At 53.6% G+C, this 116,926-nt stretch overlaps 5 protein-coding genes and 1 long non-coding RNA gene across 10 annotated transcripts; 4 read left to right on the top strand and 2 right to left on the bottom strand.

Annotated features, from left to right (window-relative positions):
- The first annotated feature begins 6,112 nt into the window (after positions 1 to 6,112).
- On the top strand, positions 6,113 to 23,616 carry MYO1H (myosin IH). Its single transcript, XM_008494585.2, has 31 exons — positions 6,113 to 6,265; positions 6,800 to 6,915; positions 7,507 to 7,705; positions 8,298 to 8,378; positions 8,777 to 8,956; positions 9,811 to 9,909; positions 10,589 to 10,702; positions 11,017 to 11,088; positions 11,728 to 11,847; positions 12,158 to 12,225; positions 12,318 to 12,423; positions 12,922 to 13,002; positions 13,608 to 13,699; positions 14,980 to 15,074; positions 15,296 to 15,342; positions 15,549 to 15,629; positions 16,045 to 16,150; positions 16,449 to 16,566; positions 16,805 to 16,918; positions 17,245 to 17,321; positions 17,689 to 17,757; positions 18,268 to 18,352; positions 18,639 to 18,798; positions 19,443 to 19,526; positions 20,038 to 20,131; positions 20,545 to 20,600; positions 21,309 to 21,444; positions 22,014 to 22,081; positions 22,410 to 22,507; positions 23,218 to 23,317; positions 23,605 to 23,616. The coding sequence occupies exons 1-31, from the start codon at positions 6,140 to 6,142 to the stop codon at positions 23,614 to 23,616; spliced, it is 3,054 nt and encodes a 1,017-aa protein (XP_008492807.2). The 5' UTR covers positions 6,113 to 6,139.
- Positions 23,617 to 24,722: 1,106 nt separating this feature from the next.
- Positions 24,723 to 34,247, bottom strand: KCTD10 (potassium channel tetramerization domain containing 10). 2 transcript variants are annotated; one of them, XM_030460901.1, is made up of 7 exons: positions 34,182 to 34,247; positions 33,093 to 33,306; positions 29,475 to 29,644; positions 28,898 to 28,984; positions 28,704 to 28,756; positions 28,378 to 28,573; positions 24,723 to 28,005 (listed from the first exon to the last, which is right to left on the bottom strand). In XM_030460901.1, exons 1-7 carry the CDS (start codon positions 34,182 to 34,184, stop codon positions 27,784 to 27,786), a joined length of 945 nt encoding a protein of 314 aa, XP_030316761.1. In that variant the 5' UTR covers positions 34,185 to 34,247; the 3' UTR covers positions 24,723 to 27,783. The 2 variants fall into 2 exon arrangements, with proteins under 2 accessions (XP_030316761.1, XP_030316760.1); XM_030460900.1 differs by having other exon boundaries at positions 28,898 to 28,987; positions 34,182 to 34,241.
- Positions 34,248 to 34,338: 91 nt separating this feature from the next.
- UBE3B (ubiquitin protein ligase E3B) lies at positions 34,339 to 54,992 on the top strand. 3 transcript variants are annotated; one of them, XR_003988237.1, is made up of 29 exons: positions 34,480 to 34,572; positions 35,095 to 35,177; positions 35,739 to 35,908; positions 35,980 to 36,100; positions 37,465 to 37,524; positions 37,899 to 38,003; positions 38,087 to 38,183; positions 38,635 to 38,720; positions 39,325 to 39,407; positions 39,578 to 39,683; positions 40,331 to 40,451; positions 41,077 to 41,254; positions 41,506 to 41,675; positions 42,338 to 42,505; positions 43,288 to 43,459; positions 44,189 to 44,307; positions 44,958 to 45,072; positions 45,308 to 45,407; positions 45,599 to 45,718; positions 46,036 to 46,212; positions 46,293 to 46,403; positions 46,548 to 46,685; positions 47,090 to 47,155; positions 49,323 to 49,381; positions 50,976 to 51,158; positions 51,396 to 51,507; positions 51,798 to 51,890; positions 52,241 to 52,494; positions 52,612 to 54,992. XR_003988237.1 is itself a non-coding variant. In XM_030460869.1 (28 exons), exons 3-28 carry the CDS (start codon positions 35,748 to 35,750, stop codon positions 52,430 to 52,432), a joined length of 3,213 nt encoding a protein of 1,070 aa, XP_030316729.1. In that variant the 5' UTR covers positions 34,339 to 34,434; positions 35,095 to 35,177; positions 35,739 to 35,747; the 3' UTR covers positions 52,433 to 54,992. The 3 variants fall into 3 exon arrangements, 2 of the variants coding, with proteins under 2 accessions (XP_030316729.1, XP_030316728.1); XM_030460869.1 differs by lacking the exon at positions 34,480 to 34,572 and adding an exon at positions 34,339 to 34,434 and having other exon boundaries at positions 52,241 to 54,992; XM_030460868.1 differs by having other exon boundaries at positions 52,241 to 54,992.
- Positions 54,993 to 58,662: 3,670 nt separating this feature from the next.
- MMAB (metabolism of cobalamin associated B) lies at positions 58,663 to 63,277 on the bottom strand. 2 transcript variants are annotated; one of them, XM_030460914.1, is made up of 9 exons: positions 63,219 to 63,277; positions 62,670 to 62,746; positions 62,471 to 62,564; positions 62,134 to 62,191; positions 60,909 to 60,981; positions 60,517 to 60,614; positions 60,151 to 60,215; positions 59,501 to 59,560; positions 58,663 to 59,190 (listed from the first exon to the last, which is right to left on the bottom strand). In XM_030460914.1, the coding sequence occupies exons 1-9, from the start codon at positions 63,248 to 63,250 to the stop codon at positions 59,103 to 59,105; spliced, it is 645 nt and encodes a 214-aa protein (XP_030316774.1). In that variant the 5' UTR covers positions 63,251 to 63,277; the 3' UTR covers positions 58,663 to 59,102. The 2 variants fall into 2 exon arrangements, with proteins under 2 accessions (XP_030316774.1, XP_030316773.1); XM_030460913.1 differs by lacking the exon at positions 63,219 to 63,277 and adding an exon at positions 63,091 to 63,186.
- Positions 63,278 to 63,376: 99 nt separating this feature from the next.
- MVK (mevalonate kinase) lies at positions 63,377 to 75,683 on the top strand. The gene is made up of 10 exons (XM_030460895.1): positions 63,377 to 63,515; positions 63,638 to 63,785; positions 64,750 to 64,897; positions 65,871 to 66,026; positions 68,546 to 68,649; positions 69,655 to 69,700; positions 70,669 to 70,759; positions 70,988 to 71,104; positions 73,695 to 73,848; positions 74,185 to 75,683. The coding sequence occupies exons 1-10, from the start codon at positions 63,438 to 63,440 to the stop codon at positions 74,334 to 74,336; spliced, it is 1,194 nt and encodes a 397-aa protein (XP_030316755.1). The 5' UTR covers positions 63,377 to 63,437; the 3' UTR covers positions 74,337 to 75,683.
- A 532-nt stretch (positions 75,684 to 76,215) lies between these two features.
- On the top strand, positions 76,216 to 80,364 carry LOC115599241. Its single transcript, XR_003988240.1, has 3 exons — positions 76,216 to 76,341; positions 77,435 to 77,557; positions 80,228 to 80,364. It is a non-coding gene; the product is annotated as an uncharacterized LOC115599241 (long non-coding RNA).
- The last annotated feature ends 36,562 nt before the right edge of the window (positions 80,365 to 116,926 follow it).

The raw sequence follows: 116,926 nt of genomic DNA, 5'->3' as shown, positions 1-116,926 counted from the left end.
TGAAGCCAAAGCCCCTTTCCCAGCAGCTGCCTTGGTTCTGCCAACCCTGAGGTTATAAAGAAGCATTTTAGGTGTTAGCACAGGTGCCTACCAGGAGCTTTTTGGGGTAAAAAAGGGCTGGTTTTCCTAACCTGGCTCCAAAGAGCAGGCACTGCTGGTGCAAACCCTGAATCTTGAGCTGACAGGCAAAGGTTTTATTAAAGCTGATGTGCTGAGTGGGATTTTTTTTATATTTTTAATGATATTTTTTACCTGCCCCTTTCCCAGCAGCTGCTGTGGTTCTGCCAACCATGAGGTTATAAAGAAGCATTTTAGGTGTTAGCACAGGTGCCTACCGGGAGCTTTTTGGGGTAAAAAAGGGCTGGTTTTCCCAAAGAGCAGGCACTGCTGGTGCAAACCCCGAATCTTGAGCTGACAGGCAAAGGTTTTATTAAAGCTGATGTGCTGAGTGGGATTTTTTTTTTATATTTTTAATGATATTTTTTACCTGCCTCGTTGTGTTTCGAGCAGGGCAGGTGGAAGCCAAGGCCAGCACAAGGTTTCCTGCCTTGAGCCAGCCCGGCAGAGCCTCCGGAGACCCCGCCTCAGAAGAAAGAGTTGCTAAGAACAAATCTCTATTGTTCCCCCTCCTCTTTAAATGAGTGTCAAAGTAGGCAGGGGGGCTTTGACCGTTAACTGCACAATTTAGCCTGCCCGTTGTGTCCGGCAGCCCCCACCCCCTTGGAGTTTCTGGGATGAGAAAAGGCGGCCTCAGCCCCTTCTAAATGGGCCAACTCTTCTCCTTTGTGTGCAGACTGCCCAGTGTGAAATCTGCAGTGACGTTAAATGTTTTCTAATGAATAATTACTGAAAGGAAATGGAGGAATATATGTGTCATGGATTGTAGCGCGTTAAAATGTTTTCTTTTGGGGCACAAAAATGTTGTCCTTCACCAGCCCCACGATTGTTTCAGGGAGCCTTTTGTGGGGGTTGGATTCTCAATGGATTATCTGTGAGCGCTCCCGGTTTCAAACAGAAATCAAAAGGGCCCTTTGGCAAACTAATGTTTTTCAAAATGGCAGCCATGAAGCCCATTTAGTATTTAAAGTTTGGGTTTTAAAGAAATGTTTGAACTCCGGAGATTTTCTCACTTTTTTTTTCTTTCTTTTGATTTATGAAAGTGAAGTGGTTCACCTCGACCTCTCCTCTATTGAGCAAGACAGACAGTCACCCTTTAACAAGTCTATAGCAGACTGTGCCCTGGAGACAGACAAGAGGCCTTAAGAACTGTTGGCATTTCCCTAGGCTCTTGATTAACCTTAAAACCCTCTTATTCTGTATTCTTTTCAAAAGAAATTAGGTTACAATGTGTAAATTTTTCTGCAGGATCATTGTGTAGGAGTTCTGTGCCTTGCAAAGTGTGTACAGTAGAGCAAGAGAGCCCCAGCTCCTGGGTACAACCCAAGACATCGCTTTTCTCCAGTGCTGCTGCTGCCTTGCCAAACCCAGTCCTTGTCCTGCAGTTTCAGCCCAAGTCTAAAAGAGGTTTCCAGAGCTGTAGACACCAATCCCCCCGAAATCTCTGAAAATCATCTCATCTTTTTGTTGGCTTTGCAGCAATCTGGTGACTGTGACTTGGGCACTTGAGGAGCTCTGCTCTGCTTTAATCTGATAGGTGTGCAGTTCATCTGAAAATGACTCTGAACAGACCAGTTCTTAGGAGCTAAAGTTTCCACAGTAGGAGGAAAGTGTTTCCCTGTTGCCCTGGGTGGTGACAAATGGCTCCAAGTCCTCTTGCCAAGCACAGAGCTCTCTGATGCTCTGGATTCTCCTCGGGGATGGAGGGATGGGCTCCTGGCTCCTCCTGGAGCAGACACCATGCAGGCAGCTGCCTGTGGCCCTTCCAAGCATCCCCACAGCATGCTGGAATCCTGCCCCTGGGGTCCCTGCCAGGGTGGAAGGAACAAAACAAGGGTGCTGGGACCTGTCTGTGGTCTCCTTAGTGAGCAGGCTCCTGCAGAACACCATTTTTTACCACTTTTGGTGGCCACGTGCTGTCACTGGCCTTTTGGGCAACTTCTAAGGTGGAGCAGAGCCCAGGGGCTTTCCCTTGCAGAGCTGCTCAGGGCTCTTAATGAGCAAATTCCTGTTGTGCACAAGGGCTGCAGGAGTGGGTCAAGGAGCTCTGCCTCTTCCTGAAAATAAGTATTTCCAAAACAAGAGCCCTGATGTTTCTAAAGGACTCTCCATTAGCACTGGTCCTCCCAGCTCCTCAGTCCCTAGCCAGCCTGAGGCTCTCCTCTCTCTTTTAAGCCTCACTTTTCTTTACAATCAGGATGGCTCCAGAGATGTTTGTTTGCCTCCTGCCTCTTGGTCCTGGGGCACAAGTTGGGCTTCCCCACATCTCAGGGCTGTGACAGCAGAAGAACAGGGAAAAGAAATGGTCACATTTTTCCTATCCCAGCAGTTTTCCTGGGATGCCAGCTGGATGGAACTGAACAACCAGTCTGTGCTCTGCTTTAGGATCAGTGTCCAGCATTAGGGAAGGCTCTGAGCTCTGGAGAGGGTGGGAATAACAGGAGACTTCTTTGCAGAGATGCAAAAGGATGCTCTTGTTGGTAAGAGTTCCTTCCCTTACCAAACCCTGACTCTGCTGGGCAAGCAGATGGTTCTAAATAAATGGTTCCACATGCATTGCTTTCCACTTCTCTATGGCAATACGAATTACTGAGGGGTTTTTTAATTTTAACTTCTGGATGTTCTTGTTCACAATCAGTATTTACCCACTTGAGGATCAGTCAGAAATGCCTTTGCCTGACTCAGTTCCCTGGATCCCACTGTTTGCCTGTTTTCCTTGGGGAGTTTGAGCCCCGAGGTCAGCCAGCAACTTCTTCATGCTGCTGCAAGAGCAGGAGAGGGGATTTTGTGGGGCAGGAAGGGTCCTTCCAGCCCTGCAGCCCCTTTGGGCAGACACCTCCATCAGCCCTGAGATTCCCTGGGGTGTGAAGCTGCTTTATGGGACTGAAAGCATCACCTGGAGGATGACTGAGTAGAACAGGGAGTCGTGGATCCCCAGTTCCCCATCAGTTTATTCTCTTGACAATTGTTTAAGCAGAGAAACAAATCAGAGGAAAATATTTGTTGTTGGTTTTGGCAGCTGGGAAGTGGTGGGGGAAGAGGTGGCACCGTGTGGGAGCTGGCAGTGGTTGGAGCCCAACCTGAGCAGTCACTTCCCTGGGGGAAAAGCTGTCTGTCCCATGGGAAAACACCAAAAATCCCTGGAAACTTCCAGCTGGAATAAACCCGGGTTTTGCAGTGACCTCTAGTGGGGAGCCCGCCGGGAGCTGCGGGGAGAGAAGAGGGGGGGGAGGAATAGACTTTTATTTCTGCCTGGCTGTGCTCAAATTACCCATCAGGGAGGTTCAAGTCCATCGTTTTGTTTTCAAACTCAGACCTCGGTCTTTCTGGGAGAGCTTAAAAATCCCCCCGAGCAGTGCCGGGACCAGAATCCTCATTGCTGCCGAGGTGTTAGATAACTGATTAGAGGAGGAGGAGGATGGAGCATCCCTGCCCGAGGAGGGAGGCAGCAAAGAGCCAGACACACGATCCTGGGTGTCACTGGGCCTCAACTTCATCCCTGGTAAAACTCTTCATGGGAGGAGGAGTAGACAGGAGGTGGCAGCTGGAGGGAAAGCAGGAATAAAACATTTCTGCATTTGTAGGGTGGTGGTAAGGAAACCCATCATCTCTGGCAGGTTGGGATGGTTTGGAGGTGAGTGGAGAATCTCTGGGAATGCTTTTTTTTTTTATTTATTTATTATTTTTTTGGCTGTGGGGGTGGGAATTGGTGGCCTTAAGGGTGGACCCAACACTTCTGGTGGCATTTTCTATAGTGAAGGGGCTGCTTGTCTGGCTGGGGGGGTGAGATAAAGGAGAAACCTGAAAGATAAACTGGGCAGCTGGTGCCCACCCGAGCCTCTCCACTCGTGTTTCTATTTGCATGTGCAGTGTGGTTGGGTTCTCCTGGTGGCAGTGGCATCAGGACTGCTCCTTCTCTTCCCCTATCCATTCATCCCTCCAGCTCTGTGCTGTTAAAACAAAGAAACAGCAACAATGAACATTGTGCCCTGTTGAAAAATGATGTTCTGAGCCTTAGGCAAAGGGAAGTAATAATCCTGCAAAGGTTCCTCTTCGAGGAGATGTTAATTTTGTTTAAAAAAAGAAATAAATATTGTTTTCTAACTGTTCCTTGCCACATCTTGTTTGTGTGCTGCAAACTGGGGTGAACTTTGCCAAGGAAACTGGTCTGTTGCTTCTGCCCTTATCTGAGCAAGAGCCTCACATCTGATGGATTTGTGTTGTGATCCACAGCAGCTCCTTGTACTTTCAACATTGATGGACAAATCCCTGTGGGAAAGAAAAAGCCCTCATTGTAATGAGGGGGAGATTTTCTGATATAGCCTGGATCTCAGTAGGCAAGAAAGGACTCTCCTAAGTGATGAGGGGAGGAAAAATAATCCTCTGAGAAGGGCTGGGGTGATGTGCCCTGATGAGTCCTGGGGGGGGATCCCAGGGAAGCACCAAACTTCCAGAAAAAGGATGGGGATCAGAGCAGAGAGTGGCACTGCACATAACAAAACTGCCTAAGCTCAGAAACAGCAAAAACCAGAGAAAATCTGAGCACAAAGTAGCCCAGAAACGAGCTGAGGGTTTTTATCTGCCAGTCAGCAGTGTCATTTACCCATTAACATCTGAGTGAGAGAATTGGGTTAAGGAAACCTGAGCAGAGTGATGGGCACTGTGGTTTCAGGCTTCCCAGCCTGGAGAGAGGGTAAAAGGCTCTTGTCCAGCTTGTCCTGAGGGCTTGCTCAGGAGGACAAACCCACCTGAAGCTTTTACTGCAGCTTTTTAATAAAGTGACAAACTCTGTCCAAGTCAGGCAGGACTGTGAGCAAACCCCAGGGGAAAAAACTGAGTATTAATTGTTGAGGGGTGAGAGTTCCCCCTGTGATATGGTTTGAGTTCTGTCCTGCCTGAGATCAATCTCAATTTAAAATCTGCAGTTTGAATTCTTTGTTTGGCCTGGCCCAGGGTCTGTACAGAGCCAGGTGGGGTTTGGGGTGCTCTTTCTTTTTGCTTAATACTGTGCCTGCGTTTCAAAAGCAAAGCTGTTCACCTGTTCTCTTTGCTTGTAGCAATTCTGCCCCCCAGATGCTTTACCTCGGGAGAAAAATTAGGTGATTTCTTACTCAGACTGTCAGAAATAACTTGAAATAACTGGCAGCTGAAAGGAAACACCAGCTACAGACAGGAGGCTTCATATGCCCTAAGTGACATGCAGCTGGAGGCAGTGGATATAAAAGGCAGAAAAGTCATTTCTCCTCTGTGAAGTTAGTGTAGTTATGATGTATTGATTTTTAAGCTATGATAGGATTTAAATGGTGTGCTTTCAGCATTTCTCTCTCTCTGGAGGGCTGTGGTGATGTTCCCACTGAGCTGAGATCACTCAGGGAGCTGCAGATGGATGGAAGGCAGAGGCTGCACTAAATCTGAGCCAGGCATAAAGATTCCTGTTTAAGAGCTGAAATCCCCTCAGTCGTGAGGAGCATTGTGCAGCTGAGTTCTCTGCTCTTTGTTTGCCTGAAACCCTGCTTTTAAATCCACCAACCCAGGCTCCAAAGTGCCATCAGCATCCAGCACTGGTGCTGTGCTGGGCCCAGAACCTGACTCCTGAGCCAGTGTTTGCCCCAGCTGAGCAGGGACACTTTGCATCCTGTGTGTTTACAGTGAGCAAATCACTGCTGGATTATTTTTGTCACCTTGGTGGCCTCTCCACTCCCTGCTGATGTCTCTGTCACCTGGAGGTATCTGCTGCCTCTTGTATTTAGTGAGGGTGCCTGGAGCCCCTGGTCCTGAGCTCAGGGATGAGTCTTGGGCAGCTTGGCTGTAAAGAGTTTGGGTGCAAACTCACCTGGTATGAAGTTGCCATCTCTGGGGAAGGAATGGACAGGATAATAATCCTTTGGTGTTATCCATGCAGGGATGGGGATGGGGAAGGGCTTGGCTGACCCTTAGGGTCCCTGCCTGCTCTCTCCTAAGTCTCTTTCGTACAACCTTTGTCCTGTAGAAAGAAGAAGTGGAAGAAAACACTGATGCAAACATGGAAGGGGCTCTGATAGCCCGGGACAGAGTTGGGGTGCAGGACTTTGTGCTTCTGGACTCCCACACCAGTGAGAAAGCTTTCATGAACAACCTGCGGAAGCGGTACCAGGAGAACCTCATCTATGTGAGTGTTGGGTGCAGGGAGCCCAGAGCAGGTGAAATATCCCCAAGAATGGCACATACAGAGTTAGATAGATATGAAATTGTTGCCTATCTATTTCTGTGAAACAGAGCTGGGACAGCAAGTACATTATTATCTTAACTTGAAATGAAAAAACCCTCTAAGCATCACGAGACAGCAAGACCTGGTGTGTGAACTGTAAGGTTCTGAGCTTGCTGTTGTCCAAACCTGCTCTTAACTGTGGAGTTAGTTGATGTGGAATAAGTTGATGTTGTCTTTGAAACAGTGATGCCTGTGGAGAGGTTTATTTATTTGTCTGGGGGGTTGGGTTGGTTTTTTTGTTGTTGTTTTTCTCCCATAACAACTTCTGTGTCATTTTTTCATTATTCCTGCAGAATAACTGGTTGGACTTGATGATCTCTGGGGTCCCTTCCAACCCAGCCAATTCTATGGTTCTATACTCAGATATCCTGATGCAGTACTTGCTCCCTCTTGGAAGCTGTCAGGTTTACCCCCCCTGTGCTTGTCTCCCTGCAGACATACATTGGTACTCTCCTGGTGTCTGTCAACCCTTACAAGGAGCTGGACATCTACACCGTGACCCAGATGCGGCTCTATCGAGGGGTGAACTTCTTTGAACTGCCACCACATCTGTGAGTAGAACCCTTTGGGTTTCAGGTCAGATCAATAAATTGGGTTTTTCCCTGTCCTGCTGTGTTCTGGCACCAAAGCTGGGTGTCCCCAGGCACTGGGTCTGGTGACTGCTGATATCCCCAGCTCCCTTTGTGTTTGCTTTCTGGCTGACTGTGGTGCTAAAAGGACTGAGGAGGAGGTGATGGAGGGGAAGAGTTATCCTCAAGATAACTGCCCAGAGTAGTGCTCATTGTGTCCTCCTGACTACACATGGTTTAGTTCCTGCCTGCCTGTGTCTGTGTGCAAGTCACATCCTTTCCTTCAGCTGTCCAAAGTGCTCTGGTCATCTGTCCTTGTCCTCTGAGGCTCCTGGTGATGCATGTCTGCACTCTGAGTTGGGATTTATTTTTTTTTTAGTGGTTGGAAGCTGCTGGGTGGTTTGCTGAGTGGGGTTTTTAGTGGGATTTCTCAAGCCAGACTCCTGTTTTGAGCTGTGCTCTCAGGTTGTGTGCAGCACTGGGAATGGAAGGTGAGGAGTTGTGCTCCTGCCAAACCTCTGAGACTCTGCCCCCTGTTCCTGTTCCTCCTCCCTGTGATCCTCTCTCTCTCAGATATGCCATAGCTGACAATGCCTACAGGGTGATGTGCAGTGAGTACAACAACCACTTCATCCTCATCTCTGGGGAGAGTGGAGCTGGGAAGACAGAAGCATCCAAGAAGATCCTGCAGTACTATGCAGTGACCTGTCCCACCACCCAGCAGCTCCAGGTCGTCCGTGATCGACTGCTGCTTTCCAACCCTGTTCTGGAGGTAAAAACTCAATAAAGCTACCAAAAAACCCCCCAAAAACCCAGCTGGAATTGATGGCCATGCTCCACAAGACTGATGCAAGTCCACCCAGGAAGAGCTTCCCATTTTCCATTGGGTTTGCACCTGCACACATAACGTGTTTGTTATTTATTTATGTCAGGCCTCCTGGAAGCACAGCCTCTGAAAGAATGCTTGGGATTTAATTATCTCTCCATGTTTAGAGATTTTAATCTGGCTTTTATAGTGGAGTATAGCTGAAACCTGGGAGCACAGCACACAGTAGTTCCTCTTGGCTTTGATTAGAGGGCATCCATGAAAGTGATAATTTGTTTAGCTGAATCCCCTATTAAAGTTAGGGAGATACATTAGTTTAGAATCAGAATTATTTAGGTTGGAAAAGACCTTTGAGAGTATCAAGTCAGACTGTAAAGATAAAACTGTCAAGTCCACCAAGTCTGTGTTTGTTTAACCCCACTAAATTCAGTGAAGGACTCAGCTGATGCAGCAAATCTTTATTTCTGGAGCTTTCCTCCACTGTGGGTGTCAGGTTCTCAGTGAGATGAGAGGTGATGGAATCTCTGTTTGTCCACAGGCTTTTGGAAATGCAAAAACTCTGCGTAATGACAACTCCAGTAGATTTGGGAAATACATGGATATCCAGTTTGATTTTAAGGTGAGAACAAACTTCATGGGCCACCACTAAGACAAGCTGTGTCTCTGAACCTCGTGGCTGCTTACCAGGATTTATTAAGACTTACACTGCAGATTTCTGACCCTCTTTTTACAAGTGCTGCACTTTGTGAGTAAAGTGACCACTTGGACATCCAGAAAGCTTCCTACACGGCTGGCAACACTGGGGAAAGTTACTATAAATCATTGTAAAGCACAAGTTACACTGGAAGGACAGCAAACTCTCTAGATACAGCTTGTCCTGCTGCTGGCTGCCATCTCTTTAAGCACAAAACTGGCAGATGAGCAAGGGCAGAAACTGCTGCTTGTTCCTGGGAGGAAGAGGGTGATGTCTATTTATATTATATCAGGGATGGTGATCTGCCTGCTCTGTCCTGCCAGGGAGCTCCAGTGGGAGGGCACATCCTCAGTTACCTGATTGAGAAATCCCGAGTTGTCCATCAAAACCACGGGGAAAGGAATTTCCACATTTTCTACCAGTTACTGGAGGGTGGAGAGAAGGATTTTCTCTGCTGGCTGGGGCTGGAGCGCAACCCCCAGAAGTATTCTTATCTCATCCAGGTGGGTCAGAGCTCATCCCTCTCTCCCTGAGTTGCATTTGTCATCCCTGCAGTTCCAGAGGCAGATTTCCTCCTCTCCTAAGGGCTCTGCTGAGCTGCTCCAGGACCCACCTTGTGTCATCTCAGAGCAAAACTCTCGGGAGGATTGGTGGCAAAAATGTTCATTCTGGGGTTGTCAGAGCCCATCCTGCCCTGGGTGCTTTTGGAGCAGGGACTGTGGTGGCCTGAGGATGTTTGTGACAAGTGGCTTGTCAGGGGGAATGCCTCCTTTTTGGCACAGGTGTTTCTGTGGGGGCAGAAACAAGGTTTTGGGCAACACCACCCAGTGACAATGCTGTCACAGAGTTGTAAAGAGTCTCTGTCACCAGGTCTCTGGTTAGTTGTGTGCTCCCCTGGTTTTGTGTGTGTGAGCACAAGCAGGAGAAAGTGAGTTGCTCCAGATTGATGGAGCTCCTGATGTAGGGAGCCATAGGTATGGCTGTGCAGCTTGCTGTGTGCTACTGCTCTTGGCTTCCTTTCCTGGGCAGTGAAAAACACCTGGGCAGAAGGTATTATAGTCAGAAAAATGGGAGAAGGCTGCAAGCTCAGGCTCTTGACAAGCTTTAGCTGGTTTATGATAATTGCTTTCCAAGAGCACTTAGCTGAAGCTGAAAGATCTGACCTAATGAGCCCCTTCCAGGATTAGCAGGAGTTCAATAAACTTGCAGCCCGGTTCCAGCCTGTGCCTCTGTAGGCTGAGGAAAGTGGAGATGAGAGTAGGATGCCCAGGATTATGCTGTGTTTGTGGCTGGCAATAAAACTGCTTTGCCAACGAGCTGCACTGATTCATCTTTTTTCTTTTTTTTCCCTGCCCAGGGTCGATGTGCCAAAGTGTTCTCTATTAATGACAAGAATGACTGGAAAATAGTCCGCAAAGCTTTCTCCATCATTGACTTCACTGAGAAAGATATTGAGGTATGGAGGTGAAGAGGGACCCAGCCCTTGCAACAGAAGGGCTTTTTAATAGAAGCAGCCTTGCTGGGGAGAGGTGCTCAGGGGGAATGGGACATCATTTCATAGAATCGTAGAATCATAGAACTGGCTGGGTTGGAAGGGACCTCAGAGCTCATCAAGTCCAACCCTTGATCCACTCCCCCCGTGGTTCCCAGCCCATGGCACTCAGTGCCACATCCAGGCTCTTTGGAAATATCTCCAGACACAGAGAATCCACTCCTTCCCTGGGCAGCCCATTCCAATGCCTGATCACCCTCTCCAAAAAGAAATTCTTTCTCATCTCCAACCTAAACCTCCCCTGGCACAACTTGAGACCCTGCCCTCTTGTCTTGCTGAGAGTTGCCTGGGAAAAGAGCCCAACCCCCCCCTGGCTCCAACCTCCTTTCAGGGAGTTGGAGAGAGTGATGAGGTCTCCCCTGAGCCTCCTCTTCTCCAGGCTGAACAGCCCCACCAGTCCCATTGAACAGTCCCATCTGGGGGGCACTGGGGGAGCGTGAGGGCAGCTGGGGGTATCTGAAGCAGGTTGAGTCACCTCCTCCTGCCTCCCAACGTGCTCTTTGTGGGCATGTGCAGGAAAGGTTAAAATCACCCCAGGGAGCTGTGGGCACCTCTGTGCTAATGGGCTTTCTCTCCTTGTTAGCATCTCTTTGGGATTGTTGCTAGTGTGCTGCACCTTGGAAACATCCAGTTTGAAGAAGACAGCAATGGCCACGCCATCATCCGGGATGGCACCCAGATCAAGTGGATTTCCAAGGTAGCTCTGCTGGGATTGTGTCAGTGTCAGGCTGTGAAGGAAGCCTCAACCTTGCTGTCTTTTCCTCTTAAGGACAAAAACCCCACCAGTTCCCACAGTGGGATTGCTGTATAAATATTCATCTCTCGTTATAAACTACCTTGAACTGTAAGGGCTGTTTCCTCTGTATCCCACTGAAACTTCTTGGCTTCTTGTTGCTTAAAGATGAAGTGGGATCCCTGGGGAAGGGCTGGGGGGTTATGCCCCACTGATCCCACCACCCTGCTGATTTCAACACCCTCCTGCTCTGAGCACAAATATTTCTTTCTCTGCAGCTCCTGGGTGCTCATTTGTCCATTCTGCAGGAAGCTCTCACCCATCGGAAGATTGAAGCCAGATCTGAAGAGGTATGGAGCAATCCTGGGCCACCCCAGGCAGCTGGGAGCCATTCCAGGTAGCAGTGGGGACAGATCAGGAGCTCTGCTCCTGGTGTTACAGGAAAAAAAAAACAACCAGAGAATCAGGGAAGAGTTTGGATTGGAACCTTTAGCTCACTCCCTGGAAAGCTGGCTGCATAAGCAGAGGAAAGCACTGGTAAAAACTGTTCTCTGAGCATTTTGTGGCAAGTTTAAGAAAACCTAACTAAAAGGAAGTCAGAATACTTTCCCTGATTGTAGTGAAATGAGGCAGCCAGGTGCCACTAATTGCCAGGGAGTGGGCATGAGCTTGTGTCAAGCCCACCTGTGCCTGATTAGGGTGGGCCCCAACTTTGCATGAGCAGGATTAGGGGGGCAATAAAAGGTGAGGCTCAAACTCCCAAGCTCATGCCCACTACCTGGCAATTAGTGGCACCTGGTTGCCTCATTTCACTACACCTAATTGCCTAAATTAGTCCTCTCCAAAATGCAGTGTCCTGAACCTGCTGGCCACACCTCAGACAGAAGTCCCACTGATGGCAGCTCCAGCTCAGACAGGCTGAGTGTTGTCTCCAGGGGAGCTGGCTTTGCCCGAGCTTGCTGTGACCATCTCTCTATTTCTTTCTTTAGGTTCTGAGCCCCCTGAACGTGGATCTGGCATTCTATGCTCGGGATGCAGTAGCCAAGGCAATTTACGGGCGCACCTTCACCTGGCTGGTCAACAAAATCAATGGCTCCCTGGCCAACAAGGTTGGGTTCTTGGCCAGTGTTCTTCTAGGCACTGAGAGCTCCTAAAAGCAGAGTTTGTCCTGCAAAGCCCTGCAGCACTCCTCATCACCTCTCTTGGGTGCTTGATAACTGATGGAGGGGCTGGAAAATCGTTTGGTGAGGTGTGGAAGGGGATTCCTAAGTAGTTTTAGCAGTTCAGTTCCTGCCCCAAAGGGGATACTCTGTTGGCATGGGAAGCTCTCAAAGAGAAAGGTTAAAATTTAGGTGAAGGAAAGAACATGAAACATGCAAGGAAGAAGCAGGAATTACAGAGCAATGGTGTCTCCTGCAGGATTCCACTCGGAAAACAGTGATTGGGCTGCTGGATATCTATGGGTTTGAGGTGCTGGACACAAACAGGTAACAGCCCCACGCTGGGGTGGGTGGTGGTGGGAGGAGTAAAACTGTCAGTGAAATAAATCAAAAATAACCTTCATTTAACCCCTCTGAAGCTTTGAGCAGTTCTGCATTAATTACTGCAATGAGAAGCTCCAGCAGCTGTTGATTGAGATGACCTTGAAAGCAGAGCAGGAGGAATATGAACAGGAAGGAATTGAGGTAACTTACTGGGTTTCCCCTCGTCTTTTATCTGAAATGCTTTTGGTCACCAGTGAGAAGGACTCACTGCTTTTTTCCTTTTTTAGTTTGCCTGGTTCACATGGCAGGTTTAAGGCAGCCACGTGCCTGATTCTGCAGCCCTTTTGCAGTGTAATTTAGCCTGGAATTAATGTACCTAATTTCAGAAAGGAGTAGGAGCTTCCCCAAACCTCAGAAGGTGACAATGTCCCTGCAGAAATGAGGAGCTCCAAAGGTGCAGACACTGGAAGGTGGGGAGGGTGTTAATGGGGAGAATAAGAGGCTGGTTTGGGCTTCTGAAAGCAGGAACACTGGTGTGATGTGTGGGACACTGGGCTGTCACTCATTCCCCAGCATCCTCGGTCCTAATTCCCTACTCTGATCTTTAGTGGGATTGAAACCTACCTCCAGAGAACTTAAAAACGGCAAAAAAAAAAATAAAAATCTTCCTCTAAAACTATTCCTGTGTTCTGTTTCCAGTGGGAACCAATTCCATATTTCAACAATAAGATCATCTGTGACCTGGTTGAGCAGAAGCATAAAGGAATCATCTCCATCCTGGTGAGAACAGAGCTTGTGTTACTGCAATGAAAATGCCCACAGGTGCCCTGTGTGTGCTCCGTATCTGGTTTTGGTTTTTTTTTTTCTCTTAACTATGTGATGCATCTGCATTATCCAGAATCTAAACAAATAAACCCAGAGGGTGAAGGCAGAGCTCTGGGGTTTGGAGCTCTGAGTGCTGGAGGGGGCAGATTCAGGTCCCTTGTCACCTGGGGACACTGAGCCATAGAGGAAAGGTCCCTGCAGGGATGGGACCCAGGCTTCTCCCAGCCTGAGAGTCCTTCAGCTCCTTCTGGATTGGGGTGGCTGATAATATCAGCTTTCCCACTGCTTTTGTTTGAAGGAGCAACAGATAACAAAGGATGTGGCAGGGATGTGCCAGATTTGGAAGGCAAAGGTAGATTGGGCTGAACTGGATTTCTCCTGAGAGTTCTACAGCAGATAAATGAAGTTTTAACTTTAACTAGGGAATTGCTGGTATGAAATAGAGCTCATCCCAAGTTCTAACCAAGCTCTGTGGTTTTGCATAACAAATTTCTCCTGGGTATTGGTGAGGAGAGGGCAGAGTGCTCAGAGCCAGCTCTGACTGGTGCCTGCTGCTCCAGGATGAAGAATGTCTGCGGCCTGGTGAAGCAACTGATCTGAGCTTCTTGGAGAAGCTGGAAGAGAAAGTAGGAGATCATCCCCACTTCGTGACGTATGCACTTCCACTCTGTATCCTGGCACAGAGGGAAAACCCTTCCCAGGATGGAATGCTGGGCAGGGAACTCTTCCTGCTTGAGCATCCTCTGGCTGGTGGTCTGATGTGCTGGGGGGGATGACCTGGGGTACTGGGGAGGTGTGTGTGTGATTCCTGCCCCCTTCCTAGTGGGATGCTGATCTTTGAGTCATTCCCCAATCCAGTCAGGGGCTCAGGATTTAGGTGGCTTTGGCCATGGATGGCTTTGTCCCCCACCAACCCCAGGGCAAGATGAAAACACTGTCCAGAGGAGCCTGCTGCCCCAGGCAGGGAGGGACACAAATACTTAAGTCCTCCTTGATATCTGTGAGCTTTGATTATAAAGAGGAGAGCAGACAATGTGCTTGATTTCTAGTGGGTTTGGGTTCAGTTTTGGTGGCAGATGACTGTGCTGGCTCCCAGCCTCCCCAAGGCTTTGCCAAGTCATCAGTTTTCAGCCAGGCTGCTGAATTGTCACCAGTTTTAGATCTCTGAAGCTCATCACAGCCAAGTGGAACATTTGTAGCCAGCTTCCTTGTCACCACAATGTCCCTTGGTGCTGTTCTGCCTGACTGGGTGCTTTAAATAGAAGTGCCAGAGCTACTTAAATGGGAGCTGTGCTCAGTGATACTCTGGGAAGGGAATTTTGATGTGTAATGTGCTGTTGTGACACACAGCTCTGCTCTTACTGACTGCTTACAAAGCTGAAACTTCAAGTGTGAAGTTGCTCTTTTTTTTTTCTTCTTTTTCCCCCCCAGAAATTCCCTCTTTCTAAGATTTTCCTGTTGTTCTTAAAACCTTCAATTTCTCCCTTGTGTTTGGGTGGTTGTTCTGGGGCAAAACCTCTTAAACAGCCCCTTGCCCCCAGTTTTCACTTGGGAATTGAGGGAGCTGCTGATCTCTTTCTCATGTAGGCAAGGGGAATGTATTTAAATCAATGTTTTGGGAAGAAATCTTAATACTGCTGGGAAGGGTGCTGATTACCAGGTGGCAGTGGGTAAGTCACAGATGGTTTTAGGGATTTATGGCAGCTGATTTCCATCCTCCAGCACTGACCTTTGCTGCTGGCTGCTCGGGAGGGCCAGATAGGTGAGGATTTTATATAAACTATAAGTGTGCAGTGCAACCACGTTAACAGAACAGGCATTAAATAGACTCCTACAGCTGCTTTTTGTACAGGGCACTTCCTACCAGCTGAGGAAGTCTCTTTGCTGATTTTTCTCTCTTGGTTTGGTGGTGGTTTTTTTTCCCCTTTGCAGTCGCAAGCTTGCAGACCAGAAAACAAGGAAATCCATTGACTGGGTGGATTTTCGCCTCCTCCACTATGCAGGAGAAGTCACCTACTGTGCTGTGGGTGAGTGTGGGACAGCCTGGAAATCCCCTGGGATTTGGGGACAGGGAAGTGGAGGTGATAACCTGAATTATAAAATATCTGTCCCCCCCAAGCTGCTGCGACTTGGAAGCCTGAAACAGAAACGCAGTGGGAATGCTGAGGGTGGAAACCTTCAGGTTGTGCTTTTGGCAGCCTCCAAAAGAATTAATTTTTGTTTGTTTGTTTTTTTTGTTCTTCTTCAGGATTTCTGGACAAGAATAATGATCTGCTGTACAGAAACCTGAAAGAGGTAAGGAGAGGAAAAGGGTGCTTTGCTCTGAAGTGATCTGGTTTGAATCAGAACTAAGATTTAACCTCTGTAACAAACCAGATGTATTCTCCCCAGTGATGCTCTTTGGGCTCCCCCCTGCAGGTTCTCCCAGCTGTGCTGCTCAGGCTCCCAGCAGCAGGAGCAGGGCTGCTCAGGGTCACAGCTTCTCCTTTCTCCTCTCTCAGGTGCTCTGCAACTCTAAAAATGCCATCATGAGGGAATGCTTCTTAATGTCAGAGCTGGACAACAGGAGGAGACCAGAGACTGTGAGTTCCATCTTCAGTCCTCACTTTCAACATAAATCAAGGCTTGATGGGTTGAGTTTAACCCCTGATCCCACCTTCAGTCTGAATTCAGTGGGTTTTTTAGCTGGTTACACCCTTGCTGGCTTCCTGCTAACTGAGCAGTGATGCTGCTGAGCCAGCAGTGGGCAGGGACTCGCTTGGATGCTGCCCTAAATCCATCCTTCTGAAAGGAGCCCCATGCCTGACATCCAGCAGCAGTTCCCAAAGGGCTTCCTCGTGTGTCCAGCTGAGAGGTGCAAATATTCCAGCTCAGGAGCAAATATTCCCTCCAGGGAACTTTATGATCCACTCTGCTTCAAAAACTTCATGGTCTGAGTGCAGAGGTTGGAGGGGATGAGGTCCAGGGCTAAGGAAGTTCTGTCCATGTTGTTTTTAGGTTGCCACCCAGTTCAAAAGCAGCCTGATGAGCCTTATAGAAATCCTGATGTCCAAGGAGCCTTCTTACATCCGTTGTATTAAACCAAATGACAACAAGGAGCCTGGTAAGGCACTGGGCTGAAAATACAGTGGAGATAAAGGAGGAGACTTTAGCTTGATAAAATATTTGTATGTATTTTTATATATGTAGATAAATCCTATACTTATGTTAGTTTACCAGTTAAAATACATGTGTTCTGTGTGTAGGTAACACATATAGATAATACATATATATTTCTTAGTTAGCAGCAAAGTCATCCCCTTGGGTAGCTGTGGGTTTGATTCCTTCCTCATTCATCCCAGTACCCAGACAGGGAGTGAATTTCCCCAGTGTTTAGCAGTGACCATGTGTTCTTCCTGCAGGGAAGTTTGATGATTTCCTGATCCAACACCAGGTGAAGTACCTGGGCCTGATGGAGCACCTGAGGGTCAGACGAGCTGGCTTTGCTTATAGGAGGAAGTATGAGCTCTTCTTGCAAAGGTAAGTGGGGATTTTTGTGCCCTCAAACCTGCCCTGAGCAAGGGGTTTTTTAAGTGCCAAACCAGTGATAGGAGATGGGGAGGTGCCAGCAGACCAGGGGTGGTGTTTCTGTACCTGTTTTGATCAGCTCTGGCATCTTCTGCCTTGAATAAAGCAGTGGGAATTCTGTGGGGAGTGTTCCAGGAAGGGGTTCCCCATATATCATGGCATTTGTGTTGATGTCTTGCTGACTTTTCAGGTATAAATCCCTCTGCCCAGCCACCTGGCCATACTGGCATGGCCCTGCAGCTGAGGGGGTGGAGAGGCTCATCAAGCACATTGGTTACAAGCCTGAGGAATACAAATTAGGAAGGTAAACTTCAGCTCCAGGTTTCCCTTCTTGTTTGGGCAGCCCAAGGCCACTCTCTCAGGCTTGGCTTCCTCTAAATGCCTTTTTGCAGCCACTCCTGAACCTTGTGCTCCCTGCTAAAAACAAGGCAGAGGGATGGGGCACCCTGTGCAGAAACTGCTGTTTGGCTGCTTCCCTCCTCCCTTTGCACCCTTCAGGATGTGCAGATGGGGAGAGGTTGTGGAAGGGGATGGAAGTGGTCAGCTTGGCAGCTGGCTGGGGGCAGAGCCTGGTTAGGGAGCTGGGATCAGGGCCCAGTGTGAACAAGCTGCTCATGGTCTCTTTTTCAGAACCAAGATTTTCATCCGGTTCCCAAAGACTCTGTTTGCTACTGAAGATGCCTTTGAAGTCAGGAAGCACCTGCTAGGTATGGTTCCAGCCCCCTTTCTGGAGGATAAGAAGCAGAGCCTGGGTGTTCCTGGGCTCCAAGTTCATGCAGCTGAGCTCCCCTGGCACCAAGGAAAACCTGGGAATCTTCTCCCAGCAATCCCTGGCTGTATTGCTGGAGTTCTGGACACAAAGTGCCTTTCCCCTGGGTTCTGATCCCAGCTGTCTCATCCTGGTGTTACCTGTCTGATGAATCCATGGGGACTTTCCCTGCACAGGGGACTTCTGTCCTCTTGGTGTTTGGCTCCTTGGTGATGCTGCAGACCTTGGCACGTGGGGTTTGATCGCTGGGAGTGTGGCTCCTAAATGCTCTCATCCTGTTGCTTTTGTGGGTGTTTTTCCCCCAGTTTCAAGACTACAGGCCAAATACAAAGGGCTCCTTGGGAAGAGAGCATATGTGAAGAAGAGAACAGCAGGTATGGGCTCTGGAATCAAGGATTCTCCTCCCAGGGCTTCAGGACCCCACCTTGCAGCAGATGCAGAGAGCACTCCCAGTTTCCACCCAGGGCTGTGGGTGTTGGGGTGAGGGGCAGGTGCCAGCTCCATGAGGAGCATCCTCAGAGGTCCTTTCAGTTCTGTCACAGCACCAGTGTCACCCAGGCAGCAGCCTGGGAGCTGCTCGGTGCAGCTGCAGCACCCTCTGCTGTGCATCTGGGGATGTCCTGGGCAGCCCAGGAGTGCTGGATGGGGGCTGAGGAAAGGGTGCCCAGGTTGATGAACACCAGGGGCAGCTCTCAGGGCAATCCCTCACTGCTGGGTGGGGAGCCCCCAGCACCTCTTAGAGGAAAAAAAATGCTCTGAGCATCTCGTTCAGCTGCTGGGCAGAGCTGCAGAAGAGAGAGTCCTGGGTTGTGCTGTGTGAATGCAAGGGGAGGAGTGGCACAGGACCTCTGCTCCTCACCCAGGGATGTGATTCCTTCCTGCAGCCATCAAGCTGGAGGCTTGCTGGAGAGGAGCCCTGGCACGGAGAGCAGCCAAGAAGAGGACGTGGGCAGCTCAGACCATCAGAAAGTAACAGCCAGAGTGGGGGGGTCCTGGGAGGGCTGCAGGGGGTGGGTCACAGCCTGGTGATGTCTCTGGACAGGGAGTTGAGTGCTGGCAGTAAAGTGAGCCCAGAGCATCCCCTCCCAGGCTGTCATTTCTGTTTATAAAGCTTTGAATTTCTGCAGCTGTGGCACAGGCAGCAGGAGCTGAGTTCATGTGGGTGATCTGTGAGCCTGGCGTGTGCCTGCTGTGTCTTGCCCCTCGTTCCCAGCTGAAGGCTCCACGTCAGCTCTGCTCTGGGTGTGTTTTGCAGGTTCATAAATGGCTTTATCAATCGGAAGAAACCTCTCTGCCCAGAGAACGTGGAGTTTGTCAGGCTTGTGCAGTACAATTATCTGATGAAGCTCAGAGACCACGTTCCAAAAAACGTCTTGGACAAGAGCTGGCTCCAACCTCCTTCCATCCTGGAAGAGGTGAGGGATGCTGCAGGCTTGGGAAGGTGACTCCTGCTCTGTGGTCCCCTGGGAAAGAGAAGAGGTTTCCTGCTGGCTTCCCCATTCAGGTGTGATGGAGGAGCCTCTGGATAACCCCGAGATCCTCTGGATTTGTAGGAGGATGGAGTGGGAGGATTTGGTTTCTAAGGAGGGAGCTCTGTGCTGTTGTTTTGAGCAGCAGAAAGGAAGAGGCAGTGACAGAAGGGTGAACCCCTAAGTCCTATGAAAGGCAGAATTAATCCCACAACTTGTAAAGCTTCCAGCACAGACCCCTCCAGCCTCTCACCCTGCCTGAGCTTGGGCAGGACAAGTGGCCTGGAAAACTGGGAAGCTTGGATGGCAGGTGAAGAGCAATGCTGATGGCACACTCCCTGGGGGTGAATCTGGGGTCTGCTGCTCTTTGTAACTCTGGTAAGGACTCAGGAGCTTGGTGCCCTCTGTCCCTCAGCTGGGCATTGACTCTGATCCCAAAGCTCTTTGGTAGTGTGTGTCTGGGCTGGGGCAGCTCACAAGAGTGACTGGGTGTTAAAAACCAGCTTGCACCTGGCAAGGAGTTGTTAGGACTGCAGCAGGAGCTGTTTGCACAACTTTTACTCTTTTTTTATTTTTTTTTTTTAATGTAGACCTCAGAGATGCTCCATAACATCTGCATTAGGAACCTGGTAAGGAAATACTGCCGAGGAGTTACAGCTGAGAGGAAAGTGCAGGTAACTAACACAGGGAATGCCAAGGTGAGAGCTGAAACACTCTGTGCACCTGGGAGAGTTGCTGTTTGTGAAGTGCCCAAAACTCCCTCAGGCCCATCAAAACTCCCTCAGGCCCATCAAAACTCCCTCAGGCCCATCAAAACTCCCTCAGACCCATCAAAACTCCCTCAGACCCAGCAAAACTCCCTCAGGCCCATCAAAACTCCCTCAGCCTGGAGCTGGGGGTTCTGCAGTGTGTCCTGCAGACACACGGGGCCTGATTTAATGGCATTCAAACTCCACTTCTGAATTTATGGATCTGTCCTAATTATAGAGGATCCATGGCACTGTTTAGTCCCTGTTATTTGGTGTGAAAGGGGAATAACCCAAAGATAGTGAAAGAAATGCAACTGGAGGCAGGTAGGTACCAGGTGAGCAAAGGGATGATGCTGTGCAGTGCTGGTGTCTGTGTTCAAACTGCTGAGAGGGACAGAAACTCCAGGAGAGTAAAAGCTTTTCCTTCTCCAAACAGTTACAGCAAAAAGTGGTAACAAGTGCTGTTTTCAGAGGGAAGAAGGAGGGCTACCAGCAGAGCCTGAACCAGCCTTTCCTGGACACCCGACTCAGTGAGTAAATGACAAACCCCTGAAGGATCCAGCCCCGTGCTCCTTGCTCAGGAAAATTCTGTTTGGCCAAACATTCAGTTCCTGAGAGAAACTCAGACTTGGGGGTGCTGGAATCCCTTTGGGGGCAGCCACATAAACCCCAGGAAAATTCCTGGGGGGCTGGGATGAAGCAGGGACCCCCCCTCAGTGTGCTGGATGGAGTGGGGAGGTGGAGCAGGGATGTTGCAGTCAGGCAAGGAGGAAAAAAAAATAAAAAGTATTAAAATGGGTGTAGGAATAGCTGGAAGTGCACAGCCTGTGTTTGGAAGGGAGGGTACCAAAGGGACAAGGCTAAGAGGACAAATGCAGCTCTGGTGGGACTTGTGTCCCTCTGTCACCCACACTGAGTTTGTCTTTCTGGTTTTGCTCCTCAGAAGAGAGTGAGATAAACCCCAGAGTGCTGCAGCTGATCCAAGGTGAGACAATCAAGGTAAGGGAAGGGCAGCTGGAGCTCAGCAGCTGTGATGGAGCCCTGGAGCTTGGTCAGTCCCCACAGCCAGGGGGGTGACCCTGGTGTCACAGCCATGCCAAGGTGGGAAGGGAGGCTGCTGAGCAGCCATGGAGTGAGGAGTTCCTTGCTTTTAAATCAAGGTCAGGTCTCAAAATGCACCCAGACAGAAGTTCCTTATGGGAAACTTTAAGGAAACTTTAAGGAAACTTTAAGGAAACTTTAAGGAAACTTTAAGGAAACTTTAAGGAAACTTTAAGGAAACTTTTAATGACATTTCAGAGAGAGGAGGAAATTGCATTAAAGGTGCTGAGATATTCCAAAGGAAGGAGGAGCAGGGTAGGAATTAACATTTACAAAAATAAGGGAGCCCCTGGGCTGCTGCCAGCCCCTGGTACTGGCAGCTGGAGCTGGGTACCCAAGGTGACATCCCGAGGTGGCCCTGGGGACATCCTGCCCCGGCCATCCCAGCTTCACAAAGCTTTTTTGGGCTGAGCTGGGCTGGAGCAGCAGTGTGGGCACTCTCTGCCCCTGGTTATGGCACAGAGCACCCATCAGGGCAGGATGGTGCCATCTGAAATCCAGGAGTAAAACCCCTGGGTGGTCACAGGCTGGGGGTCTGGGGGGTCTGGGGTCCCTGCTCCTCCCTGAGCTCCTCCAGAAACCCTGATCCCACCTCCTTCTTTCCAGTATGTGACCCCTGTGATAAAATACGACAGGAATGGGTTCAAAGCACGGGAGAGGCTCCTTGTTCTGACCCAGTCCTCAGCCTACGTGGTGGAAATGGCCAAGATCAAGCAGAAGATTGACTATGCCACCCTGAAAGGTAATGGTGGAGCTCAGCCTGGGGTTCCCATCCTGACACTGGGGCTGGGAAGGGGAATTTCAGAAACTGGGCTTCAGGTATCTTTGGAAGACCACGACCTACCTAAAAACACCTTTTTTTTTTCCTTTTTTTTTTCCCTGGGGGATGGATGAGGGGTTTGTGTGTCAGTGTGCAGTTCCTTTAAGTATGAGTTATGAGGAAGGGAAAATAGTTGTTTGAAATACTCAAATGCAGGACACAGCTTTCTGCTGACATAGAGGGGAAGGAGGGAAAAAAGCCCTTTCCTACCCCCTTTTATAGGTAATTTTTAATCCTGTCACTGGCTGAACTACAGTCTGGGGGTAGAATGTAGACTTTCTCCCTCCTCCCTTCCCTAAACAAAGGTGGCAGGGAAAGTGGGGAGCAAACAGGTGAAGTCTGTGGTTAAATAACCACCCTGAAACTGTGTTATGGCCAAGGGGATGACAGAGAGGGAGCTCTTCAGGTGTTCTGGAAACTGGGAGGCTGGTGGTGGTCCTGTGGAACTGTCTCTGGCAGCTTTTCCTCTAATTCCTGGATTCCTTTTGAAGGTATTTCCACCAGTAACCTGAGGGATGGGATTGTGGTCATTCACGTTCCTGAGGACAACAAGCAGAAGGTAGAAAGTTGTACAGGAGCTCCTGTGAGCTCAGAAACGAGGGCTTGCAGCTGGCACTTCTGATGTTTTCCTATGAAATACTGGAATTACACAATTCCTGATGGCTGCTGAGTCTGTAATCAATCACCCAGACCTTTACACTCTCTTGCTGTCTCACTGCAAAAACTTTCACCTTTTTTCTTTTTTTTTTATTTTATTTGGAGCCAAAGCTGCTTTAAAGTGGCCCCTGGATGGGATGTTGGACAAACCCAACTTGCAAGCTGTGTGTTTCAGGCTGGGGGTGATGCCAGGGGACTTGATGCCCTTTTGTCTGTCTGTCTGTTCCCAGGGGGATGTGATACTGCAGTGTGATCACGTCTTTGAGCTGGTGACCAAGCTCTGCATGCTGGCCAACAAGCAAAACCTTGTGAAAGTTGTGCAGGGAAGGTAGGGAACTGAATGCTTGCACAGTTCTGGGTGTGCTCTGAGCCCTCTGCCCAAAACCCAAACTTGTCACAGGCCTCGAAGGTGCCTGGACCTTAAAACCACTTTGTTTTCAGGCTTCTGCTGCTGTGCCCCAGGCATGAGGTTGGGGCTTTAATGGTTTCACAGTGGATCTCATTAGCAGCAGCTCTGTGAAAAGCCTGCTGGGCTGGGCCTGCAGGTCACTCCAGGACAAATGTTCCTTTTCCTAAAAGATTCAGAGGCCCTGAAATGGGATTGCTGAGCTCAGGAACCTTTCCAGTCACGCCACCAAGCTCGTGGCAGGTGGATGCAGTCTGTCTCTCAAACCTCTGCATAAATTGGAACTGGCACACAAAACCTCCACTTCTGCTCCAGCTTTTCTCTCCCTGGCCTTTGCATTTCAGCTGTAATTAGATTCCCTGCGTTCAGTGGGTTTCTCCAGGTCAGATCTGCTTATCTTCCAGTGCTTAATTGCACCAGGAAAATCCAAAGGCCTGGCCCAGGCAGGGAAGTTCCATTCATCAGAGCCTTCTGGGCTCTGGGCTGTAATGCAATTGTTGAGGAAATTTACCTAAGCTGGAGGGCTCTAATCTTCTCATCTAACGAGATTTGCCAAGGGAACAGAAATAAAGGGGGCTTAGAGCAAAGCCTCTTGCAAGGAAAGCACCTGATGAGTGACCGTGTGGTTGCAGCCTCCAGTTCCGCATCGGCGCGGGGAAGGAGGGGACCATGGTGTTTGCTGTTGGGCAGGAGCCTCAGGTCTTCAAAGCCAAAACTGGACAATTAACAGTGGTAAGGCCCCTGGGGATGTGCCCTGTGTGCTTCTTGGTGCTCAGCCCCCGGGGAAAGCACAGCTGGGTTCTAGGCAAGGGCTTTGTGTGAGTTGTGGTACCCGGGGTTGCTGCTGGGTGTCTGGAGCAGCGCTGGGGTCCTGCTCAGCTCTCCTTGCAGCCCAGAGATGAAGGGACTTGTCCCAAGTGTTAAAGAGAAGCAACACAGCCCTTTTTCCCACAGCCAGGACACCCCAAGGATCCAACATTCCTGCCTGCTTTACTGACACCAACCTCTTCTCATCCCAGGTGTCAACCTAAGCAAAGCCTTGATGAGGAGCAGTTCCTGGTCACAGAAAAGGAGGCTGCAGGATGAGCCAGCACTCAGCACCTCCCCTGGGATCTTTGATGCCATAGGGCTGCTGTGATTTGAGAGTTTGCTTCCATCTTTTAGGCTCTTTTTTCTTTTTATATATATATATATATATAGCTTAAAACTGTTCAACTCTAGCTCAATAAACCCCATTCTGTTGCTGTCACATCCCAGTGAGCACAGATGCTGGGTAAGCTCTGTCCCAGGGAAACGCTAAATCCCCAGGTTGCAGTTCCACCCAAAGTCTCCGTTTCTGTGCCCATTTCTGAGAGCTCTGCCCAGTCAGGCAGGATGGAGACAGAATCCTAAAGCCTTCCCTGGCTGCCTGGTGAGACACAGCTCACCAGGACTGCAGGAAGTGCAGCTCAGTGAAGTCCCCTCTGGTGTGACAACCCCTGAAGCCCAGCAAGCAGGGCTGGGGCAGGGACTGAGATGGGGAGGCAGAGTTTGGGTGGTGGATCAGCTCATGAAGCTGCTCCTCGGGAAAGCTCAGTGACCCAGGGGCAGAACTTTCCTCTTGGAGCAGCTCTGCCCTGCTGCTCCTCACACAAACCATACCCAGAACCAAAACTGAGCAAAATGCCTCCTTTTTGAGGGCAGAACCCAGTGTCCTGCTGCAGGACTTCACCTCCAGCCACAGCTCCTTCCCTGGGGGTGCTGGGGGGAGCCAGGAGCTCTCCCTCTGTGCTCACAGTGCTCACTCTGCTGCCTCATGTTGAGGCAAAGCTCAGCACTTCCAGCTCCAGCCTGCAGCTCCTTGGCTTTTCTGCCTTTAGCTCCTGGGTTCCAGTGTCCTCACTGAGCCATGCCAGGAGGTGAAACCAACACCCAGGGGCAGGATGAGGTCTGGTTTTTCTCCCTGGATGTTCCTTCCAGCTCCCTGGCCCACGAGGACAGCATGCTTCAAACAAGTAATAAAGGGACTCACACGTAAATATCAAATATCTTCTAATTTATTGTGTTATATTTTAAAAAAAAGGGGAAAAAAAAGTACATATTGCAAACATCAACCATACACTGAAATCCAGCTTAAGCTTTTTTTTTTTTTTTTTTGCTTTTTTGTGCATAAATATAAAGTGGGAGGGACTGATTGTACAGAGCAGCTGAAGGTGCTGCTATTGTCCAGGAAAACTGACAGGTTTTGTGTCCCCCAGGGTGAGGCTGGAGCTTGGAGCTCTCCTGCTGCAAAGTGGGATCCAAACCCAGCCTTATGGAAATGCAGGAGCTTTGGTGCCACTGGTGCAGGGGGGGAGTAAACTCCCTCCTGGGGAGCTGTAACCAGGGGCTGGGGGTGCTGCACAGCTTTTTGGTGTTCTGCTGATGGACAAAATCACTTCCAGGAGGAAGATCTGAGTCAGCTCCACAGCTCTGGGGTGCTGGAGGATCAAAGCAGAGAGCTCTGCACTCCCTGGTAAGAGGAGGCAGCAGTAGGTAAGGTCAGGAGCTGCTGGGGTCAGGGAGAGCTGCCCTGTTCCCCACCTGCACCCCAAAAAGCTGCTGCAGGGGCAAAACCATTTCCAGTAAAAAGGCTGAAGAGCTGAGAGCCTTTGTGCCATGGCATTAACAAAGTTTCTCTCCACAGAGCAAGGACAAGTGGGCAGCAGGGAGAGGAGGAGGGGAGGTGCCAGCAGGACAGCTTCACTGCACCCCTCCAGCCCAGGGGAGTCAGGCAGGAGTGTGTTAAGGCAGAGCCTGCCCAGAAATGCAGTAACAAACCCCAAAGGTCCCCAAACTCTGCAGGAATGACTCTACTCAACCACACAGCTCTATGAGCTGCTGTACAAAGATTAAAAACAACCATTCCCCTGCTTTGTAAGAACTTAGTTTGCAAAACCTGAAAAAGAAAAAAGAGGAAATCCTGAAGCCAGTTTAAGGATCTATTTACAGAGAAGTTAATCACACAGATGTGACCTGTCAGGTGCTTAGCACTGCTGTCAACACATGTCCCCCCCTGGAGCTGCCCCTGATCTGGCACCCCAGGAGGTGACTGTGTTTTGTCTGAGTGTCCAGAGCCAGCCTGGCACTGCCTGGGGACACAGGCAGCAGCTCAGCTCAGGGTTAGCAGGAATGGAACAAGGAGGGTTGGCTGCAGGGCTGCCAGGGGGCTCCACACTGAGGGTTCTTTCCTTCCCCAGGAGCACAGGAGGTGACAGAGGACACAGTGCTAGGGACTTCCCTGCCACCCCTTGGCTTGTCACAGGAGGCAGGGAAGAGGCACTGGGTCCTTCACAGCCCTGATTTGCACCAGGGACTTGTGCAAACCCAGCATAACACCAGGACAGAGCATGTCTGGAACTGCCAGGCTGTGCCTGAAGCTGCTGCACTACAGAAGAGCAGCCAGAGCTGCTCCCTGGGGAATTCTGGCTGATCAGCTGGGAGCTGAAGGAAGAGCAGAGGAGCCAGGTACAACCCCCACAGCTGCCTGCAACTTAGGAAAGTCTTTGGTTACCAGAGAGATGCCCTCAGCCTAACTTTGAAACCATTTTAGCCAAATTGTGCCACAGAGCAACCACTGCTTTATTTTAGCCTCTAGAGATGAGCTGCACACAGGTGGGGCTGCAGCTGCTGTCTGGAACAGAAGAGCTGGGGTAAGGTGGCTGGTGATGCTGACAACACCTTTGGTTTTTAAGATGTGAACATCTCAGCAGCAGCCCTGAGCCAGGAGGAGGAATTCTTGCAGCAGGAGGTTGGGCAAAACCAAACACCCACCCTGGCTGAGGAACAGGACCATGGAGCTGCTGCCCCACCTCAGCTGGCTGGCTGCTAAAGCCACTGCTGGATATTCCAGATAAAGGGTCAAAAACCTCCAGCATGGCCCAGAGTTCTCTGGTGTCAGCCAAGCTGCTGGCCTGCCAGCAAGGTGAGACTTCCCCCCTCAGGTTTCTCCCCCTCTCAAGATTTCTGACCTTACCCTGCAGCATCCAGCCCGAGAGAGGAACACAACATCTGCCCCTGTACCTGCCCCCTGCCTGCACCACGGGCAACAAGAGACAAGGAGGTAGAGAAAATATTCATTACAACAGAAAAACCACTTGTAGAAACTCCCCTACAGGGGCTTCTCTGCCCAGCAGTTCAGCTCTGCCCTTTCCTCACACACACAGCTGCCATTTCTGTAAAAGACTTGGAATATGCTCAGGATAAAGTTAAACAAGGAATAAGCATCTCTAGGCCACTGCAGACTCCTCCAAGCCAGCCCCTGCTCCTCTATGCAGGAGCTGAGCCTGGGCTGCTGCTGCTCTGCCCTTCCCAGAGAGGAAGGACCCCCCTGCCAGCCCTGCCAGCTGATGGAAATCAACTCCTCAGCTGAGAGCCAGAGCCTGGCAGAAATTCTAAGCACAAATGGGCAGCAAGACCACCCCAAGGAAAAGGAATCACAGACAATTTGCTCCCAATCCTCCTTTTGGAGGAATTTTAACATCTTGGTTAAAGGAGGGATGAGGCTCCACTGGACCCTTGGAGGAGCAGGTCCTGAAAACAGCAGGGTGGCCCAGCCAGCACCCAGCAGCTGAGCCCAAGGAGCCTCCCCTCACCCCGAGGGCTCCCCCAGCACTGCAGGAATGAAGTCAGCACAGGTCAGTTCTGGGAGTCACACTGGAGCCCTCCTGAGCCACCAACCCCACTGCCTACAGGCTTGGGAGAAAGGGAGCTCAGCAGCAGCTCTGGGGGGGTCAGATCTGCATTTCCCCCGTGCCAGAAAGCTCAGGAGAAAGGGCCAGTGAGTGCCCAGAGGGAGGGAGCACTGCTGGTTGACCTCTGTTTTGTTTTGTGGTGTTTGTTGGTTTTTTAAAGTGCAGGATAATTACTAAAGCCAAAGGAAGCCTCTTCCTCTCTAGACACAAAATAGCAAAGACAACGAGTGCTAAAAATTCAGGGCATTTCTCCAGGTGCTCAACAGGTCCTTACAGCATCTCTTGCATGCCCAGTACCCTCACTTATTCCCATCCTAGAACTACTGCATTTAAATACCCCCAAATAACCTAGTTTGTTAACAAAACGTAATTTACAGACTTTGCTGAATAAACCACCTGGTCCTCTGCTGCAGGTAATGGAGGAGAGGAGGGGCAGCACCCCCAGGGAGGGCTGGGCAGGCTGGGCTGTGCTGGGCTGTACTGGGCTCACTGGTGCAGATGGGCCCCTCTGTCATCCGGGCGCTTGATGTGGATCCTCCGCACGCGCTCGATGCGCTCTCGCTCCTCATCTTCCTCCAAGTGGTGGGAGCGACCAGCAGCCCCTCCTGTGGCCTCCAGGAGGGCATTGTCAGGTCCCCTCCCATCCTGGGACTCGTAGAGCAGAATGTTCAGTGTCTCCTCATAGATCCGGGCTTCTGGGAACTCCACCTGCACACCAGAGAGAGAGAGAGGAGGTCGCTCGCCTGCTGCCTGTGCCCCCGTTCCCTCACCTGCAATTCCTGACACCCTTCTGCTCCCCAAATGTCTTCTCTGCACCCTCACAGCCACAGAAATCCTGTCTAGCACTGTCATTTCTGTTCTATTATTTGCTTTCAGCTTTTGAGACCCAACAACCAAACAACCAGATTGGGGTTTTTTTGTTCCTGGGGACAGGAGTGTTCACAACAGAGCAGATGTCGGGATGAGACCCAACAGCCAGGTTTGGTTTTTTTGCTCAGAAAAGGACAGGAATGTTCAAAACAAAAGCTGCCAGGCTGAGAGCAGCTGCTGGCAGCAGCCAGGGGCTCAGCTCCCTCCTACCTTTGTCTGTTTTTTCTCAGTAGCATACACGATGGAAGTGCAGCAGACCTCAGCAATCTTCCTCCCCTGCCCATAGAAGGACCAGCAGCAGATCTCATCCCCAATCACATCTTTGATAAAGAGCACCCTGCCATTAAACCTCAGGGACAGCTTATCAAACAGCTCGATGTTCTTCAGCATGTTGTCATCAGAGTTGCTGTGGGAGGTGAGGAAAGGCAGCAGTCATCTTGGGGTAATGGAAGCAGAGGGGGTTGGGGGGCAGTCAGCATTTACAGACCCCTTTTAGCTGATGAAAAACACCAGAGAAGCCCAGCCCAGGTCCTTACCTGGTGTAGGAGTATTTGTTGTTGCTCCTGTTGTACAGCAACTTCACTGCTGGCTGTAAGACACAAACCACAGCTCAGGCCCAGGAAGCAGAGTAAGAGCTGGAGCCTCAGCCCAGCCCAGGCCCCCAGAGCAGAGGAGCTGAGGTTCCCCAGGAGCCCTGGGGGGCAGCAGGCAGCACCCCCCAGCCCCTCACCTTGTTAGAAGTGGCTATCAGTTTCTGCTCCTCTTTGGAAGAGGTGATGACAGGAACCTTGCAGAAGGGTTCATATGCATCTTTGTTCTGCTGAAACAAGGATCAAACAGCAGCTGAGTGCAAACTGGCCTCAGGGAAGCTCAGTAGCCTGTGGCTACAAACATTCTCTGGCCCAGCCCAAGGAGCTGCCCCTGTCTGGCTGATGCTGGAAGTCCTCATTTTTGTCACAGAGCTCAAGCTGCTGCTGCTCATTTCACCACAAAAGGCCCTGAAGGCAGTGGGGGTGGCAGAGGAGCCTCGCACGCTGCCAGGAGTCAGCAGAAGGTAACAGAGCAAAGGTTTATCCCTCCAGGTAACTGGGCAGCACCAAATGTTGGGAACAACCCAGTCCCTTTTCCTGCATGTAACCAGGCTCCAGCAGACAGGAAACACTGCAATTTCACCCCAGCCTCCAAAGGCACCTCTGGAGGTGAGGCCAGCAGGAAACCTCGCTCTGCCCGGATGCTGCTTCCCACCTGGAGCAGCCCCCTCCCTGCAGCCAGAGCCACCCTGGCCCCTCCTCAGCTCTGTGCCCTACCTGCAAGGCTGCCTGGCACTCATCCACCAGCCCCTGCACCAGGTAGTACTTGGCCTCAGCCAGCAGCTCCTCTATCTCCCTGCGGCTCTCGGGCAGCGGGACGGCCCCGTCACGCAGGTAGTTCAGGATTGTCCCAAAGTGTTTCCCACAGCGGTCGATCAGGATCCAGCCTGGGGAGAGAGGAAGATCGTGGTACAGGAGGAAGGGCATGGTACAGCAGGAGCAAAGGGGGCAGAAGGCCTTGGTGCCAGCCTGGGGCTGCTGTCACCAAGCAGGCTCCTGCCAAGAGGCTGATGAGCACAAAGCCCCCGGGATTTGTCGCCTCCTGCGGCGTTTCAGGGGCAGAGGGAGCAGGGGAGAAGCAGCTGCTTCAGATAGCCCCCCAGTAATTAACAAAGTATTAATTGAAATGGAGCAATAAACGCTTCTCATTCTCCAACCAGCTGGCTCCATTCTCCCCTCTGCTCCCCAACAAGCCCCACACCTCCTTCAGGGCACTGCCACGTGGACGTGTGGCTGTTCACAACCACCCTGCCCCCAGCACCCCACGGGCACCTCTTGTGATCCAGATGTGCAAAAAAATGGGCACGAGGAAGCAGGGCAGCCCTGGCAGCACCATGGCACACGCTGCCTCAGCCTCCAAAGTGCATTCATTTGGCAGAACCAAGTGATTACTGAAGTGCTGGGAGATGTGATGCACGAGCAGAGTGAGCAGCACGTCAGCCCTGCCCCATCCTGACAGCGAGGTGAGGAAAAGAAAGCAGAGCTGCAGAGTGGTTCCAGTTTGAAGGAGGAAAGGATCCTGCTCCCCCCTGCCTGGATCCTGAGGATCCTGAGGAATGCTGAGGCAAGGCTGAGGCTGGAGTTTCCATAAATGAGCAGCTGGCCACGGGCTCAGCTCAGGAATGCAGCGAGGAAAGGCTTGTGGGGAAGGAGTCATTTTTTGGACAAATAAGGGAAAGGAGGTGAGAGCAGCCCCTGAGTGTCCTGCAGGGATGGGGGGAGGCCTGGAGCCTGCACGGGTGGGTCAGTGGGGAGAGTCACAGCAGCCCCTGCAGGATGGGCTGGGGAAAGCTGAGATGCTCTCCAGCAGCTCACTACAGCTCTCACCATCTTCCTACAGCTCTCACTACAGCTCTCACTATCTCCCTACACCTCTCCCTACACCTCTCCCTACAGCTCTGACTATCTCCCTACACCCCTCACTACAGCTCTTCCTACAGCTCTCACTACAGCTCTTCCTACACCCCTCACTACAGCTCTTCCTACAGCTCTCACTACAGCTCTCACTACACCTCTCCCTACACCTCTCACCACAGCCTTCCCACCTGCAGCAAGCACCACGTGTGCTCACAGCTGTCTCTGCTCCCTGGAGTACCCAAGGAGGAAGAAGCTGGAGGCTTTGTCCTGCACCAGATTTTGGGGGGATGAGGAGGATTTTGGAAGCATTTCAGGTAAAAAGAGAGTTTCTTCTCACAGCTCTGATGCCACTGTCCCCATGGGACACCAGGGGAGCCACAGCAGGAGCTGCTGTCAGGGGAGTGTCTGGGGTATGACACTCAGGAAGGATCAAACTCCTGCTAAAACACAAATTAATTACTGCTAAAACACAAATTAATTACTGCTAAAACACAAACTCCTGCTCCAACACAGACTGGCAGGAGGGAACCACCCCACACAGACACTGTGGGATTCACACCCAAACCCTCCTGCCAAGCACAGACCCTGAACAGATTCAGCTCCAGCACTGCCAGCTGGAAGGAGCTCCAAGCCCTGGGGACACCACATCCCAACCCCCCCTGACACCTCCCTGGGATTCCTGCAGACCAAGCACCCCAAAATTCATCTGGAATTCCCTCATCCAACCTGAAGCATCTGCAAAGCCTCCAAGGACCCCATTTTGTAGAGCATGGGGCAGCCCAGCCAGGGGCAGGAGGACAGCTCAGGACCTGCCTCAAGTTTGAGACCCCTCCAGTCCTCCCAGTAAGGTGACAATTCCCATTCCACAGGGGATTTGGGGTTTGTTTTCCCTGCACAGACCCCTCTGACCCATAGCACCCATGTTCCTGCTGAGCCCAGGCAGGGTGACACCTGGAACCTGGCAGCTCCCCCACCCCTACAAGGACTTCAGCCTCAAACAGGAACACTCAGGTCAGGAGTTGTGGGGTTTTTTAAGCACTTTTCCCCCCTCCCCAAGCCCCCCACTTGTCACAAACACATTTGAGCCATATTATTAGTTTAAAACTGCAGGTTTTAAAGAACCTCAGCAGAAGATTCAGAATGTGTCTGGGGTGGGAGGGAAGGGTTTGGGACCCTGCAGTTTGTCACCTTCATGTTCTTTCTTTCCAGAGACATTTAACATAAACAGACCCAGATCCCACCTTGCACCCCCACTTCTTCCTTTTCCTTTTTCTTTTCCTTTTCTCTTTCCTTTTTCTTTTCCTTTTCCTTTCCTTTCCTTTCGTTTTCCTTTCCTTTTCTTTCCTTTTCCTTTCCTTTTTCTTTTCCTTTCTCTTTCCTTTTCCTTTCCTTTTTCTTTTCCTTTTCCTTTTCCTTTCCTTTTTCTTTTCCTTTTCTCTTTCCTTTTCCTTTCCTTTTCCTTTTCCTTTTCCTTTTCCTTTTCCTTTTCCTTTTTCTTTTCCTTTTTCTTTTCCTTTTTCCTGAGCAACTCCTCTGGTGGCTTTAGCAAAGTCCCAACCAATACTCCCAGAGCAAAACTCTTTCATTTAAATAAAAATAAAAAAAAATAATCCACATAACCATAATAACCCAAAGCACCTTTCCCCTTGCTTTGGAGGGAAGGGAGCCAGGGGAGGGAACTCCCTCCTGGGTTTCAAAGGCAACGTGCCAGCCCTGACTCAGAGTTTCCCAATCCCTCACCCTACATTTTCCATACGTTGAGGAACTCCAGGTATTATTTCCAAAGGACAAGGCAGCCTGGGACAGCAGCCTCAGGGCTTGGGATCACAGAACCTGCTGGGTGGGAAGGGACCCATCAGGCTGATCCAGTCCAACTCCTGTCCCTGGGCACCCCAGGGATCCCACCCCTGCCCCACAGCCCCATCCAGAGGTGTCTCAGCTCAGGCAGGGTGGGAGCTGTGGGCACTGCCCTGCTCCAGCTGGGACTGGATGGGCAGGGGGCTGCAGGGGGCTCCTTTCCTTTGCCTTTCCTTATTCCTTTCCTATTTCCTTTCCTTTGCCTTTCCTTTGCCTTTCCTCTTTCCTTTCCTATTTCCTTTTCCTTTTTTCTTTTCCTTTCCTTTTTCGTTCTCCTCTCCTTTCCTTTTCCTTTTATTTTCCTTTCCTTTCTTTTCCCTTTCCTTTTCTTTTCCTTTTGTTTTCTTTTCCTTTTCCTTTCCTTTTCCTTTCCATTTCTTTTCCTTTCCTTTCATTTTCCTTTCCATTTCTTTTCCTTTTCCTCTTCCTTTCCATTTCTTTTCCCTTTCCTTTCCTTTTCCTTTCCTTTTCCTTTCCATTTCTTTTCCCCTTTCCCCTTTCCTTTTTTTTCTCCCCTCTTTTCCTTCCCATACTGCAGGCAGGCAGAGGGGACACACAGAGAGTTTGGGGGGGTTCTTTGGGGGAACACAGAGTTTGGGGGGGGGGTCTTTCCCCCCTTACCTTCACTGTCTGTCAGCACTTCCATCCTGCCACTGAACATGGCCTTCAGCATGGTGTCCTGCTTGGTCAGGGTCTGCATGGTGGTGTAGTACAGAGCCCCCCCCACGTTCAGCTTCACATACTTGGAGCTGGGGCTGCTGCCTTTGAAGGAAGTTGTGCGGGTGGCAGCCGAGGGCACTGCTGAGCTCACCACACTCTCTCCTGACATCTCTTCCTGCAGGGAAAAAACCACCCATCAGAGCTCTGCTGGGACCCCCCCTCCCTGACACAGCTCCCAAAACACCAACAAACAATCTGCCAGGGGATTGGGCAGTTGCAGGGGGTTCAAACCCTGACTGCCCACACCTTTTCTTCAGGGGTTTGGGGGTTTTATTCTTACCCTAAAGCACAGACAGCTCCCCCAGAGCCCACGCAACCTCCCTGCTCTCTTCCCTGCCTTCCCTGCACTTCAGAACCCCCTCCCCTACACCCCCTGCCCCACACCCCCGTGTCCAACACCCCCTCAGCCCCACACCCCCTGCCCCACACCCCCGTGTCCAACACCCCCTCAGCCCCACACCCCCTGCCCCACACCCCCCTGTCCAACACCCCTCAGCCCCACCCCCCGTATCCAACACCCCCCCCCTGTCCCACACCCCCCATTGTCCCACACCCCCATTGTCCCACACACCCCCCATTGTCCCACACCCCCTCATTGTCCCACACCCCCTCATTGTCCCACACCCCCCTCATTGTCCCACACCCCCCCACTCCACTCCCTGTCCCCCCAGAACCCCACAGCCCAGCTCCCCCCCCCCCATCCTCCCCGAACCAACCCCTCTTTAAAAGAGGAAACTCTGCCCCTGACCCCCTCACTCCTGAGGACTGAACCCCCCCAAACCCCTCTCCCCCCCCACCCCCGGACCCCCCATCTCCGGGTTTTACCTCACGCCACCTCCCACTCCCCCCCCCTTCCCGCCGCCAGGATCCCCCCCCCCCGCACTCCGATCGCACCCGCACGGCCCCGCAGCCCCCTGGGGCTCCCTAACCCCCGCTCCCCGCTCTCCCCCGCGGTTCCAGGACCCCCCAGACCCCCCCGTTCCCCCTCACCATGAACGGCGCAGCGCGGCCCCACAGACCGAGGAGCGGGAGCGCCGGGGCGGGGGGAACTTCCGCCCCAAACGCCACTTCCGGCCGGCCCCCAGTGCGCTGCTTAAACCCTTCCGACCTCCCGCTTCTCCTCCCTAGGGGGGGATGTCTATGCTCCGCTCCGCCCTGCCGGGTGCGGTTCGGTTCGGTTCAGCCCAAGCTACTGGGCAGCAGGGAGACTTCGAGCTGGCTGTGCTCTCTGTGCCGAACTGAGGTGAGGGTTGCGGGGCGGAACGGTAGCGGGGGTGCTGGTTGCCGGGCGGACCCGCGGTGCAGACCCGGGTCAGGAGGCGGCTGCGGGCCCAGGGGCGGCGGAGCTGGGACGGGACCGAACCGAACCCCCCGGGACCGGGTGAGGGAGAGGGCCCGGGGGGAGGGAGGGGACCCGGAGGGAGGGAGAGGACCCGCGGGGCTCTGGGGAAGGCGCTGGGAGCCGGGGGGGCCGTGGGGGCGGCGGCGGCTTTGGGCCCGGGGGCTGCGGGGTCTCTGGGAGGGGTGTTCGGGGCTGAGGGGTCTGGGGGTGAAGTGGAGGCCCCGGGGGCTCCTCTGGGTGCTGACTGAGGTTGGGACGAGTCCCCCGTGGGTCCTGCCCCGCTCGGGAGCAGGGGAAGCAGCCTCGGGTGCGGCTGGGGCTCTGGCAGGGTTGAGGTCTGGCTCGGGTTTGTTTCTTCCCCCCTTTCCTTCCCTTGGAGCTGCGGTACCGGTGGGCACAGCCCAGCTCTGGGCGTGAGGCTTCTGCTCTCCTGAAGCTTTTCTGAGTTCAGGTTTTTTTTCAGGATGTAGCAAGGGGTAAATCTGGTCGAAAAGACTCAGAACTGTGAAGGTAAGGAGGAAATCCCTGCCTCACCCTCCTGCCCTGTGCTTCTCTGTGCAGGGGCTGCCCGGAGGCAGAGGATGAGCTGTGGGTTTGTGTGTGAATGATTGTCCCAGACACCCCGTGGAGAAGGGAGCCCTCAGGTGAGTTGGTTGGTGATAAAGCTGCTGCTGGCTGCGTGGTGCTCTGTGTGGAGTGGCAACAAATCCTCCTCAGGTGTCCTCTGGGCCCTTTCCCTCACACCCCTGGGACTGATCTTGTCTGTTATCTGCATGAGGTGATGAGGACAGCCAGCCCTGGAAAGGGGATGATTGGTTTTTCCTTTCCCCCCTTTCCTTTCCCCTCTTCCTTTCCTTTCCCCTCTTCCTTTCCTTTCCCCTCTTCCTTTCCTTTCCCCTCTTCCTTCCCTTTCCCCTCTTCCTTCCCTTTCCCCTCTTCCTTCCTTTCCCCTCTTCCTTCCCTTTCCCCTCTTCCTCCCTTTCCCCTCTTCCTTCCCTTTCCCCTCTTCCTTTTCCTCCTCTTTACTGTGCAGGTTTAGCTCACTCTGTGCCCATTCCCAGAGCCCTTTGGCTCAGCCCAGGCTGCAGTTTTCTCCTGTCCCTCCTTCCCCCTTCCCATTCAATCCCCCTTTCCCTTCCCACTCCCCCTCCCTCCATTCCCGGGGATTTTCCACCACGATTCTTTGTTTCTTTTTCTTTCCGGAGGTGGTGAAAATGTTCAGCGCCAGCCAGTCCTCCAAAGCTCAGTTCCTGGACAAGGCCCGGCAGGCTCGGGAGGAGCGGCGGGAGCTGAAGGAGAGGGAGCGAGCGGCCACGCAGCTGCAGGCGCTGGCCCGGAGGTTCCTGTGCCGGTGCCGCCTCCAGAGGGAGATCCGGTGAGGGAAACTCGACACCGCGGCTCCTCCGGCTCTCCCGCTGGGTTTTTAACCCCCGGGCTTTATCCTAGGAGAGAAGTGGAGGAGTTTTTTGAGGGGAATGAGTCTGGCTCGAGCAGAAGAAGTGCTCTGTCTGTCTTCAGGATTGCCCGGAGGCTGCTGTTTGTCTTCAGCCAGAAAGAGGACAAAGAGGTGAGGCTGCTGCTCTGCTGCTCTGCTGCCAAGTGCACGTTTTGAGGAGCTGTTAATTTAATACATTTAATACACATTTAATCAGCTGTGGGGCTGCTCCTGCAGTGAATTTTGCCTTTGGAAACGAGGTCTCTGTCTCCCCAGCCCTTCCTGGAGAGCTTGGGCTGGAGGAAGGAAACAGAAGAGCCCTTGAATTTTCCAGTAGTGGCTCTGTACCCAGGGCACACTGTGACAGCTGCTTCCTGCAGGGACTGAGCAGAAACTCAGGGTTTGGTTTGGCAGCTGTGATGTGCCAGGCTCCCCCAGAGCCCCTTCCTCCTGCCCCTTCCTCCTGCCCCTTCCTCCTGCCCCTTCCTCCTGCCCCTTCCTCCTGCCCCTTCCTCCTGCCCCTCCTCTCCTGCCCCTCCTCTCCTCCCCTCCTCTCCTCCCTCCTCTCCTCCCCTCCTCTCCTCCCCTCCTCTCCTCCCCTCCTCTCCTCCCTCCTCTCCTCCCCTCCTCTCCTCCCCTCCTCTCCTCCCCTCCTCTCCTCCCCTCCTCTCCTCCCCTCCTCTCCTCCCCTCCTCTCCTCCCCTCCTCTCCTCCCCTCCTCTCCTCCCCTCCTCTCCTCCCCTCCTCTCCTTTCATTTTTGATGATGAGATTTGCCCCAGGAAGCTGTGAGGAAAACAAGAGGCAAATGAAAAGCTGTATTTCAGTTTAACTTGAGGCAGCTCTGGGTGACTTTTCTTTTTTCCCTGCTGTGTCCCAGCCCTGCTGATGGCAGTGCAAGCCCTGCAGATGGGATCCTCTGTGCTTAGAGCATCAGGGAGGGGTGTGTGCAGTGCAGACAAAGCTTTTGGATGCTTGGGATCCATCTGGGGGCTGCAGGACAGATCCTGGGAGCCTTCCTGAAATACCTCTGCCTCTCCTTGCCCTCCCAGCAGCAAGTCAGTCCCTTGCTGGGCCAAGGACTGGGCTCTGCTCCTTCCCACTCTGATTTCCTCCCAGTCCTGCAGCTCAGGATGGTTTAAGAGCTTCCAAGCTCACTGCAGATGTAACTGCACTGAGCAAACCATGAAGGAGTTGGGGGTTCTGCTGGGAGGGGGGTGGTTGGGAGCTCTGAACCCTCTGCTGCTGCCCTCAGCACCCAGGAACATCTTGGCCTGAAGCTCTTCTAGCTGAATCCCAGCAGGAAAATGCTTTTCCTGGGCTGCTGAGCAGCTCCTGCTCTGGGCTGGGAGGTGCAGGATGGGACCCATCCCTGGGTTCATGCAGGGGAATCTTGCTCCCTCTGAGCTGTTCCTGGTGCTCTTCCAGAGCAGTCCTTCCTCTACAGACCTCTAATCCCACTTTGTTTTTTCCTTTTTTTTTTTTTCCCCTCCCCTAGAGGTTTGAAAAGCTGTGCAGGTGCATTCTGAATAGCATGGATGTGGAGAATGAGCCCAAGGTCAGCAAGAGGGGGTTGTGTTTGGAGGTGGGGGGGCTGTTTGGGGTTTTTTTCCTTCTATCTGTGGGAATTTAGGCTGGTGGCATTGGAATTTTTAGCTTTCAGAAGCCCCTGAGCACTGCTGGGACTCCCTGGTGAAAGTCTGGACAGGTTCTTTTGTATTCCTCTGATATTTTTACTGTGTATGCAGCCAGAGGAGATAAAAGTCTGGGTTTTTTTTTTCTGTGGTGGGTGGCTTTGAGCAGTGATTTCTGGGGGGAGAAATGATTTGTTGGGTTGAGCAGGGTGCTGAGGGGGTTGTTTTGTGATAAAGCTCCCTGGAAATGTCAGCAGCACCAACCCCAACCCTGCTGCCCTCCCATCCTGCCCCTCAGGTGTGGTATGTCTCCCTGGCACTCTCCAAGGACCTGACACTCCTGTGGATTAAACAGATCAAAGACATTTTGTGGTTCTGCTGTGAGTTTCTCAAGCAGCTGAAGGTAAACGTTTCCTTTGTGTCCTGACTCCCTGCCTGGAGCAGTTCTGGCCTGTGGTTCATTGCCCTTGGTGTTTGTTTTTGCAGCCTGACATCTTGCAGGACTCCAGGGTGGTCAACCTGCACCTCACCATGCTGGTCACCTTCACAGACACTTCCACCTGGAAAATCCTCAGGGGAAAAGGTTGGTGAAGCCACTGAGCTGGGATTTGCTGCTAAAACCCACTGAGTCTTTCCCCACCTTTTCTCCCCCTCACAAAGATTCATTGTGGGTTTTGTGGAGGCACAAAAGGCAAACCAGAGGCAGCAAGGATTCCCCTGAGGTCAGACAGGCTGTTTCCCTTAAAACAGCAACAGTTACCATGGTTTTGGTGCTCCAAGAACATGAGAAGTGTTCAGAGATTAACAGAATGTGCTTTTAGCTCTGGGTTTCTGTAGGAAATAGGCACAGGAGAGTGCCAGGGGTGGGTGTGACTCAGCCCAAGCAAGGTTTGCAGTGAAATGCTGCTGAAGCACTGGGTTTGCACATGAGAGCAAGGATGTGGTGCAGCTTCTGAGCTGTTTTATAGCAGGTGAGGAAGGAAATGGAGGGGCTGGGGGGCTCCTGTAGTAACACCCCCCTTTTAACTCTGCAGGTGAAGCCCTGAGGCCTGCCATGAACCACATCTGTGCAAACATCATGGGACACCTCAACCAGAAGGGATTTTACTCTGTGCTGCAGGTCAGTGCTGGGCTGACAGAACTCTTGTGTCCTCTCTCTGTGCTCCTTGCTCTGCTCCTGTCACCCCCATGGGGTGTGACCCCTGCTGAGGAGCAGGGAGGCACCAAGTACAGCATCTCCTCTCACTGCTGCTGAGTAAATCCTGCTTAACCACCTCATAATGAGAGGGGCAGGAAGGACTCCTGAATGTTTTCCCCAGCTTTGCTGCTGCCCTTTTCCATGGGCTTGGTTTCTTTGCTGTTCTGCAGGGGGAAGGAACTGAGGTTGTTTTTCAAAATCTTTTAAACCAGAATCAGATTACCAGGCAGCTGTGAGCCTTGCCTGGGTAATTTTAACAATCCCTGGGAACCCTGCATGCAGATCTTAGCCAGATGAGTCCTGCACAGTGTCTGATCTGCCTGCAGTTTCCCTGGGATGCCATCATTAGCCTGAGGCCCTTCTGCCTCTGCCAAGTGGTGGGTGGGTAACGGGTCTGGAGGCTTCTCCTCATGCTCTGCTTTTTCTCTGCTCTGAAAAGAAACACAACGTGTTTATTTCCTTTGGTTAGTCACCATCTTTTTCTGAATGCTGCAGGCTTGCTTTTCTTTAATTATTGTTATTCCAGATTTTGCTAACTAATGGCTTGGCAAGATCCAGACCTTCCTTGTCCAAGGGCTCCTTGACCGCCATCTTCTCTCTGGCGCTGCGGTAAGGCAGCCAGAGCTGCTTGGGGTGATAAGACAGCCAAAGCTGTATGAATGTACAGTATTAATGGGGTTTTTTTGAAAACTTGTCATTCTGCCAGTCTCTTTCTGCCAGTAAGAGAAGTAAATCTCAACATTTGGGTTTCTTGCACTAATTTTTTCTCCCCTCTGTAGCCCCGTGGTTGCTGCGCAGTTTTCGGACAATCTGCTGAGGTCCTTTCTGATCCACATCATGTCTGTGCCTGCAATAATGACTCATCTTGCTACTCTAACACCTGAGGTATGTGGGTGATGTGATAGTACCAAAAATCCCCTAAATAACACATAAGGCCACTTGTTAATCCTTTTTTTGTCAGCTCTTGGAACAGAGCACTGGTGTTTCTCTCTGCCAGTTCCAGCTCTGCTGTGGAAGCGCTCGATCCTTCCACCCCCCAGACACTCTGGGTCTCTAATACCTCAGATTTTATCAACACCAGTGGGTTGATGGCTTGAACTGCCCTAAAATAAGTAAATAAAATAAAAATAAAGGCGTAGTGACTCACAGCTTGAGTTCTTGAAATCCTTGTTGTTCCATTTGTGTAACGACAGACAGAGACAAAGTGAAAATCAGCCCGTTGCATGGCAGAGGATCTGTGATGGTAACTCTAGGCTCTCCTAGACTGATCTGATTTCATGTGCCTGCTCCTCTCTGGGTTTTTTGTGCCAATGAGCATCAGTGTTCTTATGGACAGGCAGTTCCAAAGGTCTGTGGCCTGTTTACCTGCCAGGTGTTGTGTTTCCTACACCAGCTTCCTGTCAAATAACCTCTGTGGTGCAGCAAGCCCAACTTGCTGCTTTATTTGGGGAGGAAAGACTACCCAGGTAGCTGCTGGTGGGGTTGGTTGCTGTGGGTGGTGCCTCACTGGCAGTTCTCCCCCTCTTTCCCAGCGCCTGGCAGTGCTGGAATCTCAGGACCTTTTCCGCAAGTTCCTCCTGTTCCTGAGCCGGGAAGCGCAGTGCCGGGATGTCTGCATGTGCCTGGAAGGAAGTCACACCCTCTGTTTGCTGGGTAAGTGCCTCCAACACCTTTCTGCTGTGCTGGGAAGGCAGTTTTGAGTCAGATATTCCCCCACAGGTAAGAGCTGCCTGCAGCTCACCCTTCTTTTTCTTTTTAATCTTTATTTAGTCTCTAACTAACAACCGAGGTGCACTGCAGGACATTGCAGACATGGGCTAAGTGGTCAGAGAGGTTTTTTTGTGTTCATGCCATCATGCCTAGACTGTGAAGCATTATCTCCAGTAGCTTTTCACTTGGGCTCTGAGAAAGCCAAGTGCAGCAGCCTTGAATCTTCTCTAAATGGCAGTTACTGAAACATTCAAGTTAAGGTTGTTGTAAAAGTCCCAAGAGAAGCAGTGGAAACTTGGGAGTATCTGTGGAGTGTCTGTAGCTCATAGTACTTTGTGGAAGGTGCTGGTGGGAGAGCTGAGGAGGCAGCCAGAGTGCCAAACCACCTTAGTGGCTGAGTTGTGCTGGAAGTGACATGCTGCAGGGTGGCCTCTGCTTGTCACTCTTCACAGAAATCCTCTCCTGGCCTGGAAAAGGAGAGTGAATTCATTTCCCCTGCTGTGTCTCTAACCACTGTCCTGCAGCATCTGTTCCTCTGTTAAGTCTTGCTGTGCTGGTCATTCCCCAGGGAACCTTGTGTACTTGGGCTCCTTGAATGACAAAGTCCTTGAGGAGGAGACAGCTCATTTTGTGGGGGTGCTCATCCAGATGCTCTCCTACTGCCAGAAGTATGTTTCACAAAAGAAATCCAACCTCACCCACTGGCATCCTGTTCTGGGCTGGTTTTCCCAGACTGTGGATTATGGGTAAGTGAGGAGAACTCTATGATGAGAGATGATTTAAGTCTCTTTTTATTTTCTCCTTGTCTTTGTTTGATTTGGCACAGTCAGACTGGTGAGCAGTGGTCATCCTGGGACACACTCAACGTGGGGTTTGTGTATCTGCAGGGTGGCTGCATGCTCTGCTTTGCATTTTAGCTGGAACCAATCAAAGAATCACTGCCTGGTGGGTCGTTCCAGTCTCTCCTTCTAATGTGACTCTCTGACTTGTCTTTCAGACTGAATGAGTCCATGCCTCTGCTGACAAAGCAGCTGCAGCATCTCTGGGGAGTCCACATGATCCGCATCCTCTTCAGTGATGTGCTCAGCAAGAAATTGCTGGAGAATCAGGAAATAGCTCAGCTGCCAGCACAGCCACTTTCCCCTCAGAACAGCCTGCCCATGAAGAGTCAGTTCTGGAGGGTTGCTTTGCTTTGTGTCTCTGTACATGTGTCTTTCTCCCAGGGCTTTGACTTTTTTCCACTTATGCTAAAAGCTTTGAGTAATTACTTGCAGCAGCAGGTGGGGATATGGTCTCTTCTCCTCTCTGTAATTCCTGCTTAGAATGCCTCTGTGACCTGGGGCAAGCCTTTTCCTTTGGTGCTGTGAAAATATTTGCTTGTTTTAGCAGTATTTTTTCATTGCTCCTCAAGTAATTGAAGTGCTTACTGCATAACTTCCCAGGGCCAGACAGGAGGCCCTTTGCCCAGGTGAGGAGCAGAGTGAAGCTCCTGGGCCTGTGGTGCATGGTGCTCCTACAGAGGAGTGTTTGAACTAAGTTTGGACTGTAATTTGGCTATTTTCTGGCTGCTGCCACAGCAGTGGGTCCTGTGCTCGTTGGCTACTGCAGTTCTGGGAAGGTTTTTTGCCCTAGAGTGAAGTCCCTACTGGAATACTCTGTTAGCAGCCACGTGTGTCCTGCCAGAAACATCCACCAAAACCTTCTGGCTCTGGGAGTGGCTGAATCTGCTTTAAATCCTCTTTGTCACATGGCTGCCAAGTGGCTGAGGAAAAGAGAACTGGTTTGGAATGGCACTGAGCCAAGGTCTCACCTGCTTCTCTTGTCACCAGATCTTTTCAAGAGAGCTTTCCAGAAGTCTGCATCTGTCAGGAACATTCTCAAACCTGTCGGGGGCAAACGAGTGGACTCAGCAGAAGTGCAGAAGATGTGCAGCATCTGTGTTCTGTACCAGACCACCCTCACCACCCTGACCCAGATCCGCCTGCAGATCCTCACAGGTCAGGGCACAGCTCTGCTCTTCACCTCTGTGAAGAGAAAGGAGAAAAAAAAAGATTTTTGTTATTAAATTCTGTTGACTTGTTGGTAGTTTTATTACTGACAACAGTTTATTGACTGGCTGGGTGGAAGGCTTGTTCCATCCTGAATCATACATCTGATCAATAACATTTATCACTTATTGAGCATTAACTCCCCAGAATACAAATTGAAGCAAGTTCTCCTCTAATGAAACCATGCTTACTCCCTATCAAACCTAAGACTGAGTCAGGATTTCTGAGCAGCCCAGCAGTATTAATCTTCATGTGGTGTGAACACTGAATGCTTTCATACATCTTAGGAACAAATTGCCTGTCTCAGGAATGGATGGGGGAGGTGATGAGCACTGCTTTGGTCTAGTGGCTATTGCAGAGGAGTGAGTCCAGGGTTTTGGGTGCTTTGTGGCTGTAGTAGTGACCACAGGTCACCACTCCTCCCTTTGTGTTCTCATCTCTGGCTGCAGTGGTGACCAGGTCACAGGAATTCATTTTTTTTCTAAAGTTGAAAAAGAATCAGTGGGAAGGGGCTTCAGATGTGCAAGTGATTAATGTCTAAAAAAAATGCCTTTTTTTTTTTTTCTGCTTATTGTACATCTGTGAGTGCAGACAGGCATGGTGCTGGTGTTGCCTTCACTTGAAGTCTTGCTTAGCAAAAGGATCTTTTGTCTCCAAGTCCCCTTTCTCCCCACGAGCCCCCCGTGGCCCAGTAACTTCCCTGAGTGTGCTTTGTGTTCTTCCATTGCCAGGCCTCACTTACCTGGATGATCTGCTGCCCAAATTATGGGCTTTTATCTGTGAGCTGGGACCACAGGGAGGGTTAAAACTCTTCTTGGAGTGCTTGAATAATGACACAGAGGAATCCAAGAGGCTGCTGGCCATGCTGATGCTCTTCTGTGACTGCTCCAGACACCTCATCACGTAGGTAGCACATGGGGGGGGGATGCTCTGCAGCTTTGGGATGTGGAGCTGGTGTGTTCCTTCCATTTCAAGAGGAACACTTCATCTGTTGCTGCCTTTGCACTGAGGCAGAGTTGAGCAGCAAGCTTACCAGAGGCTCCTGGGAGGTAAAAGGCTTCAGAAGGACCTTCCCCTGAGCCATGTGGTGCTGCAGGCACACACAGCTGCCTGGGCTGGGAACAAAATATTGCAGCACTGCTAAGGGAGGGGAAAGAAACATTTTCTCTGTTGCTTCTGGGCAGTGTGAAGCAAATGCTTCAGTGAGTCCAGCTGAGCTCTGAGGAACAATGTTACAGGAAAGCTCCTCAGGTTATCTGCTGCTGTTGAAAACTCTGCTGCTGTCTCCCTCAGATTACACAAAGGGTGGGAGACAGGATGGGGATTGCCTTGGCTGGTCAGCAGGGACAGTTTCCTGAGCCTGAATGGTGAAAACCTTTTCTTGGGGATGAGTGCCTGGGTCCTTGTAACTGCACAGTCCTGGCCTGTCTCTCAGACCTTGGACTCTCTTCTGTTAGGATCAGCTATCAATCAAAATCAATAAATAAGGTTCAGTTGTTTATGCCCATGGATCCTCATGGGTGTCAGTTGGCATAGAAATAAGAGCTGCTGCTGAGGGATAATGTGCCTTTATTAAAATTTCAAAAGGGAATTAAATTTACACTTGGCATTTGCATTTGTTTTCTCTGATAGGATTCTTGATGACATTGAAGTCTATGAGGAGCAGATTTCATTCAAACTGGAAGAGCTTGTTACCATCTCATCCTTTCTTAATTCCTTTGTGTTTAAGATGATCTGGGATGGAATTGTAGGTAAGTACTTTTTGGAGCTTGACTTGAAGTTAATATTAGAACAACAAAAAGAATCAAGTTTGGGATTTGAAGCTTCTGCTAACTATTGTTTTGGGCAGAAAACTGCCCTATGTTGCATGGCATGAGAACATCTCCCAGTCCTGTGGTGCCCAGGTGTCACTCTGATGTGTGGCACCAAACACAGAGCATTTTTCCAGTAAGGGTTTGTGTACCAGACCAGTAAGGGTTTGTGTACCAGACCAGTAAGGGTTTGTGTACCAGACCAGTAAGGGTTTGTGTACCAGACCAGTAAGGGTTTGTGTACCAGACCTGATGGTTGGGGTTTGCCAGGCACTAAGTTTAGCACGACTGGGCCAGGATGTGGCACAGGGCTTTGACAAAGCAGAGAGTTGCTCTAGATCTGGTGTAACTTGGAGACAGCTCAGTTCTGGCAGTTAGATGAGACTTTCCTTTTCCTGTTGTGGTGGCTCAGCTGAGGTGGCTTTGGTGTGGCTTTTGGAGACAAGTCTGTCCCCTGGGAAGCCCCAGATGCCAGAGGTCAGGAGAGGCAGACCTGTGGGTGTGGGTGATCAGCATGTTGCTCTCAGTCTCTGCTGTTACCTGGGGGTCCTGGGGCTCCTGGACATTGCTGCTGTGTTCCTTTTGTTCAGAGAATGCCAGAGGGGAGACCCTGGAGCTGTTCCACTCTGTCCACGGGTGGCTCATGGTGCTGTACGAGCGGGATTGCCGCCGGCGCTTTGCTCCTGAGGACCACTGGCTGCGCAAGTGAGTGGCCAGGGGAGGCTGCTGGGTCCTGGCCCACTGTGCCACCTCCCCCGGGGTGCCTGCTGTGGGCTCCCTCCCTTCAAACCAAGCTCCTCTTCTTCTGCCCACATGATTTTTCTTAGCTGTGTAGTCCTGAGCACTTCAATCATCTGAAATCATTCTGTGTCCCCTCCTGCCCCTCCTCACCACACCCAGGGGTTTGCTGGGGCTCTGAGTCTCTGCCTTTCTTTGTAAGGGACCTCAAACCCAGTGTGCTCTTCCAGGAGTTAGACAAGGACAAGAAACGAGCCCAGCTGCTCCTGCAGTACATCCCCCACGTCATTCCCCACAAGAATGTGAGTGGGGGCAGAGGGGGAGGGCTGAAAAGCCAGGGACAGGGGTGGCCTGGGAGGAGAGGGACACACATCTTGACACTTGTCCCTGGCTGGGACAACCGAGAGCATGCATCAGGAGCACCTGAATACCTTGCTGCACTGGAGGGTAAGGATCCTGGTGGCTGAAGACTTCTCTTTGTTTTCTCTTGAAGAGGGTGCTGCTGTTCCGAAATATGGTGACGAAGGAGAAGGAGAAGCTTGGGCTGGTGGAAACCAGCTCTGCATCTCCTCACGTCACACACATCACCATCCGCCGCTCACGCATGCTGGAGGTGAGTGCTTTGCTTTGCAGGAGCCAGCAGCAAGGCAGCTGCTTGTCCTGACAGGAATAGGGTGTGAATGGGCTTTTATCCTTCCTGTGGGTGCTGAAGAACCCAGTGCCAGTTCTGTCTGCCTGGTGCTGCAGGACCTTGGATCAGTTCAGACTCCTATGAGCCTGGAGTCGTGAGCAGGACAAAAACTGATCTTTTGGGGCACAAAATTCAATGGCAAATGCAGCTCTCTGTGGTTTATCTGCCTCCTGCATGTCTGTGTGGGTGTTTCATGTGTCTGCCTGGATTCTGTCCTCTGCCTCTTCTGCTCTCTGTAGGATGGATACGAGCAGCTCCGGCAGCTTTCCCAGAATGCCATGAAGGGAGTGATCAGAGTGAAGTTTGTGAATGATCTGGGTGTTGATGAAGCTGGCATTGATCAAGATGGGGTCTTCAAAGAGTTTCTGGAAGAGATAATAAAGAAGGTGTTTGACCCTGCACTCAACTTGTTCAAGGTGTGACAGGTTCTGGCTGTGCTGACCCACTGCAGAGAGAAGCAGACTGTCTGACTGTACTGTTACCTGTTTCTGTGCAGACAACCAGTGGTGACGAGAGGCTGTATCCATCCCCAACATCCTACATCCATGAGAACTACCTGCAGCTCTTTGAGTTTGTAGGGAAAATGCTTGGGAAGGCTGTATATGAGGTGAGCCAAAATTGCCACAGTGGCAAGAGGAGCACTCTTGTTCCCCAGCACATGATCTGCCTGCAAGGCCTCAGAAGTAACCAAAGGTGTTGCAGATAACAAGTGTGTGGCAGAACCTTACCTGTTAATTCTTGTTTTCTGTAGGGGATAGTTGTGGATGTACCATTTGCTTCCTTCTTTCTGAGTCAGCTACTTGGGCACCACCACAGTGTCTTCTACAGCTCTGTAGATGAACTTCCTTCCTTGGACTCTGAGTTCTATAAGAATCTCACTTCAATTAAGGTTTGAGCATGACTTTTCCTGTTGTTTAACTCCCTCCTCACTGCCTGCTGCTAGAAACACTCAAACTGCAAATACCTTTTCAGTGCTGATCATCTTTAAAAGCACCCTGGAAGTGATGGGTGGCTCTGAGGCAGGCTGGCAGGTGACTGTCCTGGGCTTTTACCTGGTCAAGCAGGGAGGAGAAAGGAGTCTGAAGGTGTAAACCTGGAAGTGGCAGGAGGGAAATCCCAAGGTTTAGCCTCAGCTCTTGTTGCAGTCTCCTCACAACCTGGAGCAGCTCACGCATTTGTTATGCTCTGGTGCCTCGAGCCTGCTGGGGGTCCCTCAGTGTCAGAATAATCCAGCTGATGCTGTTCCTGCTGCTGAACACTGAGCTCCTGCCCCTTTCTCTGCTCCTCCTCTAGCGCTACGATGGTGACATCAGTGACCTGGGCTTAACACTGTCCTATGATGAAGATGTCATGGGTCAGGTAAGCTTTTATTCCCTCACTGTGTTGGACTTTGTGTTGTTCCAAGCCCTCTCCTCAAGCCAGGTGGTGACAAGCAGAGATCTGGGCACTGAGAGAGCCCACAGCCCTGGCTCAGGCAATCCCTGTGTCTCCTGGTTAGATCCCAGCTGCTCCTCAGGAGCATCTCCCCCACTTGTCTGGCTGATGCTGTTGGGAAGAGCCTGTGAAGCACTGAGGAGGGATTCTGAGGATCATACAAACAGCTGAGGGCAGAATGAGGTTTGATTCCTGAGCAGAGGTGTCCCTAGAGCAGAGCAGTAGAGCTGCAGTCTGACTTGCCAGCAGAATTCAGCTTTTTTTCTCTGCTGAACTTGTCTTGAGCATCTCACAGTCAGATGGTCTGTCCCAGCTCATGCCACACTGACTGCTTTTCACTCTGGTGCTCCTGTTTCTGGGTATTTCAGGTGGGTGCTCTGTGTGACCCCTCTGAACAAGAATCTTGAGGGGACTAACTAGTAAAAATGACCTTGGGTTTGGTTGTGGTGAGGAATTAGCTCTGCTTTTACAGAAAAAGTGCCTGTGTGAAAGGCTGGGTCAGCTTCAGAGGCTCTCTGAGCACAGATATAGGGTTCTGCAGCTCCCTCCAATATTTAGCTGTGGGCAGAGAGCAGCTTTTTCCACAAAAGGTTTGGCTTCTGACCCTTAATTTTTCTAGTGCCAGGAGCAGAATCTGTGAGCAAGGAGAAATTCCTTTGCTTTAAACACAGCCATTTCTGTCAGAGAAACTTCAGGTATGTCAGGAGGTCTCTTGGCCTCGAGAGGAAAATGCTGTTCACCAGTCCCTTAGGAAGGCTTGAAGGTTTTTGGTTACTCTTGGGCCTTGAAGCTCTGTGATGCTGTGTGTGCAGAGCTGGAAGATGTGCAGAGCTAAGATGGAAATGTCTTTGCTCTGTGTTTGCTGTTGTGGCTGCAAATCCCCTGAGCAGACCCCAGCCAGCACCAAGCTGTTGGCAGTGTAGGTCCAGAGGCAGAGAGCTCAGAGACCACTAAGTCATGGAGTGTGTGTCAAGGGCAGGTTGTTCTTGAGAGCTTTGTGTGCTGCAGGTTTTTGTTTTTATTCCTAAGCTGGCTGCTTTGGGCCTGCTTTGCACACATCTGACAGCAGCACCAACACTGGTATTGCACCTGCAAAGCTCTGGTTGAGTGAGAAGAGAGGAAAGTACAGACACAGCTCTGCTCTACTCAGGGGCTGCACACCTTGCTGCTGCCTTGGCACTGCTGAGCTTTTAGCTTTGAGGTGTTTCCCACCTGAAAAATAAAAACAGGAAACAGAAAAAATAGGAAAACCAGAAGCCAGCAGTGAGATGTGGAAGGCTACTGCACTCAAAGCTTGAAAATAAAGTCAGACTCCTGTTTGCCTGCTGCTTGGGCCATGCTGAAGCAGCCAAGTGAGGTAATTCTGGTTTCTGAATGAATTTGTGCATCCCTGCTGGGTACAGCCCTGTGCTGGCTGCAGGGGAGCTGAGCTCCTGGTGCTGGGCTCCCTCCTCACCTCTGGAGCCACCTGGAACTGAAGCACAGAGGCCACTGCTGTGGGAATGGTGACTTTGCTGCCTCGAGGCTTGGTGCAGAGATGAGTTGTGACTCTCTTGCTGTAGCAGGCATGCAGAGGGTCCCTGTGTGTGAGCAGGGCTGGTGCTGGGCCGCAGGGCAGGGAGGAGGTGCTGGGATGCTCCCTCCTGTCGCCCTTTCCGTGTCTCACAGAGTGCCCATCCCGAGGGACAGGGAGCTCCAGGGAGCTCTGTCACTTGGGTGGTGACAGCCCCAGGTGAGCCCCGTGGAGCAGACAGCTCTGGGTTGTGCTGTTAGGCTGAGGCAGGAGCTCGTTTGGCTGCTGGATTCTGGGCTTGTGACAGCCCCCGGGGCTCTGGGGATGGAGCTGTGCGCGGTTCAGCGGTGATGGATGGGAGAAGGGTGGGGAGGCAGAGGGCCCTGCTGCTCAGTGACTCTGCTGATGGTTCAGTGAAACTGGTTCAAGGCAGAATCAGGATGATTATTTAAATTTAAAATCCTACTGTTTTATTTAAAAAAAAAAAAAAAAATGTTTTCTGGAGAGGTGAGAGCTGAGCTGTTCCTGTCCGCTGTGGTTCCAGGCAGTAATTAGCAATCCAATCATTTCTTCCCTCAGCTTGTTTGCCATGAACTTGTTCCTGGAGGGAAGACCATTCCCGTTACCAATGAAAATAAGTAAGTACAGCAATTAGATTTTTAAGGTCAGCGCTGCAAAATACTTTATTCTAGTTCCTTGGGCTTGCATCTGGAATGAATTGAGATAGATTAGAGTAGAAGGAGCACATAAATATCTTAATAGAATTTGCTGGTTACAGTTCATCGGCAGAAATTGTATCAAATTCGATTTGCAAAATAAAAATTGACAATTTACTTCTTGAAACAGCACTTCTGAGGTCAAAGGCACACAGTCTGTGAGATTCTGCAGGATTTAATGATGGTGATAGATGCAGACAGATGGATTCAGAGCAATTCAGGCACACAGTCGTGAACATAGAGGGCACAGATGCTCAAAGACACCTTGGAGCAGACAGATCTTCTCAGAATGATAACATGTGGCAGTTGTATAAAGCACTGCTCTTCAGAAGAGACAGTGGTGAATTCAAATGCAGTCGACAGTCATACTTTAGACACAGGAAATCAGAGGAGACACCAAGCCCTGGAGCTATTTTCACAGATAACTGCCTTTTAGATACTTATCCTAAATGTCAACTCCAGAGCCTGAAAACCAAACCCACCTTTTTGTTCCCTTTTTATTTTTTTTTTCTCCTCCACACCCTTCAGTGATCATAAAAGCAGGGTGAAATGTCTGTTAAGCAGATGTGTGGTTGAACTGGTAATGTGGGGGTTGTTCTCTTTAATGGCAAGTGAAAGCTGGATCCTACCTGAGGATTTGCTTTTGTGGAGTTGTGCTTTGCAGTCTGATGTTCTCAGGCTTCTCCTGAGCTCTGACCAGGGAGTTTGCACTTAAAAGATCTTTCTCTGGCTTGTCAGAAGTCAGCTCAGGGAGGAAGTTAAAAGTCCTGTATGTTGCTCTAGTTGCTTGCAGCAGAAGCTGTGAAGCTTCTGTGCAGATGTGCACACAGATTGGGAGCTGGGAGGGAGCAGGAGGAGGGCTGCAGGTGGAAGCAATCTGGAAACAGTTCTGTCTGTTATGGTGGAGCAAGGCTACCTGCCCCAAATCCAATCCATGTGACTGTGGTGCTGATGGAGAAGACTCCACAAGTTTGGTTCTTTTGATTGTTGGTGAGAAGAGGAAGCCCGGTGGTGCCTCCCTCTAATAAGCAGGGCACCTCTTCCTTCCCCCTGGCATGAAGGTGGAAATCTCCTAAGTGCTTTTCAGTGTGTTCATTCTCCTGCTGTGGGTTTTGCTGCAGACAGGGTTTTTTTTCCAGACCTAAAGAAGTGCTTGTGACTGGGGACCTGATCCTTTAAAGAGGAGTCAGATGCATCCCCCCTGGGAGCTGCTGTTTGGCCAAGGTTGATCAAGTGATTGTTAGAGCCAAGTGTGATCCCTGGGTTGGAAAGAAGCTTTTAAAAACCAGCAGACACTCCCAGAGGCAGGAGGTGGTGGGCAAAGCCTGGCAAAAGCACAGCTTTTTCTGCTTAAATAAAGAGCAGGGCCCTGGAGGGAAAAGTAAAACACATCTCCATGCAGTGCTTGTCCCTTTGGGGCTGGAGAGACAGCTCAGCAGCCTTGTTCCTGCTCTGCTGAGGTGTCTGTGCCTTGCTGCTCCAGCTCCCTCACTGCCACCTCCCCTGTTGCACCCAGGATCAGCTACATCCATCTGATGGCTCACTTCAGGATGCACACGCAGATCAAGAGCCAGACAGCAGCACTCATCAGTGGGTTCAGGTCCATCATCAAACCCGAGTGGATCCGGATGTTTTCTGCCCCGGAGCTGCAGCGCCTGATCTCTGGGGACAACGCTGAGATTGACCTGGAGGACTTGAAGTAAGTGAGCAGCTTGGGCAGCAAACCAAGCTGCTTTATTACAGAGCTACTTTGGGGGAGGTTTGCAGGAGGCTCTTCCATCACCTTCTGCTCCTCCTAACTGAAATTTGAGGATAGAAATGGATGGGGCTGAGGAGCATGGTTCTTGGACAGGAAGGGTCTTGTCCTCTGCAGCTCCTGGCAGCTGTGACCCTCCTGCAGTGGGACAGAAGCCTGTCACAGCCCTTCTCTCCCCAGGAAACACACAGTGTACTATGGGGGCTTCCATGGGAGTCACCGGGTCATTATCTGGCTGTGGGACATCCTGGCCAATGACTTCAGCCCTGAGGAGAGAGCCATGTTCCTCAAGGTAAATCCAGCCCCTCCAGCCTGACCTCTGGCCAGTGCTGTTCTCCTCCTGTTAGCTGGGTGCTTTCTGCACTGACAGAAGGGGTGTCAGACTGCTTGATGCCCTAAAATCACCATCCTGCTCCCCTGCAGAGGGGCAGCCATGGGAGCCAAGTTGTATAAATGCTCGTGTCCCCACGAATAGCCCAAAAGCCAGCAGAGCTGCACACTAAAGCTCAGCAGTGCCATGCTGTGGGGTGCTGCAATGCCAGGCTGCTCTCACTGTCTTCCACTGTCCCTCACTTTTTCCAGTTTGTTACCAGCTGCTCCAGGCCTCCACTTTTGGGCTTTGCCTACCTCAAGCCTCCTTTTTCCATCCGCTGCGTGGAGGTCTCTGATGATCAGGTAGGCACCCACCACCCTCCCTGCTCCTGTCTCCTGTGTTTCCTGACAGGCTGTGTCTGACCAGGGAACTGGAAGCTGTGAAGATACAGCCTCACACTGATGGCACGTGTAGGCTTGGAGCAGCACTTGGGCTCTTTTTGCTGTCCCCAGGGTTGTGTTTTCCCCCTGGGACACCCCGCGAGGGGACCCCGGGTGTGCGTTGGGCAGCAGCAGCCAGAGGAGCAGCTCCTTTCCAGGCTGTGGTGGGGAACAGAGCTTTGAAGCGTGGCTCCACTGTTTTGTGTTGGCAAAAGGAAGGAGCAGAGCAGAGCAGGGCAGGGCAGGGGTGACAGGTTTCTGCCCCCCTGCAGGACACAGGGGACACTCTGGGCAGCGTGCTGCGGGGCTTCTTCACCATCCGCAAGAAAGAGCCCGGAGGGCGCCTGCCAACCTCCTCCACCTGCTTCAACCTCCTCAAGCTTCCCAACTACAGCAAGAAGAGCATCCTGAGGGAGAAGCTGCGTTATGCCATCAGCATGAACACTGGCTTCGAGCTCTCCTAGTCACCGTGGCCCTGGACTCTGGGCTGAGAGCTGCTGGAACTGGTGGCCTTCACACACAGAGGGTGGGTGGGCTCCGTGGGAGCTGGCTGCTGGCTCAAGGGCAGGAGAGGTGCAGCTAATAAATGATGAAGGTTTAGAGGGAAGAGCTGCTGGGTTAGACAGGGCTTGTCTCTTCTCAGGCACTTCTCCAGGATGAAGGAGGTGATGGGCCTGACCCAATACACTTCACTTGACACCCACGTAAATCAGCTTTTTAAAGCAAACCCCGGGGGAGCGTCAAAGGAACATTCAAAGTGCCACTCAGATTAGTGACCGTAGCACCCCCCTGGCAGGCTGGGCAGCTGCTGCCGTGGGAGTGTTTCTTTTTCCTTTCCCAGGAGATGGTCCAGTCTCTCTACTGGGTGGAAGTCAAGCCTGTGGGAAGCTGCACAAAGGCAGGAACGTGACGAGGAGACGAGCAGGAGGCTGCGGCGGCAGTCGAGCCCCGGACGGGGCAGAATTAACTCAGGACAGGTACTGCACAGGGGCTGCCTCACACCCCTGTGTTTCTCTTGGAGAAGGAAGCACTTGCCCAGACTGGAGGAGCAGCAGGTTAAATGCCAGCAGATGGACCCTGCCACTCTCAGGAAGGTTTTGGAGTGCTGTAGGTTAAGAGCTCAAGCAGCAGGCGTGGGGGGTCAGCGTGCGGAGCCAACTGTGCCTCTGCCAAGCTCCTGCCAGAGCCTGGGCTTTGGATGGAAGAGTTTGTTGTCTGGATTTGCTCAGGAGCAGAAAAGGTTGAATTTTACTGCATTTCCAGAGGCTGGGAGCTGGCACAGAGCTCAGTGCTCAAGTGGGGCAGGTGCCCCCTGTGTTCTCTGGGCGGGGAATGTGCTGAGCTGCCCAGAGCCCTCTGGAAAAATTCCTCCCCTGGCAAAATTCCTCTTACTTGGATAAAAGTTTTCACTTTGTGTGCAGGCTCTTTTGTTAGGGAGATGTGCTGGTTTGAACCAGGACTTGGCCTCTGTGTAACAACCACGTTCTCTTTGCTGCCAAACTGTTTGTTTTGGTTGGTTTGTTTCTTTCTGGCCTTATTTTTAACAGCTGATGTTTGCCTGTAGCAGGCAAACCTTTTTCAGGGGGTTCTGGAAAGGGAGGGTGTGAGTTGGGGGGGGTTGCATGTGTGTTTTGGGAAGGTGTGGACCCTTCCTGCCATTTCTAACCAAGTCCAGACCCTGGCTGTAAAATATCCCTGCAGCTTCATGGCCTTGGTCCCTGGAGCAGAGCCTGCATCTCCTGGGCTGCTGAGATCCTGGCCCAAAGGAAAGCCATGTATGTTCTCCTGGTGGGGACAGGATTAAAAACTTTTCCCCTTCCCCTGTGGCTGCTCACTAATCAAAGAAGCTCCTGCAGAGGGTCTCGTGTCCCTCCCACCCTCCCTGTGGCACTGGTGGCTCTCACCCCACACAGCTCTGTCTGGGCAAGGTGGGTTGGAAGCCTCGTGCTGCACAAGTGGGCTTGCAGCAGCTGCTCCAGCACCCTACCTCATCCTCTGCCTTGCTCCAGCTCCAGCCCCTGGCATTCCCAGCCCTTCTGCACAGGTCTCTGCAGGACAAGGCTCCCTGAACTCCCTCATAACCATGAGGAACATTTCAAACAGGCCAGAAAATCCTTGGCTCTGTTCAGCCAAGAACACAGCAATGGCCTTTGCTTCAGTGTTCTCTCCTGCCTTGCCTCAGCTGGTTGTTAGAGAAGCAGCCTTTATTTCTTTTGTTTTCTTACTTTTTGTTGGAACCAGTGCCTGTAAATATATCTGGAGAGCAAGATCAGAATCCTTTTTCTGTGTCAGCTCAGTAATACTGAACAGGAGTGATCAGAAGTGTTAGGGAGGGCAGGAATGTGCATTCAGAGGATTCAAGATGCTAGACTAAGAATCCAGAGATCTTTAAGAGAAGAAGTTTACTATAATCTTGAAGCTTTCTTTCTGCATAGAGCATTTCAGCATTAAGCAGTTGTTGAATGTGTATGTGAGAGGTTCAGGTACTGATTTGTACCAATCATAGCTTAAAATACCACATGAGATCTTTTTTTTCTTCTAGGGAAATGCAGTGTCTGACTAGAGCACAGTGGTTGATTGATGCAGTGAGTTGTTTGAACACAGTGAGAGAAAATCTTTGCCCCCCTTTTTTGCTTCTTTCCTCAGGAGTACAATTCCCAGAAAAGTTCTTAATGCAGACTTGGGTCTCTTCCCAACCTGGAAATATTGCACTATGAGACACTACATCTGATTTTGTAGCTAGAGTATAAAATGTGATTGTTTAGTCCTTGCCCTGGTGGCTGTAATTTCTTTTGGTAGCTGATTTCTGTAAACTTGGGAGGCTTTAGTATGTTTTTACCTGGGCAGAAGCTGTGGATGGGTGCTGTGCACAGGGGTTCTTTGAAGGGCAGGGGGGGAGTTTGCTGTGGGAGATGAATGGCAATTTTTTCCTACAGAAGACTGGCTGCTGTGGAGACCTTGGGAGCATCCCTTGTTGTCAGAAATGCAGGGAAGTGAAAAATAAACCTGGTGTGAGTAAGATGAGTGGATGTCTCCTCTTCCTTTGGCTGCTGGGGCCCTGGCAGGGGTGAGGCAGGGGAGGAGGAGGGTGCTGGCTGCTTGGCAAAGCCTTTGCCAGGCAGGTTTCTGGGGTGTGTGCTGAGGTGCCCCTCTTTGGGGGACTCCTGGTGGTGGTGGGAGAGTCTCTGAGCCCAGAGGGACTTGGCAGCTGTGTTTGAAGCAGGATTTGTTCTTGTGTCTTGGAAAAGAGCTCAGGTTTGGTGGGTGGCAGTGTAGCCCTTTGCTCAGCAGCTCTGGGGCTCATCTCAGCCCTCCCTGGTCCCATCTAGATGATCTTTAAGGTCCCTTCCAACCATTCTGTGACCTCCCCCTGCCCTCCTGCCCTCTCGCCCTGGAGTGAGGTGCTGGGTGCCAGCTCTGGGTGCTGGGGCTCTGCTGGGGAGAGGGAGCTGGATTGGGAGTGAGGGAGCAGGCTCCCAGTCAAGTGTGCAAGCACCATTGTTTTGACACAGAGGCATATGGCACCAGCAGCAAGAGCAGAAAGAAACCCCACAGCAGATGCTGCCAAGGCAGAAAGCTGGCAGCAGGCAGCCAGGCCTGCAGAATCCCTGCTTCACCACCACCTCCTGCTTCTCCATCACTGCCCCAAGGTGAGTCCCAGCATGGCTGCAGCACTTGGGCCCCGCTGCAGGCAGAGGGAGGGATTTCTGGGGAGCAGAGAGCTCCTCTCCCTGCTCCTCCAGACTGTCCCAAGCCCCTGATTTTTACTCCACTGAGTGGTGTCTCCTCCACCTGATTCCACCTCCTTGTGCCCTCCCAGCCCCTGCTCTGTGCTGGGGATGGTTGCAGGTCTGGATGGAGAGGGAGGAGGGTGTGCTGAGCTCTGCATCCCTCAGCAGGAGATCAGCTTTTCCTGCAGCTCACTTCCCTTTGCTCACTTCTACCCTGACAGGCAGCAGCCCCTGCAGCACCTTTGTGTCCTGATGGGGCTGTGGTCAGACCCCTGGGGCCCTGGTTTGGCACCTCCACCCCCCAGGTCAGTGGCACTGCCACTTGCTGTTTAGCAATGTGCTTTTGAGGCAGTTTCCAAGCTCAACTTTTGTGCCATGCTGACCCTGTGCAGTTTCCCCTGAGCACTACCTGGGGCACTCTGCTGCCTCTCTGCACCCCAAAATTCCCCCTTGTGCAGCAGCAGCACACCAAGCCTGGGGCTGGGGGGGCTCACCCAGGGTATTGCTCCCTCCTTTCTGTGCATGTGCAAACGTTGCCTCGTATCAATTTTCCTGGGACTTGGCAAAATGTATGTTTGTGTCATCCCTGCAGGAGCAGCAGCCAGCTCTGCTGCTTACACATCGTGGCAGTAATAGAGGTGCTTGAGTTATGGCAAAACTTATTTCATTTTACAGCTCCTACAGCATTAACAGATGTACAGGCATCTGATCCAATCATGCAGCAAGAGATTTTGGGGCCAGTTCTTCCAGTTTTGACAGTGTGTAAGCTAGGAGCAGCCATACATTTTACAAACAAGAATAAACGACCCTTAGCAACATATGTCTGTGCTGGCAGCTCCCAGCTAATCATAAATAAGGAACCCTGCTAGGCAGGAATGGGGCTGGGCTCTGCAGCCAGGCAGGGTGGACAAAGCATCTGCCTTCCTCCCATTATATTAATGAGGTGCAGGCACTGGAATCCCTGTGCTGTGGGGCTGGAAGTGCTGGGAGGGGACAAAGGGCTTGGAAAAACAAATGCTAAGGCAGAGCAAGGGAGCTTTATTTGCTTTCAAGCCTCTCTTTCATTCTAGTGACACTTCCCTCCTGCCTGCTGGCTGGCCAGGCTCCCCTGTGTCCTTCTGTCCCTGTGTCCTGCTCAGCCACACAAGGTCCTTTCTTCAGCCCCAGTGTCCCCTTGTCCCTGTCCTCAGCTCCCTGCCCCTTGCAGAGGATGCTCAGGACCTCAGCCTGGCTGCAGCTGTGACCCTTGGAGATGAAAATCCCTTTGGGACAGCCCAGTGCAGAGGACAGAACCCTCAAAGGGCTGGAACCAAGCTCAGCCTGGGCTCTGCTCACTCCTCCATTCATGGACCAGTCCCATAGCTTAACTGGGACCAGTGGGTCAGCCCAGGCAGCAGTCTCCCTCTGCACCAGCCCTGCAGAAATCCTGCCCTGACAGCTCTGGGAAGAAGGGGAGAGCTGAGTGCACCTGAATACATTTAATCTCTGCAGCACGTTAAAGTGTAGCAGCTGAATTTATTTCTCCTTGCAATCAAAACAATACCAGCTTTGGTCCCAAAACAGCAGTGAGATTTCTTTTTCCCCCAGCTGGGGAAAAGAAAAAAAAAAGAAAATACTATAAATCCATCTGGGAGCTGATTTATATTGCATTCATGAAGAATTTATATTGCAAAGAATTTTATTCAATTAAACTTGAAAAGCCTGTAGATTCCTGAGGTTCAGCAGTGATCACTGAGACAGAGCTATCATAAAACTGGATGGGCTGTCTGGAGCAGGCATTGAGGGAATGTCTGATGTGACATTGCAGCTGAGGGTACAGCCCAAACCCAGGAGCATTTGTCACTGGGATGTGTTACAGGCTAAGGCTCAGAAAATTACTCTGTGAAAAATGTGCATTAACAATAGCCATGAAATATCTGTTTTAAAAAAAAAAAAAAAAAAAAAAAAAAGGTGACTAATGAGCCAGCAGGATCTATTAGTGCTGGGCATTCTTCACTCTGACCCTGCTCTGATTAAAGTTAACACAAAAGCCAGAGACTCTTTTGAGAAGTGAGTTTAAGGTTGTTTCTACTTAAATAATTGAAGAGAGGAAGCTGAGGGACTGCCTGGCCACTGAGTGACACCCCAGGGCAGGGCAGGGCAGGACAAGCCCTCCTGAGGAGTGTCCCAATCCCCAGCCCACAGCTCTCTGTACAAGGGGGAGGGAGACTCAACCAACCATCCCTGACGTGTATTAATTCCCTGTTTTATTTCCAAGCTGCCAGTGATTCCCAGTTAACTGTTGTTGTTGTTCTCTCTGCAGCAGGGGTGGGAAGGTGTTCACTCACACACAAGATGGGTCTGACAGGTTCCAGCCCATCAGGAAGCTGGAAGAGGACAACTTGGCTGTTCCAGGGCTGTGACCTGCTGGGGTGAGCTTTGGGGCAGATTCTTCAAGTTCTGGGACATGCTCTGTGCCACCCTGCTGAGGGCTCTGGGACAGGGATGGATGGAGATGTTCTGGTGTGTGAGAGATGAAACCCTGAGGTGGTGCCTGCTCTCCCCTGACTCTTGTCACCTGAGTCTCACCACAACCCTTTCATCTCCAGAGCTGATGACTGGAGGTGTCTCCAGGAGAAATCTTCCAAGTGCCCATGGGCTCTGCTCCTTCAGGGGACCCCACAGCAGCCAGAGGTGATGCTGTGACCATGCTCAGAGGGGCAGCTCCATGCAGTTATCCCCCAGCTGCCTACACAGAGCTTAAGAGTCACAGAATCATCCTGCCTGACCTGGAGGATTTGCCCTTTCCTCCTTTAATCCTTCTCTCCTGTGTGAGCCCTGGGCTGGCAGCAAGGAGCTGTGCTTCATGGCAGCCAGAGCCAAAGAATTCCTAGAGCATTCCTGTAAATCTGCACAGCTCAGCTCCAGCCAGGGCTGATGGATTCAAAGCAACTTAAAAGAAGAGCAGCAGACTGAGCTCAGGGTTACAGCATGACAGTTAAGGGCCCTTTGGTACAAGTAAATCACATTTATTATTTCAAAGCTTGTGGCCAGAGCTCCTGAATCCCTACCCAGCTGCTGTTTTGTACATTATGACTTACAAAGAGAAACCAATCATTTCCTTCATCCCTCTCAAGTCCTCCCCAGGCCTTTCACTGCACCTGCTGCTGCCCAGGGAAGTTCAGACATCTCCAGAACTCAGCTCTAGTTCTTTCTATTTGGAGTCTCCTGCCCCAGCTCCATCCCAGGGCTCACAGTTCCTCCAGTGTTAGTCCAGGACAGAGCAGCTTAAAACCAGGAGTTAAAACTGGAAGTTCTTGGCAGCTCAAATTTCCCATCCAGGCCTTTCCTCCTTCCCTTCCTTGATGCAGGGAGACAAATTTGCTGGATTTAGCTTCCCATGCTCAAGGAACACTCCTCCCAGTCATGCTTCAGGCTTTAGATAGATTTTCTCTTCCTTCCCTTCCTTCATGGCAGCGTAACGTGCCAGCACGAAGAGGTAATCACTGAGTCTGGAAGCCAAGGGAGAAGCAGTGAAACCTCTGTTTCTGTCCAGCAACACCCACCCACAGAGCAGGAAGGCAAAGAGGTCACCCCAGAGGGATTTCCAAAACAAGATGCAGGAAGAAATTGAACTGGTGGCTCCCCCAGCATCAGCAAACACACTCTGCAGCCTCACAACAACTTCTTAACAAGCTGCTTGTTTTAACTTCAGAGATCTTATTCTAAAAGGGAAGGGTTTTGAGAGGACCCCAAGACTAAGGAATACCACCAGGCAGATGCAGTACTGAGTAAAGGTTTGGGGTTTTCTGTTTTTATTACCTGTTCAAGTATTTGGCCACGTTTGGATCTGCTTCCCCTGCTTGGACTAAAGGAACCACACTAGACCAAGAGAGAGAAATGTTTAGTGTTATTTAACTTTCTAGCTCTGAAGGCACAAAGCTGGAGCCCCAGCCTTCACACCCAGCCCCTCCTGGGCTTCCCAGGGCACAGCAGAATGCTGGGTGCTTCCCCAGGAGCCCCGGGAGGCTCCATGATGCAGCTCCTCTCTGTGGCTGCTGAAAAGAGGGGAGCAGTTTGCAGGTGACTGACACCCTGAGGGATCCCTGTCCTTTCCTGAGGGTAAACAGGGCCCCTTTTCTTGAGGGAACAGAGCTGTTCCTTGCCTCCTCAAGCTTCCCTGGGATACCTGCCAGTGCCCAGCCTACAAAACACACCTGCAAACCCCAGCTGAGCAGGCAGATGCATCCCCACACAAAGCTGTTGGTTCTTTCTGGAGTTCTCAGCTCCCTGACCCAGCCCAGGGAAGGGATTTGCTGTTTGCTGACTGCACCCCTGGAATTTGACTAACACAAATAGAGGAAGCTTGAGGACAACACAGCCACAGCTGCCTGCTCTGACTGCAATGCTTTGCTGTCCTTGTCCCATCCTCATCCCTTTTTATCACTGTTAAAACCACAGCCCCCACTCACCACCGTTCAGCTCTGCGGCACACAGCTCTGGAGAGGTGGAGAGCAGCACTGCTTTTACCTCCTGACTGAAACAACAACCAGAAAGCACCACATCACTGCCTGCTGACAGCACCCAGAGCCACCCTGCAGCTGCAGCAGGACTTATCCCACCTCACACCCATGCAGCTGAGCCCTGTGTTATGGGTGGGCAGCTGGGAAGAGAGACTGGAATGGAACAGGAGGTGGAAATTTAACTTGAACTGTGCCCTCTCTGCTTTTCTTTTTTGTATTTGTCCACTCAAACAACTGCCTCACAACCTCTTTTCCCCAACAAGTGGCAGAGAAGTCAGCTTTCTCCAGGCAGTGAGAGGCACAAGCAGGACCTACTGGCAAGATGAAAGTTTGGAGGGGAGGAAGCTGCTCTGAGTAGCTGTCAATCCACTGCTCCAGCTCCAGCACTGGCTCCTCACTAAAAGATGTCCGTTCTACAGAGAAGAAAAATCAGCTAAAGGAAAGGCAGAAGTGATTCAGAGAGCTCTGCTTCCACATTTCTCTGATCAGCAAGCCCTAGGAAAGCATCCCAAACCAACCCTCCTGCCCTCCAGGGTGTCACTCAGACCTCTGGGGTCACACAGCCACTCCTGGGATGCTGTGTGCCCCCCTCAGCACCCAGACACCCCCTGCAGAGCTGAGCACTGCAGCAGCCTCCCCAGAGCCAGCCTGGAGGGAGAGCTGTGTTTCAGGAACTGATATCCCAGGAAAATCCCCCCAGGACTTACTCAGGTGAGGTTCCCTGGCTGAGGAGAGCGGAGTGGCAATGTTGGAGCCCACGTCCTGCAGCATGCACTGGACCTGGATGTGGCAATCAGAACCAACAGGAAAAGAGCTTTCATTAACCAGCCTTTGATGCTGAGCTACAGCTGCAGCAGAGCTGGGGGAGGTGACAGCTGGTTGTGCTGATTAAAGAAGATCCTACCCTTGTTGTTGATCAGCCCCCAGCTGGCTGGCAGGGGGGGATCAGATAAGTGCTCCCTAATTGCTTTATGGGAAGCCAGCTTTATGGGACTTGTTTTCACTGGCACATTAAACCACCCTGGCTGACTCTGCAGAAAGCTCACATAATCCCCTTCCTGCCAGGACACCCCACCAGTAACCTCTGGGAAATAAAGGCAGTGGCCAAGAGCTGCAGGCTGTCACCTCCACTTCCAGGAGGAGCAGCTCTCTCCAGCCTGGGATACCTGACAGAGCTTTTCCAACTCTCTGATTAGCTCCTCCCGTGTCCTTGTGCTAATTAGCACAACCCACAGACAGCTAAGGCTGCCCTGATGTGGGTACTTTGTCCCCATTTCAAACCTGAGGCTGTGACAACAAGACTTGTGCATAGGACCAGGACCAGATCTGGATAAATCAGAGATGTCTGTCTGCCTGTAGCTCATCACTCTACCTACCACCTTCCTCCTGGGTTACAGAAAGCTGTTTCTTCCAGACTGTTCAAGGGTCAGAGTCTTAGGTGGGTTTTTTTTAATATTAAATTTATTAAAGTCCTGCATGGGAATGCAGTGGGAGCATCGTGTCTGAAACTGAGGAGTTTAAGACCATGTTCCAGTAGCAGAGATGGAGTGAGTGCTCTGGGTGAGGATTACCAGCACTACTTGTGAGAAAACAGTCTGCAGAGGCTTGAGGATTCCATGTGCACATCAATGTGATTGTATGAAATCCTTTATTAACAACTTGCACTCATTTATACAGAGATCCTTGTTTACACCATCATATCATGCAGGTGGCTTTGTATTCCAATCACACATTCCATTCTCACAGAACCACTCTCCTCACATCATTATTTTTCTCTTCTGCTGCCAATCAGTTATCTCTTTCCCATTAGCTCATCTTTAGAAACCTGTAACCAGGCCTCAATAACCATTAACCCACTGTAGCCTAAGCTGAAGTCAGTCAGGATTCCTCACAACCTGGATATTTCTGAACTGTTTCCCCAGCACTACTCACTTTGTGAAGCTGTTCCACAAACGTGTGCCCTTTGTCACTGCTGAACTCACCAGCAAGCCTGAGTGAGAGAAAACAACACAGCACCAAGAGTTTGCTGCACACCAAAAAATGAAAACACGACAATATTCCCGTTTTCTGGAGGAAAGACACAGAGCAGGGACACTTATGGCTGGGTTCCTCTCCAAGAAAAACGTGACCTGTGGTACATCCCCTCCCTCCTGCTGGGTGGAGAAGCCCCTAATGGATGGGGGTGCCCAGCAGACCCCCCGAGGGGGCTGGGGAGGGTCCCGGTGTCTGCAGAGGGACCATCCACCCCCCATGGCCGGGCAGGGCTTACCCGATGGCCGAGCTCAGCTCATCCGTGGCTCCCAGAGCTTCGAAGACCCGGTCCCCCTTCGGCCTCCGCTCCCCGGTGAAGGTGCTGGAGAAGCCTGCGGGGAAAACCACCGGGAAGCGCTCGGGGAGCGGGACGGATCCCGCGGGGAGGGGGCTGGGGACAGGACGGGACCCTCGGTGCTTCATGCCCCGGGCACTACCTGTGTCTCCCGTCTTCGTGTAGATCTTCGGGACACGGGCGCTGCGGGGACCGCGCTCTGCGGGGCCACCACGGGAGCTGCGGGGGCAAAGAACGTCTGAGGAGGGGGGGCACCACCCGCACCGCCCCGCACCCTCCCCTGCACCACCCCCCTTGTCCCGCAACGCCCCATCCCCCGCCTCACCTCCCCGCACCGCCCCTTCCCCTGCCTCAACCCCTTATCCCGCACCATCCCGCCCCCTGCTTCACCCTTGTCCCGCACCGCCCCTTCCCCTGCCTCACCCCCCTTATCCCGCACCATCCCGCCCCCTGCTTCACCCTTGTCCCGCACCGCCCCGTCCCGTCCCCTGCCTCACCTCCCCGCCCCTCCCTGTCCCTTACATCACCCCACTGGTCCCGCACGGTCCCATCCCCCGCCTCACCTCCCAGCCCCGCTCCGCTGCCTCCACCCCGCCGCCCCCCGCACTCCCCTTCCCGCAGCCACCGCCGCCACCCTCCCGATCATCCCTCCGGGACACCGTACCCGCCCCTCCCTCACGGGTCACCTCACCGCCGCACCACGCCGCGCCGCCGCCTTCCCATTGGTCCGCTGCAAGTCCCGCCTCCGCAGCGCCGCCGCCTATTGGCTACAGCGCAAGGAGGGCGGTGCGGTGCGCGGCTCCTATTGGTGCGCGGGGCTGTCAGTCAGCGCTGGGCAGCTCAGCGGCGGCGGCGCGGGGCTCCCTGAGGCACCGTGAGGCTCCCTGAGGCACCGCGTCCCGCAGCCGCCATGTGGGAGCGGGGTCTGGTGCTGTCTGCCCCCGGCAAGGTGATCCTGCACGGGGAGCACGCTGTGGTGCACGGCAAGGTAAGGAGCCTGCTGCTGCGGGGGGCTCCGCACGGGCTCCTCTCACCTCCTGGCCCGCTCCCCCCTCACCTCAGGGCTCGCTCCCTCCTCACCTCTCCTGTCCCCGTCTCTCCTTCCCCCAGGTGGCCTTGGCCGTGGCTCTGGACCTGAGGACTTTCCTCCGCCTGAGGCCCAGCGCCGAGCCCCGGGTGTGCATCCGCCTGCCCAGTGTCGGCGTGGTGAGGAGCTGGGACACCCTCAGCCTCCAGGCCCTGCGGAGGGGATTTCCAGGCAAGGAACTGCTCCCTGAGCCCGGTGTGAGGCCCTCGGTCCTGTTGGGTCGGTGCTTTAGGTCCTTTGACCTGTGCTGGGTCACCCCCCCTGGGGTTATGGCCCTGGGACTCTCCGGGTTCTTTGTTCCCCTGCAGAGCGTGGTTGGGATTTGTTGTCTCTGACCACGCTCTGTGTGTGTCCCTGCACATCCCTGCCTGGGGCACCCACAGTCCCCCTGGGTGCCTCTTGTCACCTGCCTGGTGCTCTGAGAGTCCCTTGTCATGTCCCTGGTGTCCTGTTTCAGGTTTGCAGGGGGTTGTTTTGGTCCTGCTGTATCTCAGACCCATACAGTGCACACAGGAGCCAGACAGGGAGCATGTCCAGGTGTATTACTGGTGGGGAGCTTGAGGATGTCCCTCTGAAACTACTCTGAGCTGAGGGCTCTTGGGGAAGGCAGGGACAGGGGGCAATTCCTCCCTGCTCCAAGCACACCTCTGCAGCATCTTGTACTGGGTGCAGCCCCTGCCTGGTGGTTGTGCCTTTTCCCTCTCAGGGGATGGTGTTCTCTCCTGGGATCCTCAGGAGCACCGTTTCCTCAGCAGAGAGCATGAAGAAGCTTGCAGAGTTAGAGGACAGAGCACTGACCCCAAATTCTCACACACTGCTGCCTGCTGCTGGCTGTTGGGAGGTTGGACTCGTGTGAGGCACAGCAGAGTGGCCACATTCTTTAGTCAAGGGCTTGTGACTTGCCAAGGTCTGTGTAGTGTGATACAGAACAGGGGTGGGGAGAGAAGCCAGGTTTTCAGGTGGAGCAGTGGAGGTTTTGCTTCATTTTGTTTTCAGTCCTCACAGAGAAAGCTTGTGGGTGAAATCTGGGTTTGGCTCAACATCTTTCTGCCACCTTTAACAGGATATTGTTGCTTTGGGTTTAGCAATTCCCTGGTTTTCTGAAGTTTAAATTCTCCTCTCCTTGTTTCCATAGCTGAGCTGGATGAAGCTAAATCCCCCAGCGTGGAACAGCTGGAGACACTGAGAAAGTTTGCTGGAATTACTGCTGAAGCCTCAGCTCCTGAGAGCCTTGCTACTCTTGCCTTTCTTTATTTGTTCCTGGCTATCTCAGCTAAGTATGGGTAAGGCTCTCTCCCTGCCCCAAGCTCCACTTGCTGTCTGGAGGGCTGGTCACCATCAATTGCTTCTGCAAGGTCATGGGAGGAAACCAAACGTTTGAGGCAGAATTAGGAATTGGGAGGAATCTTTTCTTTGAATCTTTCTTTGGGTTTTGGGTGCCTCAGGAGACACTGCAGAGCAGGGGGGCTCAGGTCAGGTCATCCCCCCCTTCCTGCAGCATCCAAGGGGCAGACATCAGGCAGCTCCTTTCCTCCTGGCTTAGCTTAGAGAAACTGCTACAGGAGTGAGCTCTGACTTCATTCTCTGAGCTAAGTCTGGTCCCTCCTGTGGGCTGAATCTCCCTAAAAACATGAGAGCTTGGGGCTGTTCTGTTTTCTGAGCTCAGCCAACACTGCTGACTGGTTGGGTGCAGCACCAGGTCAGAATCTGATCTCAGTGTTCACACCAAAGGAATAAAGGTTAAAGAGTTGTCCACTGTGCTTGGCAATCTCTGAGTTCTTGGTGACCACCCTGGGGCTGCCCTGAGACCCTCAGCTCCTCATTTGTGTCCCTCCCCAGGCAGTGCAGCTCTGGGGTTGAGTTGAACAGGGCTCTGTGTGTGTGTTTCATCTTGCTTGTCCCTCCAGTGGGATGTAACTGCAGCTCCAGAGCTGGGATATTAAGGCTGTATTTAGGAAAACATTTAAAATCCCATTTAAGACACTCTTTGAAGGGTCTCTTTATGGTGCTGCTCAGGTGCTTAGTTACCAGCTGCCCCTGCTAGCAGCTCAGGAGGTTTTGCTCCCCTGCAGTGGCTCAGCAAGGCCAGTCAGCTCTGCTAAGGAGCCTTCTCCATCCACCCTGGGGTAAACCACATCCTGCTGGACCTTGTTCTCAACAACCTTGGTCCTCACTGGCACCTTTTACCTGGGAAATATCATCTTGGGGTGGGATTCAGGGTGGCTGTGTTACATCCTGCCTGTTTTTATGTTCCAGAGATGTTCCCAGCCTGGACATCCTGGTGTGGTCTGAGCTGCCCACGGGTGCAGGGCTGGGTTCCAGTGCTGCCTATGCTGTCTGCTTGGCAGCAGCCCTGCTGACAGCCTCTGGGGCCATCTCCTGCCCTATGAAGGAGGGAGACTCCACAGCCAGGTAATAACTCACCCTTGGATGCACAGCTCTCCTCTCTCTGCCCTTCTCCTGCCTTTACCTGCACTCATTCTGCTGCTGGCACTTCTCCTGGTCTCTCTGTCCACCTCCTGGGTTCCTCCAGCTCTTTTTCCTTCCCCTCCCATTGCTGCCCAGTGTTCCCAGCAGCAGAGCTGAGCCCTGTCCCTGGGAATCACACATCTACAGTTCTGATCAAAGCAAAGAGACTTGGTACCACTTGTATCATTCCCCTTGCCTGGTGTAAGATGTACAAATTTGAGGGGAAAAAAAAGGCACTTTATTTTGCCAAGTGAATAAAACACTTCAGTGTGGGGGAGGGTTTTGTAACCTCTATTTCCTTTCTGTCCCTGAGCATCTTCCAGGTTTTCCTTTGTGTGCTGAAGGAGTGGAGGTTCCTTTCTTGTTTCTCTGCATTTTCACATGGATTTTTTTTTCCTGCACGTGGCACATTTCCTTCTGATCTTCTGCCCGAGTTTCCCCTTTATCAGTGGTTGGTGAAAGAGTTTCCTTCTGCCCTTGGGTCACCTTCCCTTGGAGCTCACTCCTGAAAAGCTGCTCTGCTGTGTGTCTGTGCTTCAAGATGTGTGGGGCAGCTGGAGCAGCAGAACCCCCTGTGCTCTGAGCCAGGGGCAACCTTTGGGCTTAATTTCTGGGGATTTTGTGTGGGGCTGAGGCAGCAGGAGGGCTGGGACTGTTCTGCTTCAAACCCAGAGCCTGACCCACAAACACCTCCCTGCAGCAGAGCAGTTTGTGTGCCCTGCTCAGGCAAAGCTCCCCAGCACTGACAGGGCCTGAGGAGTAACAAAAGGCCAGTTCCAAAGCAGGCAGTGGGAATTTCTTCCTTCCCTGCTCACACATTTTAGCTGCAGCCTGAATTGTTATTTTTTTAGTTCCAGCTGGCATGCAGAGTGGGGTAAGTGAGGGATGGGGGTGTCAGACTTCAGAAGGGTTTTTGCTTAACGTGGCAAGAAAAGAACAGCATGAGATAATGACTCCTGGGTGGAGAAGAATCACAGCCTCTCAAAGAGGATTAAAAACAAGTGGTTTACAACAAACTGCACTTCTATTTTGAGTAGCAGTGGGGCAAGCTGGTTTCCTGAGTGCTTCCCAGATTAAATATTGGCAAAGTGAAATGCAAGGTGTCTGGAGCTGGATCAAGATGTTCAGCAGAGGCCTGGGGAAGCAGGGAGTTCAAGGAAGCAGCTTCCAGGTAGCTTGTGGCTCTCTGAAGTTGTGCCTTGCTGACAGTCCTCATGATTTCATCTCAGCCTGGGTGATGCTCATCACAAATCCTTCTTTGTGCCTCTGCTCTCTCATCTGGCACCTGTTGTGAGCCCATAGTCTAAAAATCTGTTGAGTGCTTGCTGCAAGGGAGGGTCAGAGATGGGGGGCTGGGGGTTGCAGTGGGGCTGGGGGTTGCAGTGGGGCTGGGGGTTGCAGTGGGGCTGGGGGCTCTCTGCAGGCACCAGCTCCCCTCGGAGTGCCTGGGTTTGGGACAGTCCTGCAGCACAGGGGGACTGGGTGGCTTTGGAGCAGCCTGCTGAGTTCTGGAGCTGTGGGTGCAGCCCCAGAGCTGTGGGGTTTTGAGAGCTCCTGGGGAGAACTGACTGTGGTGGGATGGTGGTAAAGTTGCAGTGGGGAATTGGTGTGGAACTGGCAGCTCTGTGTTTGCTTCTGGAATTCCTACAGCCCATTAATCAGGGAGTTCAATCAGGGGCCTCCATCCCTGGGGATTCTGACCCAGCACCAAGCTCTGTGCCAGGGGCTGAACCCCCAAAACTCTTCCCACTTTGTGTGGCTGCTTTTAAGCCAAGGGCACGACCTGGGTTTGTGTTTTCAGCATCACACCTGGGTCTGCATTTGGTTCCCTCCTTTGCTCTCAAGTGCCAGCTCCAAGTGTTAAAGGAGTTAATCCCTAAAAATCCAAGTCTCTGCAGGAGATAGTAAATCAGTTGTGAGTGCATCTTCTGACCCAGTTTGTGAGGCTGCTGCAGCTGAGCAGCTGCTGACTGGAGGCTGAACTTGCCTGTCTGAAATGCAGCTTCTGCTCTTCTCTTCTCACACTGTGTTTTCTGAGCCTATAAATCCCCCATCCTGCCTGGATTGGGAGCAGGATCCGGGGCCAAGATGTGTGGTACCTGACAGACTCAGGGAGGGGGATTGGGGCTGAACTTCCAGTCACTTAAATCCGATTTTTCCCTCAGCCAGAGCTGGGATCTTCCCCTTGAATCTCCTGCTTCCCAGTGCAGCAGGAGCACACCCTGGTGGTGCCCCTGGTGCTGGCTGTGTCCCTGGAGCAGTGCCAGTTCCTCGGGCAGGGCTGGGGATGCTGTGACATCTCTGCTGGGCAGCAGGGGGGCACTTGGGCAGCAGTGCCTGCTCCCTGCTGGAACCTCACGGAGCAGGGGAGGGATCCAGGGCTTCCTGCAGCAGCCTTGTCTGCTTCCTGCTGTGGCTTCCCTGGGTTTGGGGGTGTGCAGGATGGTTTTCCTCCCTTTCAGGTGGACAGAAGAAGAGCTGAGTGTGATCAACAGCTGGGCCTTCCAGGGGGAGAGGGTGATCCATGGCAATCCCTCGGGTGTGGATAACGCCGTGGGGACCTGGGGTAAGTGTGTGCTTGCTGCTGCCCAGCACTGAGTCTGGGGGCTGAGGAGGGTGGCAGGGCAGCAGCCCCCTGCCCCTTCCCCTTTGCAGAGTGTGCAGCACCCAGGGGATGGTGGTGAGAGGGTGCCACAAGTGGCATTTCTGCAAATAATGAGGTTTGGTTGGGGTCCCTGCAGGGGACAGATGGAGCAGGTCGCCTCCTGACACTGAGGTACAGGAAAGGAAACAGAAACTCCCAAATTCAGGTGTCCCCCCCTCCTTCCCTGCCTTGGTGTGCCCCAGCTGCAAGCTGGGACTGGAGCCAGCTGAGTTCTTGGACTCCATGGTGACACCAGTGTCCCCCAGGCAAGTGCCACGAGGCAGAGACCCCGCTGCAAATAACTGGGATGTAAACCTTGTGGGGTGAACAAAGAAACCTAATCCTGCCCCAAGGATCATGCAGCAGCAAATGCAGCTGGACAGCTGTCATTGAGTTTCAATTAGCAGAGACTTGCAAGTGTTTTGGAAGTGTCCTTGGAGACTTTTAATAATCTTTCTAATGAGACCTAATCACTGTGCCCCCTGTAAGAGCAGGAGCCAAGTGAGACATTCCTTGTGGACAATGCAGTTCCCTGCAGAAGGAGAGCTGCTGACAGGGAAGCACAAGTTCAGTCCAGTTGGAAACCCTTGTGCTGGGCTCTGCCCCAGTTAATCACTGCTTCATTCTTTGTATTTTTTTTTATTTATTTATTATTTTCAGTAAAGATTTAATGCTGCCCAAACTTGTTGCCTTTTAAAAGCTAATTCTGATGATCCCCCAAGTTAAAAGAGAGCAAAGGGAAAGGCTTTGGGTTAACAATGTCCAGGCAGAGCCTCTCATGAAGTCAGCAGGGTCAGGCAGCTCCATGCTGTCTCAGAACATGGTTCTTGCAATTGCTGTCAGGCTGGGGCTGAAGATGGAAGAGCTGCTGCCCCCTGTGACACTGCTATCAGCTCCTGCCCAGACAATGCATCTCTTTTACTTTAGGTGGAGCCCTGAGATACCAATCAGGAAAAATCACTCCATTAAAGAGGTAAGATTCCAGTTCAGAAATCACACTTCCACAGGGGGGGTGGAATGTGTCAGGGAGGGGTTGGGTGGGTCAGGGAGGGTGGGAGAGGATGGGAGGGTGGGCCAGGGTGGGCCAGGGGGTAGGAGAGTGGGTCAGGGTGGGTGGGAGGGTGGGTCTGCGTGGGTCAGAGTGCTTGGGAGGGTGGGTCAGGGGGTGTCAGGAGTGGGAGGGTGGGTCAGAGGGGGTGGGAGGGTGGGTCTGGGTGGGTCAGAGGAGGTGGAAGGGTGGGTCTGGGTGGGCCAGGGGGTAGGAGGGTGCTGGCAGAGGGGCTCTGCAGCCAGGCTTGTGGGTGTGTGTAGCTTGGGTGTTGGGTTGGTTCAGGGTGGGTGGGAGCAGTGAAATGTTTGGTCATTATCTGACATGAAATGAACACAGCACAAAGGATCAATATTAATTTCATGGCAGTATGGGCAGCAGGAAGGGATCTGCTCCTGGCAGCAGCTGATGTGGGGGGAGAGGGGGGGGTTTCTGCTTACCTGGGGAAGGGGGGAAAATCCAGCAGCAGAGACACTCCCAGGTCCTGCCTGTTCCCTCTGCCTCCTGCCAACAAAGTATCATCTGCCTCCATTAAAATCTTTCACTGTGCATGAAATTGCTCTATTAGGAGCTAATGGCTACTGCTGGCTGGTCTCACAGAGCAGATTTCAAAGGAAAAATTTTGCCTGAAAAACACGGATTTCGGTAAATACATTTTTAGTCCAATTACAGCACTCTTAACAGTTGTTCCTGGTATCTAAGAGTAGCAAGCCTGATCCCAGCAAGCACTTAAGCACCTGCTCAACTCTTTTAACACTACTGGGGCTCCTTATTTGGGGTGTCTTGCTCACCCAGGCCTTTAGGGGCAGAAGGAACTGTCACAGTCTGGGCCTTGGGAACTGCTGGGGGATTGTGAAGGAGAGAGGTGAGGAGGGGTCTCCTCCTGCTTCCAGGGTGCCCACACTGAGGATCTTGCTGACAAACACTAAAGTCCCACGAAGCACCAAGGTCCTGGTGGCTGGTGTCAAAGAGAAGATCCTGAAGGTACAGAACCTGCCTGGAGGTGTGTGCTGGGGCAGGGTGGAGAGCTGACCCTCAGGAGCTCGGGTGGGAGTCCCTGACCATGGCCCTGCCCTGCAGAGGGGGTCTCTGGGAATGAGTTGTCCCAAGTGGGCTGAGAAATTGTCCAGCTCCAAGAGACAGACTGGGGTTGGTTTCATCCCAGTGGCATTAGAAGACCAGGAGCAGCCTTGTCACATCTTGCCTTCCCAGTTCCCTGCTATAATGAACCCAGTCCTGGACTCCATCGATGCCATTTCTCAGGAGTGCCAAAGTGTTCTGGAAGCAATGCCTGCAAATCCATCAGCAGAATATTACCCTGTGCTGGAGGTAAGGGGGCTCGTTTGCCAGTATTTTTAGACACTGTGGCTGTTGAACATCAAAATGTCATTTAAAGAACATTAGGTCTAAGGAAAAATTTGATAGCAGGAAATGTTCTGTTCCCAGTGAAACCAAAGTCTGTGTGTGCTGCTCTTAATGCCCTTCCTGGAGCCAAGGGACAGACAGACAGACACTGCTCCTGGTGTCTCTGCACAGTGGTGCCCAGGGAGGGAGGGTGTGGTTCTAGTGCTTTTCTGTGGACCTGTAGTTCTGGAGGTTTTGTTTCCCTCTGCTAAGAAAGAGGGAATGAGTGGAGGCTGAGATGCTGGCTCCCTGCACCTTGGGCCAGCAGCACTCCTCCTGGCAGTCACTGTGAAGCAGCTGCCTTGTCACTGCCAGGGCTGGAGTGAGGAGCAGAGAGCCCAGCAGCTACTGGTTTGGGATGAACTGGTTCTGAGCCAGCTCCCAGTGCTCTGCACTTCTCCTGGCTCTGGAGAATAGCAAACAGAGCTGTGCCCAGGGCTGACCTGACGTTGATGCATGAGGTGCATACAAAGATCTGTGTTTGTCTTGGCTTTGTTCAGAAGAGGAAAGGCTGCTGGGCTGGGGGGAAGCATGCTTCCAAATGGAGGAAGTTGGGTTTTTTGGGTTGTTTTGGGTTGGTTTTTTTCAGTGCTGAGCAGGCTGTAGCACTGATCCATACAGCTGTGAGGTAAGGACATGTGGCAGTGTCCCAGCTGAGCCAAACCTGGCCTGGCTGGGGTGCCAAGTGACTTGGAGCCAGTTGGACAGTCCAGAGCCAATTGGTACCAGTGGTGCCATTCTTTGGTGGCATCTGGATCCCTGCCCTTGACTCTCCTGTGAAGTCCTCTGCTTGTCCTTGCTCTGACTGTCAAGTTGTCCCCTCTCCAGCCATGAGTGTGCTCTGGAGGTGCAGGAGAAGGCTCTGGGGTGGGACACAGCTGCTGTCCCAGCTGTGGCAGCAGCAGAGGCCACTGTGGCAGCAGATGGTTGGTACAACCTTCTCCTCTTTGCTTCAGGCTGTGCTGCCCCTCACTGACTGCACGTGGGGAGCTGGGACTGCAGCACCCACTGGGGGTGTCCTGTGGCATGCACAGCAAAGTCCTTCTGCTCCCTGCACACCAAGGTTAGGCTGAGCTGGGGAGGGCTGGAGTGAGTCTGGAGCTTTGGACAGCTCCTCTCCACCTGAATGCATTAATTATTGCCCAGAGTTGGGAGTGTCTGAGGCAGGGGAGGGCTCATTGGGAGTGTGCTTGGAAGTGCCCTCCCTGGGAAGCAGCCTGGAATGCAATGCCCAGGAAACAGCAGTGCAGTGAGCAGCTTTCTGCCTTGAACCTTGTTTTCTCTTGTGCCTGGGTTGCCCACAGAGGCACAGCTGATGAGATGCAGCATACATATATGTGTATATATAAATATATATATATATTTGGCTGTTTCTGAAACATGCAGGTCTGGACAGCCTTGTACATGAACCATGGAGCTGCTCTACTGTGTCATAAGCTGTCATCCCATTCCTGGCAGATTTGGGATCAGGAGGTGACAGGTGTCTTGGATCATCATAGGTGGTGCTGTGCCCTCACTCAGGCATATAAAGAGGCCTGGAAATGGATGTCTGTCCCAGCCCAGGCAGGCCTGGGGATGGATGCACTCTGCATGCCTCTGCCTCACTCATCTCCCCATGTTGGTTTCAGCACAGCACAGAAATGCTGGCGGGGAGGAATCAGGAATTCTTTGTGCCTCTTCCCCCTCCTGTGCAGTCTTGGCAGCAGATCTGTGTGGAGCTGAGGGGGGGGATGTGACTGACACCTGCCAGGCTGCAGCGTGGCTCCTGCTGCTCCCCTCCAGCCCCCAGGAATGGCAGAGACTGGAGAGGGGAGCTGGGGGAGCTCTGGTCCTGGTCCTGTCTCAGCTGGCTCCTGGCTTGTGACACCCTCTGGCATGGCAAGGGAAGCAGCAGCCAAGGACATGATGGAGCTGGGGTGTCCCAGCAGCACTGCTGGGTACAGGATTCCTCCCAGATGGAGCTGGGAGGGCACTGTGGTGCTTGGGGGCCTGCTCTCTGCTCCTCACCCTGCCCCAGGCTTGCTCCCAGTTCCTTAATTCCTCACCTCTAGCCTGGGGAGGAGTGGAGTTGTAACTCTCACCTCTCTGACAGGAGAAGGTGACTCCACCTCACCTCTCCAGCAGTGCTGTTCCAGAATTGGCTGTGTCACAGGTCCCCTGGGTCTGGTTCTGCTGGATGGGTTGCAGAGCAGGGTGACAGCCACGAGCTGGTGGCTCGGTGCCCTTCCCACAGCCAGCAGGAAGGAGGGGGGGGGGGGGGCCTTGCACAGCCTCCTGCTCAACACTGGTGTGACAGGGGAGAGGTGAAGCAGTCAGGAGGCATTGGGGAGCTCTGATTGAGCACCTGAAATTAAATCCCAGCTGGCAGCTTGAGGTGGTCAGGATGTTCTCTGTCCTCCCTCAGCAAGGAGTGCAGTGCACACCCCCTGCCCCTCTCCAGGGAGGGAGGCAGGGCTGTGAAGTGGCTCTGCCACCATGTAGGCTCATCACACCTGTGTCTGTGCTTGCTTTTTAGGACCTCTTTGACATAAACCAACACCACCTGAACGTGATGGGGGTTGGTCACCCCTCCCTGGACAGGCTGTGCCAGGTGACAGCATCCCATGGCCTGCACAGCAAGCTGACCGGGGCTGGTGGGGGTGGCTGTGGCATCACCCTGCTGAGACCAGGTCAGTAACCCCCTGCCCATCCTTCCCTCTTCCACAGGGCAATCCTGTCAGGTTTGGAAGCAGAGGGACACGAGGGGAAGCAGAGGGACACAAGGCCACCCCCTGTGGTGGGAGCTGTTGAGGGAGCCTGGGATGGCATCCAGCAGAGCCTCCTGGTGGTGCAGTTTGCAGCGTTTGATCCAGGGGTGATTCAGGGGGTTCCTTTATGTGTGTGTCAGTTCTCCAGGCTGCTGGCCCTGCTCCAGGGAAACGTGTTTCAACCTGCCACAGCCCTTTGCAGCCTCCCTGCAGTGGCCCTCACTAACTAACTGCCTGCTCTTGCCTTCCTCTTGGCAGACACCTCCCCGCTGGCCGTGGAAGCAGCCAAGCAAGACTTGTGTGCCTGTGGGTTTGAGTGCTGGGAGACCAACATTGGGGGTCCCGGGGTGACCCTGCACTCCTCCTCATCCCTCAACACCCGAGTGCTGCACGCGCTCTCCGAGGGTTGAGCTCCTGCCTCTGGCAAGACCCCAGCTCTTGGCATCACCTCCTCAGAGTGCTGGCTCTGGGTGTGTGTGCCTGGGAACTTCTCTTCAGCTTGGTGTGGGCTCTGGGGGATTCTAGACATGGAGCCAATTTCAGGCTTTGTGTCCCTGGGAGTGGGGGCTGCAACGAGAAGCCAGGAGCAGCTGCTTGCCCTTGGGCTGGGTGAGAGTTTGACCCAGGCTCTCAAAATCCCATTTTAAATTTACTTACTCAACTGCTGTGCTAATCCCAAGGGGCAGGAGGAGAGGGGCTTGGCTGGATTCCAGCATGGATAATGACACTTGGCTTGGTTCTGCTGCTTCAGATGCCTGTGCTGGATGTTCTTTTCTCCCTGGTGTCCCACCAGGGTGGGCAGTGGGGCTGGCAAGGTGGATGTGCAGAGAGCTTTGACATTTTTGGGTGAAAAGCATCTTGGCAGCTCAGACTCAGGTCTTTTTTTTTTTTTTTTCTGCTGGACTGTAATTCAGGGTGGAGAGGGAACCTCTAAATACACCTCCTGCCTACTACTAATCAGGAATTGGATCATTGATAGAAACAGCACATTTCTAATGAAAATATTGCTGGTTTTACTCTTTCCTGGGCTGTTAAACTGGGACCTGTAACCAGACTCTGGTTTCTGCTCCTCTGCTCCTCTGTGCTCAAGGTCTGGTTCAGGCTGTCACCTCTGAGGACACTTGCTGAAGGCAAGGGAAGTCTGAACATTCCTCTTGGGGTCTGGGATCTCTCACTCTTCAGCCTTGACCCTGCCTGTCCTGCTGGGGGCAGGGGCAGAGCAAGCAGGGGGTTGGTTTAGTTTGAAGTAATTGTTTTTAAGTAGGGGGAAAAAAAAATACAAACCAACAAACTAACAACCACCTCCTTAAAAGCTGACCTTAGCTTGCAATTTGCAAACTGTAAAGCCTTGAAATGCATTTAAAACTCATTACATAAATGTAAATGCAGTTTTCACTGTTGAAATTTTAATGAGCTGAGCCACAGAACTGAAGGGACTTGGCAGGTAAGTGGCTGAAGCCAGAGGATCCTGAAGGAATAAACTGACTCTCAGTGGCTCTGGTGTCTTCTACACCTGCCCAAGAGATTTGATCAGTGTTGTGTTTGTCTGGGGTTTTTAAGTGTAACTCTCTTCATGAAGAGCTGTGTCCAAAGCTGAGAAATAAATGGGCAGGAGGGTGGGAATCACCCTCAGTGCAGGAACAAAAAAAAAAGAAAAATAAATACAAGCTCTGAAATCCCAGCATTGTAGTGACCAGCTTTAGTTCACTCATCAGCTGTAAAACTGTCTCTGGTTTTAATAAATCTGTGTTTTCTTACATGCAAAGTGTTCTTTGATAATTATGCTGGGTACAAAAGGAGAAAAGTACCTTACACAGGTTCAGTAAGAACAGGTTTCAGATGCTGGGTTGCTGTGTCTAATTACAATTCCAATTTGCATCCACGAGAGGCTTCACACTAATCACAAGTCAGAAAGCCTGATAAATAATTTACCATTTTCTAATACAGAGTAATCAATGTGAGTATCTGGAAGTGTGTTGACTATAACCACTTAAATGTGTCTGTAGTTTCTCCTGGTTAGCACAAAGAAGTGCCAAATCCAGTGCAAAGAAACTTCACTTCAAAACATGTCTGAGGTTGGGGAAAAAAAAACCAACAAGCAAAATAATCAAAAGTGTTATTCAGTGTTTTTCCTCATCAGCTGCTTTTGTCAGAGGTGGCTTTGTGCTACGAGAGCTGGGGGAGGAGGGAGGGGAAAAAATGGGGTAAAAATGTTCATTTGCTGGTTTAAGTGAGAATTAGAATTGATGGTTTTGAACTGACCAACTCCCCCCCCCTGTGCCACAGGATCTTGCAACCTGGAATACTTTTGCTTGTGACCGTTCAGCCTTCCCTTGCTGAGCTCTGGGCCCTCTGGGGGTGTGATGGAGCCACAGAAGTGACAGAGTGGCAGTGGCTGAGCCTGGCAGCTGAGATGTGAGTGGGCTGAGGTGTTGTGGCACGTTTGGGGGGTGCAAGCAATTCCCCTTCCTGGGAATGCTCCAGCCATCTCTGGACTGTTCCTCCCTTTGTCCTGCTCTGCTCTCTGCCAGTCCTGAGCCTGAGGAAGGGTTTGTGGCTGTCCTGTCCTGGCTCAGGAGGGGGACACTGGGCTGGGCTGTGTGAGGTTTGGCTGTGGGAAGGGCTCTGCCCCTGGCCCAGGGGCTCTGCTGGAGCCCTGCTCAGCTTTCCCTGTGCCTGCTGGAGTCAGCAGCTGGAGCCAGTCCCAGTTTGTTGGCCCTGAGCAAGGATTTTTGCATCCATCTGTGAGCCCGGGAGCACCCACTCCCTCCTCCTGCTCTGCTGGAGCCTCACTGCAAGCCCCCTGCAATCTGGGAGGGGGCATTTGGCATGGGAAATCCCTTCTGTGCTTCTGCCAACTTCCAAACACCTCCTGCAATTCCCAGAGCTCCCCATGCCTGGCCTGGGAGAGGAGGGGGAGGATTAAAATGTGCTGCCAGCAGCTGGAGGGGCTGCTCCCCCAGGATTTGGGTACCCCATGGAGGTGCCCTCCCTCTCCCTGCAGTTTGCTGCTTGAGGAGCAAAAGGAAAGGAGGATTTCGGGGCAGGGGTGTGTTCTCCCCATGGGCTCATCCCCTTCTCACCCCCAGCCACACGAGTGCTTTTCCCCCCTGCTCTCCCCAGTCTCATTTTTACAGATGTGCAGCAGAGCAGTGATTGCTGCTGAAGGATTAGCCTGGTAATTTGGCTAATTTTTCTTGAGCTTCATTTTTCACATTATGAGCTTTGCAGGAAGACTAACGAGCCTGGGTTTGCATCTAATAGCAGGAGCAGGGAGGGGAAGCCACACTCCATTCTTTTGCAGAACAAAACAAACCAAAAAAAAAAATCCAAAAAGATGCATTGGGGAAGATGCCTTGTAGCTGAGGAGGGGAGGCAGGAGGGGAGGCTCTCCTCTGCTGTGGGACCCAGCAGTAGCCTGGGGTCACTGGTGTTTGATGCCAGCAAAAAAGGAAAATATTTTGTATGAAGAAACCTTTTGAAATCTTTCTTTTTCCTTCTCTGCCAGTGCACAGGACAGCATCACTGCTGGGGTGTGTTTAGGGGCTCCTGTACCCCCCCCTTGGCCTGAGACCCCTGCTGGGGGGGGCTGCCTGGATGCTGCCCATCCATCCCCTGCCAGGCACAGATGGTATTATTTTTTTTTATTATTATTTTTTATTTTTTCACAGTCCATGTCAGCAGTGGCTTCTTTCTGCTCCGGTGAGTAGATGCTGAAGAGGCAGTGACATTATTTGAGATAACAGAGAGAGCAGAAAGAGGGTCAGTGAGAGAGTGGAAATGTCAGTGTGCAGGGATGTATTGGGAGGGGGCTGCTTGGGACCCTCAGGGCTCTTTGCCACTCCTGGGGTCCCTTCTGAGGCAGGGAACCCCCCTCCTTAGGGTGTCTGGGGTGGGTAAGGAGCTGCTGGGTGAGCTGAGCCCCTCTGTTGCCATTTTAAGGACACTTTGCAGATGTTTCATCTGTCTTGGGGTGGATTTCAGGGCTGCCCAGGGTTTGTCACTGAGTGTCTGGGGTGTCCTGCACCCCCCCAGGACCCTGATGGGTGGGTTTTTCCCCCCCCCCCTTCTCCCCATTCTTTCCCTTCTCCCAGCAGGCTGAAGGTTTTGAAAGTTAAGTATTAGAGTCTGCTTTGTTGTTGCCTAACTACGACAGACAAATTGAGAACTAGTTGTCAAAATGTCAGTGCACAACAAATCAACATTCAAAATGAGTCTCAGCACTATGTGGTGTATAATTAAAAAAAAATCCTTTTTAGAAATTTCAGCAAGCGTTGGCTCCGCTTTATATTTGTCTGTGTGATTAATAAAGGCAGCTAATTTTCAGACTTTAAAAACAGCTAGAAAATAGCTCCTAATTACATATTAGGTTCCAAGCAGCCCCCGCTGAGCATGGCTGGTATTGGTGGGCCAGAGAATTTGGCAGGGGCTTAATTACATTCTGAGCATCATCTAATTTTAGTTAAATGTAATGTAATCAGCAGCAGATGTCTGAAATAAAATATGAATTATGAATATGATGAAATTTCATTCTTGAATAAAAAAGTAATTTGCTATTTAGTTCATTAAAGTCGCAGAGGTTTATTAGGGAGCAGGTACACGGCGCGGCTGGGCCGTATTAAAATGATATTTCAGAGAGAGGAGGAAATTGCATTAAAGGTGCTAAAATATTCCGAGGGAAGGAGGAGCAGGGTAGGAATTAACATTTACAAAAATAAGGGAGCCCCTGGGCTGCTGCCAGCCCCTGGTACTGGCAGCTGGAGCTGGGTACCCGAGGTGACGTCCCGAGGTGGCCCTGGGGACATCCTGCCCCGGCCATCCCAGCTGTGATCAGAGTCCCCACACTGAGCCAAACCCTTTCCCTGTTATTTGGGGAGGGGGCTGTGATGGGGACATGAACCCCTGGTGCTGGTGTCCCTCTGCCACCTGAGTGCTGGGCTTTGGGTGCTGCCTTCCAGCTCGGCCGGGAGAATGAACCCAATTCCCCCCTTGGCTCTGGGAATGTGCTGATCCCTGGCGGGTGCTGTTGCCTGGATCTCTCTCCCTGCTGCATCCTCTGTGATTTTTGCCTCAAAATTGCTTTTCTCTCCCCCTCAGTGGCCTGGGCTGGCAGAGAAGCAGCTGGAGAGGGGGAGGAAGGCACTGTGTCTGTTATTGCCTGCCTTACAGACTCGGGTGTCTCCATCCCACCCAGATGCCCACAGCAAGGCTGTGCCCAGGCTGTGCCTCAGATCCCTGCCCGCTTCCCAGAGAACATTCATTGCCCCTGTGCTCAGCCCTGGTGAGGCCACAGCTTGAGTCCTGTGTCCAGTTCTGGGCCCCTCAGCTCAGGAAGGAGATTGAGGTGCTGGAGCAGGTCCAGAGAAGAGCAAGGAGGCTGTGAAGGGATCCAGCAGAATTCCTGTGAGGAAGGGCTGAGGGAGCTGGGGGTGTTGAGGCTGGAGAAGAGGAGGCTCAGGGGAGACCTCATCACTCTCTCCAGCTCCCTGAAAGGAGGTTGGAGCCAGGGGGGGTTGGGCTCTTTTCCCAGGCAACTCTCAGCAAGACAAGAGGGCAGGGTCTCAAGTTGTGCCAGGGGAGGTTTAGGTTGGAGATGAGAAAGAATTTCTTTCTGGAGAGGGTGATCAGGCATTGGAATGGGCTGCCCAGGGAAGTAGTGGATTCTCCGTGTCTGGAGATCTTTCCAAAGAGCCTGGATGTGGCACTGAGTGCCATGGGCTGGGAACCACGGGGGGAGTGGATCAAGGGTTGGACTTGATGATCTCTGAGGTCCCTTCTAACCCAGCCAGTTCTAGGATTCTATGACCATTCCATGGCCCATTCCTGCTGCAGACAGGGAAATCCCTGCTCACCACTGGGCTGTCCCCAGCTGCTGGCTACCGGGCAGCTCCGGGGTGCCCGGCACGGGTGATGCCGATCCCGTGTGGGTTGCCAGCCCCTCCCTCCCCTATTCATCAAGGGCATGACAGCTAAAATTCATTTGAAGGTGAAGAAAGTGCCGGCTAATCCTTTCTGTGAGACAGTGACAGACTAGCAGCTCGGGAAGAATTGCACAGCAGTAATGAAATTAGGCTAAAACTGCTGGCGGATAGCAGATAATTGCCCTTGTCTGTCACCAGGAATAACATCTCCCAAACCCAACACAATCATTGTTTAAAGTTGCAGGAATTTATTTTATTTGTTTTAGGGGGGGTTTAGCTTTGGCGTTCCAAAAGCTTTTCTTTTTTTTACTTTTTTTTCCTGGAAATTAACCCTCTTCTTAAAGCTCTCCCCAGGCCCTCCTCGGGTGTTTCCTCCGCAGCTCCTTAGCCTTGACGAAGCAGTCACACAACGTGCATCAGCATCCTGCCCGGGGGACCTGCTGGGACATGGTCCTGGGAAGCAGATGGGTCTCTGGGGACACAGTGCTGCTGTCACTCCCTGGCTTTGGGGACAAATCTGGTGAGAATGGGATCCTGGCAGCCTCGGTGGATGTGCCGGAGCCGGTGCTGGGGTGGGTGCTGGTGGTGGTGTTGGGGTGGGTGGTGGTGGTGGTGGTGGTGGTGCTGGGGTGGGTGGTGGTGCTGGGGTGGCCACACAACCCCCAGGGCTGCCCACCACCCATTTATTTGGTAATTTAGGGGGCAGGAGGCAGCGAGGTGAGGGTGAGTGAGTGCAGTGGCCGCCGAGCGCCGTGTTTCATGCGGGAGGGCTGGCACGGGTAATTTACTGCAGGCAGCAATAACATATTTCACTTCCCGTCTCCCAGATGAAGATTACTGGTGTTTGAAAGTGCCTGAACACACACTCAATTCTGCTTAAACACTCAGAGCCAGTCGTGTGTGGATCAGCCTGGCAGCATGGCTGGGACAGGGATGGGGACAGGGACAGGCTGCACCATAGTCCCCACACCCACCAGCAATGGGGGGAACCCCCCCAGTGCAGCAGTTGGAAATATTCCACACACCTTCCCTGACATTTCATCTGCCCAGGCAAGGAGCTCCGTGGCATTTCCAAGAGGGGCTGGGGAAAGGTCAGGAGGTGGAAAAGGTTGGCAGGGTCGGTGCTCCTGCCTCCCTCCATGGATCCCCCTGACCCCCCCTGCCTGGCTGCAGCACAGACACCCCACCAGCTGAATACTGGATGGATGTGGGGCCCATGCTGGGCTGGACCCCCCCCCAGCTCCTGCTGGCCTCAGCATTCCCCCCAGGAATTCCTGGCTGTGGGCAGAGCTGAGGTGTTGGTACTGGGATCCCCGAGGCTTTGCCAGGAAGCCCTGAACCCAAGGCTGCAGTTCCCTGCACACCAGGAGCTGCTGCTGCTCCTGCCAGTGTTGGTGTCCCTCTGGCACTCCCATTAATGTGTCCCCCAGCACATTTGTCCTCATTTGGTGCCAGCTTCAGCACGTGGGGATGCAGCCAGGGCCAGGCACTGCTCCTGGCACAGCTCAGCCCATCCCTGCACACCAGGATGCTGGTGTGAGTGGTGCAGCCCAAACCAGCCAGTGAATCCCAGCCCACTCCCACGTGCACATCCCAGGGAACATCCCCAGCCCGTGGCAGGATGAGGGGAACCCCAGGGGAAGTCCCCATCTGCCACACAACCTCCCTGTGCCATGGTCCCTGCTGCTCTGGTGTCCCCCTGCCAGCACTGGGATGATTTCACTCCAGGTCTGAGCTGGGGAGTGGGGAACTGGGCTTGTGGGATGAAATGGGAGCTGGGAATAGCTTTTGGGGGATAGCAGGGCTGGGATGGGGCAGGCTGACCCAAAGGCTCCCATCTGCTCCTCCTGGTTGCCCAGGGCCACCCATCATCCTCCCGTGGCAAGAGGGATGGTGACACTGCCCCAGTGTCCCCCAGATTCCAGGCTGGAGCTGCTGGTGGGTAATTTCTGATTAAGGATTTACTGTACCATCAGCTCCAGTTTGATTGCAGATGTTTTTAATTATATCCTATAAGATCGTGTTATGTAATTGCATTTATCTGATTGAAGCCTTAATTGTAGGATTTCATAATGGTATGACTGGGTAAATACACCATTGCCTCTGTTGTCCCCCAATGGAAATTAGGTGCTTGGTGCCTTTATTGCATTCTCCTGGAGAGGAGTTTGAGTTGGGAAGAAGCAAACCAGGAGAGAGAAAGGAGAGGAGAGGTGAGTTTGTCCTCCCCATCCCCATCCCACGAGTGGGATCCCTTCCCTGGGGTGGGGACCTGTGGGATGTGCTGTGGTCCCTGAGGTCAGGCCCTGCATCCCTGGCACCTTCCAGATGCTTTGAAAATAATCTGTTTGGGTTTTTAAGGGGTTGGGAAGAGGCACTTACCCAAAATTAATGTTTCCATTAAGAACACCACACAGTGAAATGATTGTCAAGCCCTGCACCTTCTTGAGAGCCCCCTGCGTGCCCAGGAAGGTGCTAACCACGGGTTTGCTGGGGTCTGGCACCTTTGGCAGACTGAGGGGAGGTTCAGGGGTTTCTCGGAGCCTTTTTCCCCACCCAGAACCCACAGCATGTGGCTTGCCTGGGGCTAATGGGTTTAGGATTAGGGGAATATACACAAATCCCGCCTGGCATGGCACGGGAAGGTGATTTCATTAGGATTTAGGTTCAGAGAAAAGTCTCCCTCCTTCCTCTGTCTCCCTCTCTCTCCCCTTAATATTATTTTTATTCAATTACATCAGTGATTCATGGAACTTCAAAGGCTTTTTCATCAGCACAACCCAAATGCTGCTGGAGAGCCTGCTGGAAAGAGGGGAAGAGAAAGAAAACCTGAGCTGCTGCTTTAATGGAATTATGGGCAGGGGCTTTTAATTAAAAACAAAGGTTGGGGATGGGGCTATCTATAATTCAGGGCCGCGGGATGTAATATCTGCTGGAGGTTTCATTTTAATAGATGGATGTATTATTAACAGTGGGATCTCTATTTCCCAAGCCTGAGGAAGGCCTGGCTGTCCCCACAGGTACAGCTGTCACCCTGCCACCGGGCTGGCTGAGGGGACACTGGGTGGCCACAGGCACAGGGATGCTCCTGGTGAACCCCCCCCTGGAGCCACACCAGCCACAGGAATCATCCTGACTCTAATTAGTTAATTAGTTAGGGCTGGTGTGGATTATTTAGTGTGGTTCCATCCCCTCTTTTTGAGGGTTTCCTCTTAATTAGCCTTTATTAATGAGACATGACCTCGTCCGGCGTGTGGCTTCCTCGCTGCCATCTGCCAGGAGGATGCTTGTCCCCACCCCAGTGTAGGACAGGGATGTCCCCGAGGCCAAGGGCAGCCAGGTGGTGGCTGGAGGGACAATGTCACACCGTGGTCCTGGCTGGAGGGACGATGTCACCCTGCAGCCCAGCTGGCTGCCTGGATGCTGCTGCCCTGGGGGACAACCCCAGGGGTGTCCCCATCCCTGTACCACTCCGCTGGGAGTGGCACCCACCCCCCAACCCCCCCCTGCCATCCCCTCTGCCAGGCGAGGCGTGCTAATAAAAACAAATTAACTTGTATAAGCATTAATTTCCCAGCATCCATCCATCCATCCCGGCCTCATTACGAGGGTGATCCCAGGAGCCGGGGCTTTGGGCGGATCCTAATGAGGCGCATGCGGTAGTAAAAGTCCTGCTAATAGGATTTATTTACTGTCATTGTCATTCGAGGCACAGTGCCATCACCCGGCGGCCAGGCTGGAAAACTGCCGCAGCTGAGCAGGGGAAGGGCTGCCAGGGGGGCACGGGGGTCCCACCAGAGCTGGGACACGGGGCAGGGGCTGTCCCTGCAGAGCCACATCCTGTCCCTTGCTCCAGAGAAGGTTTCCCAGAGGATGCAGCCTGTCCCGGCCGTGCCAAAGCACACAAGAACCCAAATGGGTCGGGTTTCTCCCAAAAATACAGGGAGGGTGCTGCAAGGGGAGGGGGACACCCACTTGTCCTGTGTTGGTGGCCACTGGCAGGGATCACTCGGAGCCCTGGAACCAGAGGATGCCCCAGCCCCTGCCCCATCCCTGGGAGCTGCCAGGCTGGCCGTGTCACTGTGCATTGCCAGGGGACAGGACCCTGCTCACGTTTCCAGCACAGCCGGGCTGCAGGAGCTGCTCCTGAGGCTCTCAGCTCCTCCTGGCCCCACGCTTGGCACATTCCCATCCTCCTGCACAGGGACAGCTCTGAGATTTGGGAAGCTCAGTGCCAGAGGGATGCTCTGGCCACGCCAGGGTCCCCACCCCAGCACATCCTGTGGCTCCCAGCAGAGGCAGCAGCAAAGCTCGGTCCCTGCTGCCGAGCCTGCGGTGACAGCTCCGCTCCCGTTCCAGCAGCTCAGGGATGTGCTCTGGGATGGGAGGGTCCCAAACCCACTCAGAAGTCCCGGAGGAGGGAGCAGAGCTGGGAGAGCTTGTCTCTCGCTTCACACTCCATTATTGTTGCTAAGGAAACCTCTTTCCCGGGATCTGGCCTGGAACACATCTGTCCCGGCAGGGCCCCGCATCCCAAACTGCCCCGGAGAGCCGGAGCCGGCACAGACAAAAGGCCGGGATGGAGGCGAGGGACTGCCTCGGGGACACTGTGGTGGCACTGTGGGGACACGGCTCTGCTTCCAGACGTGGCAGGGTGTTGGAGAAAGCCCCCCGTGGGAGTGTGGAGAGGGATCATCACAAAAGAAAAATTTTAAAAGAAATACAAAAATAGAAGTAACTCCCCAGCCATCCCCATCCCTGTCTGGCAGCAGGAGGTGTTCCTCTCCATGTCCTGCTCTGAGGGCTGGCACAGCTGCCTGGCCACTGGCCAGAGCTGCTCCTCCTGCTTTCATTTCATCCCATCATTAATTTCAGTCCCTGGTTTAGGGGGGCTGAGGGTCCCATCCAGCCCCTCATCCTCCCCTGGGCCCGGCTGACGCTTCCCACTGCAGCCAGACAAGTTCCCAGCATCAGGAACGTGAGGCTGGGGCATTGATTTGCAGCTTCCTTTTGAAGCTGCAAGAATTTACTCCTGGGGAAAGCTCTTTCTCCAGCCCTCAGGAGGTTATGGATGGCCTTGAACCCCTCCTTGACACAGAAAAGCACCCGGTGCTGGGGAGGGGAGGCTGGGGCACCCCACTTTGGGCAGGGCCATGGAGTCAGCCTCACCCCAGCTTCTGGGAATCAGCTGCTGGAGCTTGGGGAAAATATTATCAGGGCTGGAAATGCTGATGTGCAGATTTTTGGTGGGGTGGTGGACCCAGCACCCACCCACCCCAGTGCCAGGAGCTCATGGCACACACAGCTCCAGAGTCCCGTGGCACATCGGGGCCTTTTGTCTCCCCCGTGCCAAGCTGCTCTCTCCTCTTCTCCTCCTATTTTTTTTTCCCCCTGTGTTCCTCATTAAAGACGACTGCAGATTTCCCAGCCTGTCTCCCGGTTTTATATTGAAAAGGCTAAATGAAACGCTGACACCTTAATTACACCCCGTTGTCACAATGGAGCGTGGAAGTGGTGTGAGTGATATGAGAAGAAAGGGCTGCGGCGTGCGTGGCAGCTCCTTTGATTGGTGGTGGCAGGTTGGGAACGGCCTCACCCCCACACCCTGCGTGGCATCACTGCTGTCCCCCTGCCACCACCAGGTCCCCCAGGATGGGTGGGCTTGGGTGACATCTCTGTGAGGACTCCTGATGTGGCCGAGGCCATGTGGTGGCCCTGGTGACTCTGCCCTTCCCTGTGCGTCCCGGGTCCTCCTTTGAGGTGTGAGATGTTTTAAATACCTCCGGCGTGTGTTGTCGCCGTTGTCACCGGCTCTGCAGCTCCTCAAGGACTTTGCCTTTGCAGCATCCCGGTGGAGCAGAATCCCTGAGGATGGGGCAGGTGGGATGGTGGCAGTGGCTGCATCCCTGGTGGCACCGGGCCGGTCCCCTCCCTGTCCCATCCCGCATCCGCTGAGGCTGGGAAAGAAGAGAGGGCAGAGCCAGGAGACACTTCCCATTAGTGAAATGTCACCTCTGGAAATGACACGCCACGGGAACATGACACCCCACGGCCGGGGGGATCACCCCGTGCTCTTGTTCAAACGAGTGTCAAAGCTTTTGTGCCATCCCTGGTGACATGAAGCCCCTGACGGGTTGGGGGACAAGCAGCAGCTGCACATCGGGGCCTGACACCTCGACTGCTCCGTGTCCCGGCTCCGTGTCCCTGCTCCGTGTCCCTGCTCCGTGTCCCGGCTCCGTGTCCCACCTCCCTGCTCCATCTCCATGTCTCTGCCCCATGTTCCTGCCATGTGTCTCAGCTCCCTCTCCCTACTCTGTGTCCCTGCCCCATGTCCCAGGCTGTGTCCCTGTCTCTTGCCCTGCCATCCCGTGCCATCCTGTGCCATGCCGTGCCATGCCGTGCCATGCCGTGCCGTGCCGCAGACACCCATCCCTCCCAGGGCAGTGGGCACAAACTGGGGGGAGTTTCAGGTGGGACCAGACAGGAGCCGGATGGGAAGGAGCCAGGAGCCAATTTACATGCAAATGTCCTTATTAATCAAGGACAAGAGGAGGAATGAGCAGGAAAAAAAAAAAAAAAAGCCCAATAGAAGGGCAGAGCGGTTTTACACCGGATGCTTTTCAAAGTTGCTAATGAGGCATCAGCAGCTCTTTTCATATCCAGATTATTTGCTGTCTGGATTCTCCAGCGATCCCGTCTCCTCCTCCCAGCCTGGGGCTCCCTCCGCTTCCCAGTCTGGCCGGGCACCTCCTCCCAGCCTGTCCCCCCTCGTCCCAGCCTCTCCCCAGCCCCAGCACGGATGAAACCAGCAGGAAAAACCCGAACAGGGACAAAAACGCTGCAGCCAGTGGGGAGGCGGCACCGGGGTCCTCGGCACCGCTTTGTCACCGCCCGGCAGAAGGTGACCCCGCTGGCTGTGTCCTGCCCCGGGGTCACTGTCCCCAGCTGCCCTCCACAGCTCCATCACTCTTGCCAGATCGCGTTGTCGTCTCCTCCCGCGGGCAGGAGGGCTCGGAACCCCTCCAGAAGTGGCTCAGCCACCCAGAACAAAACGCAGCTTCTCGGCGTTTATCTCCGTGTCCCCCCCACTGCCCGGCACGGGACGGGGACCCCACGGGGTGCGAGTGGGGGGGACACACGGGGCTGAGCTGCTTCTGCTCCCGCTCCCGGGGCTCATCCCGGTATCTCCGACCCTCTCCCCCCCTCCCCGTGTTTATTCCTGCCCGGGGCTTTGTCTCCTGCCCTTAATCTGATTTCATGCAGCTCAGGGAATGCGGGAATGCGGCCGGCACAGGGGGTGGGGGGGTTGGGAGAGGAGGAGCAGAGGCAGCCGGGGGGCTCGGGGGGAGATGTCACTGGGAGCTTCCAGGAGGATCTCGAAGCAATCCGGGTGAGCTTCTTGGTTTCCACCTTGTGCTGGGGGTGCTGGGAAGTGCGTAGAGGGCACCCATGATCTCCGAGCCATCCCCACAGCCTGATGAAGGACACCCAGAGTGTCCCTGCTGGGTGACCACGTTCCTGACCTGCTCCCAGCCCCAGGAAAGGTGTTGGCACCGGCACAGGGTGAAACGAGGCCCAACATCCCCCTGACCTGGGGTGCCACGAACTCCCTGGGGACACCCGGGACAGTGGGATACATGGGGACACGGGGGGCAGCTGTGTTGGGCCAGTCCCACCCGTGGGTGCCCAAGGAAAACTCTGAGCTAGGATTTCATAGCTGGAAAGCTGAGCCCTGGCCAGCAGCAGCTGCTTCCCCTTCCCAGCCCTGCTGCAAGGCAGAGCCAGGAATTTAAAAATACCCATAAAACACAAAAGTAGTCAAAATAAAATAGACTCGTTACAATGAACCCAACCTGAACAAACAAACACTGCCGTGATTCAATTAATGAAGCAGTTAAGCATATAATATTGTTAAGCAAAGCAAAACAGCCTTTTGATGTGTTAATCATCCTTGTGCCTGGCAAAAAAAAATAAAAAAAAATCACTGAAAGCAAAGAAATCTGGGCCCCCAGTTGGGGGGGTGGGGGGTGGCAAGCAAGGGGAGTGGGGTTGGGGTTTGCCCCCCCAGCATCCATCAGGATGAGGCTGGGTGGGAAGGGGCCGGATGGGACCCCCCCCCACTGCCGCTGCCTTTGCATGTCAAACACGTCCCTGATTTTATTTCGATTTCATTTAACCCTGGCAATCTCTGAGCTGCCCTGGGGCTGGCAGCCCTTTCGCTTGGATTTTAGACGAAATGTTCTCCCAGTGGGAAAGAACCAATATCGGTGATCGTGGGCGAAACCCGCCCCTGGCTTCAGCCCGGAAAATAAAATAAAATAAACGGGGAGGTGTGAGGAGCTGCAGGGAGTGAGGCTGCGGGCTGGAGCATCATGGGGACACTTCAGCCTCCGCGGGTCCCTCGGGCAGCCCTGCAGCTGGCAGCTCCCTAGGGACATTCCAGCCTTCTTCCTTCTCAATCCTGTTGGGAATCTTGGCCCTGAGAGCAGAGATGGTTGGTGAGCCAGTGGGGCCGCACGGAACACAGGGACTGGTCCTCTCCACAGGGACAGCTGCGGTGGGCTCAGCCCTGTAGCAGCCCCCAGAGAAGCCACCACCACAGTGCAGTGGTGAGTTGATCCCCCAAATTTTACTCCCCCAGAAATGGGATTTATTTACCCCTCCCCAGCAGGGTCTGGGCTCCAGCATCCTACTGGCAGGGCTGGCATCACCCACGGTCCCCGCAGCCGCTGTGGGGACAAGGCCGGTGCCCCCAGCCCCGGCCCTGGGGACAAGCGGTGCCCGTGGGGGTCCCCGGCACGGCGACATTCCCCCGCGGCGCCGAGCTTTTGCTACAGATAGTGCCATAAATCACGGTGACACCTCGGCGGGGCAGGACGGGGGCGGTGACAGGGCCCATCCATCTGCGTGTCACCCGCCCTGAACTGCCGGGGCAGGAACGGGGCCGGGGGTGGCAGCCCCTGAGCTGGCGGCACCGCGGGGTCGAGCCCCTGGGGGTGGTGGAGGAGGTGGGAGCTGGGATTTCCTGCTTGGGAACGGGATGATGGAGCCCTGAGGATGGATCCTGGCCTGGGAGGGATAGGACAGGGGAGAGGGGAAACGAGGTGGCCGGAAAAAAAGTGTCGAAGTCATATGGGAAGTTCATCCAAATCATTCCCATCCTAAAGGGGCTCTGGAAATGAACTTGCGAGCAGCTCTGGAGCAGTGGAATTGGTTGCAAGGGAGCCAAAAGCCGTGGGTTAAGGGTTCTGGGAGGCATCCCGTGGGAACTGCACCTCCCTCCCTCCCAGGGGGGCTGCTGGGTGCTGCTCAGCCGTCCCCGCGGCAGGGGTTGAATAATTGATGCCATTTGAATAACGCAGGGATTTGTAACGATATTGAAACGTCAAGATGAAAAGGAAGGGAATCAAAAGCCGATGGCAAACAGTTGTTCCCCTGCGCTCGGGGCGGGCGCCTGACGGGGGCTCCAGGGGTGGTGGTAATGGGGGGAAGGGGCTGCACCCAGCACCCAGGGCTGGGGTACTGGGGTACCCCCTGGGCTGCCTCTGGGCTGCGGGGCACATCTGGGCGATGCTCGGGGCAGATGGTGCAGCTCCACACACATCTGGCTCCCCTCCAGCTGTGCGGGGCACCGGGGGTGATGCCGGGGGAGGTGACAACCAAGGCAAGCTCCTGGGGTGAGGGGAGAGGAAGGGGCTCCCCGTGCCCCCCTCTTGCCCTCAGCCCCATCCCTTCTCCTCCCCCTCCAGCCCCGAGGCCTCGAATCGTCGCCTAATTTAGAAAAATGACGGGGTGACGGTTTTCCACTGCCACAGTCACTACTGAAAATTTACTTCAAGGTTCATTGTTGGCAATGTCAAAAGTGATGAAAACCAATAAAAAGAACCAGCACAGCATGAATGTCTGGGTGACAGCACGCGGGGTGGGGGGGGCTGGGAGGGGGGAAGAGGGGGGGGGCCCGCCCCAGCCCCCTCACTGCAGCCTGAGCCTCTCCAGATAAAAGGTAATTGAAATGTTGGTGCCATTAATATTTCAGCGTGCCCCACATCTGACAGCCGCGCCGCCCGGCCCCGGCTCCACAGCTCCCGGGGACTGGGGGAGGAGGAGTCCCAAAGCCCTGGCATTGCAGGGGGGGCACGGATGGAGATCCCTAAGTGGCACCGGAGAGGGGGCTGCAGCACCGGGATGTGATGGTCACCAACCTGTGGTGGTCCTGAGGGGGCTTGGGGTGACACCAGCATCAGCCCTGCTCCTTAAAGGGTCTTGGGGTGACACCAGCATCACCTCTGGTCCTTAGAGGGTCTTGGGGTGACACCAGCATCAGCACTGCTCCTTAGAGGGTCTTGGGGTGACACCAGCATCACCTCTGGTCCTTAGAGGGTCTTGGGGTGACACCAGCATCAGCACTGCTCCTTAAAGGGTCTTGGGGGAACACTGGTATCAACTCTGGCCCTAAAAGGGTCTTGGGGTGACACTGACACCAACTCTGGTCCTTGGAGGGTCTTGTTGTGACACCGGCATCATCCTTGGTGTTGTTTTTTGGGATGGGCAGAGTCACCCACTTTGTTCTGCCTGTTGTTCACCAGCAAGCCAGAGCGGGGCAGGTGGCACACCAGTATGTCCCTGTCCCACCCATCAGACATCACACCTCGCACACCAGCACAGCACAGGCTGCACACACCGGCTCCTCACCCCCCGCACACGGCAGACAACACCCACCCACCCCCCACCCACCCCCCCTGCATCCCACGGCGCTTTTCATCTCTTCCCCGCGCCTGCCTCACCACGTCCTCATCTATATCAAAGCATCAGGCAAATTAAATTGTTTGCAAAGTGCTGTCTGCGAGGCTGTTTTATCCCAGCTTTGGGAGAAGGCGAGGCGGGGGCTGGGCCATTTTGTCGAGCTTTTCCCCAGCACGTCTGTTCAAAGTGTTCCTGCCACCAACGTGTGTCCCACCAGCAGCAGCCCAGCCCCGGCACACAGGAACACGGGAAAAGGGGGTTCTGGGGTCCCCTGGGCTCGGGGGGTGATGATGGGGGTGGGTGGGGGGTGCAGACTCAGGTGTCCATACCTGACATCCCTCCTGCATCCTTGGGGAGGGGGGGAGGAGGAGGAGGATGCCATTTTAGGAGCTGCAGGGTGTCAGCCAGCCCTGGGTGTCAACCAAGAGGTGGCACCGACTCGTGTCACCCCAAATGCCATGTGGGGAACCCAGAAACACTCCCAGGGACACCATCGGTCACAGCCCTCCAGCCTCGGTTGCTGTCACTGCCCGGGGTCTCTTTTGTGGAGGCAAAAAACCAAAATAAACTCTCACCACGGAATTGCCCCCCACAAACCCTCTGTTCTCCGCTGGGCTCTGCAAAAAGCCATTTTTGTTTTCCAGCCCCACTGACCAGCAGTGGATGGAATCCACCGTGTCCCACAGCTGGTGGGGACATTTGTCACCATCCCGTGGAGACGTGGCAGTGTGATAGAGAACGGGCAGATGGTAAGTCACCTTGTGCTGAATACCAGCTCTTCCCCCTCTGTTTTTTCCCCTTTCCTCACTTTAATGGAAAATAATTGAATTTAACTCGATTTTTTTTTGTTTAACCCGGTGGTGATGCAGCCTGCCTGCAGTGCTGCCAGCACCCGGGCTGCTCCTGGGCTGATGGGTGATGCCCGGATCCATCCCTTGCCCCCGGGCACCTCCCTGCTGGGGGCTGGGGAGATTATTGGTGTTAGCAAAAAAAAAAAAAAAAGCAGATTAAAAGCCGGAGGAGAGCGATTTGGTTGCTGCTGAATTGCAAAGGCGCTGAGTGCAGTGGGAGCTGCTGCAGTCGGCTTGGGCCTGAGCCACGGTAATTGTATTCTATGAAATATTTATTCATTTTCATTTCAATTTCATTTCCAACATGTATTTCCTATAAAATGATGGGGGGGGGGGGGAGGTGAGTGAGGAGAAGAAAAAAAAAAAAATTAAAAAATCGTCCTGGCTGCATTTATCATCATCATCATCACAGGTTCCTTCCCAAAGCTCCCCCCGAGTGGCACCGCTGGGCAGGACCACACAGGCTGCCAGGCCAGGCTTGGGTTGAAAACTTTAAATGCCATTTTTCATCCTGCTGGGAGCTTGCAGGGATCCGGGAGGTTCCCAGACCTCCTCCCAGCACCTTGGAATCCCATGGCACCCACTCAAGTACCCCCGGGCATGGGAAAATAACCCCGTGCAGAGCAAAATGCCCCTGTGGGGAGTGAAATACCCCTGTGGGAAGCCAGGTGTCCCTCGGTGGAGTAAAACACCCCTTTGCAGAGTGAAATATCCCTAGGTGGAGTAAAATACCCCTATGCAGAGTAACCTATTCCTATGCAGTGTAAAATACCACTATGCAGAGTAAAACACTCCTATGGAGAGTAAAACGCCCCTATGCAGAGTGAAATACCCCCATGGAGAGTAAAACACCCCTATGCAGAGTAAAATAACCCCCCTTGGAGTGTAAAATGCCCCCAAGACCCCCCAGGCTCGCTGCCAGCCTTGCTGCCATCCAGGTGTGCAGGGAGGTGGCACCCAAATGCCACTCCCCGTGTCACCTGCCCGCCCTGGGGACCTGGATTTAAGGGTGGTGACCACATCGTCTCCATCACAACCTCTGTAAAAACCCTTCCCCCCTCCCCGGTGATGATTTCCAGGCGGATGGGAGTCACCATCTGATGGTTTCTCCTCCCAGCCCCCCTCCCCATTTGCACACCCTGGGCAGGGGGGAAGGGGGGAGCGGAACCTGCTCGGCTCCTGTTTGATTTGGGAGAAATAAACACGGGATCGGGTTTGTATAATCAACAGATGTTTCATTCGCCAGCTCTTCCACGCGGGTCCCCGGCTGGCATCGGGCTCCGCACACGCGTGGGGTGACAATCGGCTCCGAAATCTCGGGGATCTCTTCCTTCAGCCGCCGCCTCGGGTTGCGGGGAGGGAGGTGGTGTGCGGGGGGTGTGCGGGACGTGCCCATCCCTGGGTGCTGCCATGGGACAGGGCACGACTTCCCCACTTCACTCCCGAGCAGTTCCCTCTGCTGCCTCTCACGCAGGGGTTTGCTGTACCTGGTTGCTTCCCGGCACATGCTAATGGATGGAAATAAAATATACCAACCCAAAAATCCCCAAACTGGAGCTCCTACTAAAATGCCACGAAAATCCGATGAAATGAATGTTGGCAACAAACGTTACCTAACGGAACAGCCTCCGGGAGGGGGTAAGGAAAAACAGAAGGAAAAAAAAGGAAAAAAAGAAGGAAAAAAAAGGAAATGCAAATATATTTGCGGATATGGTAAGGACTCTGTCGAGCAGTTTAGCTTCACACTTTAGGGTTTATTCAAAAGGAGGGGGAGGGAGCAGAGAGCCCAACGCCAGCAGAAGGGCTTTCCTGAGTTATACTTTTAATTTTAATGCAAACTGTTGCTGATCTGCCTGCTGCCCCGTGGGTGTGCTGGGTGCTCGGGTGGGGTGAGGTGGGTGCTGGGCACGTTGTGTGTTCACCACGGGCCAGAATTGTGCCCAGGGAGCCCATCACCCCCAGGGCCACCCCATCTGCCATGGGCTGCATCCAAGGAGTGTGGCATCCAGTGACCACCCTGTCCAGGGAACAGCTCATCCAACAAGTGGCATGGCCAGAGAACACCCCACCCGTGACCATCCCCCCCCTCCAGTGAGCACCGTGTCGGGTGGGTGGACTCAATGATCCTGAAGGTCTTTTCCAACCATGATTCCATGGTGAGTGTCCCGTCCACCAAGACTTGCACCTGGGTATCATCCCACCCAGGGCACACCCCATCCAGGGAACAGCCCAATCCAGGGAACAGCCCACCCAGGACACACCCCATCCAGGGCACACCCAATCCAGGGAACACCCAATCCAGGGAACAGCCCATCCAGGGAACAGCCCATCCAGGGCACACCCAATCCAGGGAACAGCCCATCCAGGGAACAGCTGTCCTGGTTTGGGCCAGGATAAAGGTGGTTTTCTGTTTCTGTACTTTTGCTTTTAGCTAAGTCCCTTGTAAGTAGTTGCATTTGCTGAAATTAACAGCAAGTTTCTCATACAGTGTGTGTGCTTTTAGGACTGATAACACTTGATGTTTATAGTTACTGCTAGAGACTGGTATGCAGAGCCAAGGACTCTTATCAGCTCTAAGGAAAACATTTTACCCTCCAGAAGGAGTAAAGAGGTCCCACCAGAGCCCTCCTTTAGGGAGGATCAGACAAGATAGATGCCAGAATTGACCAAACAGAGTATTCCATCCCATATACGTCACACTCAGTATAAATTTGAGGCATCACGTGGGCCGAGCCAGATCTTTGCCAGATCTTTTCCTGCTTCCCTTCCTTCACCCGGCATCCTGGAAGGATCCTGTCCATTCGTCTGCCTGTGCTCCTGATCCGTGCCAGCCCATATCTGTGTGTTCCTGCCTCCGGTTCCCAACTGCTGCCGACTCCAGGAGTCCAGCCTGGACTTTCCCAGGGCTGCCCTACAGCCTCGGTGGTGACGTGAGAGTTTATTGGGGGAAAGGGGGGAGGAATGTGGTTTCCATTTTCCTGTATATTTGTATATATTTAGTAATTTTTTCCCTATTTACCATTACTGTTTCATTAAAGTTGTGTAGTTTAGTTTCCAACCCATAAGTCTCTCTCCCTTATTCTCTCTCCTTTCTTCATTGAGGGGAGAGAGAGATTAAAGAGAGCGTCTGTTATTCGGTTTAATTGCCGGGTCAGTGTTAAACCGTGACCATCCAGGGCACACCCAATCCAGGGAACAGCCCATCCAGGGAACACCCCATCCAGGGCACACCCCACTTTGTGACCATCCCCTCCAGACCCCGCCCATGGCCTCCCACTAGCCCACGGGCTAACAACCCTCACTGAGGTGACCACAGCCACATTCCCCCGGGATTCCCGAGCTCCCTGGCAGCCCAGCCCAGCTGTGGGATGGAGGAGGAGGCAGAGTGGGGAGGTTTGGGATGTTTGCCTTGTAGCAGATGAATGAACACCCTGCTGCAGGTTAATTAACTGGGTGCTGGGTGCCACCCCCCCACGGCTTCACCGCAGGGCCCAGTAGGATCTCCCTGGGGAGGGGACACCCGTGAGAGGTGTTAATTAACCCCACCCTGAAGACTCTCAGGCTGCCCGGCCCTGACAGCTCATTAGGAGCTTATCTCTGGCAGAAGGAGACTCCTTCTCCTCAGCAATTACAACAGCTCCGGTTAATTCCTCTTTAAAGGAGCCCTGGAAGGTAAGATCTGCCCCTAAATTGAAGATTAAGGGGAAAAAAAAAAAACAAAAAAGAAGAAAAACGGAGAGAGAAAACAAAAGCCAAGCCCTGAGTGGAAACATTCCCATTAATTATTTGACATGTGGGTTTTTTCCTTCTCGGTGGCTTGGGGAGGCTCCAGACAGACCCAAAAGCCCAGCCCACCCCACCAGCTTGGCTGAAGGATGTCAGGGGTTATTTTGGGGTGGGGGTGATGTCCCCCCCTTGTCCCCATTGGTGGTGGGGTGCAGAGGAGGGCACGCAGGGTGCTGCTGGCTGAGGCCAGAGGCGAGAAGAGATTTTATGAGCCATAAAAGTCATCCTGAAAAGCTGAAGAGCTTGTACCAGGGGTGCAGTGGCAATAAAAGGCTGCTGGCGGGCAGACACTCTCTGGGTGGGTGGATTTCCCTTCCCTGGGTTGCTGCTTTACCCACCAAAAGAACCAAACCTGCCCCGACACCCCCAGCCCCGAGCTGAGCCCTGGCATGCTCGTGACACGAGTGACAGGGCCACCAAGCTGTGTCCCCCCCGTGAGGGCACAGCGAGTCCCTCATCCCAGTGTGGGGACAGTGATGGGGAGAGGCCAGTGGTGCTCTGAGACCCTCAAGTTGGGGGTTCCCTATTTTTTTTTTCCCGTCTGTGTATATATATATATATATATATATGAAGCTCTGTTTTTATGCTTATATACAATTTTTGTTCATTTACAACCATCACTACACAAAAATGTGGCCAAACTCCACCTGTGAAGCCTCCAGATTAAAACCTTTGAGCTCCAGAAGCCATCCCCAGCCCACAGCCCCTTTGCTTCCCAGGCCAGGGGGTTTAAAAAGCAATAAACCCCCCCCTTCCCCTTTGCCCATCTCCCTTCCCAAATCCCAAATAGCTCCTGTGGTCTCCACTCAGCTCTTCCAGAAAGGATTATTCAATATTTCTCAGCGAGCTGTGGGATGTCTGATGTTAGTGAGCACATTAAACAGGGGTATAAATTCGTAATGAGAGCCCTGAAACGAATGGGGCTGATCATTTATGGATGGAATAATTAACGATACTTGGACGTTTTATACCAGCCTGGAAATCGGCAACTGGGGAGCAGAGGAAGTGAAATCCTCTCAGTTTGGGGGTGGTTGCAGCAGCCCCTCGGTGCCACCTCCAGTGGGGACATCTCTGGGGGGTGAGGGTCTGGCTGATGGAGAGTGAGCCCACACTGTTGGGGTTTTGGTGATTGAAGATTTTGGGGTGATTTCCCTGCCCTCGGGGCTTCCTGCTGGGTCAAAGACATGACAGGGCCCAGGGTGCTGGGACCCAGGCAGTGATGTTCTGCTCCGAGCACCCTGGAACTTTCGGGGGGGGTTCCCCTCCTGGGATCCGTGCACAGAGATGGGGCGGGGGGTCCGGCCATGGGGCACCCCCTGCTATGGGGCAGGGGTGCGAAGGGACCCTCCAGACCCCCACCTTTCCCTCTTTTCCCTCCCCTCATCTCAGCCCCCCTGTAACTATGGCAACGGCTGCAGGTGAGACTCATTACAGTTAATCCTCTAATTACTAACTACCTCTTCAATCAGTTGTAATTACTTTGGGGACACAGTTAACCTCTCATTAGAAACGCACGGCCACGTTTTACCAAAAAAGCACAAACAGGGACGTGCCTGGTAATTTAGCACCCGCCGCACTCCGGGCCACTCGCCGGGTTTCTATTTTATTATTTTTTTTTTTTATTCCGCCGCCACCATCTCGTCCCTGTCATTAACCGGGAGCGGTTGTCATGACAATTAATCATTCAATCCCTCATCAGCAACTTTTTTTTTTTTTTTTTTTTTTTTTTCCAAATGTCACCCTGCTCTTGATCAAACGGGAAGGGGAAATGGAATGAATCAACTCCGCACTCTGGCATTTGGGACTATTTATTTGTTTATTTATTTTCATTTCTTTCTTTTATTTATTTTTTTTTTTTAATTGGGGGTGTGTGGATAAGTTGGAGCTTGCCCATATAGTCGGGATGCCCCTCTCTGCCCCTCTCTGCTCCCTGACCTGAGAGTCCAACCCTTGGGACATCACTGCCAGCTCCTGCCATGGCCACCCAGATGATGTGTCACCCCCAGACGTGTCACCCCCAGACGTGTCACCCCCAGATGTGCAGCAGCAATATCCCAGCAGCTCGGTGAAGGCTGCTGACCCTCAGGGCCGAGGTGATCTCCCACTCCCCCCCCTGCACCCTGAGTTTTGCAAACGAGCCTCTCTCCAATCACCTCCCCGTTAATCCCGTAATTAGCAGGAGTCGTTTGCCGCATGCAAATCCCAGTTTTTAATTGCCGGCCTTAACCTTGAGCTGTGCTGGGGCTCTTCAGGCTCCCTCCCCATGTATCCTCCATGGCTGGGGTCAGGGGGGGCTCTTGGTCCCCCCAAAAAGGGTGCTGGGCTCTCAGCACCATCCTGCTGGCCCCCGGGAAAGGTCGTGGGGTAACAAGCCCCCCAGAATATCCCACCTCGACCTGATGATAATTCCTGGAGGCTGACCCAGGCCAGACCCCCCCCCGAGCTGGAAAAGGCTGGGGGGTGCTGCAGGGCCGCCGGGGAGGGGGGTGCTCGGTGTGGCTGTGTTTTGGGGCCCGTCCGGGGGGCTGTGTGATGGCAGGGGGGCTGCTGGCACTTCAGGGCACCCCGAGGCTCATTCCAACCGGGGGGGGATGTGGTGATCTGTGTGGCAGTGTCCGGGGGGGACACCCCCGGCTCTGCCGTGGGAGGGGAGGTGCGGGGGGCTGGGGAGGGGGAAGTTTAGCCGCGACTCAATTATGGAAGCTTGTGAAACGGCATCAGGGGAGTCGGTGTCTGGAGCTTGATGGGTTTGGACAGGGCGGCTCTCCCGGCGGGGGGAGATCGATTAGCCGTCAGGGAAACGGGAGGCCTCGCACCGCACACACCTCCCGCATCCCACCCGCACCCGGAGCGGGGACCCCCGGCTGGGGGGGTTCCACAGGGTGCCCGGCTCCAGTCTACCCCCCGGGAAGGGCAGGGGATGGGTGCCTGTCCCGGGGTGGGTGGGTGCCCCCCTGCTGGGGTCCGGGGGTCTTGTGGGGCAGTTCCCACCCCCCCGTTTTTATTTCATGTCCTTGGCTGTTCACCTGTGCGTGGCTCTGCTCCTGCTCCCACCCGCACCAGCACCCAAACCCGGGAGCAGGGGGAATGCCACCACTCAGTGTCCCCTACCAGGACATGTCGCTTGTCCTCAGCCTCACCTCTTTCTGTCCCTGTCCCACCGCCCTCCCAGGTGGCCCAGGACGGGGTTCTGGGGAACAAAGGGGTCTCTGCTGTATTGGGGGGGCCCCGATGGGCCAAATTCTAATTCGTTATCTATGACCACACGTGAGTAGATGTTTCTTCAAACTTCTGTGCGTAACGATTGTGGTTTGGTCTTTACTGATGCGGACAAAGCCTTTCTTCATTCTCAGGTTAATTCCAATTTTGTCACTCCTGTTTTTCAGCTGCATTGCTGGGGTTTGGGATGTTCGCTGTGCAGGAGCTTCTTCGGGGGCAGAGTCACCGGTTGCACTGAACACTGAGGTTTGTAACCCCCCCCCTCGGCTTAGGAAATTTATTCTGAATTCGTGATACCATGTTTAAGATGTGATGAAAACTGTTAAGATGAGGAGGTGCTGCCAGGCGGTGCCAGCAGAGCCCTGCCCTCCCCGGCCAGTCCCTGATTAATGCCCTGAAACCTGCAGTGCGCAAATGAGTAATAATCCCGGGAAACGCTAATTGGGGAACTGCCTCCTGATAAATGGCTTTGCCGGGACAGGGCCGTGTTAACATGGCACACCCGGCCGCCCCCAGACCCACCCCACGGAGGGGGCAACTCCGGCCACCCATCCCGGAGCCACGGGGGGTGACGGCTTCTTCCTCACCCGCAGGAAGGTGGCCACAGGCTGGGGGTGAAGCCAGAGGAGCACCCAAAGCCTCGGGGTTTCACCCTGAAAGTGAGCAAGAGTCTCCAACCATCAGGCGGGGGGGAGGAAGGATCTTGGCTCCAGGGATGCTCCAAGGATGCTCCGGGGATGCTCTGAGGGCTGCTGGTACTCAGCACAGCCACGATCATCCCGTGCCACTGACACCCACCCAGGGTGGTGCCTCCAGGCTCCATCTCAGCACCCAGGAGCGAGCTGAGGGGGGGGAAATCCCAGCAGGGATGGGGACAGTCAGAGTGGGCAATGGGACAGCTGACCCCTGGGACCCAGCACCTCTCCTGCCCCCTGGGGGACCTCTCTGAACCTGCCCTTTCCCCCCAACAGGCTGGAGCCCAGGAGAAGCGGTCCCAGCTTCCCAGGTGGTGCTGGAGAAGCCACAGCCCCTCCGAGCCCCTCACCGCGGGTCTGGGCTCCTGCACTGTCGCGACAGAGACCACCCCAGGCAGCTTTCTGGGGAGAGGGGCACAGGCAGCCCCCCTGGCAGGGTGGGATCTGCAGGGATGGAGACCAGGGAAGGAATATCGGTCCCCACCGCCCCTCACGGGGGACTTTTTGGGGCCAGGCCGGGCGGGCCCCCTGGGCTGCAGTGCTGCCGCCCCTTCCCCTCCATTTCTTCTGCCGCTGCATCTTTAATAGCTTTACAGAGCCCATTTAATGTGCTCCCAGACATGAAGTGCTGTCTAATCAGCACATTTAGGAGAATTGCCCACATCCTGGTCTCGCTGCCATAAAACAGTGCCCGCAGAAGCATCGGTAATTAATGCTTTTTTTTTTTTTGCTTTTTTTTTTTTTCCGCTCTCTCCCACTGAATCAATTTATACAGTGCGGACTTCCTCTGCGCGGGAGCTTTTAGGCTGTTTTACTCCAGCATCCGAGGTGACTCGGCAGCGCTCCTCAATTAAGCAGCTGCGGATAATGGATGCTTCAGAGTAAAAAAAAAAAAAAAAAAAAAAAAGGAAAAAACCAAACCTACAGTCTTGATTCCCAGAAATGATCAATGCGCTTTTTTTCTCACAAAAACACAGGCTCACACGTCCCTGCTGGGCTCCGCTCACCCTCTCGAGGCTGAGCCAGGCCACCGAAAAGGGAAGGGGGATTGGGGGGGGGGTGGAAAAGAGCTTTTATCTTCTCCTGCTTTTAGAAGGGCAGAGATAAAACAAGCTGAGAATTAGGGACAGAGCTAATTACTGTCACCCGCCTGGGCAGGGACCTGCCTGCTCTCACCCGGAGAGGGTCTGAGGTCCCTGGGGAAGGGGCTGACTCCAAACTGGGGGTCTTGAGGTGGGAATGGGCCGGGGGAATCCTGTGTGGCACAGCCCCCTGGCCCCCCGGCTGGGCTGCCCGGAAAAACTCGCAGGTTTTATGGCCTGAGCCGGAGGTGGCTCCTAATTGGGAACAAGGAAATAAAACCAGGAGAGAAAACGGAGCCGGGGGTGGGGGGCTGTAGGGAAGGGGCATCCTCCCGCCTCCTGTTCCCCCCCCCACTCTGTTTTGGGAGACTTCAAAGCCTCCCGGCACACAAAGGACTTTGCTCTCTCGCCGTGGGGATCAAAGCCCCGCGGTGGGGAGGGAAACTCGGGATGTGCGATGCTGCCCGGCCCCCCCAGCACCATCCGGCATCGCCACCTCCTCCCTATTCCCACTGCCGGGGGATGAGATGGGAGCCGAAACCTTCCATCCCCTGCACCCTCGGTCAGTGCCGGGAATGTCCCCGCGTGTCCCCAGCATCGTCCCAGTACTCAGCTCCTGTCACCCCATGGGAACAGCTGCTCCAGTGGGATGCTGAGAGTGGGGTGCCAAGGAGCAGGGTGCTGCCAGAGCTGGGGTGGTGCTGCCAGAGCTGGGTGGTCCTGCCACTCCACCACGCTGGGCTGGGAGCCCTGCCAGGCTCTGGGCTGTGGCAAACAGGCATCAAGCTGCCCTGGAACACAAGGACTCCTGGATATGAGAGCTCTGGCTTTTCCAGGAGGGATTTTCCTGGCTGTGGAGGAAAAGACTTTGGGGGGAAAAGAAAAAGACAAATGCAGGTGTAAATCAATTATCTGGCCTTCAGGCAACAGGTTGGGATGTCTGGGTTGGTACCAGGGTGGGCTGAGGATCAGGGCTGGTGGCACAGGGGGGTGGCAGAGCTGGTTTTGCTTCCCCCCGGCAATGTTCCACCCGCCATGAGGTTTTTTTCTTTCCCTCCTGCAAAAATATCGATTTCAATCATTATCCCCGGGGCTGGGGCAACCTCGTGCCTGCCTCGTCCTGCCGGGACCCCGGGCGGGGCCTGGCAGTGTCCCGTGGAAATGGGATCCGTGTCACATTGTCCCTGGCACATTCCTGGCTGGAATTCACCCCGCGGGGACGGAGCGGCCCCTTCCCTCCCCACGGCTCTGCCAATCTTCCCTTTCCCAGGTGCTGAGGGGCATCGGGCCCCCTCCTCAAGAAGGGATCCCCCCTTCTCCCAGGGGACAAGGGGCCACAATCTTGGTGGGGGGAGGTGGGAGGAGCAGATCCTGTTGTTGGGGTGGCCAGGGTTGGTGGCACGGCCAGGCTGGAGCAGGGGATGTGCAGGGATGTGGGCAGGGGGCTCCTGCCCGTCAGGTTGCCGGAGCGGTGCTGCCCTCCTGGAGCTCCAGGGCAGCGTGTTTGCCTCCAGCAATCTGCCAAAAAGTAACACGCAGAGTAGGGGGATCTTTCCCCCATCCCCCGGGCAGGTGGCACAGCAGGAGGGGAACACAAACCCGAGCTGAACGCCCCAGCACTGCCAGGGGAGATGATGCTTTTATCAGAGCAGCGATGCCGACAAGCAGGCTTTATACATTTTTAATAAATCGTTTGGAATTCTTGACTGGCAGGAGGCTGGAACTGGGTGTTTCCCTGGGTGGGAGACTGACGGGCCACATCGGCTCTCCCGGTAGCCCAGGGGGTACATCTGGGCTCTGGTTCCGCCACATGGCATCTCTTGGGGCCGCCGGGCACTGCCCAGTGCCACCAGCCCCGGATCATCCCTCCGTGTGGGCTCAGGGATCCTTCGCCTTTGTTTTTCCATCCCCCCCGGTCGGTGCCCTCGCCGAGCCGGGAGCAGCAGAGGGGAGAGGGGGAACTTGCTGAAACAAGCAAATTGCAATGATTCCCCTTTTCCAAATGTCAGCAGATTCGGCGGGGAAAGAAGCAAATAAGTTAAAGGTGAAAATCTCCCGGGAATCTCCAGCTCCCCCAGCCAGGCTTCCAGCCCAGCTGCCCCCCAGCACAGCCTCCCCCTGGCCAGAGACCACCTTGCAGTGGGTGCTCCCAGCACGCTCCATACATGCAATTAAGGGACGTTAATTGACTTGTTTGTGGCAGGGGGAAATAAAAACCAGGTGTAGGCGAAGGATAGGGCAGGAGTGAGCCCAGAGGCAGCATCATGCCCGGTCCTGATCATCTCCTCTGTTTCCAGGATTCAGTCACTCCCAAAACCAAGAGGTTTTGACCAAAAAGCTTGTGGAACCTCGGTGATGGAGCCCTGACCCCCGGCAGGGGCACCCTGGGCTCTCTGCAGGCTGGAAGGTGCCTTGGGGACAATCAGGTAGGAGACAGTGCCCAGACGGAGGTGGCCGTGGCTGCGGTGGCCGGGATGCTGCCTGGGGCTGCGGGGACCCCCTGGACCCCTCTCCCAACCCAGCAGTGTTTGTTGCTCCAGCACAAAGAGGAGAGGCTGCAAAATGGCCCCGTGAAGGATATTAAATGTTCCCAGGTGAGATAAAACCAAATCACCTGTCACTCAGCCTCTATCTCTCCCGGCATCAGAGACTCGTGACTAATAAGGCTGGAAAATGCAGCGCAGGCTGGAGCCTGCCCTCCCGGCCCCCCTCACAAGCCTCAATTTTAAAATTTATTTTATTTATAAAACCCAAAGGGGAGGAAAGAAAACAGGCACGGGAGCTGCTCTGTCGCTGGCAGGGGACCGGGTCTGGGGATCCCAGGATGCTCCCTGCATGGGGCTGGGATGCGGAACTGGGGAGGGTTGGGGGTGCTGCCCGGGTCCCCAGAGCACGTGGGGTGTATCTTGCACCCCCCGGGTGTGGGTGCTGTGATGGCCTCTGGGTGCTTGTTCGGGGTGGGAAGGGTGCAGGGGGCTGTGGTGTGAAGCCTGCCGGTTCCTCCCTCCTCTTGGAGCTGGGAAGACCCCCGGGGGAAGTTGCGGGAGCGCTGATCCATCATGCGGCAGTGACCCGGACTGGGGTGTTTTTAAGCAGGGAATAAAAATAGACCGGGGCTGACGGCGAGGACTCGCTGCAGGCATAGCTGGCAGGGGGCTGGGGGCTCTGCTGGGGACTACGTTGCCCCCTGGCCCCTCACAAGCCCACCCTCCTGTCCCCAGCATGGCCGGGGGGGCCCGGCTCACCCTCAGGGTGTCCCTTTGTGTCACCACCTGCATCCTGGTGCTGCGGTCACCGGGCCGTGTGTCCTGAGCCACCCGTGTCCCCGTGGGAATCCTGATGTGTGGCTGCCCGGGAGATAACACAAGACCCGACTGCAACCCAGATTTGTTTCAGCTGAATAACTTGCTGCATCTATAAATAAACCAGGGGCAGAAAACGAGCAACCACAGAGCACGGGGAGCTTCTGCCTCCCCGACCCGCAGCACCCTGAGCCCTGCACTGCTGCCACCTCCCACGGCAGTGTCACCCTCAGGGACAGTCAGGAGGATGCTCTGGGATGTGGATCCTCCTGCAAAACGCGAGTTTTCCAAGCCTGGACCAGTATTTGCCCTCCGTAACCCCAGCTCTGGAGTCTCCCTACCCGGTCCGGGGCACTTGGGGCATTTCTGGCTCTGGCAAGAAGCAGGATGGGACCAGTTTGTCACCTCGGGCTTCCCAGTGGACAAACTCTGCTCTCCTTCCCCAGTGATTTGGGAGCCAGGAGGGAGCCAAGTATGGGAGAGGGGCAGCAGATCTTCCCTACCAAAGCAACAGCTTGGAGAGAGAGCCCTGATCCTGCCCTCCTTCCTCCTCCTCCTCCTCCCTCTTCACGCCTGGCTGCTCGGGGCCGTCTCGCTCCCGCTCTCCATTTGCTTTTTCCCAGCAGATGTTGATGTCTCTAACAACCCTTCTGAAGGCCAGAATCTCCTTCACCCCCTTGGCTGGGCAGCCCAAAACCTCGACACCTCCCATCGGGCTCCTCTCAGGCCCCACACCCCCATCCCCAGCACTCGGACACGGGCAAAACCTCCCGGGACTTTCCGTGGAAGGGGGAGCGAGGCCATCACCCCAAATCCTGCTCAATGACACCTCTGCTAACACCAGTAACCCCCCAGTCCCTCCCGTGGGGACATTCATTGCAGCAGGAGCTGAGGGAGGGACCGAGGTGTCACCTCCCCCCGTGTCCTTCAGCAGCTCTTTGTGTCCCCACGGGGGGGCAGGGAGCGGGCCAGGCGGCTGCGATCCCAACTATCGATGCCAGCCCCGATCGATGCTATCTCCTTTGCCCATGCCTATGAGCTCATTGATTTTTATTTTAGATTTTTTTTTTTGCTGTTGTTGTTGTTGTTCCCTCTCTGTTTATGTAACGCCTGAACTTTGCACAACCGAACCGTTTAATGTGCTGAAAAGGGCCCTGTTGCCATGAAAACGGCCCCGCAAATGACAGCACGAATGCGGAGATATCCCAGTTTTATTGGGCCGTACCGGGTGTGTTTTAACCTTGATAAGTCAATAACTTTCCCTACAAAAGGAAGGAAAGCGGCTCCGGCTTTCAGAGCCCTGAACGCATTTAAAGCCGAGTACTGGCTCGGGTTTAATCCCGGGAAATCCGGCTCCTCCGGAGGGCCGGAGCACAGGGCCGGGCACTGCCAGGGCACTGCCAGAGCACACCGACATCTGGGGGGAAGAATTCCAGCGGGCATTGGTCAGGGTGAGAGATGGGAGAGCTCAGAGCTCCGGATTGTCAGGAATAATGATGGGAAATGAAAGGGACACAGGAGACTGGAAGGGCAGAGCTTCCCTGCCCGTGGCGTGGAAAACTTCTGGGTGGGCTCTCGAGGGTTTCCCTCCCGCCCCCCCGGGTCTGGGAGATGCGGTATTTGGGTTTGTGCTAAAGCAGAAAGACTTTTTCTTTTTTTTTTTTTCCTTTCCTTTTTTTTTTTCTTTTTTTCTCTTTTTTCTCTTTTTTTCTTTTTTTGTTTCTTTTTTCCTTTTTCTTTTCCTCCTTTTCCTCCTTTTCCTCCTTTTCCTCCTTTTCCTCCTTTTCCTCCTTTTCCTTCCTTTTCCTCCTTTTCCTCCTTTTCCTCCTTTCCTCCTTTCCTCCTTTCCTCCTTTTCCTCCTTTTCCTCCTTTTCCTCCTTTTCCTCCTTTTCCTCCTTTTCTTTTCCTTTCCTCTTTTTTTCTTCTTTTTCTCTTGTTTTTTTTCCTCCTCTTCTTCCTCCTCTTTTTTTCCTCCTCTTTTTTTCCTCCTCTTTTTTTCCTCCTCTTTTTTCCTCCTCTTTTTTCCTCCTCTTTTTTTCCTCCTCTTTTTTCCTCCTCTTTTTTCCTCCTCTTTTTTCCTCCTCTTTTTCCTCCTCTTTTCCTCCTCTTTTTTCCTCCTCTTTTTCCTCCTCTTTTTTCCTCCTCTTTCTTTCCTCCTCTTCTTTCCTCCTCTTCTTTCCTCCTCTTCTTTCCTCCTCTTTTTTCCTCCTTTTTCCTCCTCTTTTTTCCTCCTCTTTTTTCCTCCTCTTCTTTTCCTCCTCTTCTTTCCTCCTCTTCTTTCCTCCTCTTCTTTCCTCCTCTTCTTTCTCCTCTTCTTTCCTCCTCTTCTTTCCTCCTCTTTTTCCTCCTTTTTCCTCCTCTTTTTTCCTCCTCTTTTTTCCTCCTCTTTTTTCCTCCTCTTCTTTCCTCCTCTTCTTTCCTCCTCTTCTTTCCTCCTCTTCTTTCCTCCTCTTCTTTCCTCCTCTTCTTTCCTCCTCTTCTTTCCTCCTCTTCTTCCTCCTCTTCTTTCCTCCTCTTCTTTCCCTCTTTTTTCCTCCTCTTTTTTCCTCCTCTTTTTTCCTCCTCTTTTTTTCCTCCTCTTTTTTCCTCCTTTATTTTCCTCCTTTTTTTTTCCTCCTTTTTTTTTCCTCCTTTTTTTTTCCTCTTTTTTTTCCTCCTTTTTTTTTCCTCCTTTTTTTTTCCTCCTTTTTTTTCCTCCTTTTTTTTCCTCCTTTTTTTTTCCTCCTTTTTTTTTCCTCCTTTTTTTTTCCTCCTTTTTTTTTCCTCCTTTTTTTTTCCTCCTTTTTTTTTCCTCCTCTTTTTTCCTCCTTTCTCTCCTTTTTCCCTCTTTTTTTTTTCTGTTTAAATCTCCTCTCTCCTCCAGCAGCACAGCCTGCCCGCTTCCTTTTCACGATTCAATCCCCCTGGATGGGGAAGCGGAGCCGCTCTCACTTTGCAGAGCTCATTCATTAGCAGATTAAGGCTCTCCTTGTGTTCCCAACATCGCTGGGGGAAATTTATGTTCCGGCAAAGTATTCACGGGTTCCTTGAATCACAAAAGTGTTTCTCCGTGTAAAGTCTTTAAAAAAAAAAAAAAAAAGGAGGCTGGGGGGAGGCCAGAGAGCAGCTTAATGGTATCTTCTTGAAGGCAGTGCCGAAACCCCCACCTTTTGAAGTTGGATATTCCAAGATACTTCCAGCACAAACGCCCTCACCCTTTCGAGTCCTTGTGCTTCAGGTGGTTAAAAGATTCCTCAGAGGAGAACGAGGGTTCAATTTTATTTTATTTTATTCTTTTTTGGTGCCGTATAAAAGCAGTCTTTCTCCCTGACTTGCTAATCGGTTTGATTAAATTATCTTTGACAAATCTAAGCAAATCTGGAGTGGTTTGATTCTTCTCGGCGGCCTCTCTGGCGGCACAGAAAGCAGAGGAATGAACTGCAGAAGCTGCACAGGAACCTGCCAGACAGAGGAGCTAAAAAGGTTGGAACTGAAACCAATGAAGGGTGCGAGCAGCCCAGCTCAGAGAGGGAATGAATTCAATATAATGTTATTTTCCTCGGGATATCACGCAGTGGAACCACCCGGAGGAGCCGCTCTCTGGAAGCAGACCTAGGATTACTTTCGTTTCCAGCCTCCAGCAGGGATGGGAACATCTCCCCCCCAACCCCAGAGACACCCGGGGCTGCTCCTGGGGTTCAGCTTTCCCCCCGCAGTGGGGAGGAGGAAGGAGTGAGGGGGGCAGAGCCCTGGGTGCCCCCCGGGGGGGTTTGGGGGTGCTGCACCTGCAGGGCTCCCCAGCATCATTCGGGACCAGAGTGAAGGGGCTGATCCTCGGCCGTGTCCATGCTGGGTCCCAGGCTGGGTTTGGGGAAGGAATCAGGGACTCCAGGACTCCTGAGAGGGGGCTCAGAAGTGGCCGCGCTCACTCTTAGCTGTAAATCCGCTGTGGCTACCGCCCTCACCATGGTGGCCACCAGCGCCCCACTGGTCCCTAGCTCCCCGCCTCTCGCTGGCTGACCCCCAGACGAGCCTTCACCCCCTGTTTGCCGGTGCCACCCCCCTGGGGGCTCCCCGGAGCCCACTCCACCCGCGACACCAGGACTACAACTCCCATCATGCCCCGCGGCGCAGCTCAGCGGGCGCTGCGCGGGGCGGTGCCGCGGTGCACGCCGGGAGCCGCAGTTCCCACCCCCCTCCCCTCTCCCCCTCCTCCTGCCGCCGCTTCGAATTTTTCCCGCCACCGGGGCGCGCGTGCCGGGCAGGCCCCGCCCCTTTTCCCTCCCTCTCTCCTTCTCCTCCCCCCTCCCCCCTCCCCCCCCACTCTCCCCGCCCCCTCGCGCGCAGGACGCGCGGCGGCGTCGCCTTGGTAACGCGCCGGGGGGGCGGGGCCGGCGCCGCGCGTGCGGCCGGCGGGGCCTCGCGCCCGGGCGCTTCAGTGTCGCCGCAGCCGCGCACCGGGCGGGAGCGGAGCCCCGGGCCCCGCCGGTACCGAACCCCGCGGGTACCGAACCCCGCGCCGCTCCCGTCCCTAGCCCCGCTGCCATGCAGCGCTGAGCCGCGGCCAAACCCGCTCACCCCGCTCCCGGCCGGCGGGCACCGATCGCCGCCGCACAAAGGAACCGGAGGCCCCCGCGGGTGTGATGCCCGCACGCCCATCCCCGCCAGGGTTATTTTATTTTAATTTAATTTTTTGATTTTTTTTCTTTTTTCCCCCCGGTTTTTTTTTTTTTTTTTGCCTCCCCTCTCTCCGCCCTCCCCTTCCCCTCTCTCCCCTCCTTCCCCGCCCCCCCCGGCCCGGGGGCAGAGCACCGGGAGCCGCCGCACGCTGGCCGCGCACGGGGCGGGGCGGGCCGCCGGCGGGGCGCGGGGCCGGGCGGCGCGCCGCCGCTGCTGCTGCGCGGCCCGGGGGGGCGGCCCGGGGAGCCCCGCACCGGAGCCGGCTCGGATCCAGCTCTGACGGTAACGGAGGTACGGGGGGAGGTGGCGGGCACCGGGGAGGGTGGCGGAGGGAGGTGGGGAGGGGGGTGTTATCGAGGTGAGGGGTGTCACACCGGGGAACGAGGAGCTCCGGATCCCGGGAGCATCAGGAGCCGCCGGTGCCCGGCTCTTCCGCGGCCGCGGAGAAGGGACGGTGCTGCACGGCGGACGCGGAGCCGCCGGCTGGGGACCGGCTTCACCTTTCGCTACCGAAGAGGAACCGGCGTAGAACCGGAGCAACTTTTTTTTTTCATTTATTTTTAATTTTTTTTAATGGCTTTTTGGGTCGCCTGACTCGCAAGTGGAAATAAAATCTCCCCGGGTGCCTTCAGGAGGAAAACTGAGACGCTTCCAGCGTCAGCCGCTTTTCCGCCGATCCCCCGCTGCCCCTTTTCGTCTGGAAAAAAAAAAAAAAAAAAAAAAAAAAAGAAGAAGAAGAAAAAAAAAAAGGAGGGTTTTCTCCCGCGGAGGCGTCGGGAAAGCCCCGCAGGGCCGGCGGAGCGGGCGGTGGCAGAAGCAGGACACCCGCCATGGCCCCCGCGCTGCTCTGGATACCACAAAGGAGAAAAGGAACCACCCGGCGATGGTTTCCTCAGCTCCCATCCCCGCCGTACCGGGCGGCACCGGCGGAGAAACGCGGCTCCCGGAACGCTCGTCTGCGGGGCATCGCCTGGACCGCGGGCTGGGAATACGGTTCGGCTGGGAGGAGGCAGCGTGGTCCCCCAAAAACAACCAAAACCCCGAGCAGCACGTCCGGAGACTGCCAGGAGCTCCGGCTGCGGACAGACGGGTGGTGTCACCCCTCCGGTTCTGCCCTGGATGGAGAAGGAGATGTTCCCGGTGTCAGTGGAGGTGGCTGAGCATCCGCGGAGATCCTGGGAGTGGAATAGGATGGAATGGGATGGCTGGGGACAGAGGCAGGGCCTGGCCGCTGCTCGGCACGGCTCGCTGCGGGGTGACACGGTGGTGGCACGGCTGAGCAGACACGGGGGTGACACGGCTTGAGCCACGCGGGTTTATTGCCACGGAGAGGCAGCAGCAAAGTTTTCCAGCCGGGGAAGGGGGGGTTGCATAGGGATGCTTTGGCTTGGCACCGGGGCTCGCCGGGCTCTGTTTGTTGGGGCGCAGGGGCCTCTGGAAAGAGGATTTTTATTTTTTTTTATATTAATAATCCGTGTGTTCGCATCCTCCCGCGAGGGCTGCTGCCCTTCGGAGCTTGGGCGTGGAGTGGGAAGGACGCCTGGACGGGGGGGCTCTGCAGCCGGGGAGCAGAGGCACGGGGCTGGCTCTCTCGGTAAGGAGCACCCCGCGTCTTGCTCGGGATGATTTTGGTGAAATTTGGGGGGGTTTAGACCTTTCCTGTGCCGCCTGCGCTGGGATCCGGTGTGCCCGGCATGTTCCACCGCTGGCTGGTCCACTCCCAGCCGGTGAGGAAGGAACATCCCTGGCACATGGCACCCGGGGCCCGGCCCATCAGGAAGGACTTTTAAAATGTTGCGATTTATTAAGGATCCGTGAAAGTTCCAGGAGTGGGTTTTCAGGTGCCGTGGGCCAGGCTGCCTCGAAGCAATCCCTGCCCTCCCATCTCCTGACCTTGTGTGTAGAGCAGGCGAGGAGAAAAAGCCGAAGCCCTTCCCTGGCGTCTTTTCCCGGCTGTAGGAACAGTTTTTCTTCTGCTTGAGTGGGTCGGTACCGGTGGGTCACGTTCCCCGTGCCGGCTGCGAGATGGGCCCCGTTTCAGCTTTCAGTGTGGATTTAAAAAGTGAAATATCTGGTGTGAATATTCCTCCCCGGGCAGGAACAGAGAATCCCACCCGCGGCACCTTTTATTTTTAATTTTTTTTAAGCCCCACGGGTTGTCTGGCTCATTTGAGCTTCCAGAACGCGTCTGTACCTCAGCAGGCTGCGGTTCTGGGTTTAATATTAAAAACCCGGTTCTGGTTTTGAATCGCACGCTGCTGCCCTGCCCGGGGAAGGGCTCCGGCTCCCCGGGGCCGAGGGTCTCCCGGGTCCCACGACCCCGCGGGGGTTGCTCCGCACCGTGCCCGGTGCTCCGCGGTTCCCGAGCTGCCCCCGCCGCTCCCCACCGTGCCTGCGGGATTAGTGCCGGGCGTTTGCATCCCTGCCAGGCGGCTGAGGGAATTATTTTTATTATTTTTTTTATTAATTGCCTTAAATCGTGTTTCTTTGCGTCGCCTCAACTTATGCGGGGAAAATCTGGGGTAAATATTTGGTGAGAGCCAAATCTGGAGCTCCAACTAAATATTTCCTGGCATCCTTATGGGATGCGGGTCCCACTCGGAGCCTGGTGGGTGCTGGGGCTGGTGTCAGGAGCCCCATGGCCCCGCAGCTCCTTCTGGGAACAGGGCAGGATATCTTTTCCTGGCTGGGGAAGGTCCTTTGCTGGTGGTGTCTGGTCCTGGGGGTGGGGGACACCCCTCCTGGCCCCCCAAGGCTGGGATGGTGCAGCTGGCGGGGTGGGCCGGGGGCTGCACCTGCCGGGACCCCGCTCCCCGCCGCCGCATCCCCCTCTGCAGCGGGCGCCTGCATGCAAAAATAAGACATTTCTTCTTTCTCTTCTGCCTGCGCATTCCTCAAAAAGCTAATATTCATGAAAGGTAATTCAATCAAACCGCGATGCCTATCAGCTAATGCAGCAAAGCTGGCGCAGGGGTGAGAATGGGAGCCAGGAACACAAAAGCCCTGTTTTATTACCTCCTGCTTGCCTGAGAATTGCTTTTCTCCCTCGAGTGAGCCGGCTAAAGCTGGCTTTATTATGTTAACCTATTTGCGTGTCAAGAGCTATTGTGCCTCTCTTTATCTGTGTTTGTATTTGCTCGATGCAGGGAATAAAAGGACGAGGCGAAAATGGATGGCTGGTCAGTGCTTTGCACTCTGGGGGCACTGATTGGTTGCTAAGTGATTTGCATCCCCGGTAATCGCTTTTATCTCGGAAGGATGTCGTGTATAATTATAAGCCTACTGACATCTTTTGAAATCTGCCTAATGGGTGTTTTTAATTTCCATGGGAAGCAGGGGCTATTTGTGTTGCTCTGATTACAGGTTGGGCGAGTATATGGTTTAAAATAGAGATATTTCCATAGGCGTGGGGGAGCGGGAGGGACGAGGCTGGGGGTCTTTTTGTTTTGCCCGGTCCCGGCTCTCCCAGGGGCAGGTGGAGGAGTAGAAGTCACCCTGCCTGAGTTTGGGCTTTCATCTCTCAGCTCGGGCGGTCCTGTGGGGTGAGATGGCCAAAAAACCCTTAAACCAAACCAAAAGTGGCCTCCTGGCTCTGAGGTCCCGTTCCCCCCCCCTCGGCCCCCCAAGCAGAGAGTCCCAGGCACTTTGCTGGGTGGGTGGGTCAATAATTCAGTGGTTGCCCAGTGCCAGCGAGTGGCAGGAGTTTTGGGGTCCTGTGTCTTGTTGTGGCTTTGCACGGAGCCACCAGGGTCACTTATGGCAAATAAAGCCCCTGTGGGTCATCCCCCACAGACCCCTGCACCCAGTGGGATCCCAACTGGAGCCCCACCAGAGCTTGCTGCAGTGGGAATGGGGTTCGGGGTGTTCTCCTGGTGTTGGGTGGGGGCCATGAGGGCATCTTTGGGGATGTGGGTGCTCTGAGCATGGTGCTGTGCTGGTGGTGCCCCCCTCCAGGCCAGGAAATCATCGTGGTGCCATAGGAAATGCCAGGGGGATGTTGGGGTGAGATGAGGGGTGTTGGGGTCCTTCCTGGTGTGCTGGGGTATCTCCCAAGTGTGAGGTCCTGGTGTGAGGTCCTGGTGTGAGGCAGGTGCTTGTGATGGGTGCAGGGCAGGACCTGGGGACAGTCCTCCTTCCTTTGTCCTCCTCCACACCTGAACTTCAGGTGCACCCAAGCGGGGGTCTCGGCTCCTCCCAGCCCCCCACAAGGTGACCCCATCGATTTGCTGGGCTGAGGTGGTTTGGTGGCAAGATGGCAGCGCTGTGCCAGGCTGGTGGGAAACACAGGACAAGGGAAAAGTCGCCGCAGGGTGTTTGTGTGTGTGGGAGCAATGGACCCCGGACCCCCCACCCCGGGGTGCTGCACCCCCCAGCACCGGCAGCCCTGTCCTGCCCCATCCGGCGCCGTTATTTATGGCTGGCTGTAAACAAAGTCCCAATGAAAGAAAGTTAATGACCTGAGACTGACGGGAGCCTGCTGGGAATTTTTATAGCCCTTGGGACTCCTTTCACTAAAGAGAGAATACAGCCACGTTTTAACCCAAAACAGCCAGGCACAGGGGGGGGCCTTAGGACAGCCTCCAGGCAGGGGGGGGGTCTTTCAGAGCGGTCTGTCATGGGCAAGAAGGGGGGTTTGGTGGGGGGGATGCAGCTTCAGAGCCTCTCCCTGTCACCCTGTGTGGGACAGGGGTGTGCAGCCCCTTCCTCACCGTGTTCGGGGTGGGTACATCCCAGGGGTGGGGGGCTTGGGATGCTTTTGCCATCTGCCTGTTGCAGGTCAGGTCATCTCCCACGCCCCGGCCAGAGCAGGACCGGGAACTGGAGGCTCAGAAATCCTCAGAGCCCTGCAGCAGGGAGGTTCTGCTGGCACAGATAAATGTTCCTGGTGCTTTCACATCCAGCCTTGGTTGCCCAAGGGTGATGTGTGGGAGAGGGGAACACCGTGGGGTGGGCTGGTCTGCAGCCCCCCTGCCCTACCTGCCCCCCAGACATGGTGTTTAATGTCGTGTCCTGTCTGATTGGGGGGAGGTGAGGGTCAGTGCTGGTGCTCTCGGGGGACAGGGGGGTGCAGGGTGCCCCCTGCTCCCTTTGCCTCCGTCTGCGTGCGGTGCCTGATTTACTGAGAAGAGCTGGCGGTTAAGCCTGACAAATTGAAGGTGGTTTTAAGTGGTTCAGGTTAATTAATAGTCAGGGAAGTATCCATTTTTTAAGGGATGCTCTTGGCTGGTGAGGAGAACTGAAGCTTGACTTTCCCTTCGGAAAGGGGATGGAGCTTGGTTTGGTGACATTGCTCTTGGGTTTCTTGTATTTCTGCTTAAATTTCTCACCCCACGTGGCTGGTGCAAAGGGAGGTGCTAGGATGGGAAGGGATGGGGCACCAAAGCCCCCCTGCTCCTCTTGGTGCACTTGGGGTTTCTGGGATCCATGCCATGGACACGGAGCTGTAGCAAAAGGAGTCCCAGCATGAATGGGACCATCCTGGAGTAGCACAAAGCCTTCCTCAGGCCACATGCTCCATCTTCCTCAGCACAGGCTGGGATGTGGGGGGGGGAAAGCAGTGGTTTTTCAGCAGCCCTAATGCTTGGGAATATGAGAGATGAAGGTTAGTGACCATTTTTTAACTCAATAAAGGGGAAGACAAGCTGGAGTCTGCAGTCCGGAGATATAATTAGTTCGCAGCAGTGGTGCTTTCTTGATTTAGCTTCAGAGAGCAGAACAAGACAAGGATGTTATACCCAATTAGCAATAACATACAGCCCCAGCCTCGCTAGGTGAGATAACAAGCCGGTTTTATAGCTCTCCTTTACTGACTTCTTTGTGGAGAGGGGGGGAAGGAGGAGAGGGACTGAGTCTTGATTTCATCCGGGCACAATTCTTACTGAGTTCAAAAAGCCCAAAGCTGAGTGAGATGATGGTCAGTACAGGTGATTAAAAAACAAAAAAAAGGGCAGGGGGGAAAGCTGGAACAGCACAGAGCTGGGCTGAGGCTGTCTGTCTGTCTGTCCATCCTTCCAGCCCAGCAGGTTGCGTGCAGCCTGGGCAGATGTGGGTAAGGACACAGCCCAGGGCCACCCACACTCCATGGATGTGTCCTGACTGCTGCTGCTTCCAGGGTTTATGGCACGTGGACTGGCAGAGCCATCAGTGCTGGCTGTGCCCTGAGCCCTGTCCCCAGTGAGGTGACCCCAGCTGCCTGCCAGCCCCACGTTCCCCTTGGAATCGTGGATCAATGGCCATTGATTTTTCCTCCCGTGTAAACCTGGATGGGTTGGGGCTGTGGAGGTTTTCCTGCATCTTTGTCTCAGCCGTGGTTGGAGCATCTCATGCTCCACAGCCCACCCACCCTCCTGTGAGCCTCTGTGCAAGTGGTGGAAGTCAAGGACATCCCAAAACCAGCCTCATAAAAGGTCCTGAGCTCAGGTTTTGTTGATGAGGTTTTAATAACGGGCTCTGCTGGCTCTGGGGGTCATTTCCAGGCACCTCCTCTGGCACCCAGTGAGGATGTGGCTGCATTTGGGGCACCCGTGGGAGCAAGGTGGCCCATTCCTATCCTCAGGGCACAGGTCTCAGAGTGGGGGACCTTCTCCCTTCTGGTGTCCCTCCTGCAGCCCCCAGTTTCCCGTGGGGCAGAGCTGGGGCAGGGATCTGTCCCCTCCCCTCTCCTTCCCGTCCCTTTCCCAGAGAGTTTGCAGGTTCCTGGGCTCTGTGTCTCATGGGACCACTCGAGCCCATCCCCAGCCCACCCTGGGCAGCATCAGGGCAGTGATGGGGACAGTGCTGGGGGGACATCCTGCCTCTCCTGTCCCCTCCCTCCCCGACCCCCCCTCCCATCCCGGGAGCAGCCGCAGAGCCGCTCTCCGGACTATTAACGCCCCACAATGATCATCAGCTCTCGTCGTAATCATTAAGACTATTAAGAAAGAAATGTTGGCTCGCAGCTAATGTCAGACTTTCCGTTCTGCTTTGCAAACGCACCCAATTAATGCCAATCAGGCGGGGGAGGCAGCCAGCCCGGCTGCTCTGCTGCCAGCTCCTGCCAGCCCGGCTCCCCCCTCCCAACCCTGCCTAAAACAGGAGGGGGAACTCCGGGTCCCTTCTTTGCTGGGGGTTCTTCTCTGCTCCAAGGAATTCCTCCCTGCGTGAGGGCAAGCTGGGCTTTGTAAAATGAATAGAGAAGTCTTGAGAGGTGCTTTATGTGCCTGCTCCGTGGCTGCCTTGGGTTGTCTGTGGCTAAAGAGAAAGCTCTGTCTCAGTTTTCTTCGGAATACAGGATCCCCCAGGGAATCCCAAAAGCTGTGCCCAGCTCAGGGAAAAAGGGAAGGGGGGGAAGAGCAGGAATTACTTGACCGGATGGTGGTATAAGCCTCATTACAAAAGTACACATCAATTATAAGAATTCCTACAGTAATCTCAGAAATCTATCTTTTCTGCTGAACCAGCTCATTAAAGAGCACCATTCATTTCCATCTCTCCGGGTGAGAAGGGTTTAAATCTCCAGAGCTTTGTGTTACAAAATAGACTTAGGGTGATGGACTCTTGTTAAATATTAAAAGAAAGAAGTTGATTTTTTTCCCCCCCTTTTTCCCCCCGGATGGGTGGATGACTTCCCCATCTGCCAGCAGGGTGACAGGGGGCTGTGTTTAGTGGGTGTTTTTTTTTTTTTTGAGGACCCTGTGTATGGGTCCCTGGGCACCCTGGCAAGTCCCAGAGCCTGCCCTGGGCACAGGCAGAGAGTTTGTCTCTTGGTGGGGCAGAGGGGGGGTGGGCACAGAGCCCCTTTGTCTGCAGCTGCACCCCGAGGCCAGACAGGGCAGGGAGTGGGGAGTGGTACCTGGGAATGGGTGGTGGGATGCAGGGATGGGGATGGGGACCAGCAGGAGGAATGAGGAGTGAGACCCAGGGATGGGGAGCAGGATGCAGAGATGGGGATGAGGAGTGCGGGTGTAGGGATGAGGAGGGGTGATGTAGGGATGAGGGGTGAGGGTGTAGGGATGAGGAGTGGGGGTGTAGGGATGAGGGGTGAGGGTGTATGGATGAGGATTGGGATGCGGAGATGGGGAGAAGAGATAAGGATGGGGACCCGGGGATGGGGAGCAGCACCCAGGGATGGGGAGCAGCAGCAGGGATAAAGAGTGTGCCCCAGGGATGGGGAATGGGCTGCAGGGCCAGGGAGCAGTGGGCATCCGGGGGTGAGGGTGGCCCCGGGGTGATGTGTGCGCTGCCGCCGAGGCTCTGTGCAAACACGGTAATTTGTTTTCTTTCTTGCCTCGCCTTTCAGGGTAATTGGTTGCATTCGAAGCCTTTGTGAAAGCCTTTGATTATAGTAATTTCAGCAGCACGATCTACCCTGGATTCCTTCCTCAGATTCTTTCACAGCTCAGGCGCTCGGGGCTGTAATTAGGGAGCGGCGTGCGCCTGGCTGGGTCGGATGGGGCTGTCCTGGCCCCACGGGGCCACCCTGCCACCCCCCTGCCACCTCCCTGCCACCCCCCTGCCACCCCCAGCCCGGGATGGGGCAGGAGGAGCCGTGCAGGGAAGCTTTGGTCACTGCAGTGATGAGTGGGTTGGGTCTCAGGGAGGGATGTGGGTGCTGTGGGTGCCCTGTGCTGGGCTCCTGCCTCCCAGCAGGTCCAGAGGGGGGGATTGAATCCTGCTCTGGAGCTTGGCATGGAGTTTGGTCCCACATCTCTGGGATGGGGATTTCTGGCTGAGGGCTGGAAGCCTGGGGGCATCCCCAGCACACA

This window comes from Calypte anna, chromosome 15 (assembly GCF_003957555.1).
Source record: "Calypte anna isolate BGI_N300 chromosome 15, bCalAnn1_v1.p, whole genome shotgun sequence".
NCBI classification, from domain to species: Eukaryota; Metazoa; Chordata; class Aves; order Apodiformes; family Trochilidae; genus Calypte; species Calypte anna.
Note: the sequence above shows the minus strand (reverse complement) of the source record. Positions and strands in the feature narration are given on the sequence as shown.

Coding starts and splice junctions, on each gene's coding strand:
- MYO1H (XM_008494585.2), top strand. CDS start 6,140: ATGGAAGGGGCTCTGATAGCCCGGGACAGAGTTGGGGTGCAGGACTTT. Junction 8,957..9,810: donor AGTATTCTTATCTCATCCAG/GTGGGTCAGAGC, acceptor TTCCCTGCCCAG/GGTCGATGTGCCAAAGTGTT. Junction 16,151..16,448: donor AAATGACAACAAGGAGCCTG/GTAAGGCACTGG, acceptor TTCTTCCTGCAG/GGAAGTTTGATGATTTCCTG.
- KCTD10 (XM_030460900.1), bottom strand. Junction 28,757..28,897: donor TGATAGCCACTTCTAACAAG/GTGAGGGGCTGG, acceptor TGTGTCTTACAG/CCAGCAGTGAAGTTGCTGTA. Junction 28,574..28,703: donor AACAAATACTCCTACACCAG/GTAAGGACCTGG, acceptor CACCTCCCACAG/CAACTCTGATGACAACATGC.
- UBE3B (XM_030460869.1), top strand. CDS start 35,748: ATGTTCAGCGCCAGCCAGTCCTCCAAAGCTCAGTTCCTGGACAAGGCC. Junction 46,213..46,292: donor CTGCACTCAACTTGTTCAAG/GTGTGACAGGTT, acceptor GTTTCTGTGCAG/ACAACCAGTGGTGACGAGAG. Junction 51,508..51,797: donor AGAGAGCCATGTTCCTCAAG/GTAAATCCAGCC, acceptor CACTTTTTCCAG/TTTGTTACCAGCTGCTCCAG.
- MMAB (XM_030460913.1), bottom strand. CDS start 63,173: ATGATCGGGAGGGTGGCGGCGGTGGCTGCGGGAAGGGGAGTGCGGGGG. Junction 62,192..62,470: donor GAGCTGAGCTCGGCCATCGG/GTAAGCCCTGCC, acceptor TCTCTCACTCAG/GCTTGCTGGTGAGTTCAGCA. Junction 59,191..59,500: donor GTGGCCAAATACTTGAACAG/GTAATAAAAACA, acceptor CTTGGCTTCCAG/ACTCAGTGATTACCTCTTCG.
- MVK (XM_030460895.1), top strand. CDS start 63,438: ATGTGGGAGCGGGGTCTGGTGCTGTCTGCCCCCGGCAAGGTGATCCTG. Junction 64,898..65,870: donor GCTATCTCAGCTAAGTATGG/GTAAGGCTCTCT, acceptor TTTATGTTCCAG/AGATGTTCCCAGCCTGGACA. Junction 68,650..69,654: donor TAACGCCGTGGGGACCTGGG/GTAAGTGTGTGC, acceptor CTTTTACTTTAG/GTGGAGCCCTGAGATACCAA.